This window comes from Coturnix japonica, chromosome 1, assembly GCF_001577835.2.
Source record: "Coturnix japonica isolate 7356 chromosome 1, Coturnix japonica 2.1, whole genome shotgun sequence".
NCBI classification, from domain to species: Eukaryota; Metazoa; Chordata; class Aves; order Galliformes; family Phasianidae; genus Coturnix; species Coturnix japonica.
In genome coordinates this window covers 91,018,912-91,163,090 of record NC_029516.1, presented here as the reverse complement: position 1 = coordinate 91,163,090, position 144,179 = coordinate 91,018,912, and the positions used below count along the sequence as shown (strand labels likewise).

Here is a 144,179-nt window from a genome sequence, read left to right as displayed (position 1 = left end):
CATTTCATACTGGAGTTCTAGCTGTCCGGTACAGCAGCACTTAATGGAGGTGTGACTCAATTCCAGGCCACAGGTAATCTACCGTCGCCTCCATTCGCCACTGTTTTATCGCACTGGCCATAATGGGGCTGTTAAAAGGCGAGTGCGTTTTGCTAATACTCCCTGATTTTCCAATTGGCGAATTGCGTGTGAATTGGGGAGGGCAATGATCCTATTGGTGCGGTAAACTGCCGGTCTGTGAAACCACTTTGGTGGCAATTGGGTACCTCTTGGTCTTTTACCTGGAAGCAACCCAACAAAACAAGAAGGATCATCTGACAGACCAGGTAATAGTTGACAGCTGGCTAACACCAATTTGTGTTACGCAAAGCTATCCCAAAGGGCGCCATCGATACCCTTTTGTTTATGTTTTCCTGGGATTCGTCTGAATTATCCCATCTCTGACCGGTAAGTCTGTATTCCGCAGTATACATGGAGCCTCTGGAACCAGTCGCACATAGGGGTGCATTGCGCCAGTTTTACCAGTGAGGCTTATTTCGGCCTCCAACATAGTCAAGTTCTTGGGAACGCCCCAGTCACTTCCTGGATATAAATTGGTTGTGTCCCCTTTGGTGACTTGAGGGCATTAGGGTGCATTGTGGCACCAGTGTCCACCAAGGCCTTTATATTTCTGTGGTGAGAATTGCCAGGCACTTAATCCAGCACAGTCCAGTATACTTCTGTTGCCTTTCCCCCCCTGGCTGGGGGCAGGGCCCGTTCTCTAATTGTTAATCCTCGTTGACTTGCAGCCAACGTGGACTCTCCCCCGTTTGAAAGAGTTTTCACGCTTGGTGGTTAGTTTTGGATTGTAATCTTTCACTGCGTGCCTGAAAGTGCAGAAGTGATGAGTTATACACACTTCTTATATATCCTCCCCATGATTACTCAAGAAATACAACAAAGCAAAACGTATGGTATTATCATTGTCGTTTGCTTGAAATACGAGGTGTCCTTATGCGTTGTCATTGCTGAATACGAGGACCGCGAGGACGTCCTCTTTTTTATGGTGAGATTTTCGATGATACCAGGGTCGAGAGGAACTCATGTTGTTTAAGCTCTCTCAATAGGCGATCGTGGAAATCTGGTTTCGCATCAATCCCTGGTACGCCAACCGGGATTCATCTACATCAGGCACATTAGACAATTGTCCAATAATATCACTTTGTGTGTTTCCTCCACTTGTCCCTAACCTTTCACATTTTTTTCCGCATTTGGACAATGGCTGAAGTATAAAGCTTAAACTCTGTAGCGCTTATAAATCAATTCAAGCTCCTGAAGTCCTGCTAATTATGCTCATTTACAAGGGCTTTCTTTCCCTTTTGCCATGATAGACCAATGCAAGTGCACTGGCCATGCTTTTCTGGAGCTGCTTGTAAGTCACGGCCAACATTTGTCGTGGAACGTGGACTGCTTCAGGACTCATGTAAAATTGGTTTGGATGGTACGATTGAACTGGGGCTGTAAGAGGCATTTCCAACCAAAGCGCCTTTCTCTCAAAAATTGGATACCTTTCTCGCATACTCAGTCATTTCTTTTTCTCAGGCTCGCAAAGGTCCCGTTTAAAGGGGAAATCTATCTCTTACCGCAATCACATCCGCTTCCAGAGGGTGTAGGACGATCTCTCTGGCATGTGCCTTAACCTCTGTCCAACCGTGAGTCCTGGAAAGTGCTACCCAGTTGGCGAGCTTTTCACTGCCATCGAGCACGCACTATTGGCACCATTGTCCCCAGCAGCGAAGTAACGCAAGTCGACCATATTTTCTTTTGGGCTGACGTGTGCAATCCCTTTCTCAGATCTCGAATTCAAACTCAGTTTAAAAGTATTATATTGTGTTATCCTGTATTTCGATATAGTATTTAGTAAATAAGTGTGCCTCCTTAGATCGTTGCCGCTGTTTTCTTTTCCTAATTAATTTTTTTTCCTTTCGGCCTAGGGCCCCTCCGGGGCCTACGGCCCCCTGTCACGGACGCAGGTGGATTTTTAGTTCAAACCGTGACAGCACCAAAAGTAAATCATTCTAATATTTGAGTCAAGTATGGAAAAAAAAAAACCACTAATTTACCATTCTTTCCTCTTCATCATCCTGTTCTTTTCAGATACCATATTAATAAAGTAACCTTACTATTTGACAAATAACAGAAAGGATCATTTCTTCCAATGCATAATGATATATTTGCTTTTAATAAATACAAAATTAATCAGTGGTACAGAGGAACTGTGATGAGAGTCCATTGTTCTCTAGTTTATAGTTGCTCACTTTTTTCCCCGCCAACAGACACTGAGTAACAAGTCACTTTCTTTTCACAGTATATATTTCCTTCCAAAAGTGAAAATTCTAACAGTAATTTTTAAATATATTTTACCACAGGTTGAACCTTTAAAGTAATATGCATATTTAAAGCAATATGCTTATTTAAAGCAGATATGAGGGAATTTTCCTGAACATTTAAATAGAAGTGTCACAGGGCTGTAAATCTTCATTTGTACCCCATCCACATAGCAAGCATGATATACTTAATTATATAAAGAAGAATTTTTAACTGAGACAGATACTGAGTACTAAAGCCACAAAACTTGAATTCTGATGTAACACAGTGGTTATTTACTCTGTGCATTAGGCAAATGAAGCTGTTTAGCTGCTGTGTAGAGTTCTAACTTAAATCAAAGGAAGCAACTACAGCTTGTTTTCATACTCAGATTGGTTTGTAATTAAGTATAAAGCTGCTATATATACAGCATTTATGACACTGTAGAAGAGATAGGAAAGTTTCAGTATAAAAAGAAAATTTATATTATTTGCTTTGGTTAGAACTAATAGAAGAGAGTAAGGTAACATCAGAATTATCCAGTGACACTGGATGTCACTGAAACAGAAATAAATCAATAGCTTAAAATAAAATAGTATATCAAAATGAAAACAACAACAACAACAACACAAAACAAAAAAACACAAAAAACACAAAAAACAATTGTCTTAATTTCTCCCTCTGAAGTGTCTCCCAAATGTTATTTTAATTGGTTCCATTCATGTAGAATTTGGCTTTTTCCATAGCTATAACAAAGTATTAGCTGCAAACATATTTCTTTTTAAAACCAAGCTGTGCTCTAGAAATGTTTGAAATGTATTGTGAGCTAGTAAATACTATTTCACTTTCTAAATATATGTCAAGACATAACTTACAACATATTTCTATACTAAGAAACATTACTCTATTGAAATAAAAAGTCATGTAAACAAACCATAAATTAACACTTTGAGTTTATTTGAAACTAAAAACTACAAAGTATTTTTAAACGAGAGCATTGATTAGTGTAGACACAAAGCTGTAGTTCACAAAGTGTAGATACAAAGACAGATCACATCTCCATCAATCCAAGATAATTTAAAAAAAAATCATAGAGCAAATGCTGAATTTTACAAAATGCAAACATTAAAACTTATCCTTTCACAAACATTTTCTAGAGCTGTTCTTGTGCATCATTATGCTGTTTAGCATTTTGTCACAGAAGTTAATGGAGGGAAAAAAAATGAGTATGTGAAAATCTTCTGCTTTCTTTGTTGTCTTTTCTTTAGTTTTGTTTTTCAACATTCTTCTTTTTCTATTCTTCTAAAGATGCTGTTTCCAGGTCTCATGCATTAAAAACTAGAAACATTAAAATTGACAATTGGTTCCCTGACTCAGACATATGTAGAATAGGAACTAAGATCAGAAAGTGATTTTATATATATAAAGTAGAAAACAAGAAAAAACAAACAAACAAACAAACAAAAACAGTGCAGGACAAAGAACAGGGTATGAACCATCTCTGTTTCACAAAATGTAATGTTACCAGGAGAGTTCTTGTCAATCAAGGATTTGCTCCCAGCCACCACTCATTCATTAAAAGGAATAATCAAATAATTCACTAAAATGCAAAACTGATTATCTAAATTGATAAACTTGCTAAGTTTAAGTATACTTCTGTATGTTGGTAGAAGAAGTCTTTTTATGTTCAGTGTCAGGGAACACAGCAGCACAGGGACTACCCTGAGGTGGGAGCAAAGCGTCAGCAACCCAAGTGCAGGCAGGACCTGCCCTGAACATAACAGGCAGTGCTGAAGGTGTCAGTGAGTCCTGTCAGCAGCCCAAGGAGCCCTGATGAAACAGAATGAATGGGACATAAGACAGGGTCCCACCAGGGCTAGGGTTGGGTATGAGCTGCTGATGAGGCTGGATGGGACTACTTGCCCAGAGCAGGAGAAGCCAGGGACATAGTGTAGGGCTGTGTCCTCCAGTCTCTTCCACTTGTACTGCTACTACTCACATAAATTAACTTCTAACAAAGAAGAATCTGAAGGTCCAGAGCAGATACCACATGGGGGTGGTGGGCTGGGCAGCAAAGGAATTAAGTACACCCACTGTTTTTATTTAAGAAAAAAATACCAAAAAACAAAACTCAAAACATGAAAGATCAACATGATAAAAATGCTAATTCTTTCTGAGAGCACAGTGAACTCAGAAAATCCTTTAGTTATCAAATGAGATGAAGTTGAGCCCATTACTTAGTTTACTGCTTATACCACACAGAAGAAAGTTATTGACCTGCGTAATCATGAAAAATCTTGCAAACTTCAGTAGTGAATCAAACAGTTGTCTTAATTATTAGTGGAGTTCCACTATTTACATGATGTAGATAAGTGTTTATATGCTGCCAAGTAACAGGTACAAAGCAAATTATGTGTGTGTGCCAGGTAAAGGTGCTAAGGTGCTGACTCTGAACACTGCAAGGCTGCAGCATGAAGCAAGACCAGGGTTGCCCCAGGCTGGACACAGCCCATTCCTATGGCTTCCAATGGCACCAGCACAGGGCATAGCCAGACCCAGCAGCCAGCCTGGGGTGGACAAAAAATGCTGCACAGAGAGTGAGAGGAGAAGAAAACAACAGTGAGAAACAGCAGAGTGAATATCAAGATCAAAGAAGGCTCATGAAGGGCTCCTGTGCAGAGCAGATATCCTTACTGCCACCTCTGGAGCAGGGTAATCCTGAAGGACTGCAGCCCATGGCAAGAACTCATACTGGTGTAGAGATAAAGTTTGAGGAGGAAGGATCAGTAGAGAAAAGCTGTTATGGACTGGCATACATTCATATTTCCCACCCGCCTGCATTATTCAAGGTAGAAGAGACAAAGAAGTCAGGAGCTGAGAGAGAGGTGATGAGCCTGGAAATGAGAGGTAGAAGGAAGGAGTTTTGTCTTTCTCACTATCCTACTGTCAGTAAGCAAAGCTACTTCTACACAAGTTAAGTCAGTTTTCCCTGTGATGACAATTGTAAGTCAGGAGCTTTTCTACCTTTCTTTTTCTCCTGCCCTGTTGAAGGGGGGAAGTAAGAAGACAATAGTCTCAGCATTAGGGAACCAGCCAAGGTCAACCCACCACAACACTTAAGAATATGGTGGAAGTAATCACAGCCTGTGCAAGTACCACAACCTCAGGTCACATATACCTCAAATATGAGCTACATTCACCAATTATTTATGTGTTTTGTTGGTTTTTTTTTTCCACCAAAAGGTGAGCCCAGCTGATCCTTGATGTTCCTCTGCTGCTGTCTGTACAAGTACTAACATTCAGATACCACTCTTCAGAGACAAATCACAGGACTGAGTTACCTGAACAGTAGTCCCACAAAAAGAGAGCAGTTTTCAACTGAAACAACTAAGTGATCTTCAGAATGAGGCTTCATGAGTATTTTGGGGTGAATCAATTCTTCTAAACTAAAATCTTTTCCAAGCATCTTCTAGGATATGGTATTTTTCCTCTTGTACATGACTCCTCTCTGATTAAGTGATAACAGTCTCCTAAGGTGCATCACTATGGTACATTACTGGACCTAGTATCTTTTGTACCTTATACCAAAGGATATAAGATTGCTAAAAGCACCCCATGGTGATGGGGAGGAGCTTGATGTAGAATTACATCTCTCATCCCTGTAGTGAATGTTACTAAGTCAGGACTTTCAGAAACATCTGTATAGATTGCTTGTCATATAGCTGGCTCCCAGATGGAATTCTTGAGTTCCTCCAAGGAGCTCCACAAACTACTATGGGTGAACATACCTGGTTTATCAGGCCACATCATTTGAAATCTGCCATAATCTATTAAATTATGGAATGGTTTTTGTCATTGTGTATGACAGTGGCATATAACCTTTGCTGGCTGTATCATCTGGAAATTTCAGTTCCCATATCCCACAGTCTCAACAATCAGGCCAGGACACTTTCCCTCACCTATACTGGAATTGTTGGACTAAGTACATCAATTCACCAGCCATATAAGAGTGTGCAGTTCCATGCATTGTAGTTTGGGGAGGAAGCCAGGTGGCACACCACCACAGGTCTGAGATTTTTAAATATTTTTTTTGAGCGACTATTGGCCAGATTTCTAGAGAGCCTACTTCTATCAGAGCCTCTTAATCAGAATTCTTCGGACTCTTATCCAGTGCTTTCAGGACTGTGATTCTGATTGCTCAAGGTCCCTTTTGTTCATGAGAGACAAGGCTCTGACTAGTTGTATTACATTAGTTTGGGTAGACTTACCTATTAATACAGTGATCTTCATAGAAGAATACAGTGGCCTGGGTTGAAGAGGACCATAACAATCATTGAGTTTCAAACCCTCTGCCACAGGCAGGGTCGCCAACTACTAGACCAGGCTGCCCAGAACCACATGTTGCCTAGCCTTGAACACACTCAGGGACAGGGCACTCATAACCTCCTTGAGCAACCTGCTCCAGTGCTTCACCACCCTCTGTGCAAGCAACTTCCTCCTAATAACTAACCTAAACCTCCTCCCTTAGTTTAAAACTATCTCCCCTTATGTTCCAGCTGTTTTGTTTGCTCACCTAATAGTTGATTTTCACCCTTAAGATATAGTTCTGATGTATTTAGATGATTTAAGGCAGTATCAGAGGCCAAGCTACAGTGGATGCCACAAGTTGTCTTCCTTTGTTTATGAAAGAATAACTTTCTTAGGCCCTCAGATTATACTGTCACTCACAGTAGGAAGTTGGTGATGTCCCCATCCCTTGATGGGCCCCAACCTTTCTACTGTAAAAGCCAGCCCATACCACAGTAAACCTAGAAATAAACCTAGGAATCCCAGGATATGCCTGGGCAGTTCCTTTCCCAAGGAAGCAGACTTCCACCATCCTTATCAATTTGTTACACCCCTTAAACAAAGCCATCTCAGAATTTTTGTAGAATTTGATAAGTCCTCATTAAATGTAAAACAAACAAACAAACAAACAAAAAAAAAAAAAACCAAAACCCACAATAGCAGATATCTGCTTTAGCCAGTTTCAGATCACGCCCCAAAACCTGGAGAACACAATCCTGTAATAAAAAAGGAATTACCCCCTTCTGATGACCAAGACTCTCTAAACACTCCAGAAGAGTCAATCCACAAGTAGCAATGCCTCCTTTGTGGCTGACAGCTCTTAAATGAGGTTAGAAAAGGGAGGACCTTCTGTTAGCACAGGTGAATTGCTTCCACCTGTGCTGACTATGCCACTTCACCAGGTGCTCAATCACTAGGTCAGGTCATAATGTAACAGTTCCCATAAGACTATCAAAAAGGAAAGATAAGTGATTAAAGCAGGTGCAAGTAGTTCTACAGGTTAAAGCTATTAGGTAATACTGGAAACCTCTCTCTAGTGGAGAATGAGAAAAAGAAACAAACAAAAAAACATGGCACCCAGTGGAATTCAATATAGTAAAAATCATGGCAAACAAAAGGCCAACATTTTACACCACAAAGGCAATTCAGGTTCCTTTATGTTCTGCATGAGTGAAGGAAGTCTCTTGAAAACATTTTTTTTTTTTTTTTAATATCTAAAACCCCAAAAGTTAAAAGTTTTGTAACCTTTTCAGTATCTAAAAATATGGCATGTGCATAGTGATTAACAGAATGGTACAAAAGGTTTTACCTGCACCCAGTGGGCATAACCTCTACAGTTTACTTCACTATGAATAAATAACGTAGTCTTTCTAAGTTTAGAATAAATGCTTTTCCAGTAGGCCAGCTAACTAAGCCTATGTGTCAGAGCTCTTTTTTTTTTTTTTTTTTTTCCTTCTTTTTTGTTTCTATAATATTTCATTCAGCACAAATATCAAAAAATATTGGATATTATCAAATAATAATATGACATTTGGGGTATCAGGCCCAGCCAACATGAGTTTATGGAAGGCAGGTTATGTTTGACCAACCTTATCTTCTTCTGTGACTGGGTGGCCAGACTGGTAGACGAGGGAAAAGCAGTTGATGTAGTCTACCTAGACTTCAACAAAGCCTTTGACACAATCTCTCACATTCTCCTGAGGAAACTGGCTGACACAAGTGGTGTCCCCCAGGGGTTGGTACTGGGGTCCATCTTGTTTAATATCTTTACTGGTAACCTAGATGAGGGGATTGAATCCTCAGTAAGTCTGCAGATGACACCAAGCTAGGAGGTCATGTTGATCTGCCTGAAGGTAGGGAGGCCCTTCAGAGGGATCTAGATTAGCTGGACTGCTGGGCTGAGGTGAATGAGATGAGATTCAAAAAGGCCAAGTTCTGGGTCCTGCAGCTCTATAGGCTTGGGGCAGAGTAGTTGGATGACTGTGAAGAGAAAAGGGACTGGGGGGTGTTGGTTGATGCTTGGCTGAATGTGAGCCGACAGTGTGCCCAGGTGGCCAAGAGGGCCAATGTCATCCTGTTGTGCATTAGAAATAGTGTGGCCAGGCAGAGAGGTAATGTATTCAGCACTGGTGAGACCACATCTTGAGTACTGTGTTCAGTACAAGAAAGACATTGAGGCCATGGAATGTGTCCAGAGAAGGGCAACAAAACTGTTGAGGGGTCTGGAGCACAAGTCTTATGAGGAGCGGCTGAAGGAGCTGGGATTGTTCAGTCTGGAGAAGAGGAGGTTCAGGAGAGACCTCACTGAACTCTGCAACCTTCTGAAGGCAGGTTGTGATGAGGAGGGGTTCGTCCATCTTTTCTCAGACAACAAACAGGACCCAAAGAAGCAGCCACAAGCTATACCAGGGGAGGATTAGATTAGGCATAAGGAAAAACTTTTTACCTCTGAGAGTGGTCAGGCACTGGAATGGCCTGTCCAAGGAGGTGGTGGGGTTGCCATCCCTGGCAGTGTTCAAGAGGCATCTGAATGAGGAGATATGAGATATGGTTTAGTAGCTTGTGGTAACAACAGTAATGGGAGGACAATTGAACTAGATGGTCTTGTAGGTCCTTTCCAATTTTGTGATTATATAATTCTATGATTCTATTATCAGGGAAAATACTGCAGCAATGAAAGCTCAAATTTATGGCAGTACATAGAAATTTTCTTCACAAGATAAGAAGCACCTCTATTTTGGAGTTGTTATTAGTTGTTATATAAATTTACATGTGTCCTGTATTAATTGAAAATAAATATCAGGAAATATTGCAGAACACATAATCAAAATTTACGTATTAAGCAGGGCTGGATCAAAGTAGCCTTGGTACTATCCAGCCTCTTGCAGGACTTTCTCCGAATTTCTAGAAACCACAGGGGAGTTCTGGCTGTATATGTGCTTATGAGGTTATTGACTTTCTGACCAATAGTGTTGTTAGAGATCACAGAATCACTGAATTGAAAAGGACCTTTAAAGGTCATCTAGTCCAACTCACCTGAAATGAACAGGGATATCCACAGCTAGATCAGGTTTCTCAGAGCCTGGTCCAGTCTGGTCTTGAAAGTCTACAGGGACAAGGCACCCACTACCTCTCTGAATTACCTGCTCAATACATCTCTACCCTTATCATGATTTTTTTTCCTTCTATCCAATCTAAATCTGCTTTCTTTCAGTCTGAAACCATTTATCCCTGTCCTATAACAACAGACCCTGCTAAAGGATCTGTCCACTTATTTCTTAGGATAGAAAAGGAAGGAGGGGTGGTGGCATGACTCTATGTTAGAGGGTGTTTGAGTGTTGTTGAGCTCAGGGCAGGGAATGAAAAAGTCGAGTTTCTATGAGTAAGGATCAGGGGGAGGATCAAGAAGGCTGACATCATGGTGGGAGTCTGTTATAGACCTCATACCCAGGATGAAGTCATGGAGAAGATGCTCTGTGAGCAGCCGGTAAAAGTTGCGCAGTCACCAGCCCTTGTTCTCATGAGGAACTTCAACTTCCCTGATATATCCTGGAAATATAACACAGAACAGAAGAAATAGTCTAGGGTGTTTCTAGAGTGTGTGGAAAATAACTTCCTGATGCAGCTAATGAGAAAGCCTACCAGAGGATGTGTCCCACTAGACCAGCTCTTCACAACAGAGAAGGACTGGTGGGAGATATGGAGGGTAACACAGTTCTGTAATTGAGTTACCTGCCTGGTCAATGAGAGATAAGCTGTTGATATAGTCTGCCCAGATTTTAGCAAATCTATCTCCTACAGTATTCTCCTAGAGAAACTGGCAGCCCATGGCCTGGACAAGTACATTTTGTGGGGTAAAGAACTGGCTGGATGGCCAAGCCCTGAGATTGTTAGTGAAGGGAGTTAAAGCCAGCTGGCAAACAGTCACAAATGGTGTTCCACAAATGTCAGTAATGGGGCCTGTCCTATTCAATGTCTTTATTGATGACCTGGACAAGGGGGATTAAGTGTACCCTCAGTAAGCTGGGAGGAAGAATCCAACCTGGGAGAAAGTGTCAATCCGACTGTGGGTAGGAAGGTGCTTCAGAGGCATCTGGACAGGCTGGATCACTGGACTAATGTGAATGGTATGAAGTTCAACAAGACCATGTGCCAGGTTCTGCACTCAAGCCACAACAACCCCAGACAACACTACAGGACTCAGAGAGAGTGGCTGGAAGACTATGGAAGAAATAGTCCTTAGGGCATTTGTTGGTGCTCAGCTGAATACGAGCCAGAAGCATGCCCTGGTAGCCAAGAAGAACAATGACATCCTGGCTTATATCAGAAATAGTGTAGCCAGCAAGACCAGGGAGGTGATCATCCTCATGTACTTGGCCACAGCTTGAATACTGTGTTCAGTTTTGGGCCCCTCACTACAAGAAAGACATTGAGGCCCTGGAGTGTGCCAGGAGAAGGGCAAAGAAGCAGGTGAAAGGTCTGGAGCACAAGTCTTATGGGGAGTGGCTAAGGAGGAACTTGGATTATTTAGTCTAGAGAAGTGGAAGACTGGGGAGATATTACAACTACCTAAAAGGAGGTTGTGGTGAGGTAGGGATTGGCCTCTTCTCCCACATAACTAGTGATAGGACTAGAAGGAATGGCCTCAAGTTGCACCAGAGGAAATTCAGGTTGGATATTAGGAAAAATTTCTTCTATGAAAGAGTGGTCAGGTACTGGAAGGGGCTGATCAGGAAGGTGCTGGAGTCATTGTCCCTGGACGAGTTCAAGAAATGTTTAGATGTGCTACTAAGGAGCATGGTTTAACGGGGAAATATTGATGGTAGGTGGATGGTTAGACTAGACAATCTTGGAGGTCTTTTCCAACCTTATTGATTCTATGATTCTTATATCCCCCTCTTTCGACACTGAAATGAAGCTATCAGGTCTCCTCAGAACCTTCTCATCTCCAAGCTGAACAACCCCAGTTATCTCAGCCTATCCTTGTAGAGGAGGTCTTTCACCCCTTGAATTTCTTTTGTGGCTTTTCTCTGGACACACTTCAACAGGTCTGTGTCTCTCCTATATTGAGGACTCCACATCTGGATGAAGTACTCTAGGTGAGATCTCACCAGCACAGAATAGAAGGGTGGGATTAGCTCTCTTGACCTGGTGGCTGTGCTTCTTTTGATGCAATCCATGATATGGTTGGCTTTCTGGGCTACGAGATCATGGGCATATGTTATTAGTTGTAAACTTCAGTTGTTCGACTTCCCTGGAAGACCACAGCTTGGCCAGTCTCTGAGGTGACACCAATATGGTAAACAGCAAAAATGGCAATTTATTGAGGCTGACGCACACATATATTCTATGCCTTTCGTGTGCGCCCACTAGGGCTGCACAGTCACTGGTCCTTATCGTAAGTACGCCCACTAGGGCTACACACGTCATTGGTCCTTATCGCAAGGGGAAGGGCCTAACGCATCACAACCCAAAGACCGCATACGCCTAATACAACATCTCCCCCTCCCCATGCTTAACAAAACCATACCCTGTTACAACGTGAGCGCCAATCCTAATCCTAATATATAAAAGTGTTAGTCCTTATATTATATAGACTTTGTCACAAATTATCTATAAAGTGAGATATACAAGTTGCAAAGCATGCAGAGATAAGTGGTGCAATGTCTAACAATGTTAGTGGTGTTCTACTCAGTATGTCCAAGGTCATATTATTATCTTTGGTCATATTATACAGTTCATCCTTCTACTCAAAATTTCTCGTATATCCACTGGAACTCCATTTTCTCATTAAACACTCCTTCCATCATACGTTGTAAGCAACCCTGCAAGCATTGGAATATACATGGCAAGCACAGCATCAACCCTAAGACTACAAGAAGCCCTATTACTAACTCCTCAAGTAATTGCTTAAGCCATGGCCTGATACCACCAAACAAACTCTCCAACCAATCCCCAAAAGGATCATCCTGTATCCCAATCTTTCCTGTGTGTTCCCTTAACAGTTCTAAATTCTTATGTAATGATTCACTGTGATCACTCAAATTAAAACAACACATTCCTTCAAAGTCATTGCATCCGTGTCCTTGAGCCAGCAGTAAGAAATCTATTGCAGCTCTATTCTGAAACACAGCATGTCTAATGCTATCAACGTCCATGAGCAGTTCACTCAAGAGCACAGACATCATGTTGGCTTGCTTCATGGACCAACAGGCCAATCTTTCTATCTCCTTCAGTGCCTGCACCGCAGCGACTCCCAGGGCCAGAATGGATGCGAATATTCATGCAGTTGGTCCCCAAAGGCGTACTTCATCACCACAGTCTGACGTTAGCGCGTGAATGCTTCGTTTCTTTCAGGATTTGTTCATGTTCCTGGCCAACTGTACCCACTCGGAGACACTTGGGGACAGGATAGTTAACCTTCCCAGGTAACAGGCCCCTCCACCCCCCCCTGTGCATTTGCTGGGACCCCTTGCCATGCATGGTTGCCACAAATCAAGAACATACCTTGTGGCAATGCCTTTGCAGTGTGGTTGTTCCAGATATTATGCTCCGGGCTACACTCCAGGCCCTGCCCCTTTTCCCAGGGACTAACACAGCAGCCCTTTGTGAAGGTGTCAGGCTTGCAGTCAACCCTCCATTGGGAACCATCAGACCGCATCACACTGATGATGTGAGATGCATTTATCCAAAGCCCGGATGAACAATGAGTGTTATTTATCATTGGTATGGACCTATTTGGATAGAAGCCACAATATGGCCCATGCCAGGTAAACTGTTTTGTGTTGTGTGGATAGACAAGGGTAAATGGATCTGACTGACTTTTCTTTGCATTCCAATAGGGGCCTCGCTGAGTGAGAAAGTCTAAGATATTTACAGCTCCAAGGCAAACAGAACATTTTAAGAATAATTTGAAGAAATTATTAAACTACACTTAGTTTCTTTCAACTCAATAAAAGAATATGCAAAAGCCAACATATAGAGATTTATAATAATCACATTCTGCAGAATACTTTCTATGGCTCACAAATACTAGTTTCATAGAATAATAGAATCATAGAATCCTGAGTTGCAAGGGACCCTTAAAGGTCAGTCCAAATTACAGCTGGTTCTCCTGCCCCTCTACTCTGTGCTAGTGAGGCGAAATATTTGTGAATATCTTCTCCTGTATTCTGGCCATTTTCAACTTATTAAATATAATGTCTTATGAAAATAAAATAGATTGTAATAATACAAGCCGCCAGTATAAATGGTAAAATCATTTAATTAGCATAGGTTCTTAACATTTGCTTGGGTATTTGCTTAGTATTTGCTTTGGTTAATATTTGCTTTGATGCAGTATCAGGTTTTATTATTTTATGTTTTCCTAAAAGCAAGTGTGTGATCTTCCATGAGTCCTAGTCTAACATCAAAAGAAATTGCAGTACATTTATATATTAAAAAAAAAAAGAAATTGATTGCACCACAACTTAGGATAAGGTACAAAGGAATCTACTGCTCAGGCTCCTTTTAAATTACCACCTTGAATTCTGATGTAATGAAGGTATTTTGACATCAGTGCACACAGATTTAATGCAAAGTAATGAATGATTTACAGGAGGATCTGAAGCCCAGAACTTTTCCTTTGTAGACAATAGTCCAAACATTATGACACAGCATCATTTTTACATGTTTATCTACTGAAGTACATTAGTAAATATTTTAGCATCCTATTCCAACTGGGAGAACTTGGGAAGAAAGAGCTCCTGTTTTCCTTATGACTCCCACCAAGACACTGCAGGCACATTATTGAGAAGCTCTGAATTTTACTCTAAGCATCTTTTTAAGGGCAGTGCTACACCACCCTCTCAAAAGTACATGGGTTGCTCTGAAATTAAATCCTTGCTTATTTCCGTGTTAACTACAAGAGATACAAACAGCGCAATAACATCATTTGATAGAGCAAATACTCAACTAGAAAACATGTTGTTTCAACATAAGCACCACCGCTAGTTATTAATTTTCTCCATCATTGAAGAAGAGCCTACATGCCACATTCATAAAAATCTGCACTAGTAGAAGTGACCCACTGTCACTGTCACCACTGCTGGAAAAGCACCAGCCAGAACCTCACAGTGCTTATATCTACCCCTTGGTCTCCATAAATGTTCAGTATGCATCGATGAATGTCAAAGAGTGTAATTTTTTTCCACATAGATGAATTCAGTAACTCAGCTTTTCTTCATATGAATTTCCATCTCGGATGCAGTTCTGTCATTATCCCTCTGCTGTCACCTGTCACACAGCAACAAAATGTAATGAAATATTGGTGAGAAGGTTCAACCTCTACTGCCGTGCTACTAACATTTACTGCTTATGTTGTGGGTCAACATAATAAAATAGGAGGCATGACTTTTGGAGCTGCCCTTGTACATAGGGTTGTAGCTGGGAGACACATTACTTAGATCTTTTCAATTTCCATTCTGGGCTCTCTCCAAAAAAACTCTTCTTAACAGTTTTAACACATCAGTATGACTGTTCTATAATGAATTGAGAAAGGTTAGCCTTTACTGTAAACTAATAAGTAGATATGTTATTTAGGTTATTTATGAAACTGGTTGATGAAAGAGTGAGAAATGGATAACATAACTGTGTTTATTGACATTTCCTTTCTGTTGTTCAGTAAACTCTCTGTTGCATTGTCTATTTGCATAATAACTGTATAACTGGAAATAACTGGAAATAACTGCTTGTACTGGAAATCAACTGTGATGAACACAATATATGGAAATTAAAGGTCAGCATGTTTCCTGTGCCTGTGCCCAGGTGCATAAGCATGTGTGCATAAATGGAGTATTTTCTAAATATCAGATGTAATTCTTTTATGATACTGTACTTTTAAATAAGAAAAGACATTGCTTAGGATGGGGATGAAGAATATGATTTCAAGACCTCAAGGTCTCCATTAAAGAAAACTGTATCTGTATAATCATCTTGGCATGATCAAACGTTTTTTAAGCTTTTCCGAAAAACTGAAATATAGCAGCACTAAATTACCTATAAATTGCAAGGCTGTAATTTTGTGCACTCATATCTTTTATTCTTCTCTGTCTCTGACAGAGTAATCTCTTAATAATATTTTAATAGATAGATTTCCAAGCCAGTACCTAGAAAAAAATAAAAAAATAAAAAAAAAAATCTCCAGTGTAATTTAGATGCAGATGTATTATATTTTAAACCCCTGGTGCCTTTAATTAACTATTTATTTTTTTTTGACTATCCTTGTTCTAATTCTGTTTTCATTTCCATTATATCAGAGAAAAAAGAAGAGTTTGTTCAGGTACTTACTTATTAATGTCATACTAGTTGTACAAGACAGCCTCTTGAAGTTCAAATACAGCACATTAAGCAACCTAGAAGCAGCAGCAAAGAAGCATAGATATTAAACTGAAGTCTGGGAGATCCATCTCCTATATTTGTTTCATTTATTTCCCCACCATTTTATTTCATATGAATCATAGAATGGCTTAGGTTGAAAGGGACCTTAAAGATCATCTAGGTACAAACTCCCTCCAATGGACTGGGTTGTAACCCACTAGATCATGTTACCCAGGGCCCCATCTGACTTGGTCTTGAATGCCTCCAGGGGTGGGGCATCCACAACTTCTGTGGGAAACCTGATCCATTGCATCACCAACCTCTGAGTAAAGAATCTCCATCTAACCGTAATCTCCTTTTTTTTGTTTTGTTTTGTTTTGTTTTGTTTTGTTTTCTTGTTTAAAGCTATTTTCCCATGTCCTATCACTGTCAGACCATGTAAAAAGTCTGTCTCCCTCCTAGTTATAAGCTCCCTTTAACTACTGGAAGGCTGCAAAGAGGTCTTAATGGAGGTCTTCTCCATGCTAAAAAAGTCCATCTTCCTCAACCTTTCTTCATAGAAGAGGTGCTCCAGCCCTTTGATAGTCTTCATGGCCCTCCTCTGGACCTCCTCCAACAGCTGCACATCAGGTTCCCAGGCCTGAACACAGTACTCTATATGGAGCTTCACAAGGGCAGAGCAGAGGGGAAAAATCCGCTCTCTCTTCCTGTTGGCCACTCTTCTTTTGATGCAGCTCAGAACACTGTTGGCCTTTTGGGCTGCAAGCACATGCTTCTGGCTCACATCCAGCTTTTCATCCAGCAGGACCCCAAGTTCTTCTCCACAGGGCTGCTTTCAATAAGTTTTTCTCCCATTCTGTACACATATCTGGGATTGCCCTGACCCAAGTGTAACATCTTGCACTTGTCACTGTCCTTGCACAAATCCAGACTGATGACATCAGTTGCATTTCCTTTGTTAGCCAATGCTTTCACTCCATCATGAAAGACCACCATTGTTTGTTGGGTTTTATTTTGTGCCCACACAAGGGCATGATCTGCATTTGGTGAAGCCATCCTGGCTGTGTTGGATCACCTTCTTGTCTTGCATGTGTCCTAACATAATTTGCAGGAGGCTCTGCTCCGAGGTGAGACTCACCAGTCTGTAGTTCCCCTGTCTTTCTTTTTTTTCCCCTTTTTTAAGAGTGATATTTCTCATTTTTCAGTCACAGCAGACTTGGCCTACCAGCCATGATTTTTCAAATATGATATTACTTCAGTCTTAAGTCTATCAAGGGGTATTTATAGAATGATAAAGGAATAATATTAGCCTTGTCACACATGTTGAATGACAGACACGGGCAAGACACGGGACAGTCATCTACAGGTATACAGAACCTTTAAGTTACAAACTGGGATTTGCTTTTGTTCTAGGATAAACTTGCGTTATCAAATACAAGCAAGAACTATTATAGTGATTTGACTGCTTTTACCCCTTGTAGCACATTGCCATCTACTTTGAAACATTTTGTCATTTACATAATTTTTTAGATTTGCAGAGAATCCAACCACTAGCTGTGACCTCTCCTGCTTAAATAAAGAGGTTTTTGTTTGTTTGTCTTAATGCATTGGAGTCTCCACTACTATAGTCTTAAGTTATTATCCTGTAGTATAAATGAATCTGTGCTAGCTACAGAGAATAGTGGGTTATTGGATTTTTATGTTTTTTACTTTCTATTTATATTTTACTTTCACACCATCACCACCTGCAAGTGCAGGGAATTGATTCTAACAACACCTCTATTCTCTCCCACTGCCTCATAAAAAAAGTTTCTGTGCTCTCAACAGTCATGAATTCATGAGTTAGGAGAAAAAGTGCAGCACAGAGAGAACATCTCGGACCCATTGCAAACATAAGCAAGGTTCAAAACAACCTTTGAATGAACTGTTGTATTTCCCAAGGGAATAATCCTACAGATCCAATTTGGTAAAGCATATATGAATACAGAAGTGGTTAGGTTTAAAACCCAGTTCTTCACATTTATTGTTCTGTTCTGTATAAATCGTGGGAAATCAGGGGTATTTGTGAAATAAAATTATAGCTTCTACGTTAGTAAATGCTTGCGTTGAATGATGCTGCTTCTTTTCTATGCAGTTTCACCCCTTCCTGTGCACAGAAATACAACAAACTTAACAAAATGCATTGTTTCTTCCATTTCTTTATGAAACTATAAGTGCTTAGACAGGGCAAAGCAACCTTTCCGTGCTTCTACTATCTTGACCTATCCAGTCCTTTTCCTTACTGTTTTGTTATCTGAAAATTAAGAACGTTTTTCTCTCAGTCTCATTTTCCCATTTCTCTAAGTTTCTTATAGTCCCAAAATTTATCAATGCCATTGTAAAGTGGGGAAAAAATATAGTGAAAGACACCAAACTCTTCTTTAAGGATTTAAAATACATAATGCCTGGCTTCTTCTAAAGTACTTAAATGTGATAACAGCAATAGAGACCTTTACAGCAATGTTCTGTAACACATATTAGATGATACAGAAGTAGGGAAGCCAGAAAGCAAAAATCACTTGTAAATATTAAAGAACATATACAATTTATTTTGTATGTGCAAGAAGAGCAAACAGCCTAGCAGAAGAACAAGTACATGGAGTGGCAGCTTAATATGCAGGTTGTAAAGGAGGGAGAGCCAATGCTGAGGTTGTAGCAGTGACTGCAGTTAGCATAAAACCAGCTTAGATATATTGCGACACTTACTTAAAGTATAAGTACCAATTTGGCAGTGGCAGCACAAAGTGCTGCATAGGCTGCAAAACCAAGCCAAACTGCAGGGTACATGAATCTGTGCTCTGCTCTCAAGACTAGAATCCCACTAGTATACAAGATAGCTGTTATAGATCAGATCAGGGATCTCTACACAGTTGCTTTTGTGCCTGCCTGGAGATGTAATCTAACAGAGATTTGATGGAGGGTAGAGAGGCTGTCAGGGCTGTGGGTGGCAAATTTAGAGACATGGTCGTGCATGAGACAAAAACAACCAGTATAGCAAAGCAGAGACTGCTCTGTTTTTCCAGACTGCACATAAAAAAAAAGATACCACACTGTGATCTGATAAAAATGTTTTGCTCAGAATAGACTGTGCATATAATAAGAGTGGCTCAATTTCCACTAGGCTTTTTAAGCCATTTATTCTTCTCCATACTACTTTTTCATAACCCTTTTGTGACAGGGTATGAAGTATTAACTTTTTGATAATTAGGGCAGGTTTTCAGTTTTCCCTTCTTTATTCAATGAGTTTGTTTGCATTATTTACTCAAGTGCCTGGTACTGACTACGTGGGAGTTGGGAACTCACAAAGATAAATGAGACTGTTGACTCCTTGCAGCACTACTGTTCAGTCCTCCTTCAGACTTATTTAGGACTCAATATAATGGCTATGTATTGCATACACTGTATACCTTCTGCAATTATTTTTTTGCCTACGACCTTAACTAAATATTTTCATTTTTTCAATAGAAATTAGAAGATGATTCAAAAGAATATAAAGGCCATAAGGAAGTTAACTCAGCATTTTACATATAACCATATATTCAGGATGTAAAATATTTGCTTCTGAGTCCTGAAAAGGTCTGTGAGCATTGAAGCTTGATATTAAACATCCATTTGAATGATAAGTGATCAAGATAGATTTGAGAAGAAATGATAAAACTCTGTGAAATTGCCTAGATATGATAGCAAGTGAAATAAATAAGGAAAAGTAGAAAAACAAAGCCAAGCTGCTTGTCATTAACAATACCCATAGGACTGGAAGGAGTCACTTACTCTTCTGCGCTACGAATAGAAGACAAAAATAACAAGAGATCATTATTAATACTTATCTTAGTGATCCAGCCTAGAACATTTCCAGCATTAGAAGTCTCTGTTGACATTTAGGTGTTAAGCCATTTTGTTTCTCTATTTTTTCAGGTTCATTAGCCACTAGTCCTAAGAAATGTTTCAGCAGTCATCAGCTGGTTTCATCTCTTCAGGCTGTTGTCCTTCAGAGAGTTATCCTGCAAAAAGAAAAAGTAAAAAACATGCACTGGATCAATTGAGTTAATGTATTTTTGAAGTATTATTCCAAAGACTAGCTGTCATTGATAAAGCCATTTATTTTACATTTACACAGTTACATTAATCTATTACCTTCATCTGAACTGTTTGTACTTCAGAATTGTTTTAGTTTGATTGATTTTGTGTTGTTTTTTGTGGGGTTTTTGTTGTTGTTTTGTTTTGTTTTGTTTTTTAAGGGAAGGGGATATTGTGGGTGTTGTTTTTTTTTTACATTTTTACATTATTTTTTTACTTGTTGGGACATCTCTATGGAACAGTTCATAGTGAGTTCAGCTCAAAGCTGTCTTCCTTGGGTCTGTGCTTGCTCTAGAGCCAATACAATTTGATGTTTTCATAATTTTGGCATTCTGCTATTTTCTAGAGACATTAAATATACTCTTTAAAGTGACTGCTATACTGTTCGGTCACAAATTCTAACATTTCGGGAACATTTGCAAAAGGTTCAGCCAACTTCTCATACTGGGGCTCCTATAACCATCACCCTGGGTATACATATGGCAAGTTAAGGAATTAATGAGTACAGAGAACATGGATACTCGAGGGTAATTTTCCTCCTGCAGCCTGCTAGGGCTGAGCATATGTTTACAAAAGGCAGGCAAAAACACAGCCAGCTCCTAACAGATGTACTGAGACAGGAGAACTGTGCTTTTGCAGGCAGCACATGCACATAAACAGCACACACATAAACAGGAATGATACAAATGGCCTCTTCCTGTTCTTACTCACTAGCTAATCAGGCCTGATGCATACTAGCAGATGTCATGCTTGTATCCATCTCCATGGCAAATGCTGGAATCTTTTACACAGACACTACATGCTTCTGGCCCTCCAGAATAATAAAAAAAAATGCATCTAACATACACAGAGGTGGCTCACACAAATGCTTGTTGCCAATACATCCTCCTAAACAAACAAACAGAAAGCAAAATGCTGCACCAGACAGCCTGTGAGCACACCTTCCGGACAGGTGTCACACAGGCATGCCAAGGGCACAGTGCCACTTGGATTGACACACTCCGTACTTTGAGGGACAACAATATACTCAGACCAATGAATGGCATAGTCTGAGGCTTGAGATTTTTACTTGAAGCACTGAACCCAGTGAAGAGTAAAAATTCACACCATCAGTACACCAAGATGATTGTGTCCAAATTGCATCTAAAAGCAATGAATAGCATTGCTGACAAAAGAGCAGGACAGCTCCATAACAGAGACATCCATAGCCTCATTCCCCATCAAATGTCATGGAGTAACTCTTAGGACAGAACCCCACCAGTCAAGAACATAGAAATAAAACTGCTTTCCAAGTTAAGAATGAGCCAGCAGCCTGCCCTGGCAGCAGAGATAACCAGCACTGTCCTGGGATTAAAAGGAGCACAAGTGGTAGACTGAGAGAAGGGTTTGCACTCTTTTAATCAGCACTGGTTAGACTGCATCTAGACTAAACTCAATCCAAAACTTTGTCCAGTTTGAGATCCATCAGCACAAGAAAGACAGTGATAAAATATATCAAGGTCTTGGGAGAGCCACCAAGCTATTTACAGGCCCCACAGGTAGGAATGGAGAGATCAGCGATTAGCCTGGAGAAGAGAGAGCTATAGAGAATCTTCAGTGGCTGCCTGCCTGTAACTTGCTGGACATCAAAGAGCAGATAGAACTAATGGTGCATAGGAAATAGAGACAAAAGGCACAGACTGAAACAAAGAGGTTCAGGCTGGATATGTATTCATTTGCAGCTGCTGCACCCTTCTCTGTAGATAGTCAGTAAAAGGAAAATGTTTAAGGTCTCAGAAAGCAGTTTCACTAGAGGCTGATACTGCAATATGTGTCCTTAGATCATCATCTATATTGTATCATTATAGGGCTGCAAAATTCTGGGCCAACCGCTCTTCTGAAAATTTGCTGGACCTTCACTAAGTCAGAAAAGAAACTTACTTTCAGACTAGGAAACCAGGATTCTGCATAAGAAATATCATTTATTTTTATTCACTTCTGCTTTTTTTTTTTTTTTTTTTGCTGGTTTTTATTTTCATAGGCTCTTTCTTCCATGTCACATACACATGTAGAGTTGGGTCTTTTGTTAAAGAGACCTTGCTTAGATAGTGCTTTTTTTTTTTTTTTAATCATGGATCTAGTCCAGACTATTCTTACTTTCTCTTAGCAAATGCTTACTGTCTTATTTTATTCCGTCATTAAATTAGATTAAAATAGACCAGACACCTATCCAGACATCCTTTTCAAATTATGCTGCTATCTAGCATCATATCACTAGTTGGAAAAAGACAACTGACATGTTCAAATTCAGTTAGATGAGATGATTTTAATGTTTCACTTAAAGAGACTACTTCAGGGAGTCACACATGCAGTAGACTTTCACGATTACCAGATCTACCAAAAAGCTAGTATAAACCCCATAATTATTATGTTTTGATTTAAAAGTCTTCTGGGGTAAGCTCATTCAAAATCTAGAGGAGTGGAACTCACATATGAGATTTTAAAGTTCTCAAAGTAGTTTACACAGGAAGTCACATATTTAGGCAGAAAGACAGCTGCAACAAATACCTCATATGGCCTCAAAATATACAATAAAAAGAATGAAATTCTTATTCAGACTGGTCTCTTCAGCTAAACCAAACACATTTTTTATCAAAGATTTGTTTTCATAATTCAAAGAAGAAAGAGTGGATATCAGAATTACAGCAGGAAAAAAATTAATGCTGTAGTAAAATCATGTAATCTTCATTATTTCTGCCTTTATCAGCAATCTTCCTCCCATGAATTCAAAATTTATAATAGTAGCAATTACTTGAATTAAAGTGGGAGAGGAGAGGAGAGGAGAGGAGAGGAGAGGAGAGGAAAGAGGAGAGGAGAGGAGAGGAGAGGAGAGGAGAGGAGAGGAGAGGAGAGGAGAGGAGAGACGGAGGGCAGGGGAGGGGAGATGGAGGGCAGGGGAGGGGAGGCTGACAGAGTTGGGGTTGTTCAGCATGGAGGAAGGCTCAAGGGAGACCTTAGAGCAGCCTTTCTGTACTTAAAGGGGGGCCTACAGGAAAGCTGGAGAAGTCTATCAGTTTGAAGTGATACAAAAAGGAGCAATACCTTGACACTGAGAGAGTTGATTTAGATTACATATTAGGAAGAAATTCTTTACTTAGATGGTGGTAAGGCACTGAAAAAAGTTTGTCCAGAGAAGCTGCGGATGCTCCATCCTTGAAAGTGTCCAAGGCCAGGTTGGATGGGATCCTGGGCAACTCGATCTAGTAAGATCACATGGCAGGGGGGTTGGAACAGAATGATTTTTAAGGTCCCTTCCAACCCAAACTGTACTATGATTCTCTGACTTACTGTCAGAGTTGGAAATATACTCCTGTTCTTGAATTATTGTCCATAGTCTATTCTGCCGTGGATCACTATTCCTCTATGAAAATACCATATAGACCCATAGATTTGACAAGAATCTGCTTTGAATTTTGCTTACATTCTACATCTTATAAATCAACATCATAGTCTATTTTTAAATATGTTTTGGGAAGGAGCTTATCTTTTCTGTCTTTTCTGACATACTACTGAAGGTGTTACCACTTGAAGAACTGACTGTCAAATAAGTAATGACTTCTAATATTTATACATTCTTTTCACAACACTTCTGTTCTCTGACAGAGATTCTCAGTAGGGGGAAGGGACCAGATAAGACATATATCTGAAAATGAATACCATTACTCTCAGAGCACACATATGACTAAAAATATTCCTGAAGACCCAACCATCAGTAATGGCATTTGGTTCAGTTCATACCACAGTCCCCTGAGACTTACCCCTGCTAAATGAAAAAGAAGTTGCATTATTTCTGGCATGCATTTTATAAGGGAGAGAGTAGTATCTGAAAATGCTATTACATAGTGTCCATTAATTAGCACTGCTATATAGTGCAAACTATTGCACGGTGTATCTAGTTCAAGTAATAAGAATGTATTCATCTCTCCTATAAGCTATAAAGGTGAATTAACATTAGAATACTACTTGGAAAGGACAAATTTTGGGGCCAATTGTTTTTGCTTTAAGTGACACAGAAGAAAATAATGACACATTTTGCTAGATGCAGAGCAAATGAGAAGATGCTTCTTTTGGGTTAATAAATTACAAAACTGTAATGCAAGTCAAAGTGTTAAAAAATAGAGGAAGTTAATTGATTTTAAATCTAAGCCATTCTGTTTTTATGTTGAGTTTTATATCCGAACATATTATTTTGCCATGCTACAATTTACGATTTTACAATTACATTTTCCTGGCATTGCGTTATTTCTTAGGAAGCTTCTCTATTCTTGCATAGAAGCAACAAAATAAATTATAGATGTTAAGATAAGAACCAGAGTTTCCTTCCCAGTTGCCACTGTCAAGTAGGGCTTTTACTGAAAGAGTAGTGATATATTTTATGATTTTATTTATTTTACAAAATTCATGAACTGTTTAAAATGTGGGAAGGAAGTTCACTACATTACAGTATTGTTCTCCCATGCATTTATTACAAACATAGAATATATAGTTTATATATATAAATAAAGTCGAAAGATGAAAAGTAAAAGAAAGTTAACATTCAAACATGAAGTCATCAGAAATAGCATAGGAAGTGATCATCCCCTGTACTCAAGAAGAAATACCTCGAATGCCGTTTTCAATTTTGGACACCTCACTAGCAAGATATTGAGGCCCTGGAGCATGTCCATAAAAGGGCAAACAATCTGGTGAAGAATCTAGAGTACAAATCTTATGGGGAGCACTGAAGGTATGGGGACTCTTTAGTCTGGAGATAAAGAGGCTCAAGGAAGACTCCACTGCTGTCTACAACAATATGAAAGAAGGCTGTAGCAAGGTAAGGGTCAGTCTCTTCTAATGAGGTACCTAGTGATTAGACAAGAGGGAATGGCCTTCAGTTGCCTCAGGAGAAATTCAGGTTGGATATTAAGAAAAACTGTAGTGTCCATCCCCAACAGCATTCTTCAGCAAAGAACTGAGTGAAACCATCTTATCTAAACAGTAATACCTGTATTATGAGGGAAAACAAACAAACAAATAAACAAACACTTTGAAAGAGCTCAAGTATTACAAGAGTTGAGAGATACCATTGAGCATAACAAGTTTATCCCTGTGTCCAGACTATTTAACTTACTCTAGATTTTTCATGTTTTGACTTAAATGATTTTAAAGAAAAGCAGTCCAGAATTAAGATTAACATATATATATATATGTATATATGTATATATGTATATATGTCACCTCATGAAGTAACAGCAAAGTATTTGTCCACTCTTCAAAAGTAGAAAAATGTAATTAAACTTTAATCACGTTTAGTGACTTCTATTTGACATTTTCTGAGACTCATGGGACAAAAAGGCAAGCAGTTGACACAATTTAAATATGAGAAACACTTCACCAAATTGTATTTATTGAGGTGAAATACAGCATCTAAAACTTCATGAATTTGACCTTAAATGTCAGTGTTTAGAAAAGGAAGATTTACACAGGGGGACAAAACAGGACAAGAAACTAGTAAGATGTTTTCCAGTAAAGACATCTTCGAGTTACTCAGGAATTACTTGGCCAGGGTTTTCTGCCTGCTACATTATTGGCAAGACTATCACCTGTTGCTAACAGCTTTCCCCTCAATAGGGATTAGGCAAGACATTATTATACCTTCCTGATCAATGTCAAGGCTTTTGAAGTCTGGGAATCCTTTAGATGCTTAGTTACTCTTTGTTTCCTTCTTACTTTACTAAGAGAATAGGCACTTGCTAGCTATTTTTCCATGTAACACCAGGTTTGAATAAAAATCTACCATGTCTGACATGAAGATTTCCATGTGGATTTTCCTTTGTTCAAAACATTACTGTCCAGCAAATAAAAACAAGGGGGAAAAAAACAAAATAATCAAACAACAAAAACATCACATACCATGAAAGGGAGACTGAAAAGACACCTTTACCAGGGACAACTATACTTAACCTCAGAAGCATCCTGGTGGCATCAAGGCTGCTGGCACACAAGCCTTGAAATGCCAATCTTACTAATATTCACTCAGGACTGGAAATGAAATAGAACAGCAGACCCAATTAGTTAGCTATGATTTTTTATTTATTTATTTATTTATTTATTTATTTATTTATTTTTGTCCAAATTTACTCTCAGTAAACTCTACTTTTACAAAAATTGTCAGCAAGTTTTTATCATTTTACATAAAAATCAAGAATTCATTAATTAGGACAGCATAGGTTGTCTGCAAAAGAAATGTGTTTTGTATCTAGCAATAAAAATCTTACTCTTGGAGACACAAGTCTGCCTTGATAAGGGATATTTCATCTGTTCAGCATGCTTTCTATTTCAGTGTGCTTTGGTTGCAAAAAATTTAGATGTATTTCATCTCTTCAAAAGATGTAGTTCCTCTGAAGGAAATTATTCACAGCATAAATAAGGCTTCTGAGTGCTTGAAATGTCTTCACTTTCCTCTGCGTCAACTGCTTTTCTCAATAGCAAAATTTAAAATATAGATTGTAAAATCTAATTTTCTTTCTCTCTCCAATGTTGTCATTTCATGTACTCACAAGCTTATTTTATATATTTGGACACAGAAGTACTGTGACAACACACAACAGTACCCTTTTTAATGGTGGAGATTTACGTTTATGCATCCAATTGTGAAATGACTTCTGACTCCTTTAAAATTCCCTGCTAAATTTTATCTGAGGATAAATATACCTTTTTTAAAAGATATGCTCATCTCTAAAAATGTAAGAAAGGCCAAAAAGTTTCATAAATTAAAAACTGATTTTATATTTTAACGTGTATCAGAGACTTTAACATAGAAGTCTGTTACACTGTTTGGAACCAGCTTAGCTAACAGGACAGGGATAAGTATATCTCACAGCAGCTCACATGAAATATGAGTAGTTTTGTTTAAAAAAGCACTTCCCAGTTGAGGTTATAGAAGATTTACCTGAATAAAAGAGAGAAATGAGGAATTTTTAACATTTTCAGTTTGAGAGATAGGAAAACCAAGGCCTGTATGTTCAAAAATGCATTAAATAAAGATGTTCAAACACTCTCTAGCAACAGTACTGTATTTTTGCATAATGTTGCCATTCTCTATGGTTTTCTTTGGCTTAATGAATTACACATGAGAGCAGATTGAGAAGGCAAATCTTGTAATAAATCAAATTTAAATACATATATATACCTAAAAATCTGTAAGTTGAATGCACTACTATTAATTACTTAATAGTAATACTTAATTAATACATAAAAATACTTAATTAATACATAAAATATTGTATCTAAATTATGAAGCCGTTTGGGTATTTAAGAAAAATTAACAACAGATTCAGAAATGCAAAACACTGAGTAGCAATAAAATGTACTGGAGGGGAAGAAAGAAGAAATTTGTTGATTTTGACAGGAAAAATAACACACTGCCAAGCGGTCTGGACATATCACTACAAGTTAAGAAGACAGTGTCAATCACAGTAGTTTATATTTATCGTTCCAATAATCCCTGCACTTTTTGAAGTGTATTCAGCAAGAATAAGTAAACAATCAAAAATTAAAGCCAATTAGGCCAAGTCTGGGAACGTGTAAGCAACGTTTTGTTTTTTTTTTTGATCTTGTTTTTCTGCTTTAGTCACGTGAAGTGTACAAAAGGTAACTTCTACTGACTCTTAAAATCTGAGCTGTAAAGAAAATCTGTTTCAGACAAAGGAGGGGGGTGCTAAACAATCAGTTCGATGTAACACAACTCAATTCTAGACAGTTTGCAAAAAAGGTAACAACATAACAACACAGAAAATGGAGAAATCTTAACCCTAGAGACTGGAAGCTTGAATCTACAAATTCTGTGTGGTTTGATCATATGTTGACACTGCCCTAAGAAGTTCCAGGTGGGCCTACTCTATGAATGAAATTTTACCATTTGGATGGACTAATGACTTCTCTATTTAATCATTTCTCACATATAATGCTGCAAGAGATAAGCACTTAAAGAATGTTAAGCCAGCAGGATACCCTACTGAACACCCTTGCAATTGCTGACTTCATTTGCTACACATCACCTACACCTACACAGAAGACCCACTAATATTCTAATTAAAGCAGCATCGTGCTGATAAAGATTTTAGATAAAATGGCAAGTACACTCTTAAGCGTTCACTGGACAATAACAAATACCTCCACAAATCAAAGTTATTTATTTGCTTGTTTCCTGGTTTTTTTTGTTTTTTTGTTTTTGTTTTTGTTTTTGTTTTTTTTTAACAGTGTCTGAATAGTGAATACCTCACAATGAAAGGCATCTCAGGATGCACAGGCAGCTGGAACTGATGAATGCTTTCTCATTATATAATAATATTTCTGTAGAATGTTTATGACATTAAATTACTATACCAGATTAAACTTTCATTCAATAAGCATTACATAAAACAAACAAAGCTCAGCTTGCAAGGATAGGAGTCTTTCCTACATTGACAAAAGCTGTGTGAGTATTTCTCCATACTATCTGCAGCTAAGCTACATTTGGTGTCTTTAAACTTTAGAGTGCACACGTTCCTCTGTTCTAGAAGAAAGCACAAAGGGCAGATTAGAGCAGCATGAAAGAGGTCAAAGTCAATTTATATTTAGATGTCTTGAAATAACAGCCAGAAGGCATCCATAAGGAACCTAGCCTACCAGGATGCAAACTCAGCCTGCTTCCTCTGCCTGTGGAAAAGGAGCTACTGTTGTTGGTAAAGCTTGGATAAGTAAGCCTCCAGCTTCCTAGCAAAACTACCCCATCATACTAAGTTTCCCAGTGCAGACGGTGTCAAAAGGATTAAGTCACATTCCTCTGGTTTAACTCAGCATGCATTTCGCTCCTTAGGGCCAGTACAAAATGTAACCAAAGGAAAATTCCCAGATGACAATGTCACTGCTGGTGCAAGTACACAGCATGTCAAACTTTCTCAATTTGCATGGCGATTATTAGACAAGGATAAGCTGTAAAACCAAAGATGGACAAATCTGTTATGGAAACAAATTTCATGCTGAGGGCTCTCAGATGTTTTTAGTTTCACTGACAAAGGACAAATATTATTTTTCTATTTTTTATTATTATTCTGCACCTTTACCTTGGAAAAACAAAAGAATAATTTTGACTGCATTAGCAGATGCAGTGCAAATCTAGGCAGGACTAGTATTTTTAAGTTTCATAGAATCATAGAATGGCTTGGGTTGGAAGAGATCTTCAGGATGATCAAGCTCCAATTCCCCTGCTGTAGGCAAGGCCACCAACCTCCATATCTATACTAGACCAGGCTGCACAGGGCCCCATCCAATCTGGCCTTGAACACCTCTGGGGATGGGGCATCCACACCTTCTCTGAGCACCCTGTTCCAGCACCTCACCACTCTCTTGGTAGATAACTTCTTCCTGACATCCAACCTAAATTTTCCCTCCTTCAACTCAAAACCATTTCCCCTTGTCCTGCCATTATCTACCCTTGTAAAGATTTGACTCCCCTCCTGTTTATAGTACTCTATAGGTACTGGAAGGCTAGAATGAGGTCACCCCACAGCCTTCTTTTCTCCATGCTGAACAAGCCCAGCTCTCTCAGCCTGCCTTCGTAGGTGAGATTTCCCTTGTCCCTTATAATTTAAAGGGAAATGTGATAAAACCACACATTTATTTACCTCTATGTAGACAGCTGCAGCAGTAAGTTCCCATGGGAATGCTCTTTTGTTGGATAGTAGAAATGATGAATATAGTTGTCTTCTTTGTGAGAAAATCCCACAGGAGCGCATAGGAGCAAACTGAGGAGCACTTGCATGGATGGACTCTGCACAGCATGCTGCACAATGCTTCAAGGCCCATTTAGAGCTAAACTTCTCAGGGCTCCCACCTTCTGAAGGGACATGGGATTATCCATAATGTTCTTTGTTAGCTCTAATACACAGCATTTCAAATTATCTTTTGCAGAGTCTGAGTTCCTTTCTTACCAGGATAACAACAAACCAGCATCCGCTGGTGCAAAGCAGGGGGAGAGTCTCATGAGTGCTCAAATTCTGTTTTCATTTCTCTTTGATCATGAGGTACAGTCAATCTGAGCAAAACATTTGTTTTCTCTTCTCTGCAGAGCAGAGAAATAGATTTTAGGACTAAGGTAGCTAGCAAAGAAACTTGTGCTTGAAAGAGAAATTAATTTCCACAGAAACAATCCTAGTTAAACTGCTATTTAAAATGCATATATAGTGTGAAGTCCTGAGACTGCAAAAAAACAAGACTGTTCATCATACATAACTGTCACAGCAAGCAATGCTTTTAACTAGAGAAGTGTTACTGCTAATCAGAACAGACAAAGGGAGCCCTCTAATGCAAATGATTGTCCTGACTATCACTCCAACTGAAAATCTGTTTGATAAAAGGTTATATAAATATAACATGTGAATACTAAAACAGCAGAAGGCTCAATATGATGTAATTTGTATTTAAAGAGTCATCACAGGCTGTCTTGCAAAAACTTGTTTTCTTTTTAAGTGCTTAGGTACTAAAAATGGCAAGGGCAAATATTGTGAAGGAGTCTGGCCAAAAATCCTAAAATGAGTGCATCGTTTTAGGATTCAGGATCACTGACAGTGCACTGGAACAAGTTGCCCAGAGAGGTTTTGGAATCTTCTTCTCTGGAGATATTAAAAATTTGCCTGGTTGCTTTCCTGTGCAACCTACTGTAGGGAACTTGTATAGCAGGGGTTTGGAATAGATTGTCTCCAGAGGTCCCTTCCAAACCCTATAAATCTGTGATTTCTCTGAGCTCCTACAGAACCCCAAAGACGATGTACACTGCAAATTACATCCCTAAGAACAAAGCCAAAATCATGAATAGTCTTTCACAGACCTGATGGGGTACTGTGTAAAATGGAAAACCAAACCAAACCAAACCAAAAACTGTTTTCTTTGAAATTCTACAGGTTTTACTTAGCCAAGTATTCTGTACAGCAAAGAACACCATTCTTTTAAATATCTTTCTATTTCTAGATATATTTATTTTCTGTCTTGAAGCCTGCTTTTGTAGTCAAGAAACAGATATGCTATTCTGGTTTGCACTGAAGTTAAGAGGAGCTCTGGTATGCACTTTATAAAAAGGGTAAGCATTGAGCTAAAGCATACAGAAATGCCAGTGGCTTGCAGTAATTCATACAGCATTTGCTGTTCCACTGGATTTGCCATGGATAAAAGACAACCTCAAACAAATATAAGATCAGTTATTTGAAACGTACCTCAGCTTTTATACAAAATGGAAATGACTACTTCACAAATACATGACACAGACATCATAATATAAACCCAGGAAATCAAGATGAAAACAATTTAAGAGTCATGGGTACTCAAGTTTAAATTCTTTATCAGAATAACTGCGTAGTATATTGTCCTTAGATTGCAGACTATTCTAGGTACTGTATGTAGCAAGATTGCAGACAAAAAGAATATAATCAACATTCTTTTCAAGCACATGTGTGCTAGATACCAACATTTTGATTTAAATTATTCTTTATGAGCCATACTACTATTATACTGAGATAAAGCATCCTCAAAAAGGTTAATAAACAACATTTATCTAAATCCATTTCATTATCTGTTCTTCAAAATATAACAAAAACTTCAGTAACAAGAGTCTTCTTTACTCTTAAGAGCTTAAACTGAAGGAAAAAAAAAAATGTTTTCCAGTACTGACACTGGAAGGTGCTGATATATTCAAAGAAACTACTCAGAGGCAGGAAGAAAATTCACAGGACAGAGTTTAACAAATGAGGAAGGCAAAGAAGCAACATAATAGTTAGAAATTGAATTGTAGTTCATATGATTAAAAATTAACCAAGTGCTTTTATGGTATACTTAAAACACCATACATTTCTAAAAGGTCTAAAAATAAACAGAAATCCATAAGATTTCCCCAACAGAGGATGAGTGGGCTGGCAATATTTCTAACAATGTTTAATTAAAACCTGCAAATGGCTACTGATGTCCTTCAGAAGATTCCTTTCAAATTTAACTACAATGGAATGAGGTTGTTAAAGTGATATCAAAGATAATGACACTAAAGTAAGGACAAGAATTAACAGCTTTTGGAATTATGCTCCTTATCTATTGTCTTTACCTTCAAAGCAGGTCTAAGCAACAAAATATTCTTTGTTTTTATACTACACAACATTGGGAAACTTACATGAGTTCAGTTCATGAAGAAAATAATGAAAATAAAAGGAACTTCATGGAAACTACCTAGTACAACATGCTATCCGGTAAGAAAACATCTCTGTTACATCTAGGCATTCTGAAGTTTGACAAAGAAAGTGGATGGAGTTTTTGGTGAAGTAAGAAAATATTATTTTTTCGACATACAATTTAAATTGGTATGGGAGAAGGGAGAATGTTGCTGTGCCCTTGCGTCCCAAGTGAGTAAGGAACAGACTCATTGGGAACGATTCCTTAACAAAGACTCAACATTAGATGTAAGAAAGAAGACTACATGAAGCTGAGATTTCACATTGCACTTTTTATCAGAGAATCATAGAGCTCTGCTGAAGGATGTTTCCTCATCTTTAGAAGCAGAAAGGCATGATAAACTGAAATAAACTTAGTCACAGACACAGAGCAATTCAAGGACACCACTAAGATGAGCTCTAGTTCTCCCATTTTTCCAAGCCACATCACTACACCATACTGCTTTCTAAAGACATTTGAAGATATAACTCAGAGAAAACAGTGACAAGTGCAATGATGGATAAGGTACCTTAGAATCTGTATGCAGATTACAATTATTAAACAAAATTTGACTCTGCAAATGAGAAATTACTATTCATGGAGCACCATATTTGTTTGTGTAATAAATGAAGGACAAAAATATGAAAAACAAATTAAATTCTTTGAAAACATAATTTGGTTTGCAGTACCACTGTTCTTAGGAAATCACTGAAAAAGCTGTAGTTCATAGAGACAGATGTGCTGGCCAAGCCTGGCCTGTTACTTCCCTGGAGGGCAAAAACTAAATCCAAGGCAGCACTTTCTTTTTTCCTTCTCTCGCTTTCTCTGCCCTTGGCAATACACCAGCTTGTAAGTGAAATCTGCTACTGCACTGTCCTGCTATAAACTAAAAATGAGAAGAGGAGCCAGAAAATAATGGGAGGGAAAAGATGGCTGTGCAAACTGCTCATGTTCATTCATAATTCAGAATTAAGAGGTCCAAGCTGGCAATGTCACTGCATGTCATATAAGGTTTTCCAGATTTTCTGCTAACCAAAAACTCTGAGTTGATGGAAAGTGGTGTCCAGTAGGCTTCTCCTTGTCAGTAACACTTCAAAATGACTTGAGGAAAAGTGGAAAGTGCTCAGAAGTTTGAATGAGGTACAGAATTAGAGAGAAAAAAAAAATGGGGCTAACAAACCTGTCAAAACTGAACAGTAACGGTCTGAGAAGTTTTCTTGGACTTTACAGACACTTGGAAATGTGGACGTGATCCAGCCATTCAGGCAGACTCTGAAGTTTTATCCTCACTTTCACTTTATGATGTGCTTATATTGCTCTAGAAATGTATGTCAGTATGGTGGTAATATGGAGAATAAAGGAAAATCTTAGCATAAGAATACCACCAGAATTTACCACTTGTGGACTTCATGCTTTTCTTTTTTGGGGGAAAGTAAATGTTATAAAATACTACAGTCTCTTCTCCACAGACGGTAATACATGAAGAAAATATTTAGAGAAGGAAAATACCTAAAGATACATGTATACATATATATACTCAATTTGATGAAAGTATGTGCAGGTATAATCTTAGTTTTTTACAAGAATTAGATCTCCAAGGTGAAAATCAATCTGTTCATTGAAAGCGATAACATTCACTACAGAAAAGTGTGAGAACCATTGCAAACCTATAAATGTGCAAGAACAGAAAATAACATCTAATGCAAGAACTCTTCTTTCTGATTTATCAAACACAATTACAATCATCATATTGATAAACTTTCTTGACCATTGTTCTTTCTCCCATTTATATCCTTTCTGTCTTTTTCTTTCACATGAAGTTTCTCCCATGTATTTCCATCGAGTCTTCTAGTCCAGCAAGTACACACGCAATCCTTTTCTCCCCCTATGCATACAATACAGTATTTTCAACTTGCTAGCTGATTTAAACCTGGTTGAACAATAAAGTTTTTAATGCTCCTGCAAAGGCTGTGAAAATGGTTAGCCAAGTAGGGGAAGGAAGGCACGCTGGGCTTGTTGCTGAATAGCAGTTCTCAGAGAATCACTAAGAAAAGTGACATTAAAAATGTCTCAATCCCAAAAAAGGCTTCATCTAGAGCATGCAGACTTCAGAACAACAAAGGCAATCAAACTTAATTCACCTTGGTGATGTAAATTATTTCTTTCACCTTAGTTCTTACTGTGAAGTAAGGAGAGACTAAAATATAGCCTTATGTATTGAAAGAACTATAGTGATCTTAGCTCACACCACTCATATTTCAATGAGCTGAATTTTGCTTTCTGTTTGCCTGCATTTCCTTTATATGAGCACTAAAAACCATGAAATGACCAATTTGAAATTGCAGTAGGAACAGTTAAAGTTTTTACCACATCCATTTGTAATCTTTTCAGGAGACTACGTCTGTATTGCACAATTGTCTTTTTTTTCCTTTGAAACCTGCAATTAAGCATCAAAATTTTAATATCCCATACAATCTGCGACAGGCACTTTACTACCTCAACCTTTTCAGTATGCTGCATTTTCATTGTCCTCCTGCCTTTTCCTTCCACACAGTTCAGAGTCTTACAGAACAGTGGGAAAAATGTTCTGTCAGCAAGCAAAACCACAAAACACTGAAGCTGAAAGAGAAAAGGTCAAGAGTTTCAAAATCCATTGCCCTATTTTATGGATTTCATAAATATTAATAACCTCAGGAGGAATCCTTACATTATCTTATTTTAAGAAAAGGTAATTTGATATTGAAAGTTTTTGTTTGTTTGTTTTGTTTGTTTTTTTATAAAAAGAGAAGCATTAATTAACTGATTACATTTAATTCATTTTTCAATTAGAAAAAACAAAACCATATGGATTGCTTCTCTTTACATTGTTCTTCAAAATACTAGTCCAAGAAACAAATTTCAGGTATTTGTCATATAAGAAGAAAAAAATGAAAATCTGGTTTCTTAATCCTGAAAAACAAGGAGGTTCCACCAGCCCCATCCCTTTAGCTGCTTTTATGCACCAGCACATAAGTTGCATTAAATTCATGTTTCATGCTGTCAGCTGTTTGGGAAGGCTGAAATCTCTGGTTTACACAAAATAACCTCTGCCCATAAAGCAGCCTTGTAAGTCAGACCATGGGCTGTTTTCTTCAGTCTCCTTTTATTGTAGCTTTCAAGTATGTAAATATTCTGTAAATCAACTCAAGAAGTCACCACGATGCATTGTGAGGATGTGGCACTGGATGCACTGAACTGAACAGATCCTTGTGCAAGCTTCATTGAATATCTAATTTATATATAAAACAGCTTAAATTACACTAAGTGAGACCAATTCATCAAATTCAGGACTATCCTACAAATAACTACTAATCCTCTTTCTACTTTGCCAGAGAATTTTCCCAATCTGCAGATTATTTGAAACTGAGAAAACATTCTGGAAAAGGACTGCTGCATACCTGTTTGCTGTTTGTGTTGATTTCTGGGCTGCTGTGATGCCTCACTGTTCACACAGGAGTGAGGTGGCACCACCTGCACTTTGGGCCTGTGCAAAGTGCTGCTCTTCCATCCTGCTCTCTCCTTCTTGCCCTGCATCCCAAAGCTAATAACATATTCAGACAAACCTAAGAGTAGCTAGGTATTTGGAAAAAGGTTATTACTGAAATGGAAAGAAACAGCTAGATTTACAATGCACATCCAAATAGCCGCAGGAAATGACTGGAAATACAATACATTAAACATACTGAGAAGGAAATAGATAAATTTTATTCCTTTGCATATCAGCAAGGTATAATAAAGAAATTAATTCTTCAAATATTTTCTTCATTATGAATTGAAAGGCTAAAATGATCAGAATTGCCTACATCCTATGACAATGTTTACATAAAATGTCTACTCCTTCAAAGGTGAATCTCCGATCGTGGCGAAATGTACTTTGGTAACTTCAAAGAGACTGCATTCTCTTTAACTTTTTTTTCAGTTGTTCATAAAGACAAGTATAATGTTGTTTAAGGAACACAGGTTTAGCAAAACAAATTCCAAAACCTCTTCTCCAGCTGCAGTTACTAATGTTAACACTGATCAACAGCAATGCTAAAGTAAGTATCTAATAGGGCTGAATTCAGTCATGCTCAATTCCCCATGACTTGAGGTTACAGTTTCCAGTACAGAACAACTGCTTCAACTCCACATAGCAACACAAGCTCCTCTACAAAATTTTAGTGTATATTTATAATGGCCTATAAAATATTCTGACTTGAGAAGATATCTCATTAAATTAAATTATTTTTTTTTAAAAAAAGCACAAAAACAAGCAAAACAAAACAAACAAAATAGAGCCGTCAATATGAGGCGAGTAAAACAGAACAGTATATTAAGACTAGTGACACTACTTCTCCTACTTTTAGCAATGTATCTACAAATCATGGTGCATATATCTGACACACGAGCAATCAGTTGCTACTTTCCATAAAACATGAATCTATCCTTTGTTTCAGTAACCTGCCAATTAAAATCTGAATGTTGTATTAACCACTGAGAAGTAGAGCATGACCACTATGAATGATCTCTGACCACATGTCAGAAGTCTGTCATTCTCAGGACCAGAGACTAGCACAATTACTAAGCTCGATGAATTCCAGTGCAACCTTCAGCTGAGATGGTTATTCTGTGTTATGTCTAAAATTGCTTTAATATATACTTACTGAAAAAAATTATACGTGTACTTGGGAAGCAGGTGGGTATTTAGTACATTAGCAGATGAAAGTGGTTTGGTCAATGACCTTGGCAAGTAGGGAAATATAGAATTTTAGCAGGTTCTTCGGAAGTATTATTTTATGTTCTTTAGTTTCCTCGACATGACCTCTTTCCTTCCTTCATAAAATGATCTTTGCATGGTGATTGATTACTTGTTTGGTTCAGATCACTGCAGATAAATCCTTCATCCTTTTAAAGTGGACTTTCTCAGTAAGATTTTCATCCATGAAAAAACCAGTTAAATGCATCTCTTTATTGATAGCAATAATGGGCACCACTTCAGTACAACTGAAAAGATAAGTAATTTAGAACAGATGCATAAGCTCTGGACTTCGGTGAGATTATTCCCATTGTTTTAACTGCTAGCAGTAATCAAATACTGAATTATTCTGAGTATCTGTAATAAATTCTGCTGTTACTACCTGCTGATAAGTAATGAGTTACTTTCAATTTGAGCAAGTTATCATTTTGGGCAAGTTAACACCTTACCAAGTTCCTTCAAAGCACTCACCTTAGTGGCTACAAAATGCAGTATGTTAAGAGAAACCCCTAGCATCTGTGGTAAACTGCAGGGAGCTGCAGGTGTACCCATGAGATGCTGCACTTGCTGCTGATCCATCTACCACATAAGAAATACTCCTTAGCTTGTGAACAGAACTGTATTGCTTTTAGAAGCCAACAAAAAGAACAGAACTGCAAGCACATATATTACTGCCTCTCTAGTTTTGTGTTTGTTTTTTTTAATGAAGTCATGGATTTCACAGTACCTTTTCAATATCTTCTGGGCAGATCAACTAGTGGATATAGCATGTGTTGGGTTTGTTTGTTTGTTTTTCATAATTACTCATGCAAGTGATTTTAAAATGTGCAAATACATTTTTCCAGAAACAAAGTTTGCAGCTAGAGTTAGCTGCCAGGAATGCAAGTTGGGCAGACCAGCACAAGTGGCAGCTTGCTTTTCTGCAGCAAATGTGGAACTCTTCCAGATTGTTCTTTCAGGAAATGTATGAACATAAAATAAAATTTAAAAAGAAGAGAAGCTAGTGGTATTCTCTTTCATGAATAATGTCTGCAAAAGACAAAGCAAGTAGTACTTGAAAAAGAGTGACATTTATGCACACTAAATGTTTATGAAGTTCTTGATGTTTTCCGTATGTAATTATCTCTCAACATTGCATCCTGACACTTAGGGAAGGCTACAGCAGCTGTTCCTTTTATAGCCAACTGTTATATTTCTTTCATACAGATAATTTTTCAATGTTTTTATGTACATATATACATGCATGTGTATACATTCACAGAAATGCATTTATTTATACACTTGCACATATATATTAATAAATGGCTAAGAGAGCAAGCCTTACTTTTGCTTCATAGTCTATCAGTGAATACCAAAACTGACAAAACTGACACTTCTGATGAATGGCTGAGTAGGATATAACAAAATTAAGAACTGGAAGTCAATAAGTTTTAATGCAGATACTTTCTTTAAGACAAATAAGAAGAAAACAAAGAAGAAACAGAGCTTGCCTTCATTTTTATTTTTTATCCTTAAAAAAATACACCTGCTGACTGACTGAGTTTTAAACCAACTCACAAACAAATCAGGAAACAGAATCTGGGTTCAGACATTTTACTCAGAGAATCAATCCATTTCTTCATGTTTCATTAATCAGTGTGGGAACAGTCAATTAATCATTGTGGGAAAGGATATCAGACGTGGTCAACAGCAACAGCAAACTTGGAATATTATAATAGATAAATAAATCTTCATTTAAGAAAGATAAAACTACTGACGATTCTCTCTTTTTTTTTCTTTTTTTTGGGGGGGGGGGGGGGGGGGGGGGAGAAGGGAATCGTTTTAAAAAAAAAACAAAACAACAACTACTGACTGGATTCTTCAGTTTCCTCTGGGCATTTACCACTGCTGAGTCAACGTGAAATACTAAAGTACTTACTCTCTCTGGACTATCTTTGGCTGCAGATGTCCTGTGGAGAGTCAGTCTGCCCTTTCAGCTGACAAATGGTTAGGATGTAAAGCTGGTACAGACAAAGGAAGCACTAGCTTTTAGTGCCTCCCCCCTTCCCACTGAACATACAGAGGACATCCCAGAGAAGCATGAATGGAAACAGTCCATGACACAGCAGAGCTCTTCTATTTAAAACCTTGACCATTACGAAAGATAATAGCTACACTAAAATAACACCAGATGATATTCCATCTATAACACAGTAGATGGGTAAAAGATAATTATAGCAAGTATATTCGTTTAGAGAGTTTCTCTGATCACTGGTGTCTGCTATTAATTATTTATTCTTAATTAATTAATTAACAATTATTAATTAATTATTTTAATTTTTAAGTACCAGTAGGTTTGCAATTTGTTTGCAAAGACTAGTGAGGAAAGCGTTGACTGATCCATACTGGCAATTTTAATCAAAGTTAAAGAGTAATAGTACATCAGTGTTTTCAGGTCAGGAGTGGCTGCAATGAAATGCCCACTTTTTTGGAGGGACCATTTTTTGCTTAGTTTTCTGATCAGTCTATTTTCCAAGCAAATTAAAGCCAGCATTAAATTTCCAGGTCTTTCTTACCAAATTCTAAAGGATAATCTTGATGTTTATCCAAGGTTAATATATTGAGATGATAGGTGTTCAAAGTCCCAGGATTTTCCACATTAATATTAGAACAGTATTCGTAGCACTTTCCAGAAAATAAGCAATTACTGTAAACAAAATCCAACATCCTTTCAAATTCAAACAAATAAAAAAGAAAATGTGAGGGCACTAGATAACAACAAAATGCAGCAAACACAAAGGGACTGTGAAAGAGATGAAATGTGGAAAGCAGTGATAATAAGCATAGAGTTTGTCCATGGTCAAGTTTAAAATCTCCTTATCAGCTGGGTTTCTTATGTGCTTGGCAAGGCATGCTTTAAACTAATATTGCTGTTATGCAGAAATTTCTAATTTGGCATCCCCTTCTAAAGGTCATACAGAAATTTTTTCTCAAAGCAAAACTGAAAATATTTATTCATAAATAAATATATTCCATAACAGCTTTAATGACATTTAACCACCCACTTACATTCAGTCACCCCGAATAAGTATATTGTTTCTATATACCGTAATTACTGTACAAGATAAAGGTCTCATATGTGCAACTAACCACTTAGTAAATGATAGGCTGTGTTGTTAATTACAGACATTGCTGAAATCATAAAATGAAAATCTTTTTCTAAGTTTCCTAATAATCTTCCCTCTAGGCAGTTTCCTATTAAACATGAATTCTATAGAAGCCTTAAGAAATTGTCATAATGCAGAAATATGTGTTTGAACAGTTCCTGCTGCCAGCAGCAAACTATAATTTATCACGCTCTGGGATATACAGGCTGTCATTAGTTCAACTTGAATTCATAAGAGCTTATTTATTCTGTTTTGTAGTCACATGGAAAGATTTGGTCTAAATAACATCAGGAGCATCTTGCAGGAATTTCTTGATGATACTGAAAGAAAGTTGTTCCAGCTCGTTTGTTTAGAAAACCCTTCTTCACAGCCATCAAACCATTATCCAGTTATCAGTGGTAAAAGGTGGGTAATTTTTGAAAAATATTTTTTAATCTATCTCTGCTGGAACCTAAAAAAAAAAAAAAAAAAGGAGAGAGAGAGAGTGAGAGATTTGGCCTGCTTAAATTTGCTTCAGATCATAAATTTCACAATTCCACTCAGAAGATAAAACAAAGCAGTGGTGTAGTAAGAGGGAACTGACTGGAGACACAAACTGGACTTTGAGAAAAAATATCACTCTGAAAAGAGATTCTGTTGTTACACATGTAATCTGGTTTTGCCTAAAGTTTCTGAACCTGTCCACCCATCCGAGACTGTATTGAATGTCAGTACATCAAGTATTAAAGTGTCTGAGAACTTTACAGTGCCTTTATAGATATGTAAAGGGCATGTTTTATGAACACTGATAAGGAGTATAACTTACATTACTTGCTCTTCCCATCCAAATTATGGGCAAAAGTAATTATAGCTTTTTCTTGGTTGGCTGAGGAAACTATACATTCCAGACTTCCTATCTCATATCTCTGAAATGTCTACACTCTCTCTTTTCACTCTAACAGAAATATCTCTGAGAGTTTATAGTTGCCATTTAGGAATAAAAGGAAGTACTGATTGGACTTCTGATTTATTTCAAATTCTTACTCACAATATTGGGAAGGACCTCAGGAATACCCAGAGGCTGGGTAACCAAGGGTTTCTATGCCAAAGATTTGAAGGCTCGGTTTTAAATTCCTCAGAGTTGCATCAGTAAAAGAGTTATGCATTTTCTTATTTTCTGTGGAGACTATGTCTGTAAAAGTTGTGATTCTAAAACTACAATATGCAATATTTTCATAGCAACATTCTATCTCAAGATCATTCTATAGTTGCTCCCAAAAATGATCAGTAGAACAGCTGGCAAATTTGAAGTTTGCTAAAACTTCTGCATTTAATCTCAAGGCTGTCAAACTCTGCAAGATGCTCATGCTCCTCTCCTAAAAGAAATATTGAAATAAATTCAAGGTTTCAAGCAGGAAAAAACAAAACCCAAAACAAAAACAAGTTCTTATTAAGAGTTTATAAATTAAAGGAAAAGTCACATATTTATGTCCAAAATTCTATTAAAAAGACTACAAAAACAAACAAAGAAAAGAAAAAAAACTTCCAATTTTTACTTTGAACGATATTCAGTTGAGGAGTTAATCAATCATATTACCCATAGAACCACAGAATGATTTGGGTTAGAAAGGATTTTCATCTCATACCAGTCCCCTGCTATGGGCATGGTTATCAAACTAGAATCAGATGCCTTGAATGATTCCAGGAATGGGGTAGCCTGTGTCAGCGCCTTATGACCCTCTGCATAAAGAATTCCTTCCTAACGTCTAACCTAGATTTGCCCTTTTTTTAGTATAAAACCATTCTATATCATTCTATAGTATAGTTGGTATTTTACTTTAATCCTCAGTTCCATAATGTCACATGGTAAAATAAGAATTTCAGATTTTGCTATTTTCTTTTTTTTCCTGTCTGCAAAGTCATGTTTAGTTAATATTTGTTCTCGTAAACATTTAATATCAGTGATAATTCTTGAGGCTTGTTATCTATTGTCAAATGAACTATCTTCTGAGTTCCAAGAAGTGAAACATTACCAGAAAAACTACATAAAGACTTTTCCAACTTTATTAAAACCTTCTCAGAAGCAAACTTCGGATAATTTTCAAGCAACTAGTTTGTATGTGTTCAAAGATCATGGAATTTTAAGGTAAGAAAGAAAATAGCAGTTTAACAAACTCATTTCATAATAGAATATCTTAGTTTATGGCCCCACTATCTTCTGGCTACTGTTAGCAAGAATGATTGAAAGAGTGAGTTGCAAAAGTAGTCTATGTGCTATCTGTTTATACGGGAGGCATACACAGACAAAGGCACATTCACATATGCCCTTCAAAATCATTACACATCTCCAAATAGCTGCAAGGCTTCGAAAATAAGCATGGTAAAGATTAAAAACCGAGCAGTTTAGTTATGTCTTGACAAAGAGAAGAAGTAACTGTGGGTAAAATGTTAATACCACTCTTCCCTTCTCTTTTATGTTGAATAAATTATTAATCTGCCATTTATTAACTTGCTGTGCATATTTCATGCTTTCTTTAAAGATTAATAATTACTTTATGCAACTTGAAGTATTTACACAGGATCTATAAGATTTTTTTCCACTCTGACAGTTTAAACACTACGTCATATAAAATATAGTTATTACTATTGCCTCGTCTGAAAGAAAGTTGTAAAAATATGTCTCGTTAATTTTATGAGGTCATACAGTTGATGTAAGGGAGTACTGAAGATTTCAGCTCAGAGCCGTAAGGCAAGTAAATTCATGTGGGCACACAGGTTGTCCCTGGGAGCAATGTTGCTGTACAGTCCACCAGCCAAGCAGGCCATGTGGCAGCCAGCCCCCTCTTTGGCGGTACTTACTTACTTTTTGAGCAATAGTGTCCTGGTCACACATGATGAACCAGCATGAAGCTCAGCATTCTTGAGGGCCAACACAGAACTATGCACGCAAATTTTACTTAATGGCTCTGCTGTAATCTGCGAACATAGATAAAGGAGCTATTAATGGAACCATTTGAAAGAGGGGAGAAGCACATGGCAGTGTGCCCAGGGACAGGTGCACAATGATAAATCAGCATGTTGTTGCAAAGCAGAACACAGAAAAGATTTACCAGAACCAGACGGTAACAGGATATGACATCTGTACTGTGCTGAAACTTACTAGTTTTGAACATTCTGTTTTTTTAAATGCATTTGAAATGGCCTAATAGGTTCAACTATTATTTTTTTTGTATCCAAATGGATTGGCAAACACTAATTGACAACTAGGATAAAGACGTACACCTGAATCATTTGAATTTAAGGGTAGGTGGACATCTAAGTTTTGGGGTCTAATTCCCAACTTACACATACTCATGAATATTAAATGTAGTGCAGAAAGGAAAAGAAAGCAAAACAAAGCAAAACAACAACAACAAAACAAACACATTAACCTCAGTACAAGGCTTTTGTCAAGTTCTGCAAGTGTCATTGAACTGGAAGTGACTGCATATTAATAAATCACACAATTGAGTCGGAAGGAACCTTTAAAGGTCAACTAATCCAATCCCCCTGCAATGAACAAGGACACCTACAGTTATACCAGGTTGCTCAGAGTCCCATCCAACCTGACCTTGGATGTCTCCAGGGACAGGGCAACCACCACCTCTATGTGCAATCTGTTCCAGTGCTTCAGCAGCCTTATCATTAGAAAAGGTCTTCCTTATTTCCAAACTAAATCTCTATTTTAGTTTGAAAACATTTCCTCTTGTCCTGTGACAACAAATCCTGCTAAAGAGTCTGTCACCTTCTTTCCTGTAGCTCCTCTTCAGATACTGAAAGGCCACTGTCAGGTCTCCCAGGAGCCTTCTCTTCTCCAGGCTGAACAGCCCCAGCTCGCTCAGACTGGTCTCTTAGGGTAAGTGTTCTGTTCCCTGGACCATTTCTGAGGCCCTCCTCTGGACACACTCCAAGAGGTCTGTGCCTCTCCTGCACTGAGGACTCCATATCTGGACAGAGTACTCCAGGTGAGGCCTCATTGGTGCAGAGCAGAGTGGTAGGATCACCTCCCTCAACCTGCGGGCCACATTTCTTTCAATGCGCCTCAGGATACAGTTGGTTTGGGGCTGTAACTGCACACTGCTGGTCTGTATCCAGTTTCCTATTCACCAGTACCCCCAGCTCTTTTTTTGTCAGGGGAATTCAATTGTCAAATCAATTATAACTTGTGTTTCCTCCAGAAAGGCTAAATCAATATAGAATGGAGATACAAAAGTTTGTTTCAAGATACAAACAGAATTATCCTACATAAAAGACTTTTGTATTTATTATTTATCTGTTGGTACTGGTGAAAAATAGCATCATTGAACACTTACTGAAATCCCAATTTGCTAAGATCACCATGAAATATTAAGAATTAAAAAAACAGTACATTTGGCAGCTGTAGTAATGCTGCCCATGGCAAAGCTGTACCACAAATCAATAAAGATGACTTAGACAACCATGCAGTCCCTTTCAAACTAATCTATTGGGTTTTGTTTGATTTTTTTTTCTTTAAATAGTAGGTCTCTGCTTATTATAATGGCAATTATGTTTACATCTTGCTATACATTGACATGGAATATTTAAGGTAACTATACAGCCATTGCTAGAAGACAAGCAAGAACCTGAGAGCAAGCACTAAAGGTAAATGCATATTTTCAGTAGTCAGTACAATTACTTGTAAGAATTTAAAGAGATAGCAGACAAAAAGTATTCAAAATTAAAGTAAATAAATAAATACAAATATCTCTATCCCTCTTTATCACTTTGCATATTATTACTGGCTTTTACTGTACTCTGTTACTAACATAACATGGATAAATACTTCCTGTCAGAAGAATTAGTACAGTAATTAATACTAATGCCAAAGTTCCAGCTATTTCTAAAGTGATCAGTATAAGCAGTTGACATTTCCAGAGACTATGCACTTTATAGTTGATTGCATATTTATGAGTATCTTATACGCTTAATGTTAAAGTAGAAAAATACAAGAGGCTCTCTAAATATCTTTGCTCCTCCTCCAAGTGACATTCATACAACTCTACAAGAAATCTCATAAAAGAAGGAGACTTAGAAACATGCTCAAAGCTCCTCAAATGAGCAGGACGAGAGGCACAAGTACAGTTTAAAAGATTTCAAAGCAACTAGTCAAGTTTTTACTGCCATGTACATGTTTTTATATCTCAGTGAATCAAATTCACAGTAGCCCTCCATCATTTCATCTAAATTCTGAATGTAGAGTATGCTATCATTTCACACACCTGACACTTCCCATTGTTTTAAAACACTGAGGAGCAGAAGAAACATATGAGCATTAAAAGGTGAAAGAGAAAGTTTCAGCCATAGCCAGAAAAGCATTTTCTTCCCATACATAATGTAGTTCACAGTTGAAAAGTTCAGAGGATAACACAATATTCATTGCTGGCTAGGCAATAGTCTAATATTGGGAATTATCAAATTCCAATGAGTATTGAGGGTTGGACAGGATAGACCATTACCACAAAGATGTTTTTCTGTGTTCTTATGAATACAGTTCTGGGTATTACCCCAAATCAGAACAAATAGTGACAGAGAATAATTAGAAGCATCTCTTTTCCTGCAGACTGCTATCTGCATTAGCTAACATTATTTCAGAGTAGAATGCAATGTAGAACACGAAGGGTAAAAAATATGCTTAAGTAATTCTATGGAAGAGAAGGAAATTAAATCAGTTTTTACTAATCTATAGGCTTTTTTGGCCACTGTTGATATAGAAACACCTGGATGTGTGTTAAACTAAAGTATTTTACCACCAGAAACTCAAGGTATTGGAGATAACTAAGGTGATGCATTTGTCCTTCAATAACTGGTGCAAGCTTCATTTCAAAATGAAAGAATAGCTACACAAAAGTTAAACAATCTGACAACACTCATTCTTTTCTTCTTCAGTAGAAATACATCATCTCCAGCCAACTTCCAGACACCTGAAATTTTAGTATTCCTACATCCCATTATTTTTGGTCTAAGAATCTGATCAAAGCAATTTGTTATAAACACATTTAGGTCTCTCTGATAGTAATGCCTCCTACTTATTTCTATGGAAACTGTGACAAAGAGCACAAAAAGCCAAATAAATAAATAAACAAATAAATAAATTTCAGCTACAAAATACTATTGTTCAACATAGTCACCACATTAGTTATGCCAGCAATACCACCATTTTCACTAGCAATAAACAAGAGCCTGCATGCTGTGCTTGTAAAAATCTGCACCAGTGGAGATGATCCACTGTCACCACTGCTGAAATGCACCACTTACCACCTCACTGTGCTCACATACACTGTTTGGTCTCCATAAACATTCAGCAAACACTGATGAATGTCAATGGGTGTGATTTTTCTGCATGGAGAAATTCAATGACATGCCTTTGCTTCATATGCACTTCCATGTCAGATGATATTTTGTCAGACTGCCCCTCTACTGCCATCTGTCATACAGCAATAAAATGTAACAGAATATTGGTGGGAAGGTTCAACTTGTACTGCTATACCACCAATATCTGCCTCTGACAGTGTGGGCCAACATAATAAAATAGGAACATTACTTTCAGAGCAGCCCTCAAAAAATATCTTTTGAATGACCTTTTCTAAATTAGTTGTTGATTTTAATTACAGGAACGAAGTGACAAAAGAATGGATTTGAATGACCTGCTTACTCCAGTCTGTAACACTGTGGGTACACACGGAGTCCCCACTGCTACTCTCAGACTTAATTAGATACATAATATAAAAGTTGCAGCTCTAAACTAGAGTGCTTGATTCTTCTTCATAAATAGAAAATTCTAGCTTTAAAAATCACTAATCAATACATAGTCTTAACAAAGGTATATAATTTCATTGTTTTCATGCTGCATCCTTTTAATAATGAATTCCGTGATTTAGATATAAGTGCTGAATAGTTTAGAATTAGTTGATACTTGCAAAACAACAGAAACATACTTATCTGAAATTCAGATTAGAAAAATAGAGTCATGGAACATTCTGAGCTGTGAGGGTCTCACAACGATCATTAAATCCAACTCCACACAACACCATCCAAAACTCAAACCCTATGTCTGAGAGCACTGATCAAATTCCTCTTGAATTCTGTCAGCTCAGAACCATGACCACTGCCCAGGGGAGCCTGTTCCAGGGCCCAGTAACACTCTAGTGAAGAACCATTTTCTAACTCTCAACATTAGCTCTGACACAGCCCCATGCCTGCATACATTCCATGTAATGAACTCCAGCAAAGTCCAGGAGCACGCTTGGAGATTTCATATGTATTCTGATGAGCAACACACTTCAAGGGAAGTCCTGGAACAGCCTGCAAAACTCAGCATGTATATATATCACAAAGACAGCAAAGCTTCAGCTTACCTCACAGTCATGACCATATTAATCTGTGCAAAAATTAATCTGCTATCTTCATGTAGTAGTTTGTTGCATCTTATAGACAACATCCGCACCTCACTCAGTTCATACTATTAAGTATTTGTAACATCCTAGGGTTTGTTAGTGTTTTCAAGCTATTCTCCACTTATTCCACCCACTTTCATTCCCCCCATGCTATTTTTTCGATAATGTAGCAAACTGAAATTCACAAAGAGGCATAATTGAGTATTATTCAACTAGTGTTTTAATATACCCACATCAGCTGAAAATCTTCAGGAGTTCACTGCTGCTGCCCAGATTTTTTGCATCCATGACTGTTTCTGCAATAAGATTCAAATTATTTCTAACCTGCTCCTACCAAAGTAGCCACTTCATTCTTTAATTATATTGCACTCTTCTTGTATTTCACCCCTCCACACACAGTCTATTGCACAATAATTTGTATTTATCTTTATGCCTGTGCTCTGCTTCTGCAGTTCCATTATATTTTGAATACAGAACTGTAAATACTTGGAATTCCATTTCTTAAATTCAAACATAAGTTTTGCTAAAAAACAACAAAAAAAAAAAGTGTTAACTTCTGATGCTTTTAAGTCTGTACAAACTAGTCATATTTGGAAATGCCTTAAAAAAAAAAAAAAGAAAGAAAAAAAAAAGTGAAGTGTTCTTCCTTAACAAAGTACTTTTCAAAAAACGCTGCTTTCAGACTGTATATGAGGCAATTAGGCCTTTACTGTTTTGAGGGGAGGAGGGAAGGTTCTAAAACAGCTGTGTAGTAATGATGGAATGTTTCCTTTGTTCCAGTGTTCAATAAACACAATAAATACGTCTCTTTATATAGAAAGATGGATGCAGGAAATGAATGCACACTTGTATGCGTGGAAGTGCATTGCTCTGAATGAAGGCCTGAAGAAGTCACTGAAAGCTTTCCATTCTTTTTAGACATCTTGCATTCTTGTCTGTATGGCTAATCTCTTTTAGGAGCATCTTGAAAATGAGCATATTATAGAATCAGAGAAACACCAAGGTTTAAAAAGACCTGCAAGATCATTCAGTCCACTCCATCAATACTTTCTACTAAACTATGTCCCTAGGCAGCCTGTTCCAGTTCCTGACCACTCTCTCAAAGAAGTGTGTTCTAATATCCAAACTGAATCTCCCCTGGTGCAACTTGCAGCCATTCCCTCTATTTCTAATTACCTAAGAGAACAGGCCAGCCCCCATCTCACTACAACCTCCCTTCAGGTAGTTGTACAGAGCAATAATGTCACCCTTGAGCCTCCTCTTCTCCACATGATATAATCCCAGCTCCCTCACCCGTTCCTCATAAGGCCTGTGCTCCAGACCCCTCACCAGCTTTTTTGCCCTTCTCTGAACACAGTCCAGGGCCTCAATGTCTTTCTTGCAGTGAAGGGTCAGCTAAAAGGGTGATTAGCCGTATCATTAACTAACTAAACCTGTGAAAGGTGGATCTGAGATCTCATGATCACTACAGCCATCTACCCAAGCACCCGGAGGTAGTACACCCTTTTAGGGATGTGTCTTTCCTTTGTAGGGGTGTACATTAGGAAGGAAACATCCCCGTGTAACTGCTACCATAATAAAGACTGTCTGCTTCTTAATATCATTTTTATCTTAAGAAGTTTTATTTGCGATAATGTTTGTCTTGAAATAGTATGAAGTTGTATCAAGCATTTTGCAGAACTAAATGAATATGAAATGAAGTGGCATAATTGCTTATTGCCAGGAATAATAATATGCATCTAATGTCTATCAGAGCTCTTTATAGTGGCCTCCAAAAAAATTAATGAAATAGACTTCACTTATGATTACTGCCTTAAAGACACTGTGTGACAGATTGCATTTAAAGCTTACTACTTAAGCTATTTATATGCCTCTACACCCCACCAACTATGTAGGAAACTTTTTTTTTTCTTTTTTCTTTTTTTCTTTTTTTTTTTTTTATCCTGAGAGTAAATTATTGCCATTTTGCTATGATGAATCCAATAATTTTCAAGATTTTTTTTTTTCCCTAAAAGTACATCCTTTACATTTCCATATTTTTCATTGCAGTCCCTTTTCTCTGTGCTGAAATCTGAACTCAGATTAGTAATGAAAAAAGCTGGGTAAAGGCAACAACCACTGCTAAATTCAAACAATTTGCATTTAAATCCTACAGCCAAGGCAAACCACAATTAATTCATGCCTTGCATCACAGGATATGGGAGATAAAAATGTCATCCCAGCCACTCATTCCTTTTGACACTGATGAGATTGTAGGAGTTAAACCACATATAGGCTGCATTCTCCATGGCACTTCCCACTCAGTGCCAATTAAGGGATTTCAGGGGAACAACTGTCTCTGATTTGGGTTTGGGTGTTTGTTTTGTTTTGTTTGTTTGTGGTGGGCTTTTGCTTGTTTTTACTTACTTTGTGCAGATACTTGTGTTTTGTTTAAAAAAAATAAAAAAGAAAAAAAAAGAAAAAAAAAGAAAAAAAAAGAAAAACTTGCCTCTAGAGGCATTCTGTTTTCCAACATCTCACTTTGACTTGCTGAAATACAATGGTAGTGAAAGTACTCCTTATTCTTGATCTCACAATACAGTTCATCACCTTCAAAGAAAATCCCAGTACAAATTCTTACCAGAAAAGAAACTTCATAAGCTCCTTGGGATAAAAGAGGCTTGTGAACAAGGTGTCCTTGCAGACAAGTTGTGCAGAAGCTTGCAAATTCCTCTCCACTTGATGTCTGTACTTACTTTGTAAACTCTCACCAAATAAGGCTTCAGTTACAAAGCCTCAACAACTTGAACTTATGAACTTTGGACTTACTGTACAGGCTTAATAGGCTAATTAATATTAACTTCTCAGCTCTCTAGGCAACATAGAGTTAATTCCACATGCAATGCATGATAGACGGTGTATGGTGACATACAAGGGAAAATATGTCTGGGAATTCTGTAGTCTTCAAGTATTTCAGCCAATGAGGAAAGGAGAAGGGACAATGATGTAGGGAAATGGGGACAAGAAGAGACCCTACAAGGGAAATACCCACACTCAACTCTCCCTTTATTCAAATAAAGAAAGCTAAGACTCTCCTCTGTCTCTTTTTGAGATAATCAAGCAACTGATCTGAACAAAAATTTTCACATCTCTGAAAATGCATCATCCTCAGAATCTGATCCTTGACAAACACTTATTTCTTTAAACCATCAACTGACCAAGGTCTGTTTTGATTTCTTTATAGTCTCAAGTGCTTAATTGATGCTATTCTTTTGACTCAGACCTGTTCACTACAAATTCCCAGAAATGGGCATACCTAGACAGATGTCACCTAGCTTGGCATCTTCTTTGAAGCTCCTGTTTTCTGCTGGCACTGCCTTGGTAGGATGTTATCCTCCTCCAGCCTCCCGAGTTCTTGCTTAGAGACTGAAAGCATATTCCCAATTGCAATCCTCTGGAAACAAACTAACTCTTTCCACAATCCCCCAGTTCTTTAAAGCATTCAGAGTTGCAGTTTTCCTGTGTGATGTCCTATGTGCAGCTGTACTGTGCTGTGCTTAACAGAAAGCAGTCCAGAATTCGGGCTTCAAGTATGTCCAGTCTTCAAGCAAGATTAATCAGCTGGTCATACTATAGACATGTTCAGAGCAGTATTCATTTGATGGAATACTCATAAACCAACAAAATAAATCCTTTTATTTTTTCAGATGGCTTAACCATCTGAAAAGATTTGTGTCTGATAAGCATCTCATATGAGAATAAGAAAGGTTACCGAAGAAGCCTCTCATTAATACCTATGGTCAGTTAATTTACAAAGTAATGCACTGGGAAGCCTCTGAAGATCTTCAGAAGAACATTAATAAGCTTATCTCCTCTCCTGGTGCTGGATATAAAAATGGGAACAGCTTTAGAATGCTCCATTGAAGAAAGGTGTCACCCTTAATTTCAGATTTAAAAAATAGTTGCTTGAACCTGTGATATTAAGTCAATGACTATTTACCTATGCTTTCCAACTGAGATTTTTCATGAAATCCAGACATAAAGACATGTAGATTTCTTTGAATAACATCCCACTTCACAGTGTGACTGCAAATATTTTAAAACAAGCAGTTTCTAGAATACTTCTCACAGTGTAAATCTTCAGTAATTAGTTCCTACTAGAATTTGCTACAGACAGGATTAAACAAATAATTTTTTTATTATTATTTTTTTTTTTACAATTATTATTAACACATGACCTATTTGATTTGTTGGAGGGCATTACTGTCAACAGCATGTGAATATCTGTTCTGTTTAAAAGAAGTAGAACTATGCTTGTTGGAGACAGGCTAATTTTGTTTGTACTTTGGTGTTTCAGAAGTGGTTAATTTATGGCAAAAAGACACATAATTGTTATATAAAAGGCTTTTATGTATATCTGACGGTGCCTGGAACATAAAAAAGTATTCTGCATAGACTTCATAAGAAAATCAAACACATTAGAAGTCAAAGATGTTAGTGGAAACAATTTTGTGTAACTGCTCATTTTTCAGCCCACATTGATAGAATAAAGACAGTTTATGTAAACAAATGTAACTATTTGACGCTAATCATTACCATTCATATAGTAGGAAATGTTAATCATCAGCAGATTTAAGGACAAAGAAAAGGACAGCAGACTTACAAGTTGACTTGTAAATCAGGAGGAGATGGAGAGACTGTTCTGCTGCTGGGTGCAACCGTTTCCCCTGTCCCCCAGGATTCTGTGCTGAAGTTATCAGTGTAAGCCTGTGCTGTCTGCTCCTCTGGAAAATTGTTCTCTCTTTCTTTTTTTAAACTACTTCAATAAAGCTGTTCCCTGAAGAAAAGTTCTTCCCTGAATAGCTAAAGGGCTCAAACTGGAAAATGCAAATAGCCTAGGAAGATTTTGCCCATTCCCACAAGTAGTATTTATCCAGAATTTCTTAATAAAATAGTGCATTTAGCCAAGGTAGGCATCACAACTGATATGTTAATTAGTAAATATTAATAAACAAACAAGCATCAACAACAACAACAACAACAAAAAGCAGGTTAGAATTTCAGATAAAGTGCTACAGATGATTATTTAAACTTTGAGAATGCCAAGTGTTCATTTCACTTATCTCATAGTCCCATCATGTTCAAATAACAATTTGTTCTGCAAATAATATTAATTCAGTATTAACTCTCTAAAACAACAAAAAAATCAACCAACAAACACCATCATCAAAACCTACTTTTAAGCGGGTTTTATGAGGCAGAGAAAAATGTATGTTTCAGGAAGAGAGATCAGGAAATGCTGGGAAATGAGGTCATAAAGAGGCTTGAAAATATTCCTTTATGTAAACACCAGGAGATGAAAAATTCTGCTCTAGTTACTTGCTAAGGTAGCTTATAGTCAGAAGGATGACGAATGTGAAAAATGATGGTAATATTTTTCAGGTATGAGTATGGCTGAACATATGACAGGGATCTGAGTTCATGAGAATTTGTAGTAAGAGAAATAAACTGGATTGATGATGCAAAATACTGGGAATGAAGGTAAGAAGGTGCATGCATCATTGTTGGCTGAAAAGTATCTCTGGGTAGAAAAAAAAGTAGATGTTATAAAGTCAGGCTGAAGAAGAAGTTTTCATGCAGAAATCTGAAATTTTGTGTTCATTTAACACATTCAGTAGGTTTTCTTTCACTCATATATGAACTAGATACCCCAAACCCAACTGAAAAAAGCAAACTAATCAAACACCAAAATACCTAATAAATCACTATTAATTGCCATTCTTCTCAAAGATGTGGGGAAATGAGGAGTGGCATCTGTGATGGAATCTGCCTTCTCTCTGCTCCCTTGGTATGATTCTTCTACCAGCTGCTTGCCTTTTTACTGCACTGTAATAGCATCTAGCAATGAAGTCTGTTCTAATGGCTCATGCAAGAGAAGTTTTTTCATTAATACGTTAAGAATTCTAACCCAACATACTACAGTGACATTAGCCAAGTTACAGTTTCAAATCTACATATGTCTTTGTTAAGGTTTAATTGTAGAGTTAATGAATTATTAGCATCAGCTTCTCTTGCACATATTATTACAATGCAGTGATTTATGTATATGCATGCTATTAAGTTATGGAAACCACACCTTTTATCCTACAAAAGTATTTGGGAGAATTAGAAAGCACAGTTTTAAGTCCAAAACACTGACTTTCAAGTGACCCTCTTCTGAATGATTGTCCACAGTCTCTGCTATAGTTACAAGTAATACTCCATATTTTTACAGATGTAGTTAAAATGGTAACTTCAAATACCATTGAGGCCTTGTTGCCCTTTTATGATACAACAAATATGGAATGGGACCAAAAGACATGCTACAGAAAATTGTATATAAAAAGAGGAAAAAAAAATGTTCCAACACAGACGGTCATCAACAGGCTGTTTCGCAGGGAATGTAACACCTGGGACAAGAGAACAAATTTTTCATTTTGTGTGAAATGAGAGTAATAACCCATGAAAAACAAAACAAAACAAAACAAAACAAAACAAAAACAGCTACTGTAACAAGACAATGAGAAAAACCCAACACTTCTCTCTTTCATTTGGGAGCTTAAAACTTTCTCTACATTGTTTACAACTTATTTTCAATATGATCCTGACTATGGAACAGTTTTTGCATCTATCACGTAATTGTCACAATTATTACGCTGTCACAAACAAGTCCTACATTCACACTTCCTCCAGAAACAGCTTCAAATCATTGCCCACTCTTGCCCTACAGCACACCATTACAGACTTTACAGAAACTTTGGAGACTTGTCATTCTTTTTAATGTAGCAACTTTTTTATTCTTCAGTCATAATGAGTTCACTGCTGAGCACCACACATATCCTTAACAAATACTAATCTACAAAATATTTCAGAAAGAGATAGATAGGCACAATTCTATGATGGATTTCACTCACACAAGCAGATTTTCATATAATTAGATTTGACAGAAATCAGTTTTTAAAACATAGCATGCTTGTTTCTCACCTCCCTTCTCTTGTAGCTGCCCTACATATTTCTCCTACTTCTGAAGTAGCTCAAAGTAATCACCTAATGTGACCACTTCTTGGTTCATTTCTGTAGTGAAAACTGCAAGCTGCAAGCAGTTTCACAAGGTAGAAATAAGAAATGTTTAATATTCAGAAGTGCAAACAAAATACACTGTTCAAAATATTCTCTAAACAGTTAAATATATATATATATATATATATATACAGGAAAATAAAGGCAATCCCATGGAAAACTTAATAAAATTTTTGCAGGGAGTCTTAACACTTGGGACAAGAGAAATAATTGATGTTGCAGAGTGATATACACCTGTGTGCAGACTGCATATCTCTATTCTCTATAGTAAGAAGAAAAATAGCATCTCTAAAACTTGAGGGAGTTGTAAATTAACTGAATTAATGCCTTAAGCATTTACTCAGAACAAAGATAAAACTTCAGGTCTTCCCTGTGGAGTTATCCATATTAAAATGATAGCTATCTCCTTCCATTAATACAGTAAATAGAAACAATCAACCACTAAGCAACTAAGTTTAATAAAATTAGTTAAATAAAGCTCTGTAAGTAGGTAAATGCATGTTAACCTACTATATAGTGAGTACAGAGAGAAATTTACTGAGAGAATTCAAGATGTCTATGTTTAAAACAAGTTTGCTTACTACAGTGCCTTGATTAATTTCCAAAATCAAGCTTCTTTTAAGATAGTCTCGATTAGTACTGGGTGTTCAATAGGTACTGAAGATGTCATTTTACCCAGGTGAAATCCTTTCAACGCAATTGTTCACCTACTAGGAAGAGTGGAACTTCGGTTTGGTAGAGGAAGGATTCAATTGCCAGCAACCTTTTGATCTGGATTCTTCCTTTGGAAAGTGCCATGTTTTACTGAAGGAGTTTGAATTTATAACTCCCAGTTCAAGGAAGTATCTCAGCAACTCTCTGCACTGCTGAGGGCATCTGGTTCTGTCTAATAAACTATTAATTTTACCACAGAGCTGAATTCAAAACTATCATTTGAGCTCCTTTCCTATACCTATATTGCTGCCATGCTTTAAGAGAGCTACAGTGGAGTGCATTCAGTGCCCAGACCTCTCTACTCATCAGAAGACAAGGCAACACCCTTGATATGCCTTCTGTTAGCTCAGAGGGAAGACTTAGTGGAAGTAATGTAAGCCTGTTAAAAGGAATGAAATAGAACAACTTTATTTGCATAAATCTCTTGACCCACCAGTAAATAATTTCCTGGAAAGAGAATCTGAAATGGTGCTTTTGCTTTAGGAAATTAAATGGAAAACTTCCAATATGCATGCTATACATAGAGTTATCATACAGAATTACACATGTTTTATGTTTGTTTGTCTGTTTTTTAATAAACATTCTTAGTTCTATTCCAGGACAAGAAAAAATGTTATGGTATATTTTGACTACAGCACATCACAATTTTCTCAGCCTGAGGACAAATGTCAGCTAAAATACATTCTCTCAATCAGTGACAGCTGAGATCCATTTACAAAATGGATTAAGAAATTACTATATAGAAAAGGAATGTAGTAGGACTATTGTCATGACTGTTCTTCACAAATGCTATTCAAAAAATGAGTTTATAAATTTCAGATGCACATGCAGAAAATCACTCAGGCCAAGGATGTTTTCATTCCCTGGCACTCGAACACATCTGAAATTACCATTTCTCAAGCACAAGAAGAAACATAGAATCTCGTGGCATTATTTGTCAGCAAGAGCTGTATTCATTACTGTCTTTATCCAGACATTTCAATAGTCTACTCTTAATGTTTTGTATATCAAAATTGTGAGAAATTAAATGTTACTGAAATGTCATTACAAAAATAACCACCTTTTTATGTAACTTAACTCAATTACATGTATTGTTCCACTTAAACAAATGTTAGAAACTAGTATATTGTTATGACAGAGACAATAAGGCACACTCCCCTTAACAGAGTCCAAATCTTCCTTAACAAGCCACCTCTGCTATCCTTGTCCTGCAATTTCACAGTTGCATTTAAACAGATGGTCTCTTAGATTCTGCTTTTTTCTGCACTCTTCTGTAGGAGTGTAAACAGAAAATGTTCTGGGCTAAAGGTGATGTTTTCAAATGATTACATACAAGAATGGAATGTTTAAGCCTACTCCATTGTTAATGAAAACATAAGTGCAGAATTACTGAATATGTTTGTATTAGAATGCAAATATAATACACGTGTGGTGGCCTCAGGACCTGAGCCACAGGAAATGCAGTATTTACTAAAACTTTTTAACATATAGGTATATATATAGTATATACATATATAAATATACTGTGTACTGCATGTGCATATATATACATATATCCAGTCATGCTCTTGTGCAGTATGACCTTCCCTACTTCACAGTTTAATAGCGTATGAACAGGAAACAAGATTATAAGAATGTAATTAAGACAAATGTTATTCCTTTAGAGTTTCTTGACCTGACTTTTGATCAGCATAGCAGACCTTTTAATAGCTCTTTTAAAAGCAACCATCTGTATTCAAATACCTGGTAGATAATCTCTACCTGATTCTCTCCTGTGTTTCTGTATGCCCACACATCTTCTACAGAGGTTGAATTGCCTTGGAGCCACAGTGAAATGGGATGTAAAGTGACTGAGAAGCCTTCAAGTCATTAAGAGTCAAAATAATAAAAAAGAGAAAAAAAGTAAAAACATTTTCTATTTGAGTATAAGTTAGGAATTTTCTTAGTATGCAGATGTGCTCATTGTTTTGCATTGTTTTCAAAACAATTGAAATTTGAGTTTGACGGACTCTCAATTAAGATAAAACTGCATGAACAAATTCACATATATTTAAGATGTATATATTTAGTCCAGCACACTTCTGAAAATACATTAACTTGTTCAATAAAGAGTTGTCAAAGTCACCTACAGGAGCTAACTATGGAGCTTTGTGAAGCAGAATGATTAAGGTCTTTTGGTGCCCAATCAAGCCTTGCCTTCTACCCAGAATACTTTATGACAGCATAAACAAACAAACAAACAAACAAAAACAACAAAAATACCACAAAACAAACAAACAAAAAAAGTCTGTGCTTTAATCTGTCCTCTGTCAAAAGCTTTCTTATTTCCCTTTCATTGCATCTAAGCTCTTATGAATCAGGGAACTCCACTCAGGCACTAGGTCTTAATTATCTTTTTTAAAACTGCTTTAAAACATCCATTTAAAATGCTCTTTTTGCATGAATTTCTGATTCTGCTGTCCCTCATGAAAGACATGTTAAGAATAAATTTAACTGTTATCATGAAAGTGACAGTGATGAACAATGATGAGCCATGAAGAGGGGGACCCACCCCATGTTTCTGGATTAGAAAGCAGTAAAACAGCAAGAAAGGTATTTTAATCTGTGAAAGAGTATATCAAATGGTTACAGACAGCACAACCAATCAATTTGCTGTGCTTATTTCAGAAATTAGTATGTCTGAACCACTGAGACTTGATCTGTAGGTTTCAGGCTTGGTATTTTCCTTTCTTGCTAATACTTACTTTGAAAGTATGTTTAGCAGGAACCCATACCAGAGATGACAAACAGAAATTTTGCAAAGGCTTAAAGTAATTTCTTCTAAACAAATATATTCCTTATACACTTCAAAGCATACTGAATAGCAGAAGCTTACAACCATCTGACTTTACATTGGCTTTCTCTAATATTTTTCAGTATCTGCTTTACAGCAAATTGCTCTCAACTCAGTTGCCTCCTTCCTTATAAAGAGGAATGTGCAGGGAAAATTTAATCAGTAAGCATCCATTTGATTTAAGCTCTGAGCTTTGAGAAATGATGTGGAACTTGGACTGTAAATGTTGACAGATGTAGCACTGGGATTATTTTTTAAGTTTTATTGAGGTTCTTTAATATATTCTCTAGTGATGAAAGGGAGTCAAGCTAATGCTGATTTATTTTATTTTATTTATTTTTGTTTGTTTGCAGATGTATAAGGCTATTTTTTTTCTCTAATACTCTCAGTAATGTGAACATTCTTTAAACAAAGTTGCTCGATAACTTTCTTTTTAGCTATGTTGCACTCCAAAAATTGGTAAAGATTATTTCCCATGTTATCTATTTCAGGTACCTTCACATCTTTTTCATGCTTTAGTTTAACACTATGTAGTAGAAACAATTTCCAGTGGTAGCCAATAGGCATACTAATCATTTTTACATACCCAGAAATAGTAATAATAATAAAAAACATCACACAGATTTTAGGGGCATCCAGCCCAGCCCATGTATTCTTCTTCAATATGCAAAAGAAACTGTGGACAGCTCTGGTGATACTAGGAATACATTTATATATTTATTCAGCGCGGGGTTATTAAATTCATCTTCCACACATATCACTCAAGCATCCTGCAGCAAAGGCCATACCAGCCTTCAGAAATTTTAAGAAATACCAGGTTAAACAGATGTGAAAATCTACAACTTTAGAGAATGATTGAAGTAGCCACGCTACCTCCATTTCTTTGATCTCCAATGAAAATCCAAAGCTAGTGAAGCTTGGGGCATACAAAGATCTCTCATATTTTCTGGTTTAATAATCAATATAAAAATCCTTGTTAGTCATAGGCTGAGTACTCTTAGCCTTCTGTACTGCTGAGAAAGTTATAAGTCAGAAAGTTTAATGACTTAGGACCTATAGTTTGACACTTTGGTAACAAAGTGCCAGCTGCTAGAAGATTTGCACAGTGTTTGCATGCTGAAAGGTTCCTCAGGCTTGCTTTCTGCAGTTTCATTTATTTTGTTATCTTTAGTATTTGGGCCTAACATAAAAACCCACATACCAATTATACTTATCTGACAAAATAAGCTTTGTGAAGTCATAGAGTAAGTAGATAATATTTCTGTAAGAGTATGTAGGAGAGTGTCAGCACCTTTAAAGGTATCCGGTGAAGGACCTTTCCCAAGGGAAGAGGGGATCATAAGAAAGGGAGGTGGTGATTGGGACCTCCACAAAATATTTTTCTAGTGATTCCAAAACTGCAGCCTGAGACATATTATCAGATAAAAACCAGTATCTTGCTCTGTGGAAACTCCCAGTCTCTAAAAGCTTTTTCACATCATCCTGATTCATGAGTTTTCATGAGTTTTCTATTAAAATATTTCAGATGTTTTCTGTTTGTCATTTCAGTAAATAGATTGTTACCAATTCAAAGCATATTTTTTCACTTTTTAACTAGTAGAGTCTGATGAAATAATCAAACAGAAAATGTTCAGCAGCATCTATCTGGGTAAGATATCTCAGGTCTCAGAACCAGAATATCTCACTCATTCCACTCCATGAATGGAGTTAGACCATATGAATTCATCTATTTTCACTTCATTTTTCCAGTAAAAGATTAAAAAACAAAACAAAACAAAAAGAAAAAAAGAAAAACAAATAATATGCTAGGATTCCCAAGGGGACTGAAGTTTGGAACAAGAAGTGATGTTTGAATGTATTTTAAATCATGTCCACTGCCCACCATGAAAGCACCACACCCTCATATTTCTGTTGAATCTAATTTAAACTGTCTAGTTTTATGAGTGAAGCACAATGACAGATTTCTGGTATCTATAATTTAGCCCTTTATGGTGTAGAGCTGATATCAAATCACAGGCTGACTTCAAACCTCTGCCTATCAAAGAATGAACTAATTTCCACACAGTTCCCATAGCAGTATCTAATTTGCAGAACTGTCATGCTAACAGAAACTCTGAGTTAACTCTTTTTGGCAGATCTTAAAGAAGAATGCTGTCATAAGAGCACTCTGAGAGGTTCCCCACTATGCTACATAATGATGATAATGAAGATAATGCTTCTGCCAATGAAATGGCAAATGGTTGGTAGATTTTTTAAAGCAATTTCAGATGGCTACCTCATCTCTTCTGCGTGTCTACTTCAATTTCTACAACTATAAGGAAAACCTAAATTTACCTTAATCCATTGGTGAACCTATGGAACACAGCCAGCCATATAAGGTCAGGACTTTCATAGAATCATAGAATCACAGAATGGCCTGGGTTGAAAAGGACCACAATGATCATTAGTTTCATTCCCCCCCCCCTCCCACCCCCACGATATGCAGGACTTCCAACCACTAGACCAGGCTACCCAGAGCCACATCCAGCCTGCCCAGGAATGCCTCCGGGGATGGGGCATCCACGACCTCCCTGGGCAACCTGTTCCAGTGTGCTGCCACCCTCTGTGTGAAAAACATTCTCCTAATCTCTAACCTAAACCTCCCCTGTCTTAGTTTAAAACCATTCCCCCTGGTCCTATCCACTATCCACTCTCGTAAACAGGCATTCCCCCTCCTGTTTAAATGCTCCCTTCAAGTACTAGAAGACCGCAATGAGGTCTCCCCAGAGCCTTCTCTTCTCCAAGCTAAACAATCCCAGTTCCCTCAACCTTTTCTCATAGGAGAGGTGCTCCAGCCCTCTGATCATCTCAGTGGCCCTGCTCTGGACCTGCTCCAAGAGTTCCTTGTCCTTCTTGTATTGGGGGCTCCAGGCCTGGACTCAGTACTCCAAATGGGGCCTCACAAGAGCTGAGTAGAGGGGGACAATCATCTCCCTCTCCCTGCTGGCCACCCCTTTTTAGTGCAGCCCAAAACACAGTTGGCTTTCCAGGCTGCAAGCATGCACTGCCAGCTCATATCCAGCTTCTTGTCCACCAGGGCCCCTGGGTCCCTCTCTACAGGGCTGCTCTCAAGAAGATCTTCCCCCAGTTTATAAAAATACTTGGCGTTGCCCCAAACCAAGTGCAACACCTTGCACTTGGCCTTATTGAACCTCATAAAGCTTACACAGACCCCTTCTCCAGCTTGTCTAGGTCCCTCTGGATGGCTTCCCTTCTTTCTAATGTATCGATGGCACCACTCAGCTTGGTATCATCTGCAAACTTGCTGAAGGTTGAAATACCGCGAGTGCAAGTGTGTGCACACCTGTGAAATCAGTGGTGAATTTTCACTCAGGGTTCGAACCTCACATAGAATCATCCCTAAGACCTCATCACAAAGCATTTATCTTATTAATTACAGCCCAACATGTGACAAGAAGCTACTGCAACTTCATCTCGCCTGTTTTACAAATAGTTCTTATTGCATAGTAGCTGCCATGCATTGTAAATTAATTAGAAAACCACTACACATTAAACTTACTTGAGAATACTGAAGTTAAGATAGGAATCCATTTCCATACCATAAGTAGTTCTTCACTTTTTCTTGCTTAATGATTGTGCCTTTTGAAACCTCAGTGCCTTGGTACTTGAAAAATTGATATACTTCCATTTATGTAAAGCAAACAACATTAGAGCAGAAGTTTATATCTCTGAAGAAATTATGTGTAAAATAATATGTGTATAAAGGTGTTTTGTTTTAGTAACCCATTTCAGAGTTTACAAACCTCCTATTATTTAGGAACTAAGCCACATCATCCCAGAATTTGAATTTCAATCCAAGAATTAGCTGATGTATGTACATAAATGGCAAATAACCTTGCTGCACTCAAGCACCTACTGATCTGTAAGTGCTGACTGCTGTGCTAGAAGTTAACTTGGCTACCTGACTGCATTAACTTGCAATCACAATTCTCCCTTCAGTTCAGCCTTTTTATACAACCATGTCTGGGAATGACTTGAGAGGTCTAACAAGTGTAGTGTTTCATGGAGGTGAACTAGCCAGGAAATCTGTTTGCCATAGCAAATCAAGGTACTTTAAATGAGCTCTACAGTCTCAGAAATAAGCTAAAAAATGCCATTATATTCCAGAAATATTCACAGTAGAATAAAAAAGAGCTTTAAGAAACTAAACAAGTAGCAATTTATCAAATACAGTGAAGCATAAAGCCACTTTGAATCTAAATGTATTTACATTATAGACAGGTTCAAGAACTCAGTCTACAAATGCCCTCTGCACAAAAGTGAATTTAATTTAAATATGATTTTTGAAAATTTGATCTCCTTAAGATTTTTAAGCAAAAATAAGAAATATTTATTTCTTATCTAGATGGATATTTAAACACAAAACACGCATAAACTAAAATCAGCCAATACAGCTATAATTTAATAATCATTTGAAAATAAAATGCTATTCAGGATAGACTCTTCTAGCCATAATTGTATAAGAAGATTTTTATTCCCTGAAACATCTAACACAAAAGAAGATCTGAATTTAAGACACAGAATAGAATGTCCTCGGGTGAATTTTTAGCAGGACTTAGGAAATTAATTCTGCAACTCTTAATATTGTTAATGGGAGTTATTCAGCCAAATCTTCATGCACGAGTTTCAATTAATATGTACTCCTTATATGTGTTTTTTTTCTGCATATTATCTGAAATTAATTTTCATAAACAAGTTCCCAGCAGTTATTTAATACACTAGATTTGATTCTGATTCCACAAATCCCTTGATTCATTTCAATCTAAGTCTGACTGCGCAGAAACATTAAAAGCAGTAAAGCCCCCAGTTGAATACTTCAAATTAAATACTCACCCTGGTGTAATTTGAATAACTTCAGCTCAAAGATACACTGATATAAACAAAATCAGAATTGGACCTACAGCAGAATTTCTGCAAACCAACTTGTTCCTTAGCTTATCCACCGTTACACTTCCACATCAGTAATTTTTCATCTGTAATCTATAAACACTTCACCTCCTTGCTCAACTGGAAACTGCTTTATGTTTAGATTTAGTTTTGGTGAGGAATATTCTAGCTAGATCTTCTTATATCTCTTTTAAATTTGAGACTCGGTCATTGCTTCACTGAGAATATACACTGATATGAAAGAAGTGAGGAAAATTGCTTGCTGTTTATCCAATCTTTAACCTTGCTTGAAAGGAAACAGTAATCCAATATATTTCAGTACTGGTCCAGCTCATCACTGCATTTTGCAAGAGTCTCTTGCATTTAAGGAACTCTTGGATAAAATAAAAGAAAAGAAGGTGGCCCATGAAATGTGGAAAAAGGGCCTGTCTACCTCAGAAAAATATAGGAATGTTGTCAGGTCCTGTAGGGATGCAACAAGGAAGGCTAAGGCCCTCTTGGAATTAAACCTTGCAAAGGAGGTAAAGGATAACAAGAAAGTTTTTTTGTTTTTTTTTTGTTTTTGTTTTTTTTTTTTAAGTCAACAGTAAAAGGAAGACTAGGGGAAATGCAGGTCCATTGCTAAATGATGGGGGTGTTCTGGTAACAGGGGATGCTGAGAAGGAAGAGATAAAGAACGCCACCTCTTCTGCTTCAGTCTTTAATGCTAAGACTAGCTCTCAGGAATCCCAGACCCTGGAGTTAAGAGAACGAGTCAGGGGCAAAGAAGACTTTCCTTTGGTTAAGCAGGATGTGGTCAGAGACCATCTAGCCAAAATCAGTGCACACAAATCCATGGCCCGGCTGGAATGCATTCACACGTGCTGAAGGAGCAGGCCAAGGTGACTGTTGAACCACTCTCTATCATCTTTGAAAGGTCTCAGCAAATGAGAGAGGTGCCTGAAGACTCAAGGACAGCCAGTGTCACTTCAGTCTTCAAAAAGGGCAAGAAGAAGGAACTGGGAAACTGCAGGCCAGTCAGCCTTACCTCTGACTCTAGAAAGGCAAAGAAACAACTTGCACTGGATACCTTCTCCATTCAATTGGAAGAGAAGAAGATTATTAGGAGTTGACAACATGCATTCACCATGTTTGACTAACCAGGTAGCTTTCTATGATGTCATCACTGGGTTGGTAGATTGAGGTAGTGCAGTGAATGTTGTGTACCTTGACTTCAGCAATCTGTCTGACACAACATCCTTGTTGTGAAACTTAGAAATTTTGGGGTCGATGATTGGATGGTGAGGTAGATGGAGAACAGGCTTACTGGAAGAGTTCAGAAGGTTGTCATCAGTGGCACAGAATCTGGCTGTAGGCCTGTAACTAATGGTGCTCTCCAGGGCTGGGTGGGATAAAGTGTACTCTCAGCAAGTTTGCTGATGATACAAAGCTGGGGGGATTGACTGACACACCTGAAGGCTGTGCTGTCATTCAACAAGACCTGGACAGGCTGGGGAGTTGGACAGGGAGGAACATTACAAGATTTAGCAAGAGCAAATGTAGAATTTTGCGCGTGGGAAGGAATAATGCCATGCATCAGTACAGGTTAGGGAATGACCTGCTGGAGAAGAGCTCTGCAGAGAAGGACCTGGGACTCTTGGTGGACAACAGGTTCGCTATGAGACAGCAGTGTGCCCTTGTGGCCAAGAAGGCCAATGGGATTCTGGGATGTATTAAAAAGAACGTGGCCAGCAAGTTGAGGGAGGTGATCCTCCCCACCTATTCTGCCCTGGTGAATCTAAATTTAAACTACTGAAACCAGTTCTGAGATCCCCAGTTCAAAACAGACAGGGATCTCCTGGAAGGAACCCATCAGAGGGTCAGAAAGATGACTAAGGGCCTGGAGCATATCTCATATGAGGAAAAACTGAATAACCTGGGCCTGTTTAGCCTGGAGAAAAGAAGACTGAGATAAGATCTGATTAATGTTTAGAAATACATGTAGGGAGGTGGGAAGCAAGTGGATGAGCCAGGCATTTGTCAGTGATGTGTAGCAGTAAGACAAGGAGTAACAGACTAATACTTGTATATACGAAGTTCCATATTGACATGCCAAAGGGTTTGTGCTTAGTTTCAGACATGACATGAACAGTTTATCCTAACTTTTGCAATGCTGTCATAAAAGTTTCCTGTCTGCAGTACCATTTGCCACAATTCCAATCCTGCTAAATTTGGTTTGTGTGCATTGCCTTATGCAGTGACTGCAGGAGCGAGCCAGTTTGTACAGATGAGGGGGTGCTGACAATATGCTGGTATGCTATTTCTGCTGGAGGCTTCTAGTCCTCCTCATTGGTACTAAAAAGACATCCACAAGCACAAAAGCACTAGCTGAGGCTTAGGTATTGATGTAATGAATCCCACATAGGCTGGCCTACTATTGAGCAAGAAGTGATTAAAAAAAAAAATCCATTTAAAGTACCTGAGAGATGTTTTTGTTCTAACAATATCATTAACAAGACAGGATTTGTTGTTGTTGTTGTTGCTGTTCTAATATTATCATTAACAATTTATACTACAGAAAACAAGTTTATAAAGCCAGTCTGGGGAAAAAGCTCAACCAAGCTCAGAGCTGTGGTGAAGCTAGAAGTGGTTGGACTGCTGAAAAGACCTTGAAAGGAATATTATCATGCTTGTGTGGTACTGAATTTGCTCTAGTAAATCCTGCCTACCTCAAGGGTCTCTGTGGAATCACCTTCATATCTCTGCAACTGCAGCCCTGCTTATTTGCAACCCTAAGCTACCCATGGATTATAAGAGCTTGCTCCATTTTCATACCTCTAAACCTAGCTTATACATCCTCTTACTCAGACTCTCATTTGCCATCTAAAGCTGAGTAATGTCCTATCTTAAGCTATTAAATTAAGATAGAATTAGAAGACATGGGAAAGGACAGCAGAGTACAGACTACAGTAATTATGACTTTCTGTAATTGTTCTGAAAAATAAAAATGCAGTAATATGTATCAGAGAGAGGATAAAATTGAGTCGTCAATCTTTGTAGTTTTGGAAGGAGGCAAGATGCTGATGCTACCTGAAACCACATGGACTGTCTTGCATTTCAGCCACAGTGAGAGTATAACAGCTTATCTCTGGATCTGCTCTTGTAAGTAAAAGCACGTGCTTGCAAAAATATTTCCAGCTCCAATTTTTTTCTGATTTGAAATAGCATCAGCATTTTATTTTCAGTGTTGCATCTAACTACAATAAGGAAAATGTTTTTTGCTGTTGTTGTTGTTTTTTATGATAAAGTTGTTGAGACACTGGCACAGGCTGCCCAGAGAGGTGGTGGATGCCCCATCCCTGGAGACAGACTCAGACAGACAGGCTCTGAGCAACCTGATCTAACTGTAGGTGTCCCTGCTCATTGCAGGGGGATTGAACTGGATAACCTTTAAAGGTCCCTTTGAACTCAAATGATTCTATGACTCCATTATATTCTATAAAATGAGAGGTAAATGTAAATTAGAAAAAAAATATATATTCAAATAACAAAAAGTCTGTGTGCCAAAGAATCTCTGAGTAATCTTTTAGAAGCAATCTACTTCTGCTAATACACAAAGTTTGAATCCTTATGAACATGTGTATCATTAAGATCACTTGAAGAGTCAGTGAAATCAGGAATTGAGATTAGATCAAGTCTTTGCAAACCAACACGCAGGCAGGACTTTCTTGCTGGTATCTTCTCAGCATTACCCAGCTCCAGGTGGAAGCTGTGCCTGAGGGATGGACTCAGGGGCATGAGCAGATGGTAAAGGACATTTTCTTCACAGGCACTCCATCCTTCATATTCATAGGCCACCCCAATGGCCATCTGCAGGCATGGCCTGAAGGTGTGGCAGGAGAGTCCTTGGCAGGCACAAAGAAGATCATCCACCAGCTCCTCCACCACCTGGCACTTGTCCACTATGTACGGCACCAGACACTGGGTGCCATCAGCCCAAACTCTGTCCAGGTCACTTATCTGCTGCCTTTCTCTGCCTCACTACCTTTGTCCTCCTCCTTGACTGGGGAGTTCGCCTGCTTGTTGCTGCTGTCTGGATTACACCTCCTCTTCCCAAGGAACTGCCAGAGTACCAGAAAGAGCCTGGAAACAACCCAGAGCTGCCACTGCTGCTAGGCAGAGAAGAGCAGGGCTGCCTTGGCCACCCCACTCTGCTCCCAGCTCCCCTGCTCCACATTGTGCAGCAGCTGTGCCATGTCTGGACTCAGCTGCATGCAGTATTCAAGCAAGGCCATAAAAGCAGGAACATGTCCTCTCTTATGCACCCCAGGATACACTTGGCCCTTTGAGTTATCAGGGCATACAGCAGACTCAGATTCAGCTTGTTGTGAGCCAGAGCCTCAAATCCCTTTTCACAGGGTTGCTCTCCAGCCTCTGTCCCCCAGCCTGTATTTAGATCCAGGACTGCCTTGTCCCAGGTGCAGAGTCCAGAATTTACTCTAGAACCCAATATGGCTGATGATTACCCAGCCATCCAATCTGTAATGATCTTTCAAAAAGGACTCTGTACCCTTAAGGGATTTGACAACTTAGCGTACCTTCAAGTCTAGATCATTTATAAAAGTATTTATGAGAATTGGCCCTAAAATGGAGGCCCAGGAAGTCTCATCCATGACTGACCACAAAATTGATGTAGCCTCACTTACTACAACCCTCTAAGCCTGTCCCATCAGCAGACTGTTCACCTGCTGTATTATGCTTTTTTCCTATTCATATGCTGGACATTTTGTATGAAGGGATATTGTAAGAAACACTATTAAAAGCTTTGCTGAAATCCATGTTACATCAACTGGCTTTCCTTGATCAATTAGCCTTACCATAAATAGAAAGTAATTATGTTAAATAGCTCTTTCCCTTCATGTACCTGCGCTGGCCACAACCAGTGTCTGTGTTGTTTTTCAGTTGTTTTTCAGTAACTCTTAGCATTAACTTCTCTGTAATGTTTCTGGACACCAAAGTGATACTGACAGGCTTATAATTAGCAGTGTCTTTATTTTTGCTATTCTTGAAAACTGGGATAACATTTGCCATCTTCCACTTGACAGGAACCTCTCCAGATTTCTAAGGCCACTGAAAAATTATTCATAGAGGTCTTGAAAGGATATTTGCCAGTTCTATGAATACCCCGGGATGACTCTCATTGAGCCTTATAGACTTACATGCATCCAGCCAGAACAGCAAACCCTGCACAAGCTTGGGGTTGAATTGGAGGTTATCATTACTTCAGTTGTGCTCGCCAAACTCAGGACTACAGGGGTCCCAGAGTCCACCAATAATCTTGACAACAGAGGCAAAGAAGACTTGCTCAGTGCAGAAGTATGACAGAGAATTTAAGATAATTTTGCTGACACAGACTTCTCCTAAAAACATCTTATGTCGGAATAGCTCCATATACAGAAAATGCTTTTTACTACAAAATGACTGTAAGTGATTAGTCTATAAAAAGTTTCATTTTTCCTACAACAGAAAATGAAAGTAGGAACAGATTTGTTCAGGCATCTGCTAGCAACGGAAAACACATTTTTTCTTTGGCCAAATGTCTGAAATAACGCTTATATTCTGGAATTATCTTTCTATACTATATTCCCCTCATTTTTTTATTTGTAGATTTCATGTGGTAGTCAACACAGTATTATTAACATCACTAACTTTTTGTGTTCCTTAATAAGGAAACCTATGGTTTCAAATTAAAAAACATCACCAGAATTAACATTTGCATAGTCATTGTAGAGGAGTGATTAGACTAATCAAAATTCTTTGATTAAAGAATGTTTCCCAAGTGTCTGTCCCTGAAAATTACTATGCAACCACTACAGCTTAAGATGCCATAATTGAAGGCATTCAAACAGATGCTTTTTTACACATTTACTTTTTTTTTTTTTTTTTTTTTTTTATGTACGTTTGTATATAGCTGATAGAAGCGTATGACTTTGGATATAGTAGTACAGAAAATGCTATGGAGCATGTAGTGAGATCACAAGTGCTAACTACAAAAATCTATACTTCAGTTTTCACAGAATCACAGAATTATCAAGGTTGGAAAAGACCTAGAAGATCATCTAGTCCAACCATTACCAATACTTCCCAGCTAAATCATATTCCTCAACAATTTCTTAGCACAATTTCACTTAATTCTTCCCTTTCAAACTGAAAAGCATGACACCACAGGCTTATTACACACTACTGAATACAAAAGGTGAAAAAATACTGTAAGTAGGGTGTTGTATTAGGCGTGCACGAACACTCGGGATCTAACACGATAGGCCCTCCCCCTGCTTGGTTATGCATATGTAGAAGGAGTCATGCATATGTAAAAGAGGTACAGATGAAATAGGAAACCTATATAAAGGACTCACACATTCCAATAAGTGCCATTTTACCGCTCACCATATTGGTGTAATGAACAGCGTGTAACTTGGTCGGGGCCATCGAGACACATTCCTGGAGGGACGTGACTTCCAAGGTTATCAGATCGAGGTAACAGTAGGGAAAAAAAACTAAAAACAGATATGAACAAGTACGGCAGCAATTATCCTAAAATGTCTGCTCACTCTTTAATAACACATCCTTCCTACAATGCCGTACGAATGTATCCAATTTTTTTGATAGATTTGTCCTTGACTTTGCAAGATAATAAGGTTATTTACTATTTTAAAAGTTACCTTCATAAAAATATTTTGATTCAATTGAAGTATCTGCAGCCTTGTCTATTTAAGAACTCAGCTACACTGACTAGAAGCTTAACTAATCTAATTTGCAAAGAATCGTTACTGATCTCTTCTTCTTTTATTTAAACATACAAAAACAAAGAAACAAAAACACTTGACAGAGGGAGGCCACAGCACAAAGAGATGTGGAGGAGGGAGAGGGAGAGAGATAACCTGGTGCACTTGTGCCAGTGCTGAGAGACCAAGGGTCAGTTCTTTTGTCCTTTTCCCTAGGTTTCTGCCTTCATCTCTCAGCCAGCAGGAACCCACAATCTGTGGGCTGTGCTAGAATGAGAACCTTCTCTAATTTACCAGCTGAACTTGTTACTTTTTTTTTTTTTTTTTTTTTTCTGAGGACAATCAGAGGCCAGAAGTCTGGTCAGGAAAATAAAGGAAAAAAACTGATTATATATCTGTAAGAGTACAGTGTAAATTTCAATGCCCACTCTAAATACTTAGAATGTATTTTACAATAAATAAAATACATCAACAGAGTTTAGAGCAAAGATCACAGCCATTTCCTGGTTTATTCTTATTTGCAGCCCCAAGCACAGATACAGGCTGGGCAGAGAATGGCTTGAGAGCAGCTCTGAGGAGAAGGATTTGAGGGTGTCAGTTGATAAAAGATTCAGCATGAATCTGGGCAGAATCTCCCGTGCATTTGCGGCCCAAAAGGCCAACTGTATCCTGGGTTTCATCAAGAGAAATGTGACCAGCAGCTCAAGGGAGGCAGTTCTGCTCTTCTGGTCTGATCTCGTGAGACCCCACCTGGAATACTGTATTCAGTTCTGGATAGCCCAACACAAGAAGGACATGGAGCTGCTGCTGCGGGTCCAGAGGAGGGCCATGAAGATGATCAGAGGGCTGGAGCACTTCCCATATGAGGACAGGCTGGGAGAGCTGGGGCTGTTTAGCCTGGAAAAGGTAAGTCTCCAGGAGGACATAATAGCAGCCTTTGAGTACCTGAAGGAAGCCTAAAGGAAAGCTATGGAGGGGCTTTTTATAAGGGCATGTGACAGCCCTTATAAAAAGGGCTAAATAAACCTCCTCCTCCCCCCCTCCCCAGAAGCATTCAAGGCCAGGCGGGATGTGGCTTTAAGCAACCTGATCTAGCGGAAGGTGTCCCTGCCTATAGCAAGGGGGTTGGAACTAGGTGATATTAAATGTCCCTTCCAACCCAAACCATTCTATGACTATGATCCTTTGATTCTACGATTCTTCCTTGATATTAGGAAATGTAGACAAAAGAAGATAATGAACATCTCAAGTGTTGAGAGCACCTGGAAATGGTCTGAAGGATAAATACTCTTTTTGTTCTCTGGTACATTTTGAACAATGCTACATTGGGCATACTAAAAACATAGATACTATGTTGGTTTTTTCCAAGCATAAGGTAGCAAATTTATTTCTAGTCACAATTTATGGATAAATGGTTTAAACAAAGAAGACACCATGCTACTCAGCTATTGACAAGACACAAGAACATTGAGAAACTGAAAGATCAGAGAAAAATATTGCTTTGCCAGTTTTTTTCTGGTAAAAGCTATGTTCAGATTTTGAGACATGCATACTTAAAGAACAAAGCACCACACACACAGCAGCAACTTCCCCAAGGTCAAACCACCTACACAAAGCTGACCAACTCCCAAGATCAGAGTTTCCAAGATCACTGCACATTCTTACAAGAATAAGGTTTAATAGCAGCTATAATACAGAACTTAATTGCTTCCTATTTAATTGAAACCAGAAATATGCTGGTATATGTATGCTAGATAATAGCATTCCTTCTACAGTATTAAGAAAATATATACATCATTCAATCTCACCTTTTTCTTTCACTCACAATGTTTGAATTATTTATGTAAACAGCAATTGGAAGGATGATTAAATAAAACTGTCTGGAAGAAGCTGTGCATAAATCATACTATGTTTTTTCAGTCACAATTGCATCATAGTGAAACATATATAAATCATAAAGTTTGTATGAGACGACACACAAAGAAGTAAAAGCATTTTACTTCTTAATTGGTATAAGTTTGATAAAAGTAACATAACAGCTTTATGCTGCTCAATCCTTTAGAATGGCGCATGAGTTCATTTCCACATGGGCCAAATGTAATCAGCATTAATAGCATCTGCTTACTTCCATTCATAGCATGGCAGCAACAGCAATGCTGTTCTGGCAGGAAAGGGAAATCACTGAAATTGCTGCATCTGTGATAAAAACTGTTGAGTTGGTGATTTGGTACTTTGTCAGGCACAAGTGCTTATCTGGCTGATCTAGTTCCTGGGAATGAGTGCTGCATTACATGTTTGGAGGAAAGGAAAGCGAAAACCAAAATGGGATCCATCTGTAGGGTTGTATATTTGTATTCAAGAAAGACAGTGATGCCTGGCTTTAAAAACATCACAAGTGAAGTGGCTAGAAGCAAGAAAGCAATATCTGATGTTCTTTAGAAAAAAATAAATAAATTCAATCTAACACTTACTGGGTTTTTTTTCACCCCACTATAAATCTGTATTCACTGGCACAGCTGGCAAAAAATAAAAAGGGAGAAAAGTGACCTGTGCGTAAAAATCTGTTTTACTCTGGGTTGATACAATGTTTACAGTTCTCATATGTGCTTTTGTCATTGTTCTAAGGAGATATTATTTCTTAGAACAAAATCCTTTGAGACATAAGCAAAGAATTTTTGTTTAGTGTCACTAGCTTGTTTTGTGTTTAAGATGCTAATGTTGGTGATGGACTGAGACTGAAAAATTAAAATCTTTTAGCATGAAATTTAATTTCATGCATTACTTAATAAACATTAAAAATGATACGTAATATCTTCTTTACTCAAAAGAACAATACCACCACAGAGGTTACAAGACATTAGCGGGACTTTAAAAGCTGAGATACTCATATCACAGTTTTTACATATCTGGAATTATTTAGCTTCCTGACTTTTACAGTGCTTGGTAATAGAAGTAGAAACAATAAAACAGAGGATGTAAGATCTCTTATGTCCTATGTATTACAGCCTCTTGGTAAGGAGATTTAATTCATCTTGTATTTCCTCCAGTATAAGACAAGTACTTGCTCTGTTAACTTTCAATTATTGATGATAAAACAGAAAGGTTTTAATTAATATGTCTAATTCTTAACATACAAGACTGGTTGTACTTACTTACATTAGGTCCATGCTACAAACAGATCATCTCAGCTGTCCTGGGATAGCTGCAATTTTTTTAGAGAAATTGTCTCTCTGAAAGTATTGCATGTAAGGCTTCCATTGACTTCACTGGGGCCACAGATCCACAAGCTGGGCATCTCCTTAACACGTGACTAGAAACCTGAGCCTAAGGCTATGAACTTTAGAACAGACATGAAATCCACTTCCTGCCCCCATGCAAAAAATTAATCAAATGCAAAAAATATCAAATTCCTTCAGAGGCGAAACTGAAGTGCAGTCAGAAACAACTGCAAAACCTAAGAACAGGGAACAGACTGTGATTCACAGATTTCTCACAGATTTCAAAAACAAAAAGCAACACAAAATCCTTCAAATGAAATACACCACAAGTAACACCAACAGACTGCACAATAATAATAAAAAAAAAAAGAAAAAAAAATTGTTGCTCAGTACAGTCAACTTAATTTGATGAAATTCATAAAATGGAGATGAAATTAGTGCTCCATGTAGTTAAAGTGCTTGACATTCCAAGTTTGTGACAGTTGATAGTTTTTGTTTGTTTGCTTTTGCATTGTTTTATTTTTAAAATGAAACGTGGATTTCGTCAATAACATTTAGACAGGATGAAATTTGTTTTTAGGAGTACCTGAAAAATTTGCATCTTCTATTTTTCCAAGATTGCTTTACACCTTGTTCTCTGTATTACTCCATATACAGCCTTACTCCATATACCCCATTACATACCCTTTCCATGCATCTTTAGGGCTAATTAAGCAGCACCTGTTTTTCTCTCCCAGGCAATTACTAATTCAAGTTCTCCTGGAGAACTAAAATGGTTTAGAATTGGATGTTCTGTAGTCTAGATGTGCAGACTGAATCGTACACATCAAGGTGAAAGCTTCAGACGTCTTTGCAGCAGGTAATTTTGGGTTCACACACACACACACACACACACACACACACACAAAAAAAAAAAAAAAAAAAAAGAAGGAAAAAAGAAGAAAAAAAAAGAAAAAGATGATAACATTTCCAACAGCCCCCTACTTTCTGTCCTCTGTTTCCATGATTCATCTCTTTCCGCCTCTTCAACATATGTTTATGTCTCATGGTGCTACATGAAAGACATGTCCCACTTGTCATTAGTACAAAAAAGGGATTTAACGGTTATTTGAGCTGACCTGAGAAGCTACGCAGTTTCTGTCTAAAATTAAATAGTGCCTGGTGTTATCATACGACCACCCTGATTTATCTATACATTACATGTGCAAATATGATCTCACTGATGTACTGAAGTCTCCTGAGGGCAACAGACATGTCCACTTAGCATTCACCTGCAAGATGGTCTTTTCAAACCTGCCCTCTGCAGCACTGAGTTACAATTATTACAGCAATGATGGTCTAACAGTTTGTCCTTTCCAATGCCACAAAGTCTATGTGGAAAATAAAATCACTGTGCAATGTCAGCACAAGGTTATAAGTGATGTGAGAAATGCAGACAGGGTTGGCATTCTTCAGTTTTAACTATACATAGAGTTACTGTTTTCTACATGTGTATTCGGTTTAGAAAAATAGGGTAAGACAAAAGACTTACAGCAGATATTTACCATCTCCTCCACATAATCCGAATGGCTTTAACACAGAGAATAGCCTTATGCCAGGACCAGGGAAGCCTGTCTCTGGGCTCTGCCATAAGGTCAGCTTTGCCATTGCTTAGGTGCATTTTTCAGGTAAGATCACAATCCTAACAACATAAGGTAACAGCAGTGAGACATGGGGGAAAATGAGCAAAGACACCAGAACCTGTCCTGATCCACATTTTGTGCAAAGCAAGGTGCTATCATTCCTAAGAAGCTAATTTCTCTAAGATTTCTGACCAAACTACAGTACTTCCCACACTCACAGCATTGTTCTTATGCAGACTCTTTTTGGCTGCTACTTTGTTTGTACATCCGTCTTTCAGACTTTCACAGAATCTGAGACATATAAGCTGTTCAGTATTATAAGTCAGTAACTACTAATGGCTTCCTGAGAAGGTTTTGGCATAAGTTCAGTGAAAGGCATAATTTAGCAAGCAGATTTAGCAAACAGCAGATAAAACAATTAGAATAAAGATCTTTGGGAAAGAAGTGGCTGACAGCACACCCGCCGTGAAGGATGACTTCATAATTTAGCAAACAGACTTTATAAGTGGCAGATACAACAATTAACAGAAAAATCTTTTCTGAGGGAAATAACTCATCAAATATACACAGAGAAGGTGCATTTGCATGAAAATGATGTGTGGGTTTCCACTGAAAAGCAATTTACTTTTTTTTCTGCCTTTATCCCCCTCTCCACATTACCAGGGTTTGTGCTAGAAGAGTAATGGAAAACAGAGCACTTTATAAAGACATAAATTCCAGACAGGGACTGTGGATCTTTTTGGAGGATCAACCTAAAAAATTCTTGCATTAGAACTCAATTCTGTGTATTGACTAACTTACTTTTTGTTGTTTGCTTGTTGTTTTTATCAAGCTTCCTTGTTTTATGATTGCAATGCTTTATTGCTTTATTTTAACAGGACGTATGCAGCCAAATGTTGACTGAAACATTGCAGTGTAAAATTATGTGAAAGAAAGTGACATGCTACAATTTTTGTTTCTCTGTGTGAAGGAAGGGGAAGTCACTAGACCTACTATACAGACCTTAATCTCAGGTAACCATTTATTTCCATGGTGGCACAAGTATATATAGAGCTAGAACCCGTTGACCAAACAAAACAAAACAAAACAAAACAAATAAGTCCTGGAAAAACTTATGATCTTCGTTAACCACTTGACAGTACAACAGAATTTGCGGGAGATGGAAAACAGTTCACATCACAACTCACTAAGCAGGGAACGCATCCTTGCAGTCATCCCCTGTAATCACTGCAGAGCCTCTGGGGAAGAAGAATATATTTGGATTCCTGAAGAAGACAGCAATGTCTGTATTTACCCTGTCTTTGTAATAGTGAGGCTGCAGAGCTGGTCTAGGTGGAGACTCACTGATCAGCTGTGCCCTAATTTACCACAGTGCATGAAGGATTTTCAGATAGTCTCAGCTATTTAGATAAATGCATCATTCCTGTCATAGGTTTCCTCTGATTTGAGGAAAAAATGGGGATCTGGACACAGATTTTGCAAATGGCCTCTTGTGAGTGTCATTACAAACAGAAAGTGGCAACTACTGCTACTATCACAAGAGTGTTATCTTTATGTGCAATTCCTTTATTTGCATCACTATAGCAGCAATCTCTCTTACACTCCAGCAACTAGCAAACAAGGAGCTATAGTAAAATAGTAGAAACTACATCCCTATTTCCCCTCCTACCTTTAGTGATTCACAGAGTTCTTTTTGTTTATATAACTGTCAGCTTGCACCGCAGCACATATTACTAAAGGCAATTCACTCTGAATGGTACAAAAGATATGTCCAAGTTACCTGTCAAATATTTATAAATACTGTGTACTTCTTCCCTAGAAACAACTCGTCATTCTATTTCAATGCAAATTTTTATCTCATCGATTGGTTAAACAAAATATCTTCTAATCAGTTACATTTCAGAATGTCACTCAGGCTTCTGTAAGGCAATCCTTCTCACAGGATGAGCAATACACCCTTTGTCTTCAGGGAGTACATATTTAAAACATTTAAAAACAGACTTGCAACTTTGGACGGAGCCTGACAGCTCAATCATCACCAAAGACAATCCCTTATAGGACACATACCCAGGAGTCAAAAATTCTGATTTGAGACAAATCTTCTGCAACTTTCGTTGTGAATAAAATATTTATGCGCATTTTATTCCCACTGTCAATGCATCATTGTCTCAAGAATGTATATACACCTAGCAGCACTACTTCCATCTCCCACAAAGATGTGTGAAAACACATTAGTGTAAATGCAAAAAACAGTTTCTTCACAGTACCATTAACTTTGACTAACGGAGGTAGCTAGCTACCTGGTGATGGACTGCTTTATTATTTACTTGTTTTATTGTAATGAGGAGCAACTGATTCATCTTTTCCACAGCTGCTCTGGCAACAGAAATAAGAAATTTTGCCCAGGGATACAATTTAGGATGCTCTCAAGGAAGGCTGCTAATGCCCAAATTTTATCAAAATATAAAGCATGTGTAGATTTGGCGGTTTAAATAGAATAGATGGATTTTTTATTTTTTATTTTTTATTTTGTTTGAGTTTTCATGTACAAAGAGAAGAGGCAGCAGTTATTGTTTAAAAGAAGAACTAATGTAACATCTTTTTTATCAATAAATAGGAATTACAAATGTCTGTGGCATTTTAAGCTACAGTTATTTCAATTACAGCTAAAATGAATAGCTAGAAGATGCCTCACTGAGCATGAAGACTAGCAACTTCCTTTTGGGGCTACCACCAGTTATTAAGGGATGCCACCATCATTGCAGGGATGATGGGATCACCTGAGTGGTGTACAGCCAGGAGGCAGCTTCCAGAGCACTGACTGGACAGATGCTGAGCCAATGCTCACTGCAGTCACAAGGTGCATGCCATGAGACCCAGTTCAGCGTTCTCCATTGGGCACTCTGAATCACCTTATTCAAGCAAGTGCTCTTACCTCACTTAAATAACATGGTAGCCTGTGTACCTTTCTTCATCAAATCACATGTGGAAATTTTACAGTCTGGCCTGGCTCCTGCTTGTCGGACAACTCTCCTGTAAGACATCTCCAGCATCCATATCTCTATTACATGATTCTATCTCCAAGTTCAAATAAGCCTTTCTCCTTTGCCAGTAGTGGAAAGATTCCCCTTGTAAGCTCTATTTGAATACCAAGGAGTACTTGTGATGAGAAATGCTGTGCTTCTCTAGTCATTAATTTCATTTCCCAAAATACAGGCTTCTGTGATCAAGTTGTTCATTCAAACACTGATGCTCTTCACTTCAATTCTTGACTCCAGTTTCAAAGCACATCCCCAAATTTAAAATGTTGCAGGACAGAGCAAAAAGCACTCACAGAGAGTGCAAGAAAGGCTGTAAGGAACTCAGTTGTTACCTGCTCAGCATGGGTCCTGTCAGAAGCATAGAAGCTCTGCCTGCCACCATCCCTCCAGACCTACACACTTGGCATGGAACCTCCCACTCACCTGGCCTGAAGCTTTGGGAAATGAAATGAGGCTGAGATTACAGCACAGAACAGAAAAAGGAGAGGGGCAATACTGGTTACATGCACCAAGATACCTTCTATCACATGTACATATTTACAGCACTTGCAGGTTTACTTGCAGGAATAAAATATGAGCAATAAAGATGCAAGAACTGCATTTTGCTGTCACTGAGACCAACCAGACAGGCCACCTCCAGCTTCTGTGAACTGTCATGATTATTAAGCCATACTCAACAGAGATACTGTGATTTAAATATTTCAAGATCAGAACAAAGCAGGTTTCTTTTAAAATACTACTTCAGTTTGGCCACTATGCTCTGGACATCATACATAACCACAAACACAGAGCAATAAAACATGAGCTGTGAATGAAACAACTGTTCAAGTTCCTCAGACAACTCCCATGAAGTAGACAGTCTCCATTTCTTGTGAAACACTCTGATGAAGACTAGATGAATACAGCTTTTCAGAAGTAAAACACTATTGCACTTCAGATCAGCTCACGGAAAGCAAATTTTGACAGCAAACAAAACAACAGCTGTTATGACTAGGTGGGTGTCCTATGAGTTCAATGAATTTTCTTCTTATATGCTTTACTTACACAAGGAAGCTTTCCTTCAAACAGCTTCAAATGTATTGTTTGTTAACTTATTACTACAGAATGAAAGAATAGCTGTTAGCAGAAAAGGTTATCACACTTATTTCAACCTCAATTGCGGATTGCCATACTTTAGGAACAGGCTAGTATCATTTAAGTGGCTGCACAACAGCGTTCTCTGCACATAAAATTAGCTTATGAGGTATGAGTAGTTCCCATGGGCACTTTCTAAACCACTTCCTTGTATTTTTAAATTAAATCTTCAAGATAAGTATTTGTAATGTCAACAACAGTTGTCCAAACTGTTTCAAGTGCTTTTCCTTTGAAAACAGGCATGCAAATCACAACCAAAAATCACTTTGTTCACAAACCAGTGAAAACCAAGCAACTGCTGACAGGTAGCAAGTCAATTGAAAAATAAGATATTTCAAGAATGTTCCAGTATGTTGAAACAACACAACTAACACACCATCAAAAATCTAGAAAGGAAAGAAGTGGGAAAATGACAACTTTTGAAGAGGCAGTATATGTAAACAAATATGAACCATTCAATAGAGATGAAAAACTACTATTATTAAATAAATCAGATAATTATTACCTATTACAATACTTAACCTAGGACTCCCTAGGAAGTCACAAAATCTGTTTTTTTTCTGTTTTTTTTTTCTTTTTTTTCTTTTCCTTTTCTTTTTTTTTTTTTTTTTTTTTTTTTTTTTTTTTTTAATTGGGTTCAGAATATGAAGATTAATTTTGGGATATGGAATTAACTTCTGTGGCTCTGTGGGAAACCACTGTTAGTCTCCATTGTAAGATATTGGGCGCCTCCAGTGGCGCAGTGGTAGGAACGCTGCTTGCAACACCAGAGGCCCAGGTTTGAATCCCCCCTGTGGCGCAAGTGGTAGAAGTGCTGCTCTGCTACACAGGAGGCTCGAATCCCGGGGGTTGGACTCGATGATCTCTAAGGTCCCTTCCAACTTGCACAAGACTGTGATACTGTGATATCCAATATCTTGGACTTCAGTGAGAAGTCCAGTCCAGACAGTGAGTGTCTGAATTTTTTCTTGCAAGGAAGGAAGGGTTGATAGGTAAAATATATCGTTTTCTTACATATTATAGCTGTTTGTGTGCTGTCATAATGAAGGCATAAAAGACCATGTGCTTACCTTAAATAATAGTGACTTTAAAATAGAACTTACTCTAATGTCTCCCACTTCTTTCTTTCATTCAAAAACATGTCAGCTGTTAACAAATAGTATGCTCATTATGATTTTCATCATCTTGGACTCTCTCCCAGTAAGTAGTAATATGTTCAGTGGTAATAATCCTTGACATGCTTGAACTGTGATAATGTACTTCAGCCAGAGCCTGGGTGATACCTCCCCCGAGGTGCTCCACTGACAAAATGTATCAGCAGCCACTTTGCAGACTACTTAATTGTAGCCATGCAAGTTCCCAGGCTATTTTGGAAGTGGAAGTGGAAGGCCACATCCAAACAAGAACTGCTTACTAAAATTTAGTAAAATTATCACATTTATAAAAAACAGTGTGAAAGGCTATAACAGAAAGTGCATACTTTTATCCTTACAAATCAAATGAAAATTACATTTGTCTTAGTTTCTGCTGGGATTGAATTGTTTTCTTTGGAGTGTCTGGTAAGATGCTATGCTTTGGTTTCAGGAGAACAATACTGAAAACACACTCATGTTTATAGTTGCGGCTAAGCAAAGCTGTACAGAGCCAAGGCCATTTGCAGCAAGGTGCCAAAGGAGCTGGGAGGAGACAGAATCAAAACAGCTGACTTAAACTGGATAAGGGATATTCCATACCATATGACATCAAGTGGAAAGAGTTTTGAAGGAGTGGGAGCTCATCTCGCTCTCCTTTGCTGCTTAGAGCCCTAGCTGGGCATCAGTCTGGGAGTAGTGGAAAATTGCTTGCGCATCACTTCTTATATACATTTTTATATATATGAGGATTTATATATATACACTCATAACTTTTATCCTTCTCCTTTTCTCTATCATAGTAAGTAGTTGTTTTGTTTTGTTTTTGGTTTTTTTTTTGTTGTTGTTTGTTTGTTTGTTTTATCTTTTTTTTTTCTTTTATTGGCTGGTTTTTGTTATTGCTATTGTTGATTTGCTAACCTCAGTAATGATTTGAGAGAGATCTTTTTACTAGCCTGATTAACAGAGGAAAAAAGTCTGTTCTTCCTAACTCCTTCCTCTGCCTTCCAGGAAGTTTTACCACAAGTGCCAAGAGTTCTGTAGAGGACTCATTCTTAAATAATGGTGCCTGATTAGGTTATCAAACAGAAAATAAAACAAGGAACAAAAGATTAAAATTGTACTTACTAGTTCTAGGACTTAGTCATATATAGTAAACAGCTGGAAGTCTGAAATAACAGCGGCAGTGGCTGAAATTACCTACAAAATCAACTAATAACAAAACAAAACAGTGACACTTCCTTTTTTTCATTCCCTCAAAAAGCCATGTTTAATGCTACAAAGGTCTGTGAAATGATGGCTTACAAACATTGTGAGACTTCAATTTGTAGTAATAGAGAGGTTTTAGTGCAGAACAGATGAAAAATATTTAAGAAAGCAATTTAAAACCTGGTAAGACAAATAACTGAAAGCCAACAAACAATGGAACAAAGCCATACAGGGAAGACTATAAATAAGCCAAAATAAAAATCACTATAAAAAAATAGAGAGCAAGAATACTACAGAAAGCAGCAATGAAATCACTGCATGGCAAAACTGGACACAAAAGTTCTCAAAGATGGGGCCTCCAGCAGCTACAAGACACAAAAAGAAAGTAAGTGTGCTGAGGGTAAAACCTAGTATGCCCAGCTTAAGCACATTTATTTCTGTGAAGCCAATTCAAGCGCAGTAAAATTCTTCAAGCATTTCATGTTGTGTAATAGCCAATGGGAGGCAGCTTTAGGAGAATGTGATTTTTGTCTAGACACTTATAAAGCATTTTCCTGCTAATTACAGAGGGAATTAAAGGTGTTTAATTTAGCATATTATGTAGGAACAATCTGTATCCCAAAGATGATAAGAGTTCATTTGGGGTTAAATCTTAATCAGATCAGAGGCATAAATGTTAAAAGTAGGCTGCTCAGAAATCTCTGAAAGTGCTAAGATACTGGAAGCAAATCTTTAATGTATAAGAACATACGGATACTGACCAGACAGATTCTAAGACAAACATAGATAAAGAATTGTAGAATTCTTTAAGTTGGAAGGGATCTTTACAAGCCAACTAGTCCAACTCCCCTGCAATGAACAGGGGCATGTACAGCTACATCAGGTAGTACAGAGCCCTGTCCAGCCTGACCTTGGATGTCTCCAAGGATGTGATATCCACCACCTTTCTGGACAACCTGTTCCAGTGCTACCCTCATCATAAAAAAACTTCTTTATATCCAATCTATATCTCCTCTCTTTAGTTTGAAAGCATTTCCCCTTATCCTATAACAACAGACCCTGTTAAAGAGTCTATCCCCTTCTTTCTAGTAGCCCCACTTTAGATACTGAAAGGCCACTATCAGCTCTCCCAGAAGCCTTCTCTTTTCCAGGCTGAACAGCCCCAGCTCTCTCAGCCTGTCTTTGTAGGGGAGGTGTTCCATTCCATGGATCAATTCTGGGGCCTTCCTCTGGATGTGCTCCAAAAGGCCCACATCTCTCCTGTACTGAGGACTCCACATATGGACAGTACTCCAGGCCTCACCAGTGCAGAGCAGAGGGGCAGGATCACCTCCCTCAACTTGTCAGCAGTGCTTCCTTTAAAGCAGCCCAAGATACAGCTTGCTTTATGGCTGTAAGAGCACATTGCTGGTTCTTGTCCAGCTTGCCATCCCCAGGTCCCTCAGCAGGGCTGTGCTTTCTCCTTTCATCCTCAAAACATATACTGTCATGACCAAGGTGGAAGACTTTCCTTCTTGACCTGTCACTATCAGAACATGTAAAATGTCATTCTCCCTCCTGCTTGTAAGTCCTCTTCAAGTACTCGAAAGCTGCAATGAAGTCTACCTGGAGCATCCTCTTCTCTAAGCTAAGCAATCCCAACTCCTTCAAACTTTCTTCAAAAGAGAGGTTCCAGCCTCTTTATCATCCTCATGGCCCTCCTCTGGAACCACTCCCACAGCTCTGCATCCCTCCTGTACTGGAGGACTCAGGCTTGGACAAAATAGTCCAAATGGGACCTCACAATTGCAGAGTGGGAGAATCCCCTCCTCTTCCCTGCTGGCCACCTCTCTTTTAATACAGCTGAGGATAATGTTGGCCTTCTGCAAACACACAATGCTGGTTCACATTCAGCTTTTTGTCCAATAGGACCCCCAAGTCCTTCTCCACACATTTGCTCTCAATGAGTTCTTGTCTCTGTCTACATTCATACCAAGATTGGAAAAGACCTACAAGATCATCCAGTCCAACTGTTCACCTATCACCAGTATTTTGCACTAAACCATGTGCCTCAGTACATGTACAAGTTTCTTGAACACCTCCAGGGATGATGATTCCACCACCTCCCTGAGCAGCTCATTGCCAATGCCTGACCATTCTCTCAGAGAAGTATTTCCTAATATCCAACCTTAATCTCCCATGGTGCAACTTAAGACCACTCTCTCTAGTCCTATTACTAGATACATGGGAGAAAAGTCCAACCCCCAGCTTACCACAACCTCCCTTTAGGTAGTTGTAGAGAGCAGTAAGGTGTCCCCTGAGCCTCCTCTTCTCTAGACTGAAAAATCCCAGCTCCCTCAGTCTCTCCTCATAAGACTTGTGCTTCATATCCCTCATCACCTTCATTGCCCTTCTCTGGACACACTCGAGAGCCTCCATGTTTTTCTTGTAGTGAGGGGCTCAAAACTGAATAAAGTACTCAAGGTACATCCTCTACAGGGATGAGTACAAAGGGATTATCACTTCCCTGCCCTGCTGAGGATGCTATTTCTGATACAAACCATCATGCCATTGACCTTCCTGGCTACCTGGGAGCACAGCTGGCTCATATTCAGTCGAGCATCAACCAACACACCCAGATACATTTCTCCTACACAATCTTCCAGCCACTCTGCCCCAAGCAGTGTCTGGGGTTGTTGTGGCCAAAGTGCAAGACCCAGCACTTGGTCTTGTTGAATTTCATCCCACTGGCCTCAGCCCAGCAATCCAGCCTGTCCAGATTGCTCTATAGGGCCTTCCTACCCCCACACAGATCAATACTTCCTCCCAACTTGGTGTCATCTGCAAACTTACTGAGGGTGCACTCAATGCCCTCATCCAGATCATCAGTAAAGATATTAAACAGGACAGGTCCCATGAATTATATACGTGCATAGAAGGAGATCAGGTTAGTCAAGCAGGATCTGCATTTTATGAACCCATGCTAGCCAGGCTCAATCCTCTGGTTATCCTGCACATACTATGTGATCTCCCTTAAAGTGATTTGCTCCAAAACCTTAGCTGGCACCAAGGTCAGGCTGACAGGCATGTTGCTCCCCAGATTTTCCTTAGAAACCTTCTTGTGGATGAGAGTCATACTGGCAAGCCTCCATTCCTCTGGTACCTCTCTGGTTATGCAGGAATGCTGATAGATGATGGAAAATGTTTTGTTTATCACCTCCACCAGCTCCTTCAGAACCGTCAAGTGGATCCCTTCTGGCCCCATAGGCTTGTGGCAGTCCAGGTAGAGTAGCAGTTCTTTAATTGCACCTGAATCATAGGTTTATTCTGCTACCCATCCAAGACTTCCAGCTCAGAGGGTAAAGTATTCTAAGGAAAACTGGTCTGACTTTTAAAGACAGATGTAAAGAAGGCACTGACAGTCTCAGCCTTTCATGAGAGCAGTAGCCACCTGGAACTGAAATTAACTGACAAGCCTATAGTTAAGTGTTTCTGAAAGCCACCTTTTATCCTGCAAGTTATTTATCCATGAATTCAGTGTTAAAAGAATTAAATTAAGGTGAAGAGGTGCCAATCTGTTTCAATCAATTTCAGTGTGAGAAACTGACTGTTGATGCCCAGTGATGCAACTGACAGGTTTCAACTATGTACACAATGGGGGAGGATGTAATGGTTTTATGACTTTTGGTTACTGATATTCTGTGTGATAACATCATGTAGTGCACTGGGAGTTAGTGTTAATGCTCCACTTCTGGGTACCTGTCTGGAAGAGAAGAACTACATTCCCTAGGGGGCTTTGCAGTCAGAGAGGAGATGACAGAACTCCTGGAAAGGTCATCTGACTATGCTCTTCTCACTCTCTTCTCCTTGGCCTCTCATCACTGCTGCCCATTTCAACTGCGTACATCACTTCATTATTCCTGTAAAGCCTACAGCTTTCAGATGCTCTCTCATTATATTTGATGCATTAGCTTCAATTCTAATTTTTTTTTTTTTGTTTTGTATTATAGTGTGTTATCTTGCATTTCAATATCATATTTAGTAAAATTAGTTTGTTTCTCCTCAGATCATTGCTGCTGTTTTTAATTATTTTGGGGTTTCCTGTTTCCCTTTTCTGGAGGTGGAGATTTTGTGAAATCCCTCCACCCCACCAGTCATGGAACCGGGACGAACCAGCCCATAAAGCATTGACAGGGGTTAACTGAATAATTCACTAGGCTCATAAACAGTAAAGTAACAGAAAGCAAAGTGTTTGCATTATCACAATCACTGCACTTTTCCTTGCATGGTGAGCTGACAAGCCACTTACTTTTCATTTTTGGTCTCTGATAACAGCCCACTAACAACAATACAAGAAAGTATGTAGGTCACTGTGAAATCAATGCATCTTATTTGTGTTCATGGAAACTACAACAGATACAAAGAACACACAACAGTACTTGGTAGAGCAAACACACAACTACAAAACTCTATTTTCAGCATAGTCACCATGATTAGCTACACATTTTACCAGCAATGAACAAGGGTCTGCATGCTACACCGATGAAATAATATCCCCAAAGCATTATAAGTTTTATTCTACATACAGCCCACAGCAAATAAACAAGGCCTAAGTCCTTCTGCATCCCAGTTATATAAAGACATTAATAAATTGTGAATTACTAAATATCTCCGAATACCTCTATATATAAAATCATGGATTGGCATGTAAACAGCATTTCAGGCATTGGTCAGTTTTGAAAGGGATAATTAGAGTCCAGTTTTGCTTGAACACATGAAAATATCACCTCATTTATTTTTAATCTCCTCACACACAATATGAAACAAAAAAAAAAAAAATGACAACTATACACAAAACAGGAAATTCTTTTAAATAGATTAATTTATATGCAATGTGTCAATTTAATGGAATTCATGAACTTGGAAGTAGATATAGCTGGCAAATTTATTCCTTCTCTTTAAAAATTCTGAACTCTCTGTAACTATAAATAATGTATTTGGAACAAATGAATTGCTGTTTTCAAGATTAGTATTCACTGTGGTCTGCAGATGAACAAAAGACGTATGAACATTCAGAAACAACAGATATGATTCTTCTGTTTATACATGCATCCCCTAAATGTGAGCAAGTTTAGCAGAGTAATTTCCTAGGTTTTATTTCAGACAGCAGAGCAGCTGTGACTTCACTGCTTCAGTTTAATTTTAATTGAATGTGCAGTTTGGAATATGTTAAAAATGATCCGCGTGACATTTTAAAACATCTTGTGTATGAGACTGGTGAAAACCCATCAGACTTTAAAGTAAAAAAGACAGTATGCACAATATAAACAGATGACACTACTGATCACGGTTGCTCTCTCCTCTGCAACCCTCTCCAGAACATCATGTATCAAAAAGCACAAAACTATTGTAAATGCATAAGAAAAAATAAAAACAAAACAAAAAGGAGCACTTCACTTCTACTATGAAAATAAGACCTGGAAACACAGCCGTTCAAAACTTAGCAAAAACCATTCTGAATAATTTTCCTTGGAGAGAGGAGACGATTATGAAAAAGTTTCATAACCAAACCAAAACCCCATATATCCTTTAAAACTCACACTAAGCATTCTTTTATGATAAAATACATTTCCTAAACACAAAACAATAATTACCATTCTTCATTTCTGCAGGGCAGAAATTAAACCTCTGTTCTGCTCATGTCAGTCTAAGAAACTATCCAAGTACTCATACACTTTCCATCCTTTGCCATGCACAAATCTGTCTCCAGAATTCTTCCAAGACGTCTCTCCTTCCTTCTCCTTTATAAAAAAATAAAATTCTGTAAGAGTTACTCAGAGAAAATGGTGGAGCCCATCTTTGAACCTGTACATCTGTGGCAGAGAGGCAACAGAAAATACAGTTATCAGAGCAGATAGAGCATTTGCCAAGTAACCTGTTTCTGTACATGCACGAAAAGTGAGATTACAGATATCTGCCAATATATGCTTTGCATTCCTTATTTCCATTACCATGTTTCAAAAATACAATCTGATTCAGAACATTTGCTGTTTTTTAAAGCAAAAGTGAAAGACAATCAAGACATAAAGATAAAATAGCATCACCTATGTTACCCCTACAAAGTAGGGCTATCTCTATTTTAGAGAGCTTAAGGTAAGAATATTTTACAGATGGTGTAACTTTCAGAAGTGTTTCTCTCAGCTGTGAAATGAGATGTTTCAAGAGGGAATGATTCTTCACTGCCTGAGAACTGTTCCAGCAAGGCCAGGAAAAAAAAATCTGCCTCTGCTTTGGTGAGAATCACACAGAGCCTTTAAGTGCAAGGAAGAAAAAGCTTCAGTGCTTTAAAGAATGAGATTGAGCTGCTCTCCCCCCACATAAGCGTTTAGCTCAGGGAAGTTACAGATGGAAACAGTGAGTATGTTCTGAAATGATTCCACAAGGATAATGTTAACCCAGATTAGTAAACTTTGCTATGTTGTGTGCTGGGCCAGTTGCTCAATCAAGAGCAGCACAAGTGCTATTCTGTGCATCCGTGGCTTCTTATGGCACCAAGTCACAGGAACCACAGCAAACCACTCCCCACTACGGACGCCAACAGCAAACAAACATATGTACACAATGATCCAGCTTCAGTCTTCGTTCTGGCAATATGGGTTAGCAGACAAAACACTTCAGCTACACAAGCCTCACCTACAGTGCAGTCTCCAACAGCATCACTGGTAACAGAGATAATCACATAAAAAAATTGGCTAAGAAAGGATACTGCAAATCAGCATGAATCTTCAGCATGAAGAAATAGACCAACACAGCAGGGAAAGTATTCATTCATTATAGAAACAAAAAATTCTGTAAGAAAAAGGACTGTGCTACCATGAAGACACATATGTGCTCATGTGTAACACTAATGACAGTGCATCAGCTCTTCTGTCCCAGATACAAGAATGAACATGGGAGAACAAAGTACTCATAATTTCTGTACTTCAGTATGGCTTTAGTGTAGGAAAAGTTACAGCAAAAACACACATCTGAGAGGATAAAACATCCCATGTTTTCCTTCAGTTTATTTTTATTAATGCTAATTGAACATCTCCAAAAGGCAACAATACAATTTACGTTGCTCCAAGCTGTATATATTGCTTTTCAGAAGCAGGGCAATAATGTGTGTCAATGCTTTCACCACAACTTGTTATTAAAAATATGTCAAGAAATGTTTGCAAGAAAGAAAAGAGTATCAGGAGACAGAAACGACACACACCAGAGGCACATCAATATGCAGCTGTTAATATGCAGTTCAGATTCCTCTTTTCATTTTAAAGTGCCCTCACCCTTGAGCGATCACAGAGAATAGGAGTAACTTGGCAGATTTAACAGTATCAGTAACAAAAGTAATAACAGGCAGATCTTGCTGCCTCTGTTTGAATGACAGTTCACTTACCTGCCTTCTCCTTTTTCCTTTCTCCAGTAACCACACAATGTATTACATGTTTTGTGCTGCGTGTTTTGCTTGAGTGTAAGTGCACACAGGCAAGAAACAATTTCTCTGATGATATTACACGGAGCAGGCTAAAAGCTAGGGTTTTGTGAGTGGTCTGAAACTTAATTTGTGCAGCTTGTGAACCGTGCAGCGGTACACAGCACATGCAGCTCTGCATAACTCCCAACTGCACTTCCATCTCAGTCCCCTGGCTGTGGTTATATATTCATGTGCACTCTGTCACAGGATTAGCAATTTTAGAAGATTAATAAAACAGCAGCTGCTGATGATCTCAAATCCTGTCTATCTTGATAACTCCAATTAAAAGAATGGGCAAGACTCCTATTTCAGGTAATTTCATAAGCTTTTGCTTTGATTCTGAATTCATTTGACTGAGTACCAAAATGGAACAAAACTTAGAAAAAAAAGTGCAGTGTAATATCCAGTATTTTGCTTCATTCATTAACGCTTTAATGTAACATTATAAAACATAGATTCTCTACCTTTGGCAGAAGTAAATTCAAAACTTTTAGCATGAAACAGATGTGTGCAGATGTGTGTATTTAGAGAGTCAGTAGGGATGGATCTCAAAAAAGATAAAGACAGATCAAGTAGTAGACACTGGAATTTCCAAAGAATAATCAGAGCTGTCTTGAAAAGCTTTCAACTGCCAGCCCATGGTTCCAGCTTACAGTACAACATCCTCTGCTTGAGATAAAGAAGAACAGATTGCTCTCAGGGGTATAAGAAATACTTCACTTCCAAATAAGAAGGCTAAATGATACAGAATTATGGTATTTTCATACACTATTTACTTATGATAGAGACAAGTCTGCACCTTTGGAAAAAGTTAGAAAGGCGAGGGTCAATGTGGAGAGCCATGAACAATTAAGTACCATCAAAATGAGTTTGTTTATTTATTTATTTCATGCAGAGATTATACACTGACAAAAGACAAGCCAGTTGATTAAAACTTTTATATCAACAGAAGGAATCTAGTGATTCTGATTTAAATGCTTGCATGCATGTTAAGTTCCAAAAATTTAGAAGGATTCTACACGCTCTTAAAATTCATTGATATCAGAACAACTGTTAATGTTTAATATAGTTCTTTTTTACATAATTAATTTATAAATCAGACTTTGTTTATAATCAAAGAGAGATAAAAAAACAATCCAGAAAACCTTGCAGAAGGTCCCAAGGTGTGGTGGATTCTTTTGGAAGTCAAATAATAAGGTAGCTGTTGTTTTCTGCTCTGCTTAACTGTTAATTAAAGGTTCCTGGTCTCATGATATAACTGAGGAAATCAAATGCAATCTACATGTAAAAATATCCATTAGTTACAAATGACAAAAAATGGAGGAAAATGTAAGCAGACATTAGTTCCTCCTAAGTTCTCCTAAGAAACTTGGATAGTTGCAGATGTTCAGCAGGACTGATAGGAAAGCTCTATGTTCAATTAGCAGCTGAAAGAACAACTTCAAAGTAATTTTGACACTCAAGTCACATAATACCGTGCAACTGCTATAGTCTAGGAAAAAAAAATATATATATATATGGAAATTTCAGCTTCACGGGAAACACTGATGTTTTATATTGGATTCCATCAGTTATCAGAATTACAAAACATATACAAGTTAACATAAATGTAATTACACATATTCGTTACACACATTTTGAATATAACAATAAAGTTCAAGATTATCTTGATTCAAAAATGGTGATGTATTAATGTCATTTTAGACCACAAATATTTTCAAAGTACAACGTATTTTTTATTTTCCTATTTAAATTTGTATTGATTTAAGGACTTTTCAATCTATTTTAAATAAAGTATGCTAAACACCTTGGATAAACTGCATTTGGTCAAGTAATTCCTTTGATAGCCAACATCAAAATCTGCTTTACAGTACTCACCTTCTGCACTAGTAGTATTCTTCAAGAGATCCATTGCAGATCCTCTGGGATAGTTTCCAATTTAGACTTTTCTAAAGCCAGTACTCATGTTATTTTCCTGTCCTCATTTAAAGAGAGAGAGAATACATCGGTCTTGCTTTAGTTATGATCAATAACGCAAGCCAAGGCCTTGCCATTGGAAAACAGACTTTCTATTCTTTCTTTGACCTTAGTCCAGCTTAAAGTTATCATTGTTGTATGTTTTCTTGAGAAACCTAGACTCAGTATTTCCAACAAGATCTCAAGAGGGTTTCCGTCCAGTAGAATCCTAGTGTGTCCCACTATCATATTTTGTATGTCCCTAAGGAGAATTTTACTTTTGCAGACACTGCCATTTCTAGCAAAAGATCACTACAGAAAATGTTCAGCTCTAGTAATCGAATGGACATGTAGCACCTGTAAGGCACTGACTAGGAAACAGAAAACGTTTTGCTGTTTAGGTTTTCCTTAAAAGATAAAGACATATTTCATTTCTCTTTATGCTTATCCATCTTCTGCCAACAGAAAAATCAGTTGTTCTCTAAAAGCCTGAACTCTGTATTATAATGACATCAAACTATACAGCAACCCCTGTTGGTGGAGGTGAGTTGCTTTAGTTGCGTGCAGGCTTTGTCTATCATGGCACTCATCCCACAGCCATACTAAGTAGCACCTAACTCTAAAGAGTACATTGAAATTGATTTCTGCTCCTTGAAGCAATTATTTTCTTTGTCAATACCACTCATCCCATGTAATATTAACAGTTCAGGCAATATCAGCTGGAAGCTGAAAGCTGACATTAAGGTATATTTAGGGCTAGAATCCTAACTGCTGAAGTCCAGGGCACTCATACATCCTCTCCCAATCTTTCCTTGCAGGAGCAGAGCAAAAGAGGAATCAAACAAAGGAAACCCTGAATAACACAGCTTCATACTCCTTATAGAATGCTGTCTTTGCATCAAGCACTACTATAAGATCAAAGCACAGAAAAGGTGGCTAAAAATAAGTAGAAACAAATCTCAGTTCCCATTCCTTTATTCACAAGACCACATAGTAAAAATAAATGGGACTGATGGAAGAATGAAATTTTAATTGTGTGGGCAATACACAACTGACACTTTTGTGCTCTTTTCTTTTTCATATGTGTGTGTGTGTGTGTGTGTGTGTGTGTGCATATAGAAGACCTGTTACCTACATCTCCAGAAAGTGACTTCAGAAACTTTAGAGCAAATTTTTCATACTCAGTACAACACTTTTTCAGAACTAGCTTCAAATAATTGCCAGAAGAACAGAGGCAGGGACATCTATCAGTTAGATCAGATGTTTGAACTCAAATATGGAAATGGAAAAGCAGGGCTAATTTTTTGTCAGCTTGAGAAAAGCTGATTTCACTTCTTCCAGATCATGTGATCTTTATCACACAATGTAAGAAAAAAGATGAGGAGATGGCAAGATGTCTCAACTACACATCATCACTGCTAATTAACATATTTGTGCAGTAATTAAAATATTAACACCAGTAGGGGAAGATTTGCATAGGAATAAACTTTCCATCCTTACTAGCAGACTAGAAAGTCATCTTAGGTTTTCAGGTTATCTAAGAGATTCATAAAATACGGATTGCTCCATTATAACTGAAGGTATATCTCCAGGTTCTCTCCAGAGAGAGTATATCCAGTTTACAGGCATTCTTTTCCTGATCAGAAGGACTTGTACGAAAACATTTTGTTTTTTACCACTCTACCCTGGTCTCAAAACCATCCTACATTTCCATCTGGCATTTCTTAGGATTGTAGATAACTTCAAATTTAGTCAATTCAAACCTCTGATAAAGTACTCTTCAGTACGGTTACTAGACTGAAAAGTTATATAGCCTTTTTTCCCCACTTTCTCTTCTTCCTCCTCCCAGTCTAGTCTTCACTCTCATCTGTAATCTCCATCAAGTATTAAATACATTAAAAGGAAAGAAAGGAGAGGAACCAGCAAATCAGAAGATTACTGGAAAAGAGAGGCTGTGAACAGAGAGGATATATACTATATATCCTATATACTGCAAAGTAGTTAGAATGGAAAGAAGTGTTGACAAAAGCAGTGCTTGATGAGCCAGTTAGTGAAACTGGGAAGCTGAGTTAGTAACAGAAATAGAGACAACAGCAGAGCAGGTTACGGCACTGCAGCAAGTGGGCAGAAAAACTCAGTGAACAACAACAAAAACAGCAATAAAAGCAATATTCTAAAGTAATTCTATTTTTTTACTACTAAGCATAAGAAATATTATATACTGGAGGTCTTGCAGTGTAGTTATCAGAAAAAGACATATGGGACTGAAGAAATCATCAGTGACCTACACAATTCAAGGCCATATTAGTATTTTATATTGCTATATATCCATGAAGTTTTACGCTGTCAGGCACATGACCTGAACACTATCAAAACTGGAAGCTTCTTACAGTACTGTATCTGTTCATCCACTGCTGCTTTGATAGAAGCATAGGTACTGCTAGCTGGGACAGATGGCATCACAGCCACCTCACAGGGGTGATGATTTTCTGATATTCTCTTTATCTTAGAAAACTAATATATTGACTACTCCTGAGAAAAGGAGCAAGAAATTGACCTTTGCAGCAGTAGGAGGCTTAACTGACAGACACCAGTGGTGTCTCCTTTGATGATTTCAAAGAATCCTACTGACAGGATCCCAAAGCTGGTTCCCACAGCAACCACAGATGATGCATGACTGTATTATGTTTGGTTTCCCAAACATCATTTCAGCTCCTCCCTGAGATTTAGTTCTTGCTTGTTTGTCAAGCCAGTTCTCTGAAAAGCATGTTCCAGTGAAAGACTCCAAAAATTAATCCTCCACCTATTTCTGAGTAAAACGTGTCCTTTTGCTCACAGAGATTTACAGTTTCAATCAAACAAATGAGATTGGGCTACTCTCCAGATTTCACTGCCAGGACCAGCAAAGTTCTTCCCCAGAGCGATAAAAGAATTTGTCAAAAGTAACCCACCACAGCCTATCAGGTAGAAGTTGCCAACCCAAGAAGGAACAACAGATTAATACTGTTCTTGGGTAGAGTGGAAAATTGAACACAATTTGTATTTCAATCTAGGTTAGAGAACCAAGCAGAAAAACTGCTGGAGGTTACACTTTAGGCCATGAAATATGGGACATAATTAGCAATTAAGAGAGTATTGTCCTAAGAAGACAACGTGAATATTAATTAATATCAGCCCTCGAGATACAAATAACAGTATGACTCTGGAGGAGGATGATTTCATAGAAGTTAATCAGTTTTGGTGTTACAGTTATTGCATTTACTTGCAAATGTGCAATAGAGGGTTTCATTAAAACTGTGAATCAAGTACACTCCCCGTTCATGACGCATTTGCAAGTTTTAAAAGGTAAATGCAGAGGACTGGGAAAACAGTGACCTACTTTGAAGACAATGAAAGCCAGTGCATATGAATATAAGCACTCAAAGTTAGACACTGATACTGCACTTTAGAGGGTGCAGAAAGAATAAAATATCTTGACAAACCAAGAAGTGTTGTGTAGACGTACATTTCTTAGTTTTTCTTGCCTTTTTTATTTTAGCCCACAACAAGCACCCGAATTAGCTGGTTCCAGTCTGTAATTTTTTACTATGTTTTGCTCTAATGTACTTTCTTGTAAATTTGGTTCATATTGAATTTTCATTTTACCTTAGAAGTATACTCACAATGGCATATAACTCTGTAAAAGCAAGTCTAACCTCTCCTGGGGAAAAATAAATACACCTCCACAGGAACACCGAATGAAACCAAAATCAAATAACAACTCTTTGGTACAATACAAGTATGAAAAAAATAAATAAATAAAAATAAATGGGAGAATAACTAGGAAGGAAGGAAGCTGTGATAGCTGTGGCAGAATGAAAAATCATCAGTAACATGGTCCATATTGTACAGAAAGGAGGAGGCCACAGTTACTAACTGCATGCAAGAGGAACTGTAGAGCAGGTCCACAGAAGGTGAACTTGTATTAATGCTCTGACATCTCACTCTTTAAACAAGGTACATTCACACTTTCTAGGAAGGACAGACAATATTTTAGTCACAGTGGGGTTGGAGTCCTTGATGAAGACTGTAAAGCTCAGAGGATTATTCAAACTTGAAAACTGGGAAAGGACAACATGCCTGGAATAGCCTACTACAGTCAGGTGTGACCTACCAAGTTAAGCACATGTGGCTAATATTCAGAACATCACTGAAAAGGTCAACGGGAAAACAAAATCCATAATCACAATGAAGTCGAATCACAAATTAGAAAACACGAACATTGACTGTGAAATATTAAGAAACAGGGCAAGAGCAGAACAGGTAAGTACTATGAGTTCAATAACTAAAGTCTAAAATGCATGACAGGAAAAAGAATGATTGGCATCAACTACCAAACCTGTCTCTCTGGCAAATTAGACAGCTGGACATTAAGTCAGTCAACTATCATGCTTTCTGGAAACCAAGTGTAAAAGTGTAAAAGAACGACAAATTCTTATAAATAAATGAGATAAAACTGGACACAGAGAAGGTGTGAGAAATGTAGTACAGTAGGCAAAGGATCTTAGCAATTTCAACATCACACAACCTTTGTAGGGAAAGAATAATGGAATCCCTGTGAGTGAAAATCTCACATCATATATGATAAAAGCAGACTACTAGGATTGTAAGTTGTACTGAAACAAGTTTCAGTCTAGAGATCAGGAAACACTGAGCGAGATTCATGATGATGAAAATTCCATGACTATAACAAAGTGTCATCAGAATAAAATGTAGATAAACAAACAAGTATACATGATGAACCAAAAGGAAAAAGTAGCTTTGGAACAAACAACAGAAGACTCCGCTCTGGATTTGGCTGAGTGTGCGAGCACAAAATGGCTGATGAGCTTCATGACTGATAAGTAGTAAGTAATAATACAGACTAAAATGTTCAAAGCCATGCCTGTGTGATACCGAATGCTGAAGTTTCAGATATTGCTCTACATCCTATGGTCATTACTGACAGGTATCTGGAATCCTTCAGTTAGCAGAAGTGCAATAGCAGCTAAAAAAGGTCAAGAAAGTGCTGGACATCACCAGAAAGGATATGGAAAAGGGAATGCAGCAAGCAGCTCAGTGCACACTTATCCCTAGCAATGCATGCAGTTCTGATCTCTATCTTAAAGACATAATGAAATTAGAAGTTCAAAGGACAACGGAAATTGTTGGAGATGTTGAGCAGTTTACAATTAAAAAAACAAAAACAACAACAAAAACAAAAAGCTCATAGATTTTTAAGCTTGAAGATGAAGATGAAATGGCTAAAGGTGACAAGATTTACACATACAAAACCATGATGGTAGTGGATAGCACTGAAGAAAGTTCAGCTTCACATTAAACCTGCAGTAGTGAAGCTGGGGAGCAAGCGATAGTATGCAAAAAAAATACATGCCAAAACCAGTTTAAGTTCAGGTGCCTCCATGATGCTGTTAAATATAATTCTGTGGTTTAGATACTTCATTAGTAGGTGGTTTTATCCTCATCTGTGTGTTTAATAAGTCCTGAAGGTCCTTTCTTCCATGAATTTCCCTAACTGCTTTTAAACCAATTTATACTTTGGCATCCGCTGCATCCTTTGGCAAGGAATTCCACAGCTTAATTAAGTAGGGTTTGAAGCAGCACTTCCTTTTGTTCCGTTTAAAACCTCTTGTCATTTCATTTGATATTTTTCACTTCTTTTTTCTGTAATGCATCATGGATAATCATTCCCCAATATCTTTCATGATTTTGAATATCATTAATTAAATATGCTCCCTCGTATGTTTATCTAAGATTAGCTGTACTAAGCATCTTTATTTACTTATTAGTGTCTCTTATACCTGTTCTACAACTCTGTTAAATTTCGTATCCCTTCTTAGGTTTTCCAGATTATTATACCTTTGAGATGAGAGGATCACAACTTATTGAAATATTAGAGATTTAAGAGCATCACAAATGCACGTAAACTGACCTACAGCAGTACTTCTTGTTTTTCCCTTTTCTTTCGTCTATTCCTGAAAATTCCTACATGCATTTTTATGATCTCTGAAAGCCTAGCTGGTGTTTTAATGGCAATAAGACCTCTTTCCGGTGAGGTTAGAGAATGTTAATACATATTTATTTATTTATTTACTTTCAATTATGCAGTAACTAGGGTTGTCCTTGTCTTTCTTTATCTCTTCTAAATTTCACCTGCCATTTTTTGCTCAGCCACTAAGATGTCAGGATAGTGAAATAACTCAGAAGTTCTTTTCATCATGTGACATCATTTTGTATTATCTGAGAACTTTTTCACCTAAATATTCTTCATTGTTTCAAATAATTTATAAGTAGACTGAAGAGGACTTTTCACTTCCCTTCATTTATCTGTAGAATGGAAATAATTTTGAATAGCATTTTCACTTGTCCTCATATATTGCTTTCCAGCCTTTATAACTGTTGTTTTACTGCTGGCTGCATCATTTGTTTAGTCTTGGGCTCCTCACTACTAGAACCCAGGAGAACATCTAGAGAAGGGCTATGTAGTTTGTGAGGGGTCTGGAGCACAAGTCTGATGGGGAGCAGCTGAGTCAACAGAGATTGTTTAGGCTGGAGGAGTCTCAGGGAAGGTCTTAATCACTCCCTACAACTACCTGAAAGAAGGGATTGGCCTCTTCTCCTGGATAACAGTAATAGGACTAAATGGAAGACCTCGATTTGCTCCAGGGAAGGTTCAGGGTGGATTTAAAAAAAAAAAAAACAAAACCTCCAAAACATTGGTTGGGCATTGGCAAAGGCTACCCAGGGAAGTGGTGGAGTCACCATCCCTGGAGGTGTTCCAGAACCTGTAGACGTGGTATTTCCAGACAGTTTAGTGGGAAACACTGATAGTAGGGAAATGGACTAGATGATCTCAAAGGCCTTTTATGATCTGACTGACTCTGGGATTCTATTATATCAATTTCATCCCAAATACCAAAAAAAAAAAAAAAAAAAAAAAAAAAAAAAGCAACACAGAAAATAAGCTACTGATATTCTGCTCCATTAGTAAAGAAATCAGAGCACACAACAAAATCTCATTAATTCTTATTTTCCAATCCTTTCCAATACAAATCACCTTATTTCATGCATTGTATAAATTCAGTCCTACAGTGACTTACACAGTTAATGCTAAGAGCATATCAATACAGAGAAGTCATACCACTACAGCAGAAGCTACCAAATGAATATCAAATAACAGAAGATTTGTATTTTTCCATTCCAAATGTCTTTGTCAATTTACATTTACATTCTCCTCTGTCACGTCTGTTTCCCTATTGACTTTTTAAATCAACATTTTGCTTCCTTTTGTCTTGAACTTGTCCAGACCACATAAGGTAACACATTTTATCTTTTTATATAGGGTTCAATTCAAATGCCTGCTTTGACATTGTTTCAGTTTCTCAGTGACAGCACACAATCTATCAGACTATGTACTTATAATATATCTACTTCAGAATAAAGGGAGGCAATTTTAAAAAGTAACTACATGTAATAAATCAAAATTAATCAGAAAGAAATTAAGGAAATGTCTGCAGGACAGACTCCATTTTTAAAGTTGCTCTATTCTTCTATCAAAAATAGAAAGTAATTTGATGTAAATGCAGCAGCCTCAGAAAGTCTGTACAGAACTGAGAAAGTATTATATAGTAAAAACTGAGCAAAGATCAAAGAGAATCCATCAGAAGCTAGATGATGATGAAGAGTAGTATTTTAAGTATCACTCTATCTGGACTTTAGGTACTATTTTTCTAATAGATTTTGTGCATAGTTGCTACAGACAAATGAACGTAGGTTTAAAATTAACAATTCTTGTCCTCTTCCTTATTATGTAGCAGAATATCTAACACCAAATTAACTTCAAATCCCGAAATTAATACTAGGATAAAGTCAAATTACCAAATCATAAGGTAAGTGGCAGCTTATTATTTGAATTTCCCTGGTATTTACCATGAAAAATAAAATGAAGGGTAAAAGGGAATGTCTACATCATTTTCTTTTTAATTTTATCAAACAGATCAAAGCCAAAGTAACTTCAGATTTTCTGGTGCCACATAGAAACATTATTAAAGAATAACAAATACTGGGGGTGAAGGGGGAAAAAAGAAGCAATATTTAAACAAGTACTTGTCTCTGACAAGCTCAGTTATTCTTTTCCTTTCTTTTCTACTAGAAAACTGCATGCTAACCAACTCAATTTTATGAAGAAGGATAACAACAATTTTGTGTTTGGGTCAAACAAGATTAAAAGGTAACAACTGTATTCTACAATGAAAGAGGATTAGATTTTGTAGGAATGGTTTTCAGGCACGCTATATGGGCTTCTGGTTGAACAGAGATGTTTTTCCTTGTATTAAACATGTAAAAAGTGTATCAGTTGTCAATCACTGCACTGGTGCCCATCAGAAAACCACCAAATCATATAAAAAGTAGAGTGGAAGTCTATTGTGTGCATAATACTGAGTAGTCCTGCTTTGTTTCAGATTTGGGGATTACTTTTATCTGAATCGAAAACATAGCCTAACAAAAATGTGGACTAAGTGCATAGTCACGCAGCACATTACATTTCAAAGTAGATATACTAAAGTCATAATAAAACTTTTCACACGTAGATTGACATAGATTAGTTCTTCCACTGTTGTGCAAATTCATGGTGAGAAACAAGTTATCTAGTAAAATAATTTATTGCACTAACTGTAATAGTTACTTTTCTAGAATAGCCCTTTTTCAGCTGATGAACCTTCACATCGCTGTTTATCCTCCATCTTTCTTCTGTTTTCCTTCTGGAACATCTCAAAATAAATCAGAAGACTGACTAGAAGAAAAGGAGACAACACATTTTCAAGCATTCATTTAATTTCAGAGATATCATGAACTTCTTTCCTTCTGTAAGATTCCTAAAAGATCATCAGGTGGACTACAGATGTTATCATAGCTAAAAGTTAAATGAACCAAGAGTTGTGGAGACAGGAATTTCAACAATAACTTTGTCTCCACTGAGCTAAAAATGACAAAAAAGAAAACAAAAGAAAGGTAATAAAAGAGATGAGACATTCTCCTGGATTTTCTGTATCATCCTTATTTATAAGCCCCTTTCATATATTTTTATTATTATTTAGATGCTCACAATTCCCCCATTCCCTAAGAAAAATCAAAATCAGGGAGACTGAAATTGCTTTAAAATATATCACCAAAATTAAGAAGCTGACAGTAGTACAAGATCTGGACAACATTATGGACAGCAAATGTTGCTTCTCTTCAGATCTGTGACACTGCAAGAAATTTTCAGCAGAGTAGGGAGGAAATGAGGATAAGAACAGAAGGAAATTCATAAGATATACTGAAAATGACAGTAAGAGAGCATTCACTGGTTTGGTTTGAATTTGAGAAATCTTAAAATACAAAAGTTTGCATGGGCAATATCTGAATATAGTTGTTTCCTCCTTACAGTGTGACTGAAACAGAAGAAATCACATTTTAGACATTACCGTAACTACCCAGAAAAAAACACAGAAAACTGTTTTAATTCAGAATAATAGAGAAATAACTAAACTCCCATAGAGAAATAATTAAATAGTTACCACATATAAAATACATGTACTTTCTCTTATGTTCAGTTTTGCTTCAATTTTTAAATCCTAGTTCATTTTATTGCTGCTTGAATGCCTTTTAAAAATATACAGGGAACAGATTTCTAACAAGATCTCTATACTGTTCTACATCTCTTCTTAGAGAATGAGTTGCACTTTAAGCTTCCTGTGTCTATAGTATCTCGATATCTATATATAGAAATAGGACATCTGTGGTTCACTAAGTCCATGCTCCAGAAGTCTACTTAGAAATATCATAAACACTTTTCCCCTTCAGTGCAGAGTATTTGAACTTCTTTCCTAAGACAAATGGAACAGAAATACATTTATTTAAACTCCTATCACTGTTTAGAAACACGGACACTTATTTCTGAACGTTCTGAAGGACTTGATTACTGTACCCAAATTATGTGAATATGTGGCTAATACAAAAATGTAAAAACTTGTCTTTTATTTTCATAGTCTTCATTCTGCACAAAGAAGTCAGTTACTGACAAAATTTATCTTACAAACTGGAACCAAAACTTCACTGTAGAACTATGTTGACTAAATCACTATAGATTAAGAAGTTTTAAAATGAGTAAAAAAATAAAATAAAATTCAATATGAAAGACATCAGGCAAAATTTCACAGTAAAAATAAAATAAAAAAGCTGTGTTGAATGGAATCAGACAAGTTTCTATCTTAGGTTCAGTACTTCCATTAATGAGTTAGATAATGAAGGACCTTCCTTGAATTTGAAGGCAATATGAATGTAGAAGGGGAAAGGTGTGTAAAGTGCTTTCAGTGCTGCCAGGAAGGATGTGATTTAAAAAACGTTCTTGACTAATTGAAGCAATACCCTGAATTATGTAGGATGTAATTTGGTAAGAGGAAGAGAAAATTGTTAACAGGCAAGAATAATCTGCTGTGCAAATACAAGCACTCAGCCTCCAAATAGCAGATCTACGAAAGCAGATATGTGAGCTATAAAAGGAGATTTATTGGAAGTCTGGGTAGAGATTCTAAGCGTCCTTATTATGTGATAAAAGCTTCCTTAAAGAAAGTGTGCCTTCTCTACATACATACAAGATAGTACAAGAAGTAATAAAACAGAACTATATTAACGAGCATTCATATTAGATGATATGAATTCTAGAAGTAAAAGTAAACCTGAATCTCTTTTACTGGTAATTTTTAAGAACAAAATAGATTGCAAAAAAAAAGGGGGGGTGTATACAGATTTGATCCTGACTTGGAGAACAGAATTGGACTCAGTGACTTCCTGAGTTCACTTACAGTCTTCTATGGTTATCAACTCAGCTGTCACTGGCCCTGTACATTTCAGCTGGAGAAAAACTCTGTCATTCACTTCACTGTCAGTTCAAACACAGTATTTCCCTAGCTATTATCTTGCAGTGGGCTGAAACAGTCTGAAATGCCCTATTTGTATTATTTGTTGTTTTGTACATATTTAATGGTTACTACCGCTAATAATTTGCTACATCTTACAATTACAGTCTCATTAGAGCAGAGTGCCAAGAACTTTAACATTTTTGAGCATAGGATCAGGAAAGAGCTGTCACTCTTTCTCCAATCATTTTTACTTTTGTAAAATAAGACAGAAAACTGTCTTGCCTCACTCAATGTATGTTATCAGTTGCAAAATCAGACTAACTGCAGTTTTCGTATCTTGCAAACCAGCATGTCAGAATCAGAGATGCTGTCATCTGCTATATTAGCTCCTAGCATACTGGGCTGCTACACTCTCAAATTATTAATTTTTCATAAACAGAAGTTGCTTCAAAGAAAACAATTCATACCAACTTAGAATAACTCCTATTCTCTTCATTTTCTGTCTTACAATTTTGCATTAGTATCTTTCATGCTCCATTGCTTGGAACACTGTAAAACCAGGGATATGATTAGATCACCTAGGAGCTCTGTATATGCTGCTTAGCTAGGCCTCCTCAAAGGAAAATTGAATTAGTATGACATGACTTTTTCTTATCTTGCTGACCATATCAACTGTTGATATAGATCTGCTAGTGAAACATTTCTAATGCATGACTACGGACATGCCAATCAAAACCACAGTTTCAGATAAGTAAATTTTGCACTTCGGGCTAAGAATGTATATTCCATGTTAAATATGAATGTAACTAATCCTCTCAAAATGTCAACTCATAATTTGAGCAGAGATTATATTTTCTAAGCAGATAAAGTAGCACTGTGTGCTAGTTTACAGAAATAATGTTAAAATGCAAAAGAACTCCAAGATATTTCTAGACAACACATTAAAAAACAGCTTTTAAGAAAAAGATGTGGAGGTCCCAGAAGAAAACTCTCAGCAAAAGCTAGCATACTCCCTTTGCAATAAGGAGTTCATTTTTCACAACCATCACTTCTAAATATGAGTAAATGAGTACACACAAATAAATAGTACTAACAACAAAAGGACAGATCTTATCACATACACAAACAAAACAAACAAACAACAAAAACAACAAAGTAAAAACATTATACATAGGTTTACAATTCTGACCTCTCAAAAATAGTCCTATAAAACAGTAGGAGAAGGATTATATATAAATAAAATTCACACTGTTGTTCCAGATAACTACTTGCACACTTCAAACTAATTGTATTTAAGGAGTACACTGAATTCACAAATACAGGCTCTCAAAATGAAAATACACTACATAAACCACAGTCATACAAAAGTGCTGATGAATTTATGAACTCTGAACACCAAGTTTTTATGTGACAACCTATTTCAGTTTTCTATATAAACCGAAACATAAATGCTTGTTGGTGTTACAGTATTAAATTACAGGTAACCACAGTATACAGTTAATTCCACAGGTAACCCCATAATATTTATCTTCCTTTTGAATATCATTTTCTGCATTGTGATTCTTGCCTAGCACACTTGATTTCTTAACTGTTTATTAATCTAAGGTATATAGTTGAGAAAGCATGTAGCAATCATGTAATTCTGCATAATTTTTAAACCACTTCAGTTAAATTCGGAGATGATGCAGTTAGCAATGAAGTTAACGTACCCAGACATGCATGCAGATTTCAGACTTTTAAATGCAATTCCCAGGTAACAGATTTAACTTCAAAGCTCAGCTTATCCCATTGATTTTTATAGCATTCCCTAAACTAGAAGCTCCGTGTCCACTGAAACAAAAATGCAGATGTGCAAAAAGAACAAAATCATAAAAAAGGGCTTAGATACCTGGTGGTGTGGATATGTACCTTTAAAAGGATTTGAGAGTAACCTTAAGCCCTTCTGGAAGCTGAACACAGGGACAAGATTTGTAAGAATGCACGTGCAATAAGATGACTACTCTCTAACCTAAAATTTCCAATTACAAAGACTTTGCTCAACTGCCACATACTCTGGAAACACCTGAAACATCACAGATATTCTACCAATAAAATCATCATAGTACATAAATACCCATTTCTAGAAAAACGCAGAATGATCCAGTTAGTCATGTCATCAAATTATGGAGTTTTTATCCTCCTGCAGCCTGACAGGACATGTTATTAGTGTATTTTGAGCTGTATCCTGTGTATCTGTTGATGTTACAAACTGCTAAATTTGAGGAAAACAGAGCAAGAAAAACACTATCACTTAAAAGGCAGATAATAGTAAACTAGAGACAGAATATCTGAAATATTTCTTAATTGCTGTAGACTCCTTTTGGGAGAACAAACTGTTAATTGCTGATAACAGCCAATGGGAGGAAAGGGAAAAGGAAGTGATTAGAAAAACACTGCAGAAATCTTCCACCTACTTCTGTCCTCAACAGTTTCATACGAACATTTTATTGCAGATACAGTCCAAAGTGACATTTAATAGCAATGAAACGAAAAATAATAATAGAAAAAAATAAAAATAACAACAATTTGATATTACATCCAGAATAGATCAATGAGTATAATTGTTCTCTCAGAATAACTGTTCAAGTACAGAGTTACATTGACAGGTGGTATGTCACATAGAACTGTATATCAATTTACATGAGAAACACATTGTAAAATGAGGCTGTTCCCTACAAAACTACCCTGAAAGGGAATAAACAAACTATATGGTATTTAGCATCCACTTGATCCAAATCTGACTGTTTTGCTATTGCTTGGATTGTTTGATGGCTGTGTCTTACATCCGTACTTGTTTCAAAAGAGAGGACAGCAATTTGAGCTCTAAGGGGGAATAGAACATTTTTTGTATTTCCTTTGTAATCCTCAGAATGACTATTGGAATAATTTTATGCTCAGCTAGTAAGGCACTGATGACTAAATACAGCACCGTTTTCCTTGTATGATCATGAAGCACATGTGGATTTTAATATCTTCTGAAATAGTCTTGTTTTGAAAGGACTCTTAATACAATTTGATGAATTATAATTCCCTCAGAAATCACTGAAAACAGTGAAACTGTAGCACGGCATATGTGCCCAGTGTATGCACAATTATTTCATGCCGAGAACTCCTCAGAGAATCAAGGGAGAGTTGGCAAGGTTATAATAAGAAAAGTAGCCCACCTCTCCCTCCTGTTTCCCTTCAAATCTAGAAAAGAAAATATACTCTGAGGTATATTTGTTCAAGTGAGATTGGGAGCTGAGACTTAGGCAATTCTCAGAAAAAGCAAAAGTGTAAGGAAATACTCATCCAGAATCTTACTAGAAGTGCTTTGTATTTCTGTATTTCAAAAGTTCAATCATCATTTTAAATCCCTCTATTAATTCACAGGCAAGAGAAGATGAGAACACTTAAAGGCAACACATTCACCCCCAAGTGAAGGCTGGAAAGTTGTTTCATGTCATCAGAAGCAACCACTCCAGCTGATCAATAACAGACAGCCTGGAGTCAAGAATGGTTGATGTGACACGAGGACACAAGTTCACTGTAAAAAAAAGTTGAGAGCAAAGGGTCTCCTCTGAATGCAAGAAGTAACCATCTTCGTCAAGTACCAGCTTCTAGGTGCTCTACACATGCTCATCTACTATGCATGCGTGCCACACTGAACCAACCACTCTGTTGCTCCAGGATCTGTCTTCAGGAACATAACCTAGGAATTCGCTTTGCCAAGGTCCCTGTTTCTGAAAGCTGAAATTCTACAGCTCAGGAGTTCACTACATTACACAGGCAGCTCCTCATGTTTTTTGACTTGCTTTAACTCCACGGATTAATTCTCAGTAGAGATGCTTAGCTGCACCATGCATATGCAGGCAGCACTTTTAAATAGCTGTTCTCAGACATGAGATGGCTGACACATCTAGACACAATAACAAACACTAAATTTTTTTCATTTCCTTAGCAATGAATTTATGTAACGCCCATTGGTGCAGAAAAACCTTTCACAACCTTCAGATCTCTTGAATCATGAAATTACCTTCACCAAGAGAGGTTAACACTGTTGCATTTTAAATCTACAACAGTGTTGTAAAGCACAGAAGAGCCTCCAGAACTTTTTCATGTCCTTCTGGCCTGCTTGAATGTCCGCCTTTTCGAAGTTTAACACCAGTTTTAGTTGTTACTACTGGTGCATACTTTGGGAATTTACTACCTTCCCAGCTCTAACCTTTTTCAGTGAGGTTGCAGCAAGCTGTTTTTTTCTTCCTTTTATTCTTTCTTTCTTTTTTATTCTTCCAGCAGCAGGAGGTTCCTGCACTGGAGAACACGATGGTTTTGCTCACAGAGTCCAACACAATAAAACTTTTTACAAGCCAGCAGTTCTTACTAGCAGCCAAGATGGATACAAAAACACTTCTGCACTTACTCACTGTTTGGTAAATCACTTAAAAACATTTGTTTGGGTGAGCACAGAGTTGCTGCATTAAATTAGAACTTGCTGGGTACAGGAGAACCATGGAGAGAATTAACCTGCCAAACCTGAACTGACAGTCTGCTTGCTCCTGAGAGTATTAACTGTACACAGCATCTTTCTCAAGAAACCTCATTTAAGTTACCACAAGTAAGTAGAACATCTGGGAAAATAAATCTCTGCTTTAATCGTTGAGATTTTTCGTTAGTTTCCATTTTCAGCAGATAGCTTGTGAGAAGAAATTCCCTCAAGTGCATCACCTGATGTACACACGACAGCAAACAAAAGAGATGTCTCCTGATTCTGCTTCTTCCTAACTTCAAGTATGCTCAGTAGCAGCCATCAAAAAAGCAAAGAAAAATCTACAAGACATATGAAAACGTATACATGCATGTGACTAGATGTGGACACTGCTACATGATTCAGCTACTGTGATATCTGGAGTGATTACAGCTAATTTGTAGCTCTCCCTGTCAGGGGATGGAGGCAGTGAAGGTGAGGAGAACACAGCACCACTAGCTTCTTGGAAGCAAACAAGTTTTAGTATCTGTGTGTATCCTCACAGTAGTCTGCAAGAACAAATAAATAGCTAAAAACTCAAAGTTCCTTGGGATCTGCCAAAGCACATAGGAGATCTAGGAAACTACTCTCCATTCAGGAGGCAGTTGAATACACAAATTTCATCAGATTCCAAAAATGAATTCATACTAGTATGAATATCAGACCAGTTAGGGAAGAGATGTAAAGCCACATATTTCACACATTTAAATATGAACTGGTTATTATTGCTGAGAGAAGGCTAAATTAATAGCCCGTACAAAATCCTTCAGATAAAAAAAATAACAATTTAGTAGTATTTTGTAACTCCTGTGATGTCTCTTATTTATCAGTTTTGCTTTCTTAAAGAATCTTACTAAGTTCTTGGATTCAACTGAGCCCTAATTACACATTTCTTCTTATTCTCTTTTTGCTTCTAAGATGTGTCCCTTTGTTTTAACAACTGTGAGGATCAGAAGTTCATCATCATCCTTTTAAACACTTAACCTTTAGCACTAAGTATCTCAAACAATATTCACGTTTGGGCCACACTGAGGTATAAAAGATAGGGATCACCAGGCCTGCAGAAAGAGAAAAAAGGTATGCATGCTATTGCATGGTGAACAAAATTAAAACTGGATGAAAAGTATTAACCAGCAGTCAAGACAAACTGAAATTAAATACTCCAGAAAAAGGTGGACATTAAAAAGCTGCACTAGCTCAAGACGGGACAGTTACATTCAACTGTATCTCAAGTATTTAGCCAAACTGATGTCTAGGAATGTCTTACAGAGTTAAGTGGAAAACCTCCACGCTTAAATATTATGAGACTGCTTATTACAATGATTTTGGGGCGTGAAAGTGTTTCTGTGATACTGGACCCTTCTGTATTCTGCAATAACAGAGGTCACTGAGAAATTAAAGACACTAGAAGAGCTGTAAGGGCAAAAGAAGCAGCTAGCTAGGCTGGCTGACAGGCAGTGGGCTGTGAAGCATCAGCATGTCTGGGCTGAGGCTCAATCATCTGAGAGAATTAGCTACAAATATTGCTTTGGGGCCAGTAAATGCAAAGTGCAAAGGGGGTACTAACTGCACAGGAAAAAGAAATGAGATAGTTCTAACAGTTGCTTCCCAAAATCAGAGAAAGCAACTGAAAGACTCAAGTCCTAGGCAAAGCACATATGACATCCCATCTTACCTATCTTACCTCCTTCCTTGTTCTCTATCCCTTGCTTTGCTAAGCCATTTTGAGTCAGCATTTTCAAGCAAGCAGAAATAGCTCTGGGAGTAATGAAAGCAGTTTAGTGTCACTTTTTCAAGGCTCTAGTCAGGGCCTGAAGAGATGTTAATTAAAGACCAGTGAACTGAGACCCTTATTGCCACAAATGTTGGTTAGTGGTCTACACAGACATTAATCATGTTTTAAATACTCTTCTCTGTTTCCTAAAATAGGCAAATTTTTTGAAGTTTCACTTCACTGTGGAAGTTTTCCAAGGTCTTAATCACTGTCTCTCCTAATTTTCTGCAGTTCTGAATAACCTTTGTTAGACAGTCATCATTCTTCACAGAAGAAATGCAAGACAAATAATATTGCATGCAATAGAAGAAGATGTCTGCAATAAGACAGACTTTTTCACTGAGCTTTTAAAAACAAAACATATCCTTTTTTTTTTAATAGTCAGTAGTTTTGATTAGACAACGTGCAACTTATTTCTTACAGCTTTGCTCATGTTAACAAATGCCAAAGAAAATGCAAATATCATATTTACTGGGGAAAAAAAAAAAAAAAGGAGAGAGACAATTAGAAACATTGGCCCTGAATGGCATACTCCATGAATCATACAAAGAGTAGACATGGATGAAATTTAATACTACACTGAAAACTATTGCAGTAGAAGAGGCTGAATAGTTTCTGTATTAGTTTCAGAATATTTTATAGAAGTCATTAGCCAATTAGTCATCACTTCTCTACTTGCTATGAGTGGGATTTTCCGTAACACATTATTCTACAGTTTACTACGGCAGCTGTCTGAAGTAAGAAAAGTCATCCTATGCTATTAAGCAGCAAGAATGAACCTGTCAGCAAATCAGCTAGAAGTGTAATAAAAGGTCACCTTCTGTGATGAAGGCTCAGACCATCTTCTCTTAACAGCATATTTTGTACACTGATTTCCAGAGGAGAGCCTAAAATCACACTGATTTATTCCATAAACAGCTTCAAAAAATTTGAATTTTCAGATAACCTCAAAGCATTGTGTACTAAATGACACCTGTCAACACAGATCTCACTGCCTATTATCTTAATGTTTCGACTTGAATACTACCTTGCACCTGCCTAGATAAATCAAGATGTCTCTTTCTTAGCTCAGCAAGAATACAGATTAGGTGTTGTCCCATCCTTTTCTGTAGCTCCAATGAAATGGACAAAGAAGAACTCTCATGATGCTGAAGTCCAATGAAGTCCCCCTTCAAAAACACAATCTGCAGCCCTGAGGAGGCAGATTAGCTGACAATGGTACAGGCTCAAAAACCTGTTCAGCTGTGATTCTTGGTCTTGCACATTAAAGTTTAAGCAGTATTTCTCTTATACTCTTTCTGACTTTTATGTTTCATCTTTTAGGGCATACAAGCATGACTAACAAGCTAAGGAACTGATTAAAGTTTCTAATTTAATCTCACCGTGCCATTAGTAATTTCCTGATTTTATGTTTTCTTTTGCTCCAGCAACTTTTTTCTATTATCCAACACCAGTTGTCTACTACTTAATTTCTTCAGTATTACTGAATTAGAAAAAGAAATCTCTGACATACATATGCATGCACTTTTATACATAAATACAAAAATTATACATTTTTATACACTGCATAATAAAAATAAATAAATCTTGAGAATACAGAAACAAAACAACACCAGTAATCCAACGTACTATTCCTTTGATGTATTTCTCATGCAGATTGTCATACTTATCAAAAGGTTGTAGAAAATCATGAGTTCTCCAAAAATCTAATCTTCTATGTGGAAAATGTAACTGTATGCATGAGATAAAAGACTTCTAGGAAAAAGCAGATAAGCGGGAAAAGTTAAAGAAAGAGTTGTTTTGAAAATGATTGCTTTGGTGCTTTTTACATTAAAATTTCAGAAATTGTCTCTATGTACATGAAACCAAACCAAGAACTCGAGTAGAAGAGAGGTATCACTGAAATGAGATTTGTTTGATAAATTCGCTATTTTTGTACCAGATTTTATAATATATTCTTAAAAAACTAAACTTTAGAAAATGGTAATGGAAAAGAATTAGAAAGTAATTGATCAGCACTTCCATTGTTCAGCCATAACGTGTGAATTGGAGCCATAACTCCAATTCTAGGAGTACTAAGGCCAGATTATCCTTCCAAGGACATTCATGAAAGCTGCGCTGTTGCTGTATGGGTGGGTGTTTTTCTTCTTTTCTAGCAGGCAGCCCTCTGTGCAATTGAAAAATTTCCAGGAATAACACTTATATTTTTACTCCATACCTCTTCAGTGATGTTCTTCAAATGACACTCAGTTTTTTTGTTTCTCATGCCAACTGACTTACCTAAGCCATCCCTCTTTCCTCTTCACATCTGACTCAGCCTGTCTAGGTCAACACTAAACAAAGAGAAAAGGTAGAAATACTTAACACAAGGATTATTTTTGATTTTTATTCCTTTTCTCTCCCTTTTAAAAAGAAATGCTGTTTTCAGTGCCAACATTAATTTCCAGTTTCCCAGAACCATAGAATAGCCTAGGTTGAAAAAGACCCCAAAGATCATCTAGTTTCAAACTTCCGCCATGTGCAGGGTCATCAACCACCAGACCAGGCTGCCCAGAGCCACATCCAACCTGGTCTTGAATGCCTCCAGGGATGGGGCATCCACAACCTCCTTGGGCAACCTGTTCCAATGTGTCACCACTGAGTGACTTCATTATTTGTTCCAGGAAAATAAGCTTTTGCGCTGGACATCCACATGCACTTGCCTGGCTTCATTCTCTTTTATCCAGGTAGGGCCTTCAGCTACTCACAACTGTGCTTTCAGTAGTGTCTGCAAAGAAGTTTTCTCCTGTGCTGAAAGATGAGATTTGTGGCAGGACAGGCTCTTACTGCTGGCTCAGAACTGCTCACCATTTTAGGCACAAACTGGGCTGTTGGGTCAGTGCATCCAGCCCCACAGCATCACCTGCAAATCAACGTGATCAAAGAAGCAAACCCATTTCTGTTGGGTGTCCTGCTGGTGCTCAGACTGAAGAGAAGATCAAGCAATTTAAATGGGATGAGACAAATGTTGGATGAGAAAATTATGAAAGGATAGGATGAAAGCAATCACAACTTTGGCATGATGCCCTCACCTGCTGATTTCCTATCTGTCTTCATTTCCTCTTACTGCAAAAGAACTTATGCTTGAAATTGTGTTTCCCAATTTTGCCACTTTGAAAGCGAAGTTTTCCATGAAACTAAACTAATTTTTTTATGTTCACGTACTAAAAAATACTCCTACTTCTGTTTTTTTATTCTTTGTTCAAAGTAATACTCAGCTGTAGAAATGCTTCCTGCAGGCAAAATGTTAATTTTTCTTGCTAATTATATGTTATAAAATATACACACTTTTAGTTGTCTTGATATGTTGATTCCTTGGTAGCACCATTTACTGGGACACTTTGAGTGAAAATAACAATTATTCCAGGCTAACAATGAGACATTTTGCCCCTTCCTCCTTTCTTATATTTCACAAGAATATAAATTTCTATTTACAAGTATGAGTGTCCTGTTGGTGTCAGGGCACTGTGGGGCTGCAGCGTGAAACAAAGCCAGTGCTGTCCTGTGAGATGAAAAAGAGACAGTTCTAGCTGGCTCCCATTGCCCCCAGCACAGGGATGGTCCCAGCAGCAACTCTGGCACACCTGAGGACTAAAAGTTAAGCTGCAAGACTTCCTAGGTCTATTGTATACGGCATCTTCAATTAGTCTCTATCAATATATGTCAAATTAAAGATGAAGATCCTCAGTTACTTGCAGCTACTATGCAGCACCATGAATTCACAGGCTGATAGTGACTAAGTTTCATATAACCCTAAGGCTGAATGAGCCTTCAGTCTGTCTCTGTGAATATATCTGGTTTCCACACTTTCATGTGTTAGAAAAAAGAGCAACAAAATTAGATATTACTTCATTGGGAGGCAATCTCTGCTTTCAAGCTCGGAGTCTGAACTTAAATTAGAGTTGAAGCATACCTTTCCACCACCCAGACACACGCAGTGCTATAGCTAGCATGCAGAAAGCAATCTGCACTGCAAACCACAGAACGTGGGGGGTCGAACAGCAGTTAGGAAGACTGCAGAGAAGAGAATTGGTTTTGGCTGGAGAGCAGCCAGTTTGATACCCTATACAACATATTTTACCTAGCATGTTACATATCAATGAAATGCTCTTAAGACCTTTTTTCAGGGAAATGTCTAGGAGTGCTCACCCTTCTAGTTCTCCACAGTAGCCACAACTATGAGGGATACTCCAAAAGTAATGTTTCTTATTTTACTATATTGGCCCACAATATCAGAGACAGATGTTAATAGAATGACAGTAGACATTGAATCTTCAGTGTAATATCCCATTACATTCTTCTTCTCTGTGACAGATGGAAGCAGAGGGGAAGTGTGAAAAAATGGTATCTGACACAGAAGTGCATATGAAGAAAAGGCATGGAACTGAATTCCTCCATGCAGAAAAAATAGTATCCACTGACATTCAGTGACATTTGCTGAGTGCTTTTGGAGACAAAACAGTGGATGTGAACACAGTGAGGTGGTGGGTGGTGAGTTTCAGCAGTAGAGACAGTAATATGAAAGACAAACCAATTAGTGCAGATTTTTATGAGCACAGCATGCAGGCTCCTATTCATTGCTGGTGAAAATGCATAGCTAATAGTGGTGATTATGTTGAAAAAGAGTCTTGTAACTAAGATTTTGCTCTGTCACACCTTGAAATTGTGCTATATCTCTTGTAATTTCTATGGAAATAAATAGGAGGCATTACTTTCAGAGAACTATTTGGTACTGATGCCTGTTTCACCGCCTTAAGAAAAGCAGGATGTAAGCAGTGAGAATGCACATTGTGAATTTGCACGTATTTCTACTAGTAGAATGCAAGATGCTTGAATGCTGTAGTGCAAGAAAAATAAATGGAGCCATTGTGCCTCTCTATGTAACATCTTGCGAACAACTGAAGGATTGATTGTAGTATTGACTGAAAATGTATTTATATTCTTTACACTGATTTCTATCTGCATGTACAGAAGTCTGTTTTACTAATGAAGCTTTCAATGAAATTGCAAAGCTTTTTGGTTTTTATGATTTTGCTGACATTCAGTGAGTTTAGTGGAGGCTCAAATTGTTTCTCGGGTCAGAGGCAAGGAGCAGGAAATAGATTTCTAACCCATGCAATGTAAAATACTTTGGAATTGGAAGAATCATTTTTCCAATCACATGATTATTTTTCTTTCATCCTGTTAAACTCATTGTATTCCAACACTGATGGTGGTGTGTTCATTTATACAATAATATTTATAAGTTATTTTATGATGATCAGTTTAACTACTTCTGCTCTAACAGTAATTAGTAACATTTGATTCCATTCCTCCCACATGTATGAAATGCTGATATTCTTTAAATTCCTGAAAAATTATTTGTATTCCAGAAAAACAGAATTTTTCTTAAATTATACCCATGATATGCCTATGATAGTAAATAACAAGAAGTGAGAACATGTAATATTAAAAAGTATAGAAGAGAAGGGAAAAAAAACCACAAAACAATAGCTTTAAGTTATATAAATAGCTTTAAGTTATATAATTTATCATACAGATTAATGCACACGAAAACCACTGGTATTATTCTTGGACTCTTTACATCTATAACCTAAGCAGATTTGCCACCATGTAGTTAAGCTCTATTCCTAACAGCATCTAATTAGCTCAATACGTTTCCAAATAAATAAAGCAAACATTTAACCATACTTGCCTCATGGCCTCAAGAGAATTGTATTCTTGTCTGTTCTCATGACTGGAATATATTCTTTCTTACATCTTGAAGCAAATAGATTATTTTTTTCAGGTAATGACCACTATTCAGTGACATTCCATTCACTGCAGCAGTATTTCCAAATCATGTATAATCAATTTTCTAGACTAGTTCTTGGAGTATTTCCAAGGCACAAAAATCTGAAGAATTTCATCATGTAAGAGGAAAGATGGATTTGGAGTGAGGAGAACTTGGAAGCCAAATGCCTTCTCTCTCTTCTTAGGTTTCCTTGTGTAAGAAAAATAAGAGTTAAGTTAGAGAAAAGGCAAAGCAAAAGTCCACATGCCACTTCCATTGTAACGTGTTTCTAAATTACCTTCACTTCTTAGAAACACAGAAACTGTTCCCTGGGAGCACATTTCCTTTAATTTCTTCACCTTTGTTTGTTATTGGCAGAAAACATTTTTTATCTTAATGTTTCTAAAGAATATCTAAGAGGTATTCTGAAGAACCTCTCCAGTTCCAAGCTGGTAGGCACTAACTGTTCCACTGTTCGTTCCTCTAGTCTTTTGTAAAAAGAATATACAGAGAACATCTTAACAATTAATTTACATGGTCATCTTAACCTCCATCCTAGAAGGAAGAAGGGATCATATATGATATAGGAAAAGTTTTGTTTTATAAACATTTATCCACAAGTGAGAAGGGAGAGCTATTCCCTAGATATTGTGTATTAAATAAATAAATAAATAAATAAAAATAAGCAGAATTGTATTCACAACTACTACTCATTTATTTACACCAAGAACATTAAAAAAAAATATGTAACCATGTGTACCCTCTTCCCTACCTCCCATCACCCACATGCATTTACACCATTAAATGATCTGTTCATTTTTCAGTCTGAAACATCGGATTTTGGAAGTAGCAAACCACTATAACTATGCACACCAGTCTGGAGGGCAATGACTGAAAACAGAAAGCCTTTTTGCTACCAACAGTTTATCAAACTCTCAATGGCACAATGAACAAATAAGTTTAATTTCACAGAATTGCTACTGAGGGCATACTGGAAGTGGCTTGTAGTCCCTGACCATACACTTTTACAGCTAAGGTTACACAAGCAGTTCTATTCTAATAAGTTATCTTCTGATGCTTTATCACATGACAAAAAGATAAGCACAGTTTTAGATTTCAAAGTTCCAAGCAAATGAGAAACCGCCCTTACCATTCACAAACACCACAGTCAAAAAGAAGGGTCATAATGATTATAATGGCAGATGGCACTGAATGAGGTTCAGAAAAGAAAACAACACCATCTAACCACTCTTCCTGGACAGAAATATTCCCACTCCATTCTATCACAAATAAGCCACTCCTACTTTCTGAACCTAGTATCAGAACTAGAGTATCTCTCTACCACAGCAGTTAACTGAGTAATGTAGAGTTTAGCAAAGCCATAATTTGTTATAACTTTAAGTTTTTCACCTAAAAAAAACTACAGACTGTTTAGTAACCCAATGGCTTTCACTGTAGACATGGGAGCTCTCATTTTTAATAACCCAGTCAACACTGTAAATAATCAGGTTTCAGCAAGCCTCAAGTATCATTTCATGAGACAGTAAGTCCCCCATCTATTAGAGCTTATAACTAGGATTCAAAGAAGGAAATACTTTAGGTATTGGCGGTTTTCAAATTCATTTCTGTCTGTGATAACTTTTTGTTGAAGGCAATTTAGCTAACTCTCCTGAGCAGATGAAGGGATTTGCTTGACTAATCTCTTCCTCACTTATCAAGCTGTTAGTCTCCATGTAGACTGTGTGCATCTGATCTTTTATCTATGAAGAATCTGAGTAAAAATATACACACATACAATATATAATTATATATTATATACAAATATATAATTATACATATATATGTATTTATTAATTGGACATACCACAAGAAGCTCTAAATATTGTAGAGGGAGTCCTTGACACTTTGTGCTTAATCAAGCATTTACTAAATTGCATATAACATATTAGTTTCTTATGCTGCACTGTCTTTCTTTGGTACTGCACTGCAGATGATGGGCAATACTTATGTATGTGCAAGAGATGAGATCCAGTTACCTCTGAAGAATCCTAATGATTAAGCAGATTAAAAACAGTGTGACTGATTCCATCTTTATGGTTGCACATCTGAACTTCACTAATTCCGGATAAAACTCACAGTGTATTCCTCTTAGTTACAGAGTGACTCTGTAGCAATACAAATGTATACATAGCTTCGAACTTCTTTTAAATAAAAATTTCAAGCAAGAAATAAGACCCATTTTGGTGACAGAATCAGAAGATTAGCCATAAAACTGAGGCATTAACAGGAGGATCAATCCTGATATGTGTTTTTGACATAAAATATTGCTTGGTGCTGCTTCGTAGGAAATAATAAATTCACTGAGGTGCTACATTAATCAGGCCATCCATGACAGCCTTAATATATATCTCCTTAAATGAAACTCATTGCTTTTACAGGCACATAATACCATTCCTCTGACAGTTTTTAAAGCCAGTCTGAAAGCTCTACAGGAGATGTAGGTGTCACAGGCAAACTTCTCATTGAATATTCATTGTGCCGCCTGCAGTATTTTGAAACTAACATCCACTTTAAGTGAAGGGAAAGAGATTGCAGAATAGTGACCTCCTCAAAAGGACTTAGTTTAAGAAAATAATGATCTGAATAGAAGAAGGTTTAATCCAGTATTGACTTTAAATGTAGTTTCATAGAGAGGGAAAAAAAAAAAAAAAAAAAAAAAAAAAAAAAAAAAAAAAAAAAAAAAAAAAAAGTTTGGTTATCTTGTCTTTTCATTTTTTAACAGAAAATTAAAAATGTGCATGATAAATTTACATATTTTTTATTTCCATATCTATTGTAAGTGAAGGGGCATGGTGTGGGGGTCATGAGAAAATAAGAAAAACTTCCCAAGTTACTAGCCAAGTAAGACAATTCTAGGTTAAAGACTTGGATTTACTAGCCATAAACTCTTCCTCTAAAGGACCAGTTTTCTTATCTGATACATTAGTCCTACCTCCTAGCATAAAATATCAGAATTAAGATGAAAACATAAATATTTAAAATTTCATCACTACATGATAGTATCAACAACTGTCACTCAATAGTCACTCAAAAAATTGATGCAAAGATTACTGATGTGTTCATTTAATTCCAAATGTGTTCCTTTAATAAGGAAATACATTCAGATAACACCTTCAAATTACTGAAAATATTGATCAGTACTTCAAGAATGGTTACAAGCAAAGCAGTGGAAAGGAAAGAAAGAAGATAAAGATCAGACCAAAAAGCCATATGATGTTGTACTGAAGGTACTCTATTAGAGGGGACTGCAGTATGACTACTACAGGGGAAGGAGTTGGTGCTGTAATAGACAGGTAAAGGGTAACAGCTTCATAAGCTAGCTACAAGCCCTTTTCCACAACTTAAAGCCTAATTTCTTAAAGTAATTAAGACTGATTTTCCAACCCTCCTCTGTTTTTGTGTTTGAGGAGTGTGAGAAGTCAGTCCTATCACTGTCAGTGCAATCATTACTGGCACAAACTCCTAGCCATCATCCAGAGCACATATGCAGAAAGCCAATCTATTGAAAAAGTGTGGATCATCAGCTGCTGTGAATTAAGGCAGATCAGCTGCTTATGAATGCTGAAGAAAATAAAACTCACTGACACTTTTGAATGGAACTGGTAGATGCCTACTTTTTCAGCTTATTTATTCACATCCATGCTGAATAATGTATTCGTTTTATTTATTTATTTATCAGTCGATAAGGTATTTATCTAAAGAAAAAAATTACTCATCCTTAAGTAAAAGCAAACGAGGAAACTGTCTTTAATACTAAGAATTAAAGGAAAATAAGTTTTCAAGGTAAACACTGAATACTTTACATTCATTTGCCATATACTTCTACCTCAAAGATGCCTGTGGAAAACCCTGTGCTCATTTGCTCAAAGATCTAGGCTTCTTGCCAGATATTCTTCAGAAAATATTCTGTGAAGCTGTGCAGAGGAGTTCGGTATGCACAGCCTGTGAGAGGCTTAAAAGCAGTGTGCTCCAATCACCACTGCTATATTTATCATTAGTTCAGCAATTGATTATGTTGTAAGGCAGCTTTCACAGTATGAGATCAGCACTAGAGAAGTGCCCTTGTACATTATGGTGTTTCACACAGGGAGGGGGTAGAGAATGCTGCTTTCTTATTCCCTGTTCTATGGAGCAGGTGCTTAATCCCAGATCCCACCCCAGAAGATCAGCAAGGTCTCTCCACAGCCCTGCAGACAATACTAAAGAAAAGTGTGGGGCTTAAAGAGAAATATGTTAGGTATAGGAAATTTCTATCGTAGAAGGAAAACTAAAAAAAATCCCAAATTTGATGTTTGCTATGAGACAGTCTGACAGTCCTTGATGGCTATGAACTTTCCTGCAGAGCAGTATCACAGCATGGGAGACAAAGAGCAGCTGGGGAAACAAAGAACAAAGGAAAGTGATATCTGAAGTTCAATTTTCATCAAAACATGAATTTTCTGACAAAAGCCATATTGTCTTTTAGAATAAAACTTATTTTCAGTTAAAAACTTCTCCTACTTAAGACATTTTTAATTGAGAATTAAAATTGATTTATAACATGCTCCTGAAGAGTATGCGCTAATTCAGAAAAGCCAATTCCTTAAAGATAGCTTCTTGGTAATTTCTCTTCATCGCCTTGATATGCAAGGTAACCTCAAGACACACAGTCATAGATCCTGCTGCCTTTCTCAGGGTCACTTAAACCCTAACTAATAGCCTGCTGAAAGAGTAGCTAGCCTAAGGTTTCCTTACAAAAGCCCTCAGCACCCACTGATATGAAAAAAGGTTGAGGGAACCTAGCCTATTCTAATTACAGCAGTTGTCATTTCCCTGAAATAGAAAATCCCTAGCTTTTTCATTTGATAACCTCAGTGAAAAAGCAAGTATAAGGCAGAGGGAAACAGACATCTGCAATTTTTCTGCATTAGAGTCCAGAACAACATCAGAGAGCAGAGAAAACTGGAATGACAGAAGACTTCATGGCAGGCTGTTCCAACATGTTGCACTCTGGAGTACGCTTGACTCTGGGAACTGAATTCAAAGTACCAACACATAGGAGAACTCTCTCTCAATTTAGCAATTTTTAAACAACTCCATCAACCTGCAAATAAATCTCCAGAGTGAGCTTCCTTTTTCACTCTGGCAGTTCTCATTTTCTCCTCAGATCTTTGAGAATTAACTTCACTTCGCATCACTAGGTCCTTCTTTGTCTCAGCACAGCTGAAAGAAGTCTTAATAAAGATTGCTAAAAATATCTTGCAGATTCTTTAAGTACCAACTTAATGTACTTCCTCTGGTAATTTGTTTTGGCAGCTACATGACTGTTATACACTGAAACCATTTCCCAGGTGTGTGGAAAATGAAGATGGAAAGAGTGGATGCAAATGTGATTTTAGTCTACATTTAGGATTTCCAAATCCCAAGGTTATTTTGTCATCTCTTGTTCCCTCTGCGAAGCACAGCACTGTATAAGGTAAAGGCTGCTTTACCTTATACCTGAAACAACAAACAACAGCCCCGAGTTTACAATGAGCACTCTGGAATTCTGCAACACATCTCCAGTGACTGTGTATTAACTGAAATCTACCCATAAGAAAAGTAAGTCTAGCAAAAAATCTTTTTATTTTTTTTTCCCCCCTGGAATTTCTGGAGATCGTCCATCAAACTATAAAGGAAAATGTCAATTTTTAAGTTGGTCTGTTTCTAAGCAAAATTGATTCTAAGACCAATATTGAAATGAAGCTATTAAAAACATCATACACTCCTTGTAGAACAATGTACTGCTTTTAGTCTAAGCTTATTTAATTTCTATAGTCATGTTTCAAAAAATGAGGAACAGCATAATGAAATATAAGTATTTTTTAAATTGTTTCTAAAATTTGAAAGATATCAAGGAAAAAAGTACTTTTAAAGTACTCAACAATTTCATTGCCAACTTCAACATGGGAAGATTTTCCTATTAAAAGTGTGCCAAAATAGAAACATACACACTACAACTGTTTGGCCAAGTTTAAAAAAACCAAAAAGCAACACTCTTAGAGGCCATCACAAGCACTGATAATCATTTTCTGTCATACTCTATTATCCCCACAATAACAGTGTATTTAGACTTTTAAAAAAAAAAAGGGGGTTGGGGGCGGGGAGGAGAGGAACAAGAGCCTTGAAACCAGCCAAAAAATAGTTCAAAGATCCAAATTCTGACTTGGCTCATCTGTGTTGGACCTACATCACCAGGACTTCACTAATTTCAGCCTCCAGATCCTACAATCAAAAGTAGTTGTGCTACATTTGAGAATATACTCTCTCATTCACCACAGAATGATTATACAGCAGTGATGTCATCATGTTATTGTATAGGTATGCTGGTCTACACAGAAGGCAACAGTAATTGCACACGCCTAGGGACAAGATTGTCAACTACAGAACTATAGTTCACTACTCAACTGAACTTCTGACTTTGCCAAAACACATCAAAATCAGTATTTTTTCTGGTTTTTATAGGAACACAATGTAGCGCATTAGTGACTGAAGTGTCCTTTATGCATGGTGTTAATCATTTAGTTTGTTATCCTCATATATCTTCTTCTTGTCTCATAGTTCAACAACCAAGCTTTTTTGTTATACATTATCAGTCCAGATTTGAAATATATGAATGCAGTCTTTCTTAATGAGCATCCACTGTATTGCTTTAATACACTTTATTGTATATTGGAGCTTTAATGCTCCAATCATTAATGCTATGCATTCAGTTTCTGAAGTATACATTCAGTGTTACACCCCAAATTCAGATTTTTCTGATCAGCACTTCTTCATTTCAAGACACTTTTGCCACAGCAGTCCAACAGCCACTAAGAAACTCATTCAAGCTCACCTGCTTGATTTGCTCATTTCCCCTGTATCCCAGGACTAATGCAGTAATCTAAGTTTGTATGCAAATATGACCCCTTTCCAATTAAACACATGTACCTTGCTGTTCTCTAAACCACTACAGAATCACAGATGAGACTACCTGATCTCCATATATCTACCTGACTATCTAAAAAACACTTTAAATATCTAGCTCAGGTTTTATTCTAATACTTCTGCTTTCCTCTTACAGACTTTAAAGTACCAAAATTGTCATTATTTCATGCCTTGTAAATCTTTGAAAAATTCTGAAAAAACTGAGAGGTATTTTTTAAAATTATTTTAAATTCTGATTCACTTGGAATTATAAAAACCATTGAAAGATTATTTGCACTAAACCACGGCCATTGCTTACCACACATTCCTAAAAATTACTTCAGAATCTGTAAAGAAAACAGACTGGCTTCCCATAAACTATGCTGACTTGTTATTCACTGACCTCAAAAATAAATTATATTAGTGTAAATAAGCAATCCATCCCCTTCTTCTCATCATATTTCCTGTAGTTTTCTAATTCATTTCATTAGTGTTTATGCAAAAAAGACCACGAAGAACAAACTCTTCTTTTAGTATTTATGTATTTCTGGTCTGTCTCCCCCCAGACATACCTTACACTACAGTGTATTAATTAAAATATTGCAATTTTTTTCCTAACACAGAACTCAGAAGTGATGAACACCTTCAGACATTGCAAGGGAATTTTTACATGAAACAGACACGGCAGATTAAACAGCAGAAGTGTAAATATGTGAAACCAAAATTCTCTACAAAGGAATGCTCTGAGTAGTTTTCCTGCACTCTAAAGGCTGAATTCCCACTGTTTCATTATCATTCTTCAGACATCTACATGTTTGATTGCTTTGGCATGTCCAGGCTTTTCACTAGACTGACTCTGAATTCCTCTTCAAAGTTTGTGGATAAAGACAAAGTAACTACTTTAAAGATGATCACAAAGGGAACAGAGGAGAATATGTGCTTGGACAGATTTTACCTTTCCCATTCCCCAGAACATGACTTTATACTTCAGCCCAGCACACCAAGTCCAATGATTATCTTTGTCAACACCATCACCTCAGGCATATACACTATATATATATAAATTAATACAGTAAGGCATACTGGAAATAGTTCTTTGTAGAACTGGAATTTTGCCCTGAAGCTATTTGTACATTTAGCAAGCTAAACTCTTCCATGTCACATATATGGGTACCAACAACCCATTTTCTTAAAAAAGCTATCCTTTCCTTCTCTGATTTCTTCTCTTGTTTTCACATGACAGATCAGATGGATAATTAATCAAGAAAAGGGGAAAGCTTCCTAGTGCACATTGCTGGCCCACAACCACACAGTAGCTCTTGCTTACATCGCATCATTCAGCATGAAGAGATCTGGGGCAGAATTCACTTCCCTGGGTTTCAGATTTTTAACAGTACAGACATTTCCACTTAAGCTAGTCACCTATGTTCAATTTAGAGAAAGGAAAAGCATAACCTCTGGGCGCAATTTATCTAACTCTAAATAAATGGCTGAAACAGGTCAGATGAATCACATTCTATTTTTCCCAACTGACTGTAAAAATAGTTTATGATAACTCATATGACAAAGTCTTTTTATCAAAGACATACAAAGCAAGGACAAATCCATTTTCTTACCATTTTTAACAAAAACCATGGAAATGTATCTTATAACAGTCCACCATTACACAATCAAAAGGGAAATAATAATATTGCACCAAAACCACCTGAAAATACAAAAATGGTACTATAGTAAAATGGCTTGAGTTCTGCCAGTTTTTACTTACAGAGGACAATATTCAAATTGTCTTTTTTATTTACTGTAAGTTATGGAAGGCAAGAACAAGTTTAGGTATATCTCTTCCTATCAGTGCAGCTATCCTTGTCTAATCCCAGTATGAGCCAATAAAAAAACATATCTGAACATTTTGTTCCAGCTTACACTAAGTTATCATACTACAAGTGAAATACCTTGGACACAAAATGACATACAGGAATATAGGCATGCAAGAAATAGAAATCTGTAGCGACGGAATCAAGACAGAATCGCAGGTTGATCTGTCCCCCTTGCTAAAAGGGGTAAATCCATCTTACCTCATATCTAAAGGACATAAGCAAAAGTTTAGTACATGTTCTGAATAAGGCTGAACAGACAGACTTAACTAGCCTTAATAAGCAAAGTTAAACATTAACAAGGTATAAGTATCTGTAAACACTGTGATACAACTGGATTTTCTATATTACCATAAAGTTCAGACATAATAAAACAGTTATTTGAGGACTTAATTCTGGAAAGAATTATTTATGCCCATCTTTCCATTGACTTTGATAAGTCTATTCATTTGAGCTAAACATAATACAGAGGTTCTGTTTTACATCCAATATTCTTGATCTCATGCTCTAATAACACTGCTTATTTGTTTTTCTTATTAACTAATCCTTCTGACTTTCTGTAACAATTAAATTTTAAGTTGTCTTCTGGAAGAGATGGAAGTGAAGCTATGCTGCTGAAAAGAGTAGGGAAACAGCCTGGTCATTATACCTGAATTTGACTTTATTTAGTAGTTTACCACAGGTAATTTATTTTCAAATGAAGAATTATGATATTAAACAGCTATAGTTGCAAAGATAAACAAATCTATCAAACATAAAGTCTTTGTTAGCTTGTTTAAAAGAGATTAATGAGCCTGTTTCCATTTGTCCCCAGTCACATCCTTCTCATTCGAGAATGCTTCTTTGTGGTGTTCTAATGAGCTGGTAATAAAACAGTCTCCCTTAAACTCTGATGACTTTACATATACTTTTTCATAATTAGATACCCTAATAATTTAGTAATAACAATAAAGTTCATGATGCACTACATACCAGCACTTCAGATTTCAGAATGGAAAGTAATTACTAAGCCATTAACAACACTTGGTTTGTGTACAAACACATTTTATCTTCAAAATCTAACGCTAACATTGGAGAATTTCTTTTCTGCAAGTAATTCAACAGAAATTAAGTCTCCTTGGCTGTCTCTCCAGTTTCTGAATTATGTATACTTATAGTTTCATACATTCTACTCTGGAAAGAGCTTCCAGTGTTTGCAGGACATGCTGTGATTCATGTGAAACCTTTCAAGCCTGTAACCAAGATAATTAAATTTTTGAACTGGCCTCTTTCATACTCTGAAGTCATACTCCTGACCACAAGAAAGATCCTCATCTCTTAAGCAGTGTTTAAAATTATATTTATTTTTAATGAATGGTAAGATATGAAACATCCTAACTGAAATTCTTTCAGCAGGAAAGAGCTACACCACGATACATTAAATAGAAGTTGCAAAGACATATAGGAAGACCTTGAAAAGGACACCGTTTTTCCAGCTTTGCACCTAAAGGTTCAATTCAAGTATCAGTGCCTGAAGACAAAGAGTACAGGAAAAAAAAAATAAGATCTGTTCTTCTGTATATATTTATAACTTTCTTACCTTTCTCACTTTTAACCCTACCATCAAGTTCTATCCCCTATCTCCCTTCATCTTTCTAGAAATAAAAAATAAACAAACCAACAAACAAAACACAGTAGTAAAGCAACATCAGAAATTATTTTTTTTTTCTCTCTGATACTCTGTTTATTTTGAAGACAGAACACATAGATGAATGTATGTTAAAATAATAAATTCAAAATTATGCTTTGGATATTTATGCAACCCCTTTAATTGCAAGAACTTCCCACTGACCTGTGCCCCCACCACACACTGTTTCCTTGATTGATGCCAACTCTTAGCAGAGAAAGGCTTGCTCCTACCTTCATGAGAATGCCTCTGAGCTCACCTAGACCAAGAAGTGAAGAGCTGCCGTGCCTGCAGAGAGTAGGTGGTGACTCAAAAGTCTGGGAAGCAGACATGCAGAAAAGCCCCAGTAATCATGAAAAGGGAAAATTTTTAAGAGAATTTTGAGTAACTCATCTACAACTACCTTAGTTATGAAAAGTTGATGGTTTGAGAGTAAGCATATGAACTGTACATAAATGGGCAGGACAATTTACTTGTAAAACTCTTTATTTAAATTCTACTACATTCACAAAGTTTTAGAAGTTACATCTTATTACTATGCTTTTCTGGTAAAATCAAACAACTTCAAAGGTTTTTTGGAGTCCTACCTCTAAGAAAGAGGCTACAGCTGTGTACCCCTACTAAAAGAGCATAATGAGAGGCAACAGAATTGTTCTTTTACATCTTTCTTCTAATCTTCCTTTTAGTTCTTCTGCTGGAACTGAACATGTTGGCTATGCAATATAAATATAATATTTAGCAAAGAAAAACTAGTATTTTGCCGTACTATGGTTGTAATCATGCCGCTCTTTTCCATTATGAGGAAGCATACAAGTGTGCCAGTGTCACAATCCATCATCCTCTAGTGGCCAAAGGAAGCATAACACTTGCTGTACATAACAGCAAGTTATACAGGAAGGATTTTTTAGACATATATATGTAAACTACGTTGGCTTTTTTTTTGCTTGTTTGTTTTTTAATTTAGCCTGTTGCTTCATATCCCTGCCCCAAATGGCAAAGGTTCTCAATAAAATACTTAGTTTTTCAGCACGTCTGTCTTCTAATCCCATATCACTGAACATTAATAAACCACAATGAAGGTCAAATTCTGCAGAGCTGCTTTTAAAAAATTTATATTCACTTTTGCCTCTCTGTTTTTAATCTTTCCCTTTGGAATAAGAGATACATCACTACTTGCTGAGAAGCCTTTAAGCGTTGCATTGCCTTGACACACAAGGCCTTTCTCTGAATGTTAACAAAGTTTCATCAAACTTGACCATATAAAAAGCAATTTAACTTCTAAAGAAAAAAAGGAAAATTAAGTTTCTTATCCTTTTCAATGTAGTGAGTGTTCAGCTGAGGTCAAGAACAAGAGAACAAGGCAAGGAGCTACAAGAAGAATTACTGAGAACTTGGCTCCATGAAGCATAACATCCACTGTCATCAGTGTTAGTTTTGGCCATTCCCTCCCAAAACTGACTAAGAAAGTACAGAATGGAATAGAAGAACAGAGAAGGGTAACAGAATAGACAGATATATAATAGCCTTTGCACTTAGGAATAATTTAACAGACTGCAATTCTTTAGCTCTGGGTGGGGAGAGGCAGGGGAGGAAACTCTGAAGGTGCTGAAAAGATATCTGGAACATCATGGCAGATATACAGAGAGCTAAACAGCAACTATTCTTTATTTTTCACAGCATAGAAGAAGAAACTCATAATACTGTCAGTCTGCAATTCAAAATCATCGGAAGGAATTACGTTCTCCACACAAAATGTGATTAGACAGTAAAACTCACAAGAGACACAATGTACAAATGAATTTATAAAGGGATGAGATAAATTCATGAAAGAGATATCAATTCAAACCACCAAATGCAGTAGTTTGATGGAGCCTCTGGCTAATAAAGTCATTCATCTGCTCATTGCTCGAAACTGAAGGAGAGGGGCTTCTCTGACATTCTGTTTCTACAAGCTTTACTTAGCATGTGGTACAGAATATTGCTGGTAACAAGTCATTGGGCTACACAGACACTCATCAAGTTCACTGTGGCAATTCTGAGTTTAAAAGGAATAACTGTATTCACAAATATACCATTTTCAAAACCACTCTGGAACGATTCCACGAGTAATGGCTTTTAAATCCAAATAGTTACAAATGCATTATCTACAGTACCTTATTTAGCCCATCAGGACAAACCAATTTCTACACTCAGAACACATGACAAAGACAACAATATATAGTGGACTCACAACAGACATAAAAGAACTAATGTAAGAGAATTAACTGAACGATTTTAATCTTCTGGGAAAGTACTGACTGTACTGGTTCAAAAATGAGATAACAAAGTTCAAAATCATTTGATACTACATGGTAATATCTACCACATCTCACACTCATCATTAGCCCCAGAACTTTTAACAACTGTAAGAATCAATAAAGAAAGAATATGAATTGCTCCAGATTCTGGAATCTCAGAAAGTTATGAAGTTTACCTGCTTACAAAGTAAGATCTCATTTTCTCCTCAGGCCAATCAGAATTCAATTAAAAAAATAAAAATAAAGAATAGTGATACAAACAAATATACCAGGACTGAACTGAATTAGATGAGAAAGAGTGACAATGACAGAGCTCACCTACAGGTGGTTTCTCCATCATTTCTATACATCAGAAGTTTTTCCTTAAATATTGAAAACAGCAGAATCTGAAAATGGTAAGTCTAAATTGAAGTCTTTTTTTTTTTTTTTTTTTTTTTTTTTTTGGCAAATACTGCTCGTATTTGCAATTAACTTCTTTCTTAGGTAAGGTAAATTGATTGTTTAATGAATAATGTGTAATTTGAGCTGTGTTTGAAGCCAAGTATGAGTTCTTACTCAAAGCAGAGCTTATTTTGCCTAAAGGCTGCAGCTGAAGTTATGAAGTATCTTATTCATCTTACTGACTGAATGGATAGAGGCAGTTTCATTTGATATTCATCACCATAGTACAATATAACCTTTCCACTGCCAGAGAGGATCATCCTTGAATTATACGATTAGGAAGGGAAAAAGTACTGTGCTATGCACCTTTGGCAGAGCATAAAGGACTCTAAGAAGCTAGAAAGACAGCTGACCCTGCCTGCTGAGATAAATGGATGCAAGATGGGATTGAGCCCAAGGGCTCAATTCTCAGCACAAAGATTTCCACTTTAGAATGAGGAGCAATATCTCAAGCAGTAAGTATAGATGTTTCCTTGGGAAAAACTGAGGGCATAGCATTGCATGATTAAAGGACACCTGAAGAAATTTTATTTTTTTGATACACTAAGCCTTGGTGGAATTACTTATTACTTTGTGGTTGCTTAAATGAAAGACTGTTAACTCAGAAGACTCTCTGATCTTCTTCATACAGGATGGTTCAAGTAGATTTTCTTTATTGAAGTTACCAGTTCTTTGACTTTCACAGTATCAGGGAATGTGAACTGAGCTGACAGATTATCAAAAGTTCAACAACAAATGACTACTTAACTATAGGTGGATTCCTTAAACCATTCTTCCTTCAGAAGCATGTTTAAGTGAGCAATCCAACAACATGGAACACATTGTTACTACCATAACTCCACACACATCCTGCTAAAGATAATACTCTGCATCAGGCATGTGGCCTAGGATAGCTAGTAATAAGCCCCAGTTTATGTCCTCACACCACAATGGCAGTGGCTCCTCCTTGCCGAGTGGCCTGACTTGGCTCCAGGCACGTATCCATCACTCAGTAACAACCATAACATCTTCACTCAGTGTGGCCCAGGTGAGACAGAAGGTTGGACATCCATGTTACACATTCTTCTCAACCTTTTCACAAACCTGTTGATAGACTAAAGGTAAGAGTTTCCTCTAAGACAATATGGCTTCAATAACATCCAGCAAAAGCAAAGAAAATTTCAGTCATTGTTATGTTTTCTCCCTAGTAAAGTAGCTGTGACCTCTGAAGACCCCATGTTGCTCAGAGCTCATCATCATTTTGTCTTCCATGCTGAGCAGTACCCCAAGCCTGAAAAAGGGCTTATTCTGAATTCCCTGAAGGTCTTCAGTGGATAGATGTACCGAAACTTCCACACTATGTAGCTACAGTGCAGTCCGTTGTTATATAATAATATTCAGAATTTCACAAACTTATAAAACAAACTACAATGAATGCAACTCATTATGTAAGAGGAAAGAGTCTAATGATTAGTCACATTTTTAACGGCAATAAATAACATTTCAACTCTTGTTGTCCTTGACTTCCTCAGTTCCCTCAAAGAATTTCCAAAAGCATCAGCTGATCTAATAAATGAAACACAGCTCTGATTTAATGTAGAGGAAGACAGTTTGAATTTGCTCTAACCTGTAAACCAGTCACTATTCACTACATCACAGTTAAATTAAGTTTTCCCTGCTGTAGAATTAAAAACCTGAATAATGGGTGAACATCGTGGAAACAGAAAAAAAAGCATGTCATTACTGTCTCCTAACTTTTTTTTTTTTTTTTTTTTTTTTCTTTAATCATACTGAAATTTACTTCATATGTCATCTCGGTTAATCAGTCTTTTCCACAGAGAAAAAATGTATGGTCTTTTGAAAGTCACTCTTTTGAAAGACAGGCACTCTACCACACACAACAATTTATACACAAAGTCTAGTGAGTAAATTGCTACCTGCTACTCTCCTCCAGTGCTGCTTTGATGGCTACCCTTAAATCAGCTACTCAGCACATAATTCACAGGTGTCTCTTCCACAAATCTCTTGATTTCATACAATTCTCTTTCTAAGCTCTTCAAAGTAGCACCTTGTTCAAGATTACACGTAAAACCTAGACCAGAGCTCAGAGTCAGGATATATGTCACAAAAAACTTTGAAAAACTTAGCCACATGTTCTTCCTGCTTAATTCAGGTCTAAGGTAACTTGACCATCTTGTACCAGGTCTATGTCTGACCACACAAAATCAGAGAATTGCAGGGATTGTGAGGGACCTCAAGACATCATCAAGTCCAACTTTCCTGCTAAAGTAGATTCCCTACAATCAGTTGCACGGGTAGACATCTAGATTAGTCTCTCCATACAAGGAGACACCACAGCATCTCTGGGCAACCTGCTCGCATGCTCTATCACCCTTACCGTAAAAAAATTCTTCTACATTTTTGCATGAAAATTCCTATGTTCAAGTTTTAGACCATTGTCTCTTGTCCTGATGCTGCACAACCCAAATGAGAGCTCTCAGTTATCATGGTATAGCAATAATCCCTTATTGTGCTCAACAAAAATCGTATATATCACTCACTAACAAGCAGTAATCTTCCACCAGCAGTTCATTAACTTAAGAGTATACCAAGCAACAGCAATAGGTTTCTCAACTTCCCTAAACATGACAAGATTAACCGTGCTTATCAGCAGAACAGTGTGAACAGCGTATACTGCTACTCTTCAACTGCAGAGTTTGTTCTTTGTTCTAGTTTGCTGACTCCTAAGGATTCATAGCTATGAGGCCTACCATGGAGTTTGTTGAGCCCACGAGCCCACAGTTCCAGCTTCACCTACATCTCCCCCTTCTTTATTAATAATAATAATAATTAAAAACAAACAAACAAAAAAAAAAAACAGTTCACAGTATTTTGTATCATTTTCTGTATATGCTGCAGTGAGCACAGAACACCAACCAGAACACAAAGAAAAGCAATGAGACAAACTAACCCTATTTTTAGCAAATTCTGTATCCATTCTGCAAGATGCCCAGAGACCCCCCAAATATACTCCACCCATCATCAACCTGCAGTTTTTTGACCCCATTCTGTAAATCTTGAATGCTCTTGTGTATCAATTCTGACAAATTCATGCAACACATACCATCAAAGTCTTGACACCTATGATCTTGAGCTAATAGTAAGAAATCTATGGCAGCATGATTCTGAAGTGCAGCATGCCTTACTGAGTCTACCTCTAGTAGCAGTCCACTTAAAGCCAGAAAAGTAGCATTCATTTATTTGGCCAGCCAATATCCAAGCTTGTTAAGCATGCTCAATGCTTTAGATGGAGTAACACCTGGGGCTAAAAAGGATGCTGCTATTATCCTTCCAGGGTTCTAAAACTTTACATTATCCTTGCAGTCTGATTGAAAAGCATGTGTAGTTTGCCTAAGGCACTTTTGGTGGTGAGTAACCATGGAAATACTGGATGTTACTAAAGTTAGTCTTCCCAATCTGTACAGATCTCCTTTGATGTGAGAGGGGGATAGCAGGCCACGCCCTGTCCCCATAGATGTGAAAAACACCTTAGCTTGCTGGCAAGCTTAGAGGGTGGCTACTAGATTCTGTAATGTTAGCTGAAATATAATTACACCAAGCAGAGTGATTCCTATAAGCAGCTAAACTAGAATTAACACACTGAATTGGTGATTAATTCTTCCCACTGCATTTAAAGTACAGACAATAGCCCATTTTAACAGATCCCAATAGCTCCAGTTCTTGTGGTTCAAGTTTGCTCTGTAGCAGATAGGGTACCCATCCATCCCATCTGTCAACCACATTACTCGTGTTGGATGTTACCCTAAAAGCAACTCTTGGGATGGGTCATATGTCAGGGGGTTGTCCCACCAAACAGGTTGAGAATGGGTTCTCAGGTGACACGGCCAACAATGTGCGTTTTGTCCCATCTTCTTGGCTAGGGTGACCCTGTTTTGGTTGAACTAGAATCCAAACTGCTGACAATAGCACTGTGACCACATTACAGAAGATGATGAGATGGATGGCCAGACCCATCATGCTGGCACCCATCTTGAACCTGTTCTTGCTGAGACACAAGTATAACCTCAACCCAAAGTTCTCAACAAGTTCTCAACCTTCCCTGTTAGTTAGTGCTTAGATTTTTTACCATAATCTGTGCTCTTTCCTTGACAGGAGTTAAAGCATTTTGACCAAAGTGCCTGTAGATTGGAGAACCCTCCACTGTCCAACAATTTAGAAAATTAAGAACATAGCATGCTTTAGCTATTCTTCCCTGAGGGGTCATACCCACACTCCCCCTTTTTTGTTTCTGAAGCATGGCCTTTAAAGTGCCATGGACCCATTTGATAATGGCTTGAACTCTGGGAGGGTGAGGTATGCCCATCAGCTGTTGAAAAAAGGAGTGGGTAGCATGGTGTTTTAGGAATCCCAAGGGCCGTAAAGGCCAACAAAAAGTGTTTACACACATTTTTTACTTTTTCTCCAATATGAGCAAATGCAAAAATACAGGTAGAAAAGGTATCAATGGAAACATGAACATTGCAGAGCTTTCCAAACTCTGGTAAATGCGTAACATCTGCCTGCCAAATTTATTATTAGTTCAATCCTCGGACACTGATAGCTATGGAGGGGGCTTGTCTGTTGATTGCTTTTGCAATTTGGTGGTAAAATTCATGAGACAAGAGTGCTTGGGCAAACTGATCAGGAACAACAACTGCTCCCACTAGTTTGTCTGCATGTGTACTGCCTTGAGACATAGGTCCAGGCAGAGAAGAGCGATAGCAAATGTGCCAAATAAAGTAAGGTCTTGAGCAGTGGTCCAAAAATTACTTTGTCTCATCCTATTACACCTTCACCCACATGTCCTATCACAATACACAGCTAAAAAGAGTCTGGTCTCATCCATCTACCTCCCATCTCCCTTTGTAAAACCATAGGATAATAGAATCATAGAATCAACAAGATTGGAAAAGACCTACAAGATCATCCAGTCCAACCGTCCACCTATCACCAGTATTTCACACTAAACCACGTCCCTCAGTACAGCATCTACATGTTTCTTGAACACCTCCAGTGTCTGTGGCTCCACCACCTCCCTGGGCGGCTCATTCCAGTGCCTGACCACTCTCTCAGAGTAGTGTTTCCTAATATCCAACCTCAGTCTCCCATGGTGCAACTTAAGGCCATTCTCTCTAGTCCTATTACTAGATACATAGGAGAACAGGCCGACACCCAGCTCACCTCAACCTTCCTTTAGGTAGTTGTAGAGAGCAGTAAGATGTCCCCTTAGCCTCCCCTTCTCCAGACTAAACAACCCCAGCTTGCTCAGTTGTTCATCATAAGACTTGTGCCCCATATCCCTCACCACCTTTGTTGCCCTTCTATGGGCACACTCAAGGGCCTCCATGTCTTTCTTGTAATGAGGAGCTCAAAACTGAACACAGTTTTGAGGTACAACCTCATCAGGGCTGAATACAGAGGGATTATCACTTCCCTGCCCCTGCTGACAACGCTATTTCTGATTTAAACCATGATGTCATTGGCCTTGCTGGCCACCTGGGAACACAGCTGGTTCATGTTCCACCAAGCATCAACCAACACCCCCAGATCCATTTCTTCCACACAGTTTTTCAGCCACTCTGCCCCAAACCAATAGTGTCATCTGGGGTTGTTGTGGCCAAAGTGCAGAACCCAGCACTTGGTCTTATTGAACTTATTCCCATTAGCCACAGCCCAGCAATCCATCCTGTCCAGATTGCTCCACAGGGCCTTCCTTCCCTCAGGCAGATCAACGCTACCTCCCAACTCGGCCTTATCTGCAAACCTACTGAGGGTACACTCAAAAACCTTATACAGTTCATCAATAAAGATACTGAATAAGACAGGCCTCAGTATCAACACCAGAGGAACACCACTTGTGACCGGTCACCAGCTGGATGTGACTCCATTCACCACCACCCTCTAGGCCCATCTATCCAGCATACCTGTCCAAGCCATAGGCTGCCGGTTCTCCAGGAGAAGACCGTGGGAGATAACTTTGAAGGCTTTGCTGATGTCTAAGTAGACTACATCAACAGCCCTTCCCTTGTTCACAAGGCAGGTCACTCACAGAAGGAGATCAGGTTGGTCAAGAAGAACCTGCCTATCATGAACCCATGATGGGTAAGATCTGATGGCCTGATTGTCCTGAACATGCTATGTGCTCTCCATCAAGATGATCTGCTCCTTAACCTTTCCTGGCATTAGGGTCAGGCTGACAGGTCTGCAGATCTCCAGATCTCTTCATGACTTTTCCTGTATATGGAAATCATAGTGGCAAGCCTCCAACCCTCTGGGACCTCTTCAGTTGAGCAGGAATGATGACAGATGATGAAAAGCAGCTTGGTAATCAACTTTGTGAGCTCCCTCACCACATTCAGACAGATTCCATCTGGCTTCAGGGACAATTAGCAGTCCAGGTGGAGTAGCAGGTCTCTGTTTCCACCTGAATTGTGGGGGATTTATTCTGCTCCCCATCCAAGACTTCCAGGTCAGGAGGTAGAGTATCCAAGGATAACTGGTCTGACTTTTAAAGACAGTCGTAAAGAAGGCATTGAGAACCTCAGTCTTTCCCTTATCCTCACTGGTCATATGTTCCCTGTCACATCCAGTAAAGGATGAAGATTCTTAGATTTGTAAAAACGTTTTCTGTTCTCTTTTACCCCAATGGCCAAGTTGAGTTCAAGCTGGGCTTTTGCCTTTCTAATTTTCTCCCTGTACATCCTAACAACTTCTTTGTACTCTCCTCAAGTTGCCTGTCCCTTCTTCCATGGGAGGAAAATTTTCTTCTGGAGCCTCAGGAAAAGCTCTGTGTTTATCCGCACCAGTCTTCTTCCTGTGGCACAGGGGGACAAGCTTGCTCCTGTAGTCTTAGGACTTCCTTCTTGAGGAGCAACCAGCCATTTGGAACTCCTTTACTCTTCAGGACTGAATCCCAAGGGACTCTCCCTGCCAGCAGCCATTTCAAAGTCTGCCCTCCAAAAGTTCAAGGTAGCAGTTAAGCTGCTCCCCTCCCAGCTTCACCAAGAATCATGAACGCAACCAATACGTGGTCACTTAGTCCAAGAAAGCTCCCGACCTTCACATCTCCCACCAGTCCTTCTCTGTTTGTGAACAGCAGGTCTAGTGGGGCACCTCTCCTGGTAGGCTCTCTTACCAGCTGTGTCAGACAGTTATCTTCCATACACTCAAGAAAGAAACCTCCTAGAATGATGTTGGTTTTTTTGTTTGTTTTGGTTTTTTGTTTTGTTTTGTTTTTTCTTCTGTGCTGCGTTGTATTTCCAACTTACATCACAGAAGTTGAAGTCCCCTATGAGAACAAGGGCTGGTGATTGGCAATTTCTGCCAGCTGTTCACACAACAGCCCGTCTGTCTCTTCATCCTGGTTGGGCAGCCTGTAACATCCCCGCCCAGGATGCCTACTTTGTTGGCCCTCCCCCCTGATCCTTACCCACAGAAACTCAACCTTATCATTCCCAGACATAAGCTCAACAATATCAAAGCACTAACACAGAGAGCCATGCCACCACCCCTCCTTCCTTGCCTGTCCCTTCTGATCANGAAACTCAACCTTATCATTCCCAGACATAAGCTCAACAATATCAAAACACTAACACAGAGAGCCATGCCACCACCCCTCCTTCCTTGCCTGTCCCTTCTGAAGAGCTTATAGCCATCCACTGCAGCACTCCAGCTGTGGGAGCAATCCAACCATGTTTCCATAAATGCAACTAAGTCATAGTTTGCCTCCCTCACAATGGCTTCTAGCTCATCCTGTCTGTTGCCCATGCTGTGAGCACTGCTGAGGGCACTTCAGCAGAGTCCTCTGCCTCACCCATAATCCTTCTATTGCTCCTCTAGAAGCAGGCCTGGTTTTATTCCCTTCCCCCTCTATATCCTCCATACCCTCTCAACGAGCCCTGGCAGCTCCTGAGCAAGGATCCATTTCCCTCTTTGAGACAGCTGAGACCCACACACAGCCATCATGACAGGTGCTGAGTAAACCACCTCACAATCAACCAAAATTCTTGTGTTTGCACCAGCTTCTCAGCCATGTATTTATGAGATGGGCTCTCCTGCTCCTCTTAGTATCCCTTCCTGCCACTGCAGGGATGGAGGACAACACATCTGTATGCCCACTCCACCCACTATCCACCCCAGTCCCCTGAAGTCCTTTCTGATAGTCCTCAGGCTTCTCTCAGCGACTTCATGGCTGCCGGCCTGAAGCACCAGTAAAGGACACTGATCAGAGGGGTGAATCAGACCCGGCAGTTCCCCAGAAACAGCCCTGACCCGGCCCGGGGAGGCAGCACCCCTCCCTGCGGTACGGCCGGCCCGACACACAGCGCCCTCCGCTGCTCTCAGCAGGAGCCGCCTACGGCAATCAGCCTCTGTCCTTCCCGGCCGGGGCACCCTGGAGCTGCGGAGTCGACCGCCTCGGACTCGACAACCTCGTGGGCGGACCTCAGACCGCATCCTCACTCACCTCTCCATCAGGCTCCACAGCCTCAAACCCGTTATGCGGGGGCACGTGGAGAACCGAGACAGGTCGGGAAGGGGGCTGCCTGAGATGCCGTCCAAACTGCCGCACCGCACTACCTGCCCGTGCCGTTCGCACCGCCCCTACTCCGCCTCTGTGACGCCATAACGCTGCCGGCACGTGGACAATGATGAGGGGCAGCTGCTGCGTGACCTGGCCGCCTCTCAGCCAGCCGAGGCGATTCCCTACTTGGACACAGAATGCGTCCACTCCAGAGCCGAGTACCTCGACAAAAAGTATATATATTAATAAACGTTAATCAGATCATCCCCCTCAGTCTTCTCTTGTCTAGGCTAAACTGGCCTAGGTTATTCAGTCTTTCCTCATATGAGATATGTTCCAGGCCCTTAATAATCTTTCTGACCCTCTGCTGGGCTTTTTCCAGGAGATCCCTGTCTTTTTTGAACCAGGGAGCTCAAAACTGGACGTAGTAGTCTAAACATAGCCTCACCAGGACAGTATAGAGGGGGAAGATCACCTCCCTCAACCTGCTGGCCATGCTCTTTCTAATGCACCTCAGGATACCACTGGCTTTCTTGGCCACAAGGGCACACTGCTGGCTCATGGCCAACCTGTTGTCAACCAGGACCCCCAGGTCCTTCTCTGCAGAGCTTCTCTCCAGCAGGTCATTCCCTAAACTGTACTGATGCATGCAGATATTCGACCCCAGGTGCAGGGCAATTGCTCTTGTTAAACCTTATAACGTTCATCCCTGCCCAACTCTCCAGCCTGTCCAAGTCTTGCTGAATGGAAGCACAGCCTTGAGGTGTGTCAGCCATTCCTCCAGACTTGCTGAGAGTACACTTAATTCCTTCATCCAGGTCACTGTTGATGAATATTTTGAACAACACCAGACCCAGCATAAACCTTAGGGAACACCACTAATTACAGGCCTACCACCAGATTCTGTGCCACTGATGACAACCCTCTGAGCTCTGCTAGTCAGCCAGTTCTCCATCCACTTTACTGTCCACTTATCCATCCTGCACTTTCTAAACTTCAGAACAAGGATGACCTGTGAAACAGCATCAGATGTCGTACTAAAAGTGCAACAAGGTCACAAGGTACACAACATCTACTGCTCTACCTCAGTCTACCAAGACAGTGATGACATCATAGAAAGCTACCAGGTTGGTCAAGCATTATTTCCTCTTGGTGAATCCATGTTGACTACTCCTGATAACCTTCTTCTCTTCCAATTGTATGGAGAAGGTATCCAGGACAAATCTGAGATGAGGCTGACTGGCCTGCAGTTTCCCAGTTTCTTCTGCTTGCCCTTTTTGAAGACTGAATACCAGCTGTCCTTGAGTTTTCAAGCACCTCTCCCATTTGCTGAGACCTTTCAAAGATGATAGAAGGTGGTTCAACAATCACCACAGCCAGCTCCTTCAGCACATGTGGACAAATTCCAACCAGACTGTGGATTTGTGTGCACTGATTTTGGCTTGATGGTCTCTGACCATATCCTGCTTGACCAAAGGAAAGTCTTCCTTTCCCCAGACTCTGTCTTACCTCCAGGGTCTGGGATTCCTGAGGGCTAGTCTTAGCATTAAAGACTGAAGCAGAGAAGGCGTTCTCTATCTCTTCCTTCTTAGCATCCCCTGTTACCAGAACACCCTCCTCATTTAGTAGCAGACCTGCATTTTCCCTAGTCTTCCTTTTACTGCTGACATATTTTTAAAAGAATCTCTTTATCCTTTGCTTCCTCTGCTAGATTTAATTCCAAAAGAGACTTAGCCTTTCTCATCACACTACAGGCCTCCTTGAAGCTTTGTATTCTTCATCAGTAATTGTTTTATGCATTTGAACTATGGCACAATTGTTATTCTTTAAAAAGATAAATATTGAGTTCAGTTTAAAAGTTGTTACAGAGGATAACCTATGACCCAGGTTGAAAGTAGGTGATTACACAGTAAAAAATGAATTTTGCTTTCCTTTAAAAAAGTATTCATACCCTGGGAAATATGTTTGTGCATCCATGAAGTCCTGAAAATTGTTTCTTTAGATGTAAACACATAACTTAGAGGAAGTAATAAAAACAAAATACTTGGCAAGGAGAGATTTTATCAAGCTAAACAGCTTTTCAAAGGCATAATTACAAAAACTAGGATCCAAATGATTTCTTTGAATATTCTTACTTAAGCTGAATTCCTATTTCTCACACATTAAACAAAAGCAAACAGGTTTATTCTGGGGCTTGAATAAAATCACTAACTGCTTTTCCCTTGGTTGGTGAAAGGTTCAGATAGAACTCAAAGTCCAGGCTACATAAGTAGAGTATTTTAGACATGTACTTAATACTAAAATCCATCTGGTTGTGTTCAGACAATCACTGAATTTTCAGGAAATGTTTTCATACAACTTAATAAACTGTATTCATAATGCTCAGAAAAGGGATAGCAGTGAGGAAGTGGAATTAGTTCTACTTACATATCCCAAAACATTTGTTCCTGTCTAGATAAAGATGTTCCACCTTCTGAAGATACTGAGATTTAAACCTGAGTCCACACAAAATAAAGGATAAAATATATTATTGTTGTAAATAGGTAAAGTAACTAGAAAATTCCTTCAAATCATCAGAAATATTTAGAGCTTTCACTGCCATTTACAAAATATTCAGTGATCTAAAAATACATTTAATCAGTCAAACTTAACCCTAGGCTGAGAAGGAATTTACATAATCTATACTAACCTTAATTCTACCAGTCTGCAATATAAATGGTATACTTTCTTGACCAGAAAATTTAAGAGATATTAGATTGTTGTCTTTACAGTACTATCTTAACACACGTAATCTCATAGCCAGAGAAAATTAGACCTAGTAAGTAATTTGGGTAAATCACAGAAGAAAAGTTAAAGCCATCTGTAATCTTAGTTATCTCCCTAAAATCATAGAGGTTTTGCTAAGAATAGAATTACTATTAAACGGTGCCCTTTTTATGACTGGAGATAGATCTAACCCCAAACATTAACTGTCAGGCCACTTAAGTAGATAAAAGATGCCTCTCTTACTCTACCTTCTAGAAAGTATTAAAAAGGAAAAAAAAAAAAAAAAAAAAAAAAAAAAGACATCTAGGCATTAGAAATTAAGACAATATTAGAAAAACTTCCTTCCTCTCCTCATCCCTCATCCCACACATTCTCATAATTAGTTTACACCTTTATGCAAGGTAGAATTGATAAGCATTCTTATCTGTGTACATAGCTTTTTAGTAATACTGATGTTTCTCCCTTATGGAATTTCATATGTAATCAGTTGCTCGACTGGCTCTAGTAACTAGACACAGTACGATCTTACAGTTGCATAAAATTAAGACAGTCTCAGCTCTGAAAAGTAAGAGAGAAAAATAGCATAGTGTTAAATATAAAATAGCCTAATTAACACTTCATTAGCTTTATCTGTACAAGTTAATACACTGCAATACTGTAGTCTGAAGTATATTCTGAAGTAAGTATTCTCCCTGGAAGTTTCATTACAGGCACAGTATACTCTTTTAATAACTGACAAGTGAGGCGAACTATTCCAAAGGTGAACACATTACATAGGACATAGGAGTTTCTTGCTCCATTTCATATGCATGCATCGTTTTTATCTCAGGTGGCTTTGAAACAATAAAGTGAAGAACAAGGTATCTCCTGAGAGGCTCTATATGGGAGAAAAGAGTGGATGAGTTATTTTCACTTTAAAATCTATTTCATTAAGCTTCAAATTTTAAATGCTCTGAAAAAATATCTTTCAGAGTGTAAAAGATACATTGAGATTCTGAATACAAAAAATAAATTAAAAAAAAATCATTTCTATAAAAATTGCAGAATGAAAAAATATGGAGGTTGAGTAGCTTCCAGGAAAATTCTGAGCAGCTGCAATGTGGTGAAAAGCATTTGACTTCTGCTAGATGAGTTTTCTCAAGTGCGTATGATTTTCTCCTCATTCTCACTTGAAGATAATTCACTCCCTCTATCAAACAGCCTTTTAAGATGAAGAAGTAAACTGAGTTTGCAATGGAAAACTTTCAAATCAGTATCAGAAAAATACATTTGAATATAGCACCCCTTATTTCCAAGGTTTGCTTCAGTAGATTTGAAACATTTTATGGAAATTTACTGGATTCAAAAAGAGGAAAATAACCCTAAGATATTCTCTGAACAATGATTTATCAAGCTTCAATATTCAGTTAGGCTTACAAGTACAGACTCACCAATTTTCCTGCACACTCACATATTTGCATATATGCGTTTAAGAGAGATAGAGAAGTTACTCAGAGTCAAAGATTAAAAAAAAATGTATAACACCGTAAGCCAAAAAAAAAAAAAACAAAAAACCAACAGCACAGACAAACCGACAAGGCCCTTTCTTTCCTAAGTGAAGTAAATGAACCTTGCACACAGTTTTCACTCACTCTGTTTTTTCTACACGACCTGCTTCAGTCTAGATGCTTTATATTTATCTTCACAATATCAAGGGGAAAAACTGTATATTTGAATTTCACATATATTGAAGCATAGTCACTACTTTAGGATTCTTATGTTCATAATCACATGCGTGAACATGTCACATTCAGAATTCAATGAGTTTTCTTACAATTATGATTTTTCTGAACTTATTTTGAGTCAGTGCATCAAGGGTCAAATGAGGTTATACCCATAGAATCATATGGTCACTAATACTGAACAAAAAGCCACATCAAAGAAGTCTATAATAGGTACGTAAAGGACAGAGTAATACCATATACATCAGATGGATTTTTCCGTCTTTTAGGCAAGTGCTGGGTCTATAACCTTCAAGTGGGTTAGAGAAAAAGCGCTGTGTAATGGTAAGGAATAAATGTGGTGATTGCTTTAGAAGGAGAATGCAGAGAATGAGAGGGTTTAAAAATTGAATTTGTTCATGTGGCTAACTGAAATAGAAGAAATAGTCAGCTTCTGTGCTGATATCAAACTTTTTGTTCAACTTTTTAAATATGTCCTTTAAATGTTACTACAAAAACAAAAGTGTGCGCAGTGTTTCTAGGTGAGCAAGATAGAGTAAAATTATCCATGTCTTTAGAAGTTATTTTCAGCAGCTTTTGATACATATATATCTTCAGTACTGACATTTTTGACTCATTGTGTTTCAGAATGCCAATCTTCCATGCTCTAGAAAACTCAAGAAAGGCCCTGGAAAGACAAAGAAGGAGAGAATTTTTATTTTTTTCCTTATTCAGTACTAGAAAGTCTGTGTTGGCATTAACCTATAATACCTTTTAAAGATTGCTAAGCATCTGTGTTCTATAAAAATAAATTTATTGTGTCATCTATGATGCCGTAGTATAAGGGAATGAGCAGTTCTGTTCACATTGATAACACAGCTCAGTGAATTTGTTGCTTTGCTTGAAATCTGTTCCTAAACACATATCTGAGTCCCCTTTGATTCATAGCACCATCCTTGCCTAAGGTGGTTGCAGGAAAACATCCTGAGCAGCTGTGAATACCAGCAACTGCTGTTGCACTTGCTCTCCAACAGGCATACTTGAGTATAACTGCAGGCAAAATGCATATACTAAGATAGGAAGGGGAAAGACATTTCTCCATCTGTTTTTATATTTAGAATCCAAGATGGTGCAAGTCAAGGAATAACAGCAAAACAGCACCAGATTGTTTAAGTAATATTATCTGATATATTTTGGAGATCTAAAAGCTGCAGGCAAAAGCCTTGAAGCAGCAGCTGAAGCAAGAGAAAGAGAAAGCTATCATCTTGGAAACACTGAAAAGCACATTAACATGACTGTCTTGAACAGAAAAAAAGTTTCCCTCTCTTCAAGTCACCCTAAAGGCATCTGGCTTCAATCCAAAGGTACGCTAAGAAAAAAACTATGATCAAAGTCCTGAAGGGCAGAACACAACTCTTCGCCTATTCAAAAATAAAGCTGTTATGAATAATCAATCCATCAGAGCAGACATTCAGTTTTCATGTCCTCTTTCCATTCAGTTCACAACAAGCACTGTGCTGTTTTACAGGAGAAGGAAGAGATCTGGCTCCAAGCTAAAACCAAAGCCAGTACAGACAACCGGAACAGTCTTTCACATGAATAATTTCCAATCCTCTGTTTTGATAGTTGATAGGATTCTGAATATAACTAAGTGAATTGATCTGTTATTTCTTCAGAAGTTTAGCATGTGAAAAAAAAAACAAAACAAAACAAAGCTATGGATTTGTATTTTTTACAAAGATTTACAAGCAAAGCAATCAGACCACAATCCAAAGCAAAATGAAGATCTGACTTCATAGTTGTGAAGTCATATCAAGCATCGCATTCAGACATTTCCACAACAAATGGCACAAGAAATAACACAGTCACCAAAGAACTAAAAGGAAATACAAAATTGCTTCATTTTCCAAAGTCACCTGTCACAAGATTGAATATCACAAGAGTGACTGAAGTGGTAAAGTACAAGTAAGATGTAGGTGAAATTTAGAAATTAAAGAAATTCTAAATCATTTTTTAAAGTAGGCAATAGTATAATTCCAAACTGGGTAACCTTTAATGGTGCCAGACACCTTTCCATTAAAACATTCTCCTAAATTCAGTTGAGTCAGTCATTTGAGGATTCAGCAAAATTGAAGCTAACAGAAAAATCCCATAAAATACTGCCATATGTTCTCCATCCTCTTGGCCTCCGGCAATAATGAGAAACATCAAATCATAAAGATCTTATCTTGTGTTCTTGTCTTGGGGAGAAAGGCTATAACTTCTCTTTATCCAGTAACTTAGGTTCAGCTATCCCTGCTTCTGGAGCAAATAATAATATAATGCCATATCTTTCACTTCCTCCTAACCAAAAGACCAAGGAATTTCAACATATGTTTTGATTAAGTCATTATCCTGTTCCTCTTAACTGTTCAATGCAACAGTAACTGGAGAAGAAACTCCTACCCAGAACTTCTCATCTCCTAGCAATGTTTATGCTATGACAAATAAATCTTGCTTTATCTAGAAAAATGACTTTTAATGTACCAATTGCTGAAATAAAATAAGCTTACTGATGCAGATTAATGGCAACAGACACTGGTAAAAGTTTGTAGGATGTAAGTTCATTTTGAAAAATGATTGATCAGTGTGCTTCCCTAAATAATTTTATAATGCAAGATAGAATATAGCCAGCATAGCATATATTATGTAGGTTAAGAGGATGTCATCATGACATTCTCTCCAGTAAATACTTAGCTATTTACATCACGGATAGCCATCTCTATGGAGGGACAACTATTTCTATCCACTATAATTCCTAAAATTAGCATATTTTAAGAAGGGGAAGAAAAATCCAGGCCCTGCATACTCAGGATAAGCAGCAACCAATGATAACTTGGGAAAATGCTCTAGTATTGTTTTGTCAGCAGTGCAAAAATCAAATGGAATATTCAACATAGAAACTGTAAATTTTCCGTCAACTGAAACTTACATATTTCAGCAAACTGCTTGTCAAAATAAATCTTCTGTCACTCCTATCTACATTTCTTTTGTCTGACTTTGATTGCCAGAGTCCTCCGAGATTTGTAGTTAGAAACCAAATTAAAAACAAAAGGCAGTAAGTAGTGCATTTCAGCACACTTTTCAGCTCATAGACATTACAATTGTTGCCCAATGTAAAAAGCAGCATATTTAGTGCAGTATCTAGCAGTATATGTTTTAGAAAATTACTGTTTCATGAGCAAGTCTTCATTCCTCCTCCTGAGAGCCAGAGTTTGAAAAAAGCGAAGATACATTTGAAAGTATAAAGTAATATATACAGTAAAACCTTTAAAGTATATGTTGCTTAAATTGTATTTCTTAAATTGAATATAATCTGTTGGTCAAGATGAAGAGCTTTGGGAAAGAAAAAAAAATCTTAATCTTTTCTCTTTATGTAGTATCATTCATCTTATTAGTTGTAGCACTAGGTAATACAGAAAATGTTTTAAGTTCAGTCTTGCCCAATATAATCACATTCTTATGTACTATAAAATCTCAAATTGGATCTCAGTTTATGAATGTTTTAAGAAAAAAAGCAATCCTTATGCATGCAGTCATCTACTCAGGCACGCACATAAACAGTGTATTTTCTGATCCTACCTATCGCACTGATATGGCGATAAGGAGCTTATTATCAAATAAAACGAAATAAGTAGAGTAATAATTATTTATGCCTCTCAGCAATATTTGATAGTTTCATCATTATATCAGCTTCCATGTGTCCCTTCTCCTTATCCCTACTCCCTCTGCCCAAGCAATATTTTCTCCCCCATGCTGTCTTCTAAAGAATAAAATATTTACAGGTAACTACTGTTTTCTTCCAGTATGCTGTTAGGAATATCTCCTGCAACAATTATCTTGTAGTA

The 144,179-nt window shown here is 37.7% G+C and overlaps 1 long non-coding RNA gene across 1 annotated transcript; it reads right to left on the bottom strand.

Moving 5' to 3' along the window:
- Positions 1-39,063: 39,063 nt before the first annotated feature.
- On the bottom strand, positions 39,064-135,891 carry LOC107322569. The gene is made up of 3 exons (XR_001558986.2): positions 135,770-135,891; positions 43,181-43,293; positions 39,064-40,789 (listed from the first exon to the last, which is right to left on the bottom strand). It is a non-coding gene; the product is annotated as an uncharacterized LOC107322569 (long non-coding RNA).
- Positions 135,892-144,179: the final 8,288 nt, after the last annotated feature.